Source organism: Lissotriton helveticus, chromosome 4_2 (assembly GCF_964261635.1).
Source record: "Lissotriton helveticus chromosome 4_2, aLisHel1.1, whole genome shotgun sequence".
In the NCBI taxonomy this organism is placed as follows: Eukaryota; Metazoa; Chordata; class Amphibia; order Caudata; family Salamandridae; genus Lissotriton; species Lissotriton helveticus.
Window position 1 is genome coordinate 96,549,364 of NC_136064.1, and position 144,179 is coordinate 96,693,542.

The 144,179-nt window shown below is 47.9% G+C and overlaps 1 protein-coding gene across 3 annotated transcripts; it reads right to left on the bottom strand.

The window, feature by feature from the left end:
• Window positions 1-16,229: 16,229 nt before the first annotated feature.
• Window positions 16,230-112,588, bottom strand: LOC144752222 (serine protease 23-like). 3 transcript variants are annotated; one of them, XM_078640201.1, is made up of 2 exons: window positions 112,473-112,588; window positions 16,230-19,638 (listed from the first exon to the last, which is right to left on the bottom strand). In XM_078640201.1, exon 2 carries the CDS (start codon window positions 19,626-19,628, stop codon window positions 18,507-18,509), a length of 1,122 nt encoding a protein of 373 aa, XP_078496327.1. In that variant the 5' UTR covers window positions 19,629-19,638; window positions 112,473-112,588; the 3' UTR covers window positions 16,230-18,506. The 3 variants fall into 3 exon arrangements, with proteins under 3 accessions (XP_078496327.1, XP_078496326.1, XP_078496324.1); XM_078640200.1 differs by lacking the exon at window positions 112,473-112,588 and adding an exon at window positions 23,614-23,767; XM_078640198.1 differs by lacking the exon at window positions 112,473-112,588 and adding an exon at window positions 27,446-27,581 and having other exon boundaries at window positions 16,233-19,638.
• Between the last annotated feature and the right edge of the window lie 31,591 nt (window positions 112,589-144,179).

Here is a 144,179-nt window from a genome sequence, read left to right on the forward strand (position 1 = left end):
TGTCGGCAAGGAAGAGTATCGCCGGCTCCTTCAGCCTTTCGGCCAGAGCTTTATACACTCTCCGTATATTGTGGCTGGTCACCCGGCGTGACGTGAGCCGGTGATAGAGGGTCACATTCTACCATTTCATCACCAGAAAGGGCATTTTTATCGACTTTGGTAGGATGAAGGCCTGATGTGGGCCCTGCTAGAGAAAATCTGAAAATATGCTTAAAATCCCACAAGTTTTGCTATGTATAATCAGCAAATGGAATCCCACAGATCCCCTGAATCCCGGGTGTATAAGCCCAAGCCAAAGGCCAAGGCTACCGCCTTATGATAACAAAATCCACTGGGCCTAAATCATTTTTAAAACGTGCATTTCTGATGTGCTGAACACAGCGAGATAACTTAAGCAACCCTGGAAAGTACAGTAGCCTTTCACAAGCACCATTGCGAGACACCCCTCACACGCAAGTACACAGAATCAGCTGGTACAGATGGTACATCTTGGTACATTGTTTTGAAAGATAGCTTGCTCAAATAAAAACCACAATTTCTTGTGATGATTAGCAAATGTCCCAAGCTCCACTCTCACATATACTTTTTAGAGAGATGTTCGTGATCAGATGATTATTTCTTTATATCTTGTGGTCAAACATGACCGTTTGTTTATATTCTGTGGTTAACCATGGCCGTTTATTTATATCTTGAGGTCAAAACATGGCCAACCACCCGATTAACCCATTTGACCAGTTCCGTGTTCTTGGACATGAGGTCATCCACCTTCACCTAAAATGCGTCAGCAAAGGCGTCAGAACAGAACCATGGTTCTGCATTTCCAAAGTATATCAGACCCAACCGTCAAATTTGAAGTCAGAACTCTCCTGGTGTGATCTCCACATGCGTGAGATTCTCCGGTCGACCGTTTATCTGATTTGAGACTGTCAAGCCTACTCGCTAAGGTGATGCCCTCCCAAGCTAGATAATATCTTTGACTTTTAGATCTCTGACCTTACTTGGTATTTTTTATCCGCACCCAATTCCTTGCATTTAAGGTTTCTTTAAATAATTAGATCCAGCTTGGTGAGTCACCCCAGTTAGGTGCCTCCTGGCATTGAATTACTATAGAAATGTGTTTTTCATTCCTTAATTAATCTCAATTGTGCCTTTTTTAACAATCCTGGCCCCTCGCATTCTGGGTTTCTTTAAAATGTTTAACCTGCATGAATAATTCTCTTCAGGAAGGCTTGTTTCAAGTTCTCTATATTGTTATAGAATGTATTCTGTGTCTTTCTGAGTCTCTAGCTGATTTAAACGTGAATTTTAACGGATCCTCACTCCAGCTTGCCTTTTAGTTCTCATCAAAAAGGCTTGATTCTAGGCACTATAATTTTGTAACAAATGTACTCTATGTCTTTGGATCTCTAGCAGTTTTTCTTTATGCCTTTTTTTAAAGTTACTTATTATTATTTCAGCTTGCCATGCAACATTTTGAGCTTTTGACATCCAGCATTTACTCCTGACAGATTGAAGTCGGGATTTCTTAAATGGCTTTTTACTTAGTAGTATGAAATGATGTGCATTTATTGTTTTGCTAAAAGATATGCAGTTATTGGTCCACTTGTGAATTATTAATAATAAACGTGCCACTTCAACATGAGTTTTTCGTCATCTCATCTCATTGTTCCTTGTCTCTCAGTGAAGTGTTGTGCCGGTGGCTTGTGACTCACCTGTTGACGTGACCACACCCAAAAGGGGCTTGAATTTCCTCTTTATCACCGGGACTGGTCGGTGTGGCTCAAATCCGTAATGTGGATAATTAGTCTATTTTCCAGAACTTCAGCTAATATCTTAAACTCTAGGTTTAAGTGGGAAATTGACGTTACGATGTGTGGTCGTCTGCCGGGCGCACTGGTTTGGGGAAGACCACGATCTCTGCGTGGTGCCAATCCAGTGGCATAACTACTGTGGCCGTTGCGGACAAGAAAGCATCCTAGAGATAAGTTTGAAGCTTAGGCATATATATTTTGAAAAATTAGCTGGAGAAGCTGTTTGGCCCAGGAGCTTTGTCCGAGTTTGTATAAGCCACAGTTGCAATACGTTCCTCCCCTGCGAGCTTAGCGTCCAGAGAGTCATGGGCTGCTGGGGACAGGGTCTGAAGTGGGAACGCCTGTACAAACTCTTCTACCTGTGTCTCTGAGTCTACCTCATTATTGGCACAGACCCCTTTTGTAGGAAGGTAGATCCCTGACTATGGTTGCCCCCAACTTTTTGCCTGGTGTTTTGCTGGTTTTCTGACTTAGTTGACCTGAGGCCCTGCTGTTCAGGACCTCAGGCCCACTGCTCTCTCTGTAAAATGGATTCCATGTACCTTAGGTACATATCTAAATTGGATACTGAGCCACCTTATCAGTCCCTGTACAGTGTACCTTAGGTACCCAGGGCATAGGTGTACCCAGGGCCTACCAGGGGCTGCAGCATGTATTATGCCACCCCTGGCTGGCCATCCAAATCTGACACAACTGGCTGCTTGACAGCTGGGGCAAGGTGGTGTACTCACCCTTTGCTTTAGATATAGTATACCTATATCTAACCCTAAAATGGACACACAGATCTCCTATCAGTCACTCCTATGGCAGGCCTTAACAATCCTGAAGGCAGAGTGCTTGGAATCGTGTGAGATGGTGCTCTGGCATGAGCTGAGCCTGTCTGCGGCTTTCGGGATCTATCCCTTAGCCGTTTCCATGATATCGCATACCATATACTCTTAAGTGCATTATAATCCTCGCGGTTATATGCCAACTCTGGTATCGCTTTATCAAAACATGTCGAGTAAGGTGTCATACGAATTGGAATACTAACCCCTCGCCAATTCTGGCGACGGGGTTAGCATTCCACCCTTCTAGAGGGACACGACATGTATGTAACCCCTAACCCCGGTTAAAGTCAAACAGAGCCTCAGCTCCACAAAATGGATGCTGCCACCGAGACACAAGTCTGCCCTCCTGCTGCTGGGAGTCCTCCCAGAGCAGGAGATAAGGACAAAGGGTTTCCTGCCAGGGGCGGTGCCAGCACCGTCCCAGACAGGGTTTTGTGTATTGTAGGTAGGCAGGGCTTTAGAGGAAGGTGACTGCACGTGGCACCCTGGTGCTCACTGTGCATAGGCTGGCTGGAACCAGTTCCAGGGTCACTCCAGACCCTGTGCTGGGGAAAAGCCCGCCAAGGAAGTGGGTGTAACCACCCCCCTCCTAGTCCCACCCCTAGGGCAGGACTTAGTCGCGTGCCAGCCCCTTTTTACAGGATAAAGGTAGGAACTGGCCCCCTTCCAAATCAGATCATCTTTGAATCCTGAAACTACTTTCCACGAAAGGAACTCAAGACTTCTTCCTAAGATTTCTCCCTTGTGACTAAGGAGTAGTCACCCTGCATCCGCAGGCACCATCTTAAGAACACTGCGGTCTGCTGTAAGTCTCTCCTCCGGATCAAGACTGCCCAGCTCGACGAGAACCGGCTTCCCTGGCACCTCTGACCTCTACCTGCATCATCAGTCACGCTGAGATTCGTGGGTGTGACGAGACCTCGAGGGACCGGCCATCTTCAAGACTGCACGACTTCTTTCCAGCAAGCCCGCCGAGTAATCTCCTGGTGAGTGCTTTGGGGTCCGAGAAGCCCCGACCCTGAGCAGCTCCAGCACCGAAGTGCAGCCTCCCAGCATCTCCACGATCTGCGTGGGGCCCTTCTGCTTTTTGCTGCTCACCGCGTTGTTTGGCTACTAGCCCGCTGGCTTGTGGCCTTCTGTACGACGCCCGACGACATCACTGCTGCTAGTCTGGTTGCTCCAGACTGGCCCTTGCTTCCCTCCATCGGAGAAGTACCCTGGACCCTCCTGGTCCGGCTAAGACGCCATTTTAGGTCCACCGCGTGGGCCTTGCATTTGCCAAGACTTGTTGCCCAATCCTGGGTCCAGCGACGTCGACAGCAAGAACCTTCGTGGGACAGCTCGCACCTCCATCCTGGTCGCCGACAACGCCTCCTGGTCCGAGAGACTGCAGAGCCCAGCAGCGCCCACTCACCTGACTGCGGTGACTTCGCCCGGTGCCATCCTGGTGCCCACTTAATCACTGGCTAGTGATTCAAGAACTTGGTCCCCTCTGCTTTCAGGTTTTCTTCTTCCTTGATCCAGGCTTGGATCCATCGAACTTTCCTTCACTGGTCGCCTGCCAGCAACTTCCTTCTTCCAGGCTCCTAGTCCGGCAACGAGATCCCCGACGTCTTTTCAGACCTATGCAGCTGCAGCCCCTGGGTTAGGTAACTTCGGCACTTCGGTGTCCCAGCATAGCCTCACTATCCTAGGGTCAGGATCCACTGTCGTTTTCTTCCTACCAGGTCGGGTTCGCCCGTGAACACTAACTTTGCCTTTACTAGCTCCCATAGACTTTGTCCCGCATCCCGCGTGAGAGTGCACACTCTGCACCCGAGTCCCCTAGGCCTCCTAGAAGTAATCTAACGATTCTATAGTCAAGTCCTAGCGAGTCCAAAGCCTATTAGTACTGTACTTACCTGCTAGTAATTTCGCATTCCACTTTTTAAGTATATGGTTTTTCGTGCCCCTCGGGCATCTGTGTATAACGTGCTAACTTAAGTATTTTCGTAAGAGTTTTGTTGTGTGCCTAGCACCCTGTCCTCATAAAGAGTACAGGGTTGTTGTGATTCTAATAAATACACTGTTTATTTTCATAACACTTGTGTGGTGTCCTTTCACTGGGTGTTCAAGGGGTAATGTGATGGTAAAACAGCTGGCTTAACACGCCCTCTAGAGTCTTAGCCTTAGACTGCTCGTATCCATGCTACTAGGATAGCTGGTCTATAAGGTTGACTTACAACCAATCATCAATAAGGGTTGTTTGGACTGATATATAGTGATCACTAGAATAGTGAACACTGCACATCAGGCCAACTTCTCACACCTTTGAAATGTTAAGTGAAGGTACTCGCTATGTCTCATGGATTTGTGAGTAACGTACCTGACTTGCTCTTAATTAGGGGAATGGAGGGGGGGTGGCAATAGGGGTACCCTGGCATAATCTATGAAGTAATTGATTTCATTTGTCTCCTTATTGATAAATGCGGCTCAAAGAGGCCAACTGCGCCTCACCCATCAGGGCCTGATGGTACTGCTGTTTTACTATGCCGAGTTGTCTATACGCTCGCTGGCCATCGGGTTGGTGACTGCGCAGGTCCGGCTCTGTCAACTATGTCCCACAGTCTGCATTGGCGCTTCAGGGCACAATAGCTAATATCCATCCCCTGAAGCATGGGCTTCAGGACCTCCCATAAAGTCTAAGGGGACCTAATTCTGCCTATATTATTTGCAAAATATCCGTCTATGCAATCTGCCATGTGTTTGCTATAATCAAGGCTGTGAAGATGCCATGGAGATAGGCGTCATCAGAATGCCGGGCGCCGATGACCCACCCGAAGACCCAACTTCACTTGGGAGAGATCCGAAAGTCCCTTAAGGAGTTCCGCAATATCTATTACCCGGTGTAAACTGTTGATGGGGACCAAGAAATAATTGACGTGAGAATAAGAGCCATGTGCTGCCGAATACAAGGTATAAGCACACGGAGAAGGGTTGTGGGCTCGCCAAACAGGCGTGATGCCCAGTGCTTTAGGCAAAGGAAGAATGGGGCATCTGGACCGATGTCAAAGGCGGTCTTTGAGGATGCCATCTATCTGCCTCTGGGGCGATTACTCCAATCCAATTTGTCCCAACAGGATCCCTCCCAGTAGCTCGCCCCATCAGAAGTTCAAAAAAAGAGTGTGCGTGGAAGGGGTGGCATATACACTTAGCAATGTGATAGCTTCTCCATTAAGCGTCCCCATAACTGCTGTGATTCTACCATAGTTATCTACCCATCTCTTAAGATGGGAAAGGGGCTGTCTGCTTAATTAAGATCCCTGTACCCCTGGACCCTGTGTGAACCCCGACTGGTAGACTTGTGTGTTTTCCCATCTAGCTAAGCATGGGACCGTGTTCCCTATAAGGTGAGTGTCCTGTACAAGTAGGACATCTGCCCCATTCTCTTGGCTTGATTCAGGACCGCCCCTCTCTTCACCTTGTCCAGTAGGCCACTAACATTCAACTACACTAGCCGTATGTGGTCAGATGAACATGATGGCAACTGAGCACACATGGTTGGAGCACTTTGTAGTGTCTATTTACTCGGTGTGTGAGGAGGTGGGTATCTGGCAGGCACCAAAAAAAAGAACAGTTAAACATAATAGTAGCAACACCACCAAATAGTAGATTAGTATTCCAGTGCAATAATCGCAATGAAAACAAGTGATATGGAACACCCCTCCTCCCCATACTCCAAGAACCAGAAGTATCTGTCGTGGAATGGGATGCAGGCTGACCTCAACGGGGGGTCCACCCCTGCCCATCCCGATGAGTCCCCTTACCCAACATTAGCATGCTATCAGCAGGGCGTAAGCTCCTGTTTACTGTGTTGCGTGGCCTCCTATAGCACTATACACTCGAGGTTGAGGATAGCCTCATCTAAGATAGTTACCCCCATTGGGGCCTGACGTCAGGGAAGTTGGGGAGACCCCTTTAGCTGCAGGAGCGTCACTCATCTTCCTGGAGCTTCTCCAGGATGAGCGAGATCAGTGTTGACAAATAGCTGGAATCTTTGTATTCTTGTTCTGGCTATCATTCTGTGAAGAGTCTGACTCCAGGCGTGGTGGAGTATGGGGTTTAATACTGATCCTTTCATCTGTTCACTGAATTACCTTTCTCAGGAGAGTTGAAGAAAAGCATCTGAGATTAGTAGATCACTTTGAGTTTTTCAGCATACTGAAGCATTCAATCTTGTATTTAAGTCACAGAGGCACTGTTTTGCAGCTGAAAGGATTGACGCTGCGCTGTACCAACCTAGTGTAATATGTAAAGATCAAAACATTGTGTGTTTGGCACTTAATCTCCCCTTGTAATCCGGCATGTTTTAGGATGTTGTCCCCATTCATGTAATTCAGGAGTTTCACAATGACTGGTCTCGGCCTGGCCCCTGGAGGAGGTTGGCGCAGTAAAGCCCTATGGGCCCGCTCGACCACAAAACTGGGGGAAAGGGCTGCGGATCGCAGTAACCCATGAAGCCATTGATTCAGGAAATGCTCTATCGAGTTGCCCTCAGAACCCTCAGGGAATCCAACGAAGCGTAGCTTATTGCGGTGCGCCCATCCTTCAGCATCATCTACAAGTGCCGCCAGTTCCCTGGTCAGGGAGGTGAGCTTGGATACTCTAGTTTGCAGGGAAGCGACTGAAGCTTCCGCCGCGGAGATCCTGGTCTCTGCTTTTGTGATCTGCTCTACTGCGTTGCGGAAGTCTTGTGTCAGCAGTGTCACCTCCGAGCCCACAGCGCCTATCTTAGCGTCAAGGATCTCACAAGATTGGGTGATAGAAGCCAACAGAGCTGCATTGTCTGGTACCATACCCTCCTAGCTGACCGACGCAGTCTGTGGCAGGGGACAGCCCGGCTGAGTGTATTTGTCAAGAGTACTTTGTTTGTCAGTTGGTGGTCCCTTTTCTTTAGTCATGCTGCACAGTTGGTCTGGGGTGTGATTCCCGGCTCACTGCAGGTTCGATTTATCTCTGACCTGCTTCACCCTCACTGCGTGTCCCTGGGGCAGCACGTGCAGTCAGATCTGCCGCCCACTGGAGCCACATGCCAATGTGGCGACTGTATCAGGATATAGGCACCGCGCAAAACTCAAGACAACCAAGAAGGTGGGGGGGACACTACGTCACAAACTGCACGAAGCCTAGCCTGGCTGTCTCCGTGACCGATGTGCCCACCCTCTATGATGCCCCTGAGGGGGTCTGGTATTTATGGGTGCTTGGTCCTAGAAGTGGCTGTAGCCCCTTGAAGACTCGTGGCATTGGTTCCCATAAAGTGATCAGCGGGTTGCACTTATGGGTATTGTGTACCCAGTGGGCCTGAGCTCGCCTTGCATGACTCTCCCACCCCCGCTGCTATGTGGAGTTGGGGCTCAGCAGGACTGTGGCAGTTATAATGGTGCGAAGCCCCTATGATGCCACACCACCGTTCCCGGCCATGTGGGGTTGGGGCGGCCTGTGGGCCTTATCCAGCCATGCAGAGGGCTCAACCGTGTCCAGAATCAGGGCTTGTTGATGCCCAGCCTTCTATTGTCTGTAGGCGATGTCCCTCCACTCCCCCATCAGTCTCTTGGCCGGCCCAGCCTTGCCTGCTGCGTGGTCTCGTGAGCTGCCCCTGGGGATCATACGCTCCTCACCGATTAGATCATGGGGCCCTGACATGCCGCTCTTCTTCTCTAAATCCGTTCGGTGTCTCTTGGCGTCCGTTGGCCCCTTTTGCGGGCAATGTTTTCACGCCAGTCATGCTGCCATGGCCCTGCTGCTCCCGGCGCCTCCCATGGTCAGGCCAGGCATGCTGATCAGGGAGTTTAAAGAGGGCTCCAAGCAAACGCCCCCTGGTCCGCTAACTTCTGCGACGGCGGACTGCACAGATCAGCCCCGCTCAAACCGGAGCCTCACTGTTCTACGTCACCACAGCCAAACCCTGCCAACTCCTGCCTCATCTGGCAGGGGCAAAAGGCCCCATCTTGCCCACAGCGGCTCCACCTGTGTTCGGGAGGGCTGATAGCCCCCGTATTTTGCTGTGGGGACTCCTCAAACCCATATCTTCGTGTTGGTGACTTTTCCTCGTTTGTGTTGGCGCAGGATCATGACGGATGATAGCTGGGCATGTGGAGCTGAGCGAATTTGCGGCCGCCATGTTCGGCGTACCATTGTGCTGCTTCGTGCCACAATTAAGTGCACAGCTGTTGCTGTCCCCTAAGTGACTGCCTTGAATTAACTTACCATGTTAGTAGCCCTGTGAGCTATTGCCCTGCTAGGCAGAGCGACGTTCTGGTACATTCCATACTCATCTTTTGACACAAAGGGTTTGCTCCTCGAAGAGGTAATAATCTGGTGTCTACCTCAGAGGATAAGTCCATCACCTGCTAGATGTCACACACCACTGAAATTGTAGCCACCGCAGTGGAACCCAAGGTTGAATAATTGAAGCAGGTTGGTCCCGCTGGATCTCTTTGGAGATCTCTCTCTTCAAATTCCCAATGCAGAATTGGACATAGTCATGTTATCTGAGGTACAAGGAGGAGGTACAAGGAGGAGGGTGAAGCTGAACTTTAATCCACTACCGTGGAACTGACGGTTGGATACTTTACCTGCAGGCCCCACTGAAACTCTGGAGGTTAGGCTTTTCAGTTTCCAACCTTTTTTCTGGTGCCCAAACAACTACAGGAGTACACTTCTGAGGTCCACATGACCTCCCAGGAAGGCAAATAGAGACTCCTAGGGTGGCAAGCAGAGGTCAACAGCAAAGTTCTGTAAAGGCCCAGTGCCACTGGTCAGCTGGACACTTCCAGGAACAGGCCTCTTGCAGCTTGTTGTGTTACTCTAGCCACACAGGTCAGCCAACAGACCTTTGGAGTCCACTTCTTTGTTCTGGGCATAAAAGGAAGCAGCTCCGGTCCTTCAGGGCTCGTCTCAGTGCGCAGGCAGCAGTCCTGTCCTCTTTGGATCTTCCACAGCACCAGAAGATGTTCTGAGGGGGTTGACTTGGGTGCCACAGTTATCCCCAGCAACAGCTAGTGGGTGGCGGTGACACCTGACCTGACCAATGGGGTTACTAGGAGTAAACAGTCCTAAAGGGTCCCTCACTCTCAAAATCCAAGATGGGGCAACCCTTCTCCCCTTGTGCAGAGCCTGTGTGCCCATCCAGAGGTTTGGTCAGGGTAATGACTAGTCCCCTCTTCTATGGTCACTCAAAACCGGTTCAAAACTAGTTTGGTGCAAGGGACAAAAACTGGGGCTTTCCAAGTGTCACCTAACTTTGCTTATAATAGTTCAGACCCCTGTGGAGTTAATTGATTTTATGGTACCATCCCAAACAGGCTCCTGCCAGGGAAAGAAAACAACTCCCCACTCCCAGGACATTGTCTGTGTTCTGGGAGCAGTTTTTAGGATTGTTTAACACCTAAATAAGGCCCTCTGGAGGAGAGGAGAGGACACTCAGACATCCCCTAGCAGACACTCATTGCACCTGCCTGCCAGGGAAACGCTTCCCCTTCTTTAAAATGCAAACAACATCCTGCCTGCATCATGACACACAGAGTGGCCTGTAAACAGCCACTCTATATTTTACTGAGTGCACTTCCCCCAGGCCAGCGCGCTACTTGCAATAGGGTGCACTGTCCCCGTTTGCACCCGGTGCACCTGTTTAAAGATGTGTCATGGTGCAATCAAGGACAGTGAGCCCTGTCTGTAACAGGACCTCAATGTACCAATACCACACACTCCTCTATGCTTCTGGAGCATTTCAGACAGCCGGACAGCTGGTGGTATCATCATTTGTGGTTTTGCTGCACTGCTTTGGGTGTTGAGTTTGATGTATGTTTGTACATACGTCTGTATGTGTTATTTGGGTTTAATGTTCTTCTCTATAAGAACAAATTTCACTGATGGTCAAGACACACACATTTCATTGTGTCGCTGGCACTCCTGATCAGTGCCTCGTATCGTGATCGCAGCATCCTCATCGCCTTTTTTCTCCCGTTGACTGTTATTCTTCATGTCTTGCATGTAAGCACTTTAGGATTATTTCTTCCAGAGGCAGGAAGTGCGCAGCCTCCTGCTATATGGACCTGTGAGTGTGGATGTTGACAGGGTTGTACTGTATTGTATCTCAGTGTATATATAATGCTTACTACCCATATGTGGAGAACTGAAGCACTTGCCTACATGGATAGAGAGCTGGGTTTTGAGGTTGGAAATTGTCTTTCTTTTTTAACCCATGTGGAAAGTGTTTCCATGTTGTGCGTCACGACCTTCGAGGTATGGTTATCGTGTTATAGGGCGCATTTCTTAGTCGTGTGGTGGGTGAGGAGGTGTGAGAGATCGATTATGATGCAGATCATTTAATTACACCTGCATTTGAGTGGTGGGATTGTTTAGGATGTTAAAAATCCTGAATTATACTTCCATTAGAGTGTCCTATAATAAAAGTTACAATTATTGCAGAGGTTACTGCCATATGCTAAATATGGAGGTAAGATGGCTACCGTAATAAAGTGGGCTATTAGCTAAGAAGGATGTGAGTCCATCACCAGTAATAAGTCCACAACCTCCTCTTTAATGAGAGCCAAGCACTTCATTATAGCAATTGACTCTCTCGGGGTATCAAAGCAGAGCAGCCCAAGACCTACTCAGAGGAGGTGGGATTGGCTGGCACCCCAGGTTCGCTGACACGCAACAACTACACTCAAATCACTGCCTAGTCAGTGCTTTCTTTTTAAAAGGAAAAGTACTTTATTACGCACAGACTACTACATACTACACAATACTTTACCAAAAGGTACATTCGGGTAGATGGAAAGACCTTTGGTGACATCCCATAACATGATGACACCCCAGCAAGACATAACCATAATAAATCACAGTTCCCCACCTATATTAGAAGCTAATTTACAATCGATGGGGCTTTTATTATTAATAAGGCAGGCCTGGCTCTGTCAGTGTTCACTATATTAGTAAAGCAAATAATGTTATAATCCATCATTCCAACACCATTGAAATCCATGGAGACAGTACCAACATCCAATGCTATTCACTAACATATAAAACCTTGTATTGGCAATCATTAGCATTGGCCCAGAGTCTTATTTCTACCCTTCAAGTGCTTCCACTGCAACTTTAGGACCAATAACAGACATCCCTATGCTCCAGAGACCATGTCCACAAGGACAGGCTCTATGGGTATTCAAAAAGATAAAAAGCCTCTCCTGGGGGGAGGGATTTAATCCAGTAGGAGGCGTAAAGCAACTTTAGAAAAACTTCGGGGCGGGGGGGATACTGAATTTCTTGCAGCCCCCAAATGGCGTTTTAAAGAGCTTGATGGTGTCCCTGCCCCTTCTTAGGAGAAAATATGCATATCTAAAGCACTCCCAGGGGCTAATAGGGCACTCCTTGGCTTTCTGCTGCATGCCCCAGATCTGTGGCCTGGCGGTGCAGATTTTTTCATTACCGGATGCTCATGCCCATTTGGGCACCTGGGTGCACAACTCATTGTAGGTCCCTGGGGGAGCCTCAAGGACCCTGTAGACCCTGCCATCTCCCCACAAGCCTTCACTCTTTCTTGTTCTGTCCTTGGGTGGGAGCAAACTCCCTTTATACTCCTATCTGGAGGCAGAAGCATCTCAATCCTGCCTTGCATGGTCTGGCCACTGGTTGGAGGCAGTATCCAGACCCACCTCATCTATCCCACCCCCTCAGACTCAGGTATAGGCACTGGGGCAGAAATCCACCAATACTTTTTGGAGTTAGTGTCCCTGGGAGACGGGGCCGCCCTGCATTCCCGTGCGGTGTGCCGGGCCCTTGAAGGGTCCTTAGGGACAAGAGTATTATGGACACACCCTCCCCATCAACATTTTAAATAAAGAAGGTTCTAGCCACCAGAAGCAATCTCTTCAGGCCTCTACAGGCTCCTTTTTTTGAGTAGCCTGACCTTGCTGCTCTCTTGCCAGACCTCTGCTTTGCCTGGACTCCTGATGCTCCCTCCTGCTTTGGGGTACAAAAGGGGGTGGTGATGGCAGAGTGGGCTAAAGAACGGTGATGGATTAAACCCAGATCTTTTGACTGAGTGTGAGTGTTTGATTGCTTCAGATGCTCCATCCATCACCACCCCCTTTTGTACCGCTTTGGCCGCCATAAGTTTGCAGGGTATGCTCAGACGTGAGTCCCTTGCTCACTTTGCCACTGGATTCAAGCAAGCCTGGCTATAGACGGCTGAAATGCCAGAAACCGGTCCTAGGAAGCTCGTTTCCGGTCCAGGGAAGGCATGGCTTGGCAGTTCGGGCTGGACTGTTCCCATAAGGCACAGGGTCAGACTGATTTGCATATGGCCATGTCTGAACTGGGGTGGCAGAGTGGGCTAAAGAACGGTGATGGATTAAACCCAGATCTTTTGACTGGGTGTGAGTGTTTGATTGGTTCAGATGCTCCGTCCATCACCACCCCCTTTTGTACCGCTCTCCTGCTTTGGGGGCATCTTTTGCACCCCTTTAGCAGACAAGAAGTAGAACACCCTCTGTGCCGCACTCCTCAAGACCCACAGTCTCCTGGCTACTTACAGGACCTCTGTATGTCAACTGAGTAAAGGTCACAGCATCTTACCATAGCTGCACAACAGTGAGTTTATCTTAAAAGGCAGGCACTGGTGGTTAGCACTCTAGAATTCACAGCGAGTGGGACTCCCTCACAGTAAGGACGCTCATCCGTTCGGCATTAGTAATTAGGGCCTAAATGTTCAACTTGGGGTGATCAAAAAGCAAATAATTCATAGGGCTAATATAGGTGGAACCCACTTTGCTTCTGCTGTCATCCTCGCATGTATTTGTTGTTTCATTTAGCAAGAGCCAGTTCACACCAGTGTGGCCTAGAAGGGTTATGAGTGGTAAGGTTACTGGAGGGGGAAGTGGGTGCAGGCCATCTGGAATCCAGGCATGACTAGTTAGTGTGCATGTATGTATAAAGGAAGGATACCAGCAAGGGTTTTATTATTAGACTCAGTGTCAAAATCAACTTAATTGTCATTCTTTAGGGGTCATCTATACCATATTAACCCTTCGTCCTGATGATGGTCTTGGGATAATACCATATAAGACCGAAACGTCGACATACCAGTCCATGTCTGCATTTACTTCCATCTGACTTACTGGCTATCTCAACAAGAAGTCACATTTACTTATTATACAGACTGGATTTTTTATCTTTTGTATTTATGGAATGAATGTCCATTTCCTTATACCTAAGATTTGGTAACAATTAAGTTGATTTTGTACCCTTACAATATATGAGTTTGATTCAAAGATATAAATAATAGGTTTCTTTGAAATATGAATTTTCGTGTTGCTTTTCATTTCTGAACTGTTTCTCATTTCTGAATTGTTCTAATTCCTCAGAGCTAGTGTGATAGCTTTTGAGGTCTAGTCATCAATTCTTGGGTGTGACAACAACTACGACAGCCACTGATATCCTCAGTTTAAGAGTTCTAGTGATATAGACCTTTTGACGCTGTAACACTGAGTCTAATAATAAAACCCTTGCTGGTATACTTCCTTTATACATATTGTCTGCCCGAGCCCGCAAAGGTATATTGGGTTACCCACCCCTCCTTATCAATAGTCAGTGTGCAGGCATATCTCCCAAATGTTGTTTTTTCATGGTCCCCTGGGAAGCGTCTTGCACAACGAGGGCCCTCTCAGCGATGAGGACCAGAAGAGAAGCCCAAGAGCTGGACAGATGGGACTATTCTCTTAAAATGGGTAGGCTCCATCCATGGCTTGTGGCATAAGCCAGGGGTGGCCGAGAGCCATAAGCATATCAGGGGAGACAGCGTTTACAACGCTGTCAGTACCACGCACGTTGGTAACAACGTGGATGTTACATCGTCCGCGTTGTTACCACGCATGGCATTACATCGCAAGACGTTTCAACGACTTGAGCTGGATGGCGCGCAACACCAGGGAATGTGTTGGATTTTAAGTCTAACACATTCCCTGCTGTTGCGCTAACTGGAGTAGGAATAGTAATTTATACTATTCCTAAGTCCAGCGCGCCATCTAGTGCAAGTCGTAGAAACGACTTGCGTTGTAATGCCATGCGTGGTAAAAACGCGGACGATGTAACGTCCGCGTTGTTACCTACCGTGATGTAATATGTGGCGTTACCCCGTCACATTTTCGCATATCAGCCATGTGTGTCCCTGCCTGTTCCCCAAGATAACCTCTAATGACTTATAACCACTGGATTAACCATTAACCTTGGGTTCAGGAGTAGTGTGCTACTTACCGCAACGTTTCAAGGCTTCATCAGGAGTGGTAAGGCCTATAAAACATGCAATTGTGAAACAAAATTATTTCAAGTCAAAAATGAGTAATGAAAAAATGCTTACTGAGAAACAGCACACATTGTTCTTATTGATAGACATGTTTCAGTCCCTGAACGTCTTGGAGAAAGAACTGCGGCGGGTACTGAACCACCATGATGAACTATCTTCAATGTACTATTGCGATGTGAACTTGTTTCATTAGAGGTCTTTGATCAACAATTATTAATGCATACTGTAGGCAACGCATAACAGAGAAAGACAGGCACAGAGAAAGACAGACAGATTGTGATAGAGGACTAGAGACAGACAGGAAAGAAGATCATTCTCCCATGGAAGGGAAACATCCTATACAACGCAACTTTTACAACGCACTACCATTACGACGCAACTATTACAACGCAAGTCATTACAACGACTTGCGCTGGAGGGCGCTCTAGGATAGGGAATAGTTTAATTACTATCCAACACCTTCCCTACTATCCACGGGGACTGGAGTTGAATAGTAAATTAAACTATTCACTATCCAGCGCCCCCCAACGCAAGTCGTTGTAACGACTTGCGTTGAAAAAGTTGCGTCGTAAAAGTTGCGTTGTAATGGCATGCGTTGTAAAAGCATGCGTTGTAATGTCCTACATCCCCCATGGAAAGCAGTGTGTGCACTAGAAAGAAGGGAGCCGAACTGCGCTAAAGCAAAGAGTTTACAGTACTTGGCTATCATAGAAACAGTTTGAGGCAATCTGACAATTCCAAACTATTCATTCTAATGATTCTGGGCAAATCGCTTAATCTCCCCGTGTCTAACAAAAAAAAAATGAATGCGTCCTCATGTAATGCAACTGGTGGTATGTAGAGTGCTCTGATACCCGATTCGGGTCAAGTTCGCGCTATATAAAACTCTCTAAAAAAAACAACAACAAAAATGTTATTAAGCTAGAAAAACTGCAAAGTATTCTTCTTTTTCTAACACATTAGGAATCACCACACAATTCAATGAATCGTTAATAAGTTAGGGACTGCTCCACCGTTTACTATGGTCTTAGTACACTTGTGATTCTTATACCGTTCACTCTATAGGATCCTCCTTTCGCAACACTCAGAAGACGGTGTTGGACAGGATCAAGTACATTTTTACCTAGTTGATCCATTCATGACATTTGTGGCAGCTGTAGAGAAGTAAACGTGTGTGGGCACACTGAGAGCACATTTATAGCAAAGACAGGCAAGGTAGGGGAATCAGGGCTTGTAAAAAAGTTGTTTTTTCATGAAAACCTTTATTTTCAACCTAGTACACAAAAAAAGTAAACTCTGTTTATTCGTGCACGCTGCCAGTGCAGAAAGACAATCATGGCCGGTAGGTGTAGCGTGCTATATGAATTCCCTCCTGGTACTGTGAATGCTGCGATCAGGGAAGATGCGCTGCACATGGAAACCGCTAATGGTCATCATTTCTTCATCGGCTTTCACTTTGTCTTCTATTCATCACTCACCATCTCTTCTATCCATCAACCATCATCTCATGCCCACAATTATCTTCCCACCAGTGGGCCCCTCTGCTTCCTCCTGCACTCCTATCCATCATCTGCATATCCCCTGGTCTTCATTATTGATAATATCAATCTTATGTTCTCATACTCTATTATTATTATTATTTAGATCTTATAAAGCGCATGGCTACCCAAAGGGTTTTCCAGCACCAAACAGCTGGATACTCTACCATATCAGTCCATCATCTCAATCTAAATAAAGTATCTTTGTAACTCATCAACTCTAGTTTCCAATATCTGCTCTTTCTAACTCTCCTCCAATGATCTATAAATCTCAATGATCTCCTCTAGCCATAACCCTTCTTTCTTGATCCTACTGTATTTATACATCTGGTCTATTCTTTCCACTGAACTCCTCTCTTGCTACTGCCATTTGTCTCCTCCATTTATGGATTCAGCTGTTTCTAATATTATCATAATGCATCTTGTTGAATCCTGATCTTACCCACCCAGCTCATCTGTTCATAACCAGTATCTAATCTTAGATTAATATCATACTTCTTGCTTGCTTAACTCTGCCATCTCTATCATTCTATTTATTCTGTCTCGTTGTTCTCAACTTATGACCGATGGTCAATTAATCCTCTCAACAATGTCTGTGATGGTTGTGCTCTTTCACCTTGGGCGCCGCTTACATTGCAGTCCTCCCCATCCTCCAATGATCCATTCAGCCATGTTTATTCCTAACATCTCTACCTAGTCTGTTCCTCATCTCAACCAGCTCTAGGATCAGCATCCACGATCTTGTCTATTCATCATTTTAATCGCCTCTGTCCTCCCCGTCACAAACTTCAGCTCATCACCTTCGACATCTTGACCATTAATGAGATTCTCCAAGAGTATTAATCAAGTCATCCACCTCTGATATCACTGTTGTCAATGGCATCTATTCAACAATTCAATTTCCTCTATCTTCACGTTCAACCATCGTATCGAGTCATCAATTTGATCACTTCTGTCTCCCCCTCGGCTTCTCTATAAGCTACTTAATATCCATCTCTCCTGCCCTTCAACTCAACCTTGAATATTCTCAGCTCTATCCACCTACTGTGCCTTCTATGCCTTTTCTGTATGGATTTATGTTCTAATCTACTCTTGGCATCTTCTGCACGTTACCTAAATAGGATTCTCAAACAGTATTGAGTTACTTTGATTCAAATGCCTGACATAAATTCTCATCCATCCATCAATTCATGACCAGAAGTGCAATTAGCAAGTGTGTGATAGATGGAAAAGATGGTATTTCAGTCAATGTCTCCAGAGAGGGCAGCTGTGTATCCTGAAAGGGTACAGCATCTCTGGGTAAGTACTCCACAGTCTGTGCAAGAGGGCTACTAGAAAGAGAAACACCCCTTTCAATCAATAGAAGCCAGTTCACAGTCACCTTTGATGAACCACGCATTCAATTGCTCGATTATTACCAGGTGCTTCTGAATTGTGCAAAAAAGCAAATGGACTAATCAGGAAAGTAGGGGACCTGCTCTGAGGCCAAAGGAAGCCTACACTTGGTCAGTGAGGAAACAAGAAGTCTATCTTAGTGGAACAAGGATAAGGTTTTTTGAAGAAGGTAGGACAACTTCCCACCCCTTCCTCAGCGACATAGAAAGACCTTTGGATAGAAGGGTGCCAGCAGGTTGTATGTTCATAAGGTCATCAGCTTCCAATTGCCACAATCCATAAGACGATGTTCGCATTTCAAAGAAAGGTCTTTCCTAAATGACCTCACAACAAAGAAGAAATTGCCCAGCTGTGAAGATTCCCTTTAACTTTGTGTGTTGCAGTCAAAAGCGCACACGCTATGTTCACATCATGACTTGTGTCCAACTGGCGGTTCAAAGCATGGTTTATCCTGACTGTAGCAGCATCCTTCCATCTTCTCCAAACATCTCTAAGTGCTTGTGTGTTTGTGGTCCATCCACTCAAACAGGACAAATTTACTCCACATCTGCATGATTTCTCAACCCAATGAAGACTAACTCGGCACTCACTCATTTTGACAATGTTTGTAGTCACCTTTAATCCAGTAACAGACCTGGGCATATTTCATAGCTGTGAAGCGCACTGCCACATTGTAATCTTGTTGCTCGCCATCCACCTCCAGCCACTGGTGGCCTGAGAAGATCCCGATGACTTTCCTCTCCCATTTCTTTGTCCCAGCGTCCCAGACTTTGCCATAAACCCCGGAGCCACTGGCACCCGGACGGGCATCACAATGCTGGTAGATGAGGTGAGCGGACTCATCTTCCACGCCACAGAAGCGGTAGACCAGCTCTCCAGCGCGGTCGCTGTCGAAGCCAGAGAAATGGATCCTCTTGCCAGCCATGTCTTCCACCGGAGGGGCGACTGTAAGCTTCATGAAAGGGTGCTCATGGGGCTTCCGCAACTCAAGCAAGGAGTAGTCGTAGTCCATGCTGAGGTCACTGGGCCCCCTTATCCATCCTTTGGGCACCTGCGTGCGCTTCACCCGCACCCACCGCATGACCAACTTGTCCGGCTGCGTCATGTTCTTCGAGCTTTTATGTGGTACCAAGAAGCCCACTTTGATCCTTCCTGCACCCTTGACGTACTCCTTGCCATCATGGACGCAGTGGGCTGCTGTAAGGACATGTCTTTCAGACACCAGAATCCCAGTGCAGCCTGTGGAGATCCTCACCGTTGTGGAGAATGGATAGTCCAGTAGGAAACGCTTGCTGCTGATGGAGAACCGCCCGTCCGTGCCGTAGATGTGCCGTTTGTGGCGTACATGCCTCCTGGTGCGCTTCCTGCTCCACCCGTCTGATGTGGTGTTGCCTGGATTGATGCCCTGCAGTCCCACAGTAGTGAGGGTGCGGGAGCCATTGGCGTAGACGGTCTCGTAGGAGAGGTATTCCTGGAAGTCCTGGGGAGACAGCCCGGCCTCGCGTCTCGCGCACTCCTCGTCGCAGTAGGTTGTGAGGTCCAGGATGGGCTTCGCTATGAAGCGAGGCCGGTCCAGAGGCAGAGTAGACTGGGGTATGAAGGCTGGAATGTGATCCTGGGGTGTTACCAAGACATCGGTGGAGAAACCGTGCAGGCCTTGTCTGCAGAGGATCAAGAGCAAGGTGGCGAGGATCTCAAGGAGGTTCATGGTGCTGGCCCTGCAATCGAAGAAACAAACATATGTAAGACAAACACCAAAAGCAATGCAATTACATAGCCTGATCACTTAAAAAGAATACTAATCGAAAAATGTGGTCAACCATATATCCACTTCTTCTGAACTGAGCTTGGCTACTGCAGCTTTTGTTACTGTCAAAGTCAAACTCTCCCAGATCTGATCGAGCATTTCCTAACCCTCTCAGACCGTCCATTGAAGGCCAGCCCATTGAGGATAGGCTGAGTAGAACAAGTAGTGTTACCAAGAAAATGGCAAACAATAGCAGCACTATGGAAAGGAAGGCAAAGCCAGAGTATAATTTGGGAAAACAATAAGTGCCAGGGCTCTCGCCAGGAGGCCAATGCTGCCTGCACCACCCCTTGCACCTGCCAGTGCTTCGGCTGCCGGTGACGGCACCAACACAACTACTACCTTCAAGTGTGACAATTCAGACTATTCCAGGCCCCAAAGCTATAACAATTATTTGGGGGCAGGTATTAGTCATTTTAAGGTATACTTAATTGACAAACAACTTTTGCTGTGCTCGTCTCTCAACTAAATAAACAGCGCCACCATGTGTTGGACCGTCATAGGCGCTGGTGTTTAAAAATTAAGTGCTGGTGCCCAGGACCTAAAACCACAGTCTCAAATTAAGCACTGACTGGCAAACACAGAAAGCACAATCAATTGATGAGCATTGCAAAAGAAATATCTGCCTTGACCTTTCACCATCTTCATGAGGGGTTTCAGGCAAGGATCCAGACTAAGTAGAAGTGGGGTGGGGATGGGGGGGGGGGGCTGTGCAAATGTAAACCTACTGCCAGCTGTAACCTGAACCAGGGGTCAGTGAAATCCACTCACCGAACCAATGTACGTCCTCCTTTTGGGTACCACCCTCCCTACTGCCTGGCTTGTCCTCTCCTTGTGACCTTGAGTTTCAGCTTGAGAGAGAAGGCCAGGACTTCCATAGGCGAGTTACTGCTCACTATTCACTGCCCTCTGGTGGTGAACTGTGGAGCTGCAGCAGAGTCCTGCAGGTCACAGCAAGCACCAGTGACCTCTCTTCAAATTTGAAGGAACAGCACATATTGGAAACTTGAATCATGACCACCAAGGAATGAAAGTATACATTTATCCTGCACAGCACAGAGCCCCAAGCAGGCTTTTCCTGGGTTATTTCACCACCACAATCAAGCTGCAAGCATACACAGTGCATGTCCTAGTTTTCACCAAAGAAGGCCCAATTCCTTGCAGTGTTTCCGAACATCAAACCAGAGGAGCTACAATATAGTGATACTCACAGCAGCATCACAAACACAGCGGGTAGGCTTTACAGTAAATAAAAGAATAACCCAGTGTTCACACCACAGAGTTAGAGGCCCTACATGCCTCCCAATGTTGGTGCTATGTACCTTTTGTCACATGTTGTGCCTGACATCAATATGGCGTCATGTCCATATCTCGAGACAGGAGTCATATCTTGTCATCCTTCTGCGACAGGAATCCCTGCCTCGACATATGGGCATGACGCCATGGGGCAATGTACAGCAGTACAGGGCAGGTTAATGCACCAGCCCAGAAGCGACCAATAGTCTACCCACAATAAACAGGGCTAGTCTGCCTCTAAGATGCAGGCGTAGCCAGCAGTGCACGTAACCAGAACTCAACAGACCTATGTGCACCTCTGCCTGTAAGATGCAAGGTGCATGTAACAAGAACTCAGCAAACCATTGCAGGCTCAGCCGTGTTGCACATGTAAGTACATCCCCTTCGTGTGCAGCAGTTCAGTGGGTCACATTTATAGTTAGGTGGACTTGTGTGGAACAGCTCTTTTTGTAGGTCCCGTTCTAGCGCACAGGACCAATGGATGGTTTAGTGGAATGTGACCCGCTGTGTAGCTACCCCCCGTTATGATCACCCTTTTTATAGCTTTGAGCAGACTCCCACAAGTATTCATCTGTATTCTGACCCTTTGGGTATACCATGATGTTCACGTCAAAGGTTCCACCTTAAGCGCTACTGTGTGGGAAAACACACCACTGGCCTCTCTGTGGAGCCACCTGCAGGGCACAGATTTGGCCTGAATGGCAAAAATATATATGCAAGTTTGATAAATAGATATGTTTTCATCTGTGGATGCAGGGCATTAAAGGCAGCATGCCCCCTAATACTCAAGTGATTGCTGCTCTGTGATGTAAAATGTGGCAAGTTCCGCTCGGAGTGGACTCTTAATCAGCAGCGGAGGGCCAGTTACTGCCCTGATAGTTCACCAGAACCCATAATAACCAAAAAACGAAAAGACTACCACCACTGAGGCCTTGAAAGTATTTCAGATTGGGGCTCGGTTGGTTATTGTTTCTGTGTCTCCTACAAGTGTGTTCAGCTTTGCAAGCACTGTACTCCTGTCTCTGGTTACCACCTACGTGTGCAGTTACCACATGCGCACAACACTCTTTACATAGTTTCGGCGTTCAGATACTTTGGGGCATATTTATGGGATTGGTGGTGCACAGCAGCACAGCAAGGCACCGTGCTGCGCTGAGCCACAGGGAAAGGTCAGGAAAGGTCATATTTAAGCAATACTGTGCATTCCTGTGCTTTCCCCTGCGTTGGAACCGCTTCAGCAGCCTAGCGCCAATGCTGGCACCTTGTACCGTGGTGCAAGGGTGCCTGTGTTGTCAGCAGGATTGTTCATGTGCAGGAAGAAGTGCCTTCCTGCACAAAAACAATAAATAGAGGCGTTTCCTCTTTCTAGGTCTGCTGCAGAATGCAGCACTTGTAAAAAGAGGAAGAAACGAGGAGAAATAAAGATATTTCTACTTTTTACACCTCACCTCGGGAGGTGTAAGATTTTGACGCATTCCTAGGTTTACATGTCCTAGTAAATCTGGGAATGCTTCAAAAACCATGGGAGCTGCATGGGAACGCCCAATGGAGCTGCATGGGAACGCCCAATGCAGCACCCATGGAGCGCAGCGTTTTGCACCGTGTTGCATGACTCCATATTTATGAAGCCGTTCAAAGCCACGCAAAGCCTTAATAAAAAGGACTTTGAGCTTTGCATCGAGCATGTACCCATTTGCATAGGGCAAGCCAGACGCAAGGCCCTCATAAATATGCCCCTTTATTTACAAAATACAATGTGGCTCTTCAAAAGCTTATGTGGTTCTTACCTATTTAAAGAAGAAAAAGAAACCAGAAAAGGTGCTCAAAGTTAATTGAGGTACATATAAAAAACGCAAATGTTCAAAGTAGCTTCACAAGTAAGTACTTATCCCAACACAGGTGAGGCAGATCACATAAACCACCCTTTTGATGGCATGTATTGTGTAAACATTGTCAGCCAGCCTGGGTGGGACAGGTGCAGGCTCTGAACACGCAGGGTACAATGGTGAATCCAGTGCCTGCTGCACAGACCCCAAAAAAGAGAAAAAACGAATATCAAGTCAGCTGCAAAGCATGTGCTCTGTACAACAGACTACAGCACAGTGGCGCACACCATAATATAACACACACTGAAAGTGCTGAGGGTCACAGGTGGGAAGGTTGAAAGAAACCACATCTGTGAGTGCAGTTCACCATCATTGTGGACAATATACTGAGGAACCACCTAAGGCACGTTAGAAGCTTCCCTGGGCCTGGCCTTGTGTCGGCTGCAAGTGGAGAACACAAGACATGGAACAATAATACATGGAGCTATTGCTGTTTTTTTTGTACAAGGCACACAGTTGGTTTCAATTTGTTTTAAGACTTCTGTAAAGTTTGTTCAAATCTAATTCAGAATTCTAGGGCAATGCACAGCTTTTCTACTTCCAAAACTAAACACATTATTCTGAATATCTGCATTCTTTAGAGATAATTGTACGTTTGTTTATTCCTTTCTTTTAAAGAAAAGTAAATATAAAGGGAGCTGCCCGTGACAAATTAAAGAGTAGTAATTGGTCAGATTAAGCGTTTCCTTTAAGATGCTGCTGACCTTCAATTGTCCTTGAGCACACATGGGAGGCTGCGAGAAGGAACGCGCTGGCCTGCGCCGGTGCCACTGCACCTGCTGCACCTCCAGGCCCCGAGCCCTCGAGTGAAGGCTTCTCATTGGGTTTCCTCTGTGGAGGCCACAACAATAGCACTGCATGACCCCGAGGTCAGGGGCAGCGATTAAAAGACGGACACCAGGAGCTGGAGTACGGGGACTCCGAGCGGACAAAAGTGAGCGGTATCGGCTACAGGAACGGGAGGGCGCGTGAGGGCACGCAGCACGCTTCGCGCCGCTCCCTCCGCGCCGTCAGGCTGACGCAGCCCGCAGTGCAGTTGGCCAGACCCGGAAGTGGGTGGAGCCAAGGCTGGGGAAGACGTTTGGGAAATGTTCATCTTTAAATAACTAGATTCTACATGGTAACATTGTGGATATACAGTGCTTTAAATGGAAAAAAAATAAGTGCAGGTACTCACCAAATTAAGGTATGGACTAGGGGTGGGGTTTGGGGGTGGGGCTACGGGCAGTGCTGTGGGACGCGGCCAAGGGCACACATTTAATTTAACTGAGATTTAATTGGTGTGCAGATGTGTATAATGTTACTAAAGCATTTCCGGTATCTCTTGAGTATTCCTTTCCCCTTATAAGTACAACAAGGCACATTTAATATTAAAGTGGGCTTCTCATAGTGTAACCCCTAAATGACATATGACTTGCAGAATATATTTTCCTTAACATTTTTGGGAAACATTTATCTATGGTTAACCCTTGTGAATCATTGCCAACCAACAGACATCATTCAGCCCCCCTAGATGGCATAGCTTTGCTCAAAGCTCCTTACTTGTTCTAGAGTGTGATTCTCTCTTTCTGGAGGAGGGCAAGCTGCTGAAAATCGTGCTAGGATGCCCGGCTCTAGCTCAGTTTCAGGTCCTCTTGCACCATCAAGCCGAAAATGAACTTAACGTTGATGTTGCATCTGCCTGTCAACCAAACTCTAATCTCATGTGCAAACAATAAAGACAAAATAGTGAACTTTATTGTAATACAGCAGAGAAAAAAAGATTCAGCCTCTAGTTGCACAAAGTGAAAGCAGAAATTCTGGGAACAATCCCGGCTTCCCCACTGACCAAACTGTGTGATCCCAGACAAATATATAATCTCACTAAGACTCAATTTTCTTCGTTAACACATGATAGTATATTCAAATGCACAAGTTCCAGATGTGCGCTGTACAATAAAATCTTGTGTTAGATTTAATATACTATAATCAGACCCTCCAGCTTATCGCGATTTCGCGATTCACGAAAAAATTGCGAAATTAGCTGAGAATCGCGATGCCGCGATATTTACCATTTCGGCCGTGAAAAAAGGGTCCCAGCTGCAATTTAAAAAAAATGGTGGCTTCTCATTGGATGTACGCAAACACGTCACTACGTGTTTCCGTACAGAATTGAGATATGGGCAGAGTGAATCATCAATGGAGAAAGGAGGGGAAGTGTAGCCCTGCACAGACTGAAAACAACACGGCGCGCGCTGTGAGCTTGTCTTCGGAGAAAAAGCATTTCCTGAATTACAGTCTCGTTGTAGAAACCCGGCTCGGCTGTAAATTCGCTGCCTACCTGTGTGGTGAAAAACATCCGATTAGTTGCTGAGGGCCACAGGTCCCCTGTGAGAGCAACTCGATCACAACTATGTCTCCAGCGTTAGATTACAATGGTTCTCCTGGGAAAAGCGACGGATATTGGAATGGCACAATTGTGTGAGCGGGTGCATATTTTCTTCAACTTTTGCAAAGGTTAACATATCTTTTTATTCAACAGTTACAAAATGTAAATTCATGTCAGTTATTTTTTTACCATTGTAAACTATATCAGCAATTTGCTGTGCCTTCATTAGCGAACCCTGAATTGGTGAATTCAAATGCTGTTCAGTATACGTTGTCCAGCATATTATAACTGTGTGCAATCGATGCCAGCGGAAACCCTTCCATACTTTAATTTTGACTCGATGACTGCGAGAATAAAAATGAAAGGTAGCATCTATTGCTGTTTTTAATTTTAATTATCGTTTCTTTTGCCCTCTGCAACTGATCTCTGGCTGTGCGTGTGGCAATCCTGCTAATCAATTAGCAGGCAGGTCAAACATTTTAGGCATGTCACTTTGGCTTTCACTTAAGTGACCTTTGAAATCCCAGGCCCCCTATCATCCTCTGCTCCTTTTCTGTAGGTAGAGGGGCCAGTGACGAGAGGTGCTGGAGAGGCGAGGGGAGCTGTGAAGGGAGGTGCTGGAGAGGCGAGGGGAGCTTTGAAGGGAGGTGCAGGAGAGGAGAGGGGAGCTGTGAAGGGAGGTGCTGGAGAGGAGAGGGGAGCTGTGAATGGAGGTGCTGGAGAGGAGAGGAGAGGCGAGCTAGAGAGGAGGGGGAGCTGTGAAGGGAGGTGCTGGAGAGGAGAGCTGGTGAGGGGAGCTGTGAAGACAGGACCTGGTGTGAGAGGGGGACCAGTAGATAAGGAGGCGAGTGAGAAGGAGAGATGCAATAAAAGGGACTGTGAAAGAGAGAGATGCTGCTTCTACAGGAGGGGTGAGGTAGTGAGTGGGGACAGGTGGGGAGCTGAGGTGGAGCGAAGGTGATGGCAGAGGAGGAAGTGGATGTAGTGCCCAGGGTGACGGAGGAGATGGGGCAGGTAGAAGGTCTGGCAGGTAGATTAGCCTAGTAAAGGGAAAGATCACCAGGGGAGGCTTGCTACTGCTGGGCGTGAGAGGCACAGCCTGTGCTTCAGATACAGTCACTCCGGGCCTTTTTAGTCGCTGACTGCAGTATTTAGGTGCCGAACTGATAGTAATAAGATGACACCTTTGGCCGGAGAGTGTTTAAAATGTAAAAATGACAAAACTACTGTCACAAAATGTCACACATTACGCCCCATATTTTGCTTTTGATGTTCTTGCCATTTTTAATCCACTTACAAATTCGACAGAGTGGGGTAACACAGCCCCCTCGCAGTGGGTGGGGGGGCAAGCTCCGGGAGCTAAAGCAAATGGAGAATTGCATTTCCATGGGTTAACAGCCTTCACCTGTGGGCTGCTTCCTCTGTTCCATATTCCAGGTTGCCTATTCAAAGTGGAATACTCTGCTAAAACAGTTTCCATTGATTTAAGGCTGAAAATGAATGATTATGAGTAAAATAAAGTGCCGCAAAAATGCCGCTAAATGTTCATATTTGTGCCGCTAAATTTCCCTATTTGTGCCGCTAAATTTGCGAATCCATGCCGCTATATCCTGGGGGGGTCTGTATAATGCTATAATGTTGCTTCATTCATGAAAAGAAAATAGGCCATAAATAATGTACACATCAAAAACACCTTGCTTGCTAGTTCACTAATGGCAGTGTTGTAACTATGAGAGCATAAACTCCTCTCAATGCTATGGTTTAAGCTTATGCACCAATGTGAAATGCTTCCATGAGATAAAAAAATACACTTTTATTTCAGTGGGAATGTTGTCAAGGATCCACTTATGCACAGGCTTTGAAGGCCAAGCCAGAATTTGTGCTTTGGCTCTGACTGGGCTCTCCTTGCTTCTAAAACACTAAATACAGTTGTGCTGAAACTGCAGAGAAATCAGATTTGCACTGGAGAGAAAGTGGCCTAGCACTTGCAAAATGCAGACCCTTTCACGTGCGCCTTATGGGCAGAGTGCGGTAATTCAAGGCTTGCAGCTATATATCTGGAGCTGGACCCCGCAGACAACAGCACTCATGCAAGACACACCCTCAGTGACATAGAAGCACTGGTGCACACAGCAGGACATTCAGTAGGTGTTTTAGAAAATGCTCACATTCGCTGACATCCACGTTATTAACCTTTATTCCCACTCTGCTTCTGTGTCACTATCTCCACCTTCGTCCTCATACTGGCTCCAAACAAGTGCTGCCCTCCTCTGCTATGCCAGCAGGAAGTCTTCTTTCATGCCCTGTCATGAGACATGGCTGTTAGAAAGGCCTGCAGTGCTCACACACCTACTGTGCTATTGATTCCAAGGAGCCTGGGTGGACCCTGTGTCAATAATGCGTGACTCCGGCCCCTCCCAAACTCCCTGCCAGCCCTGAATAAATGCGAACGGGCCGCTGCTCAATTAGCGCCTTGAAAGGATAGATTAGCACTCGATTATCAGAGTGCTTAAACAAAACGGCCGACTCGCCTTCTCTGTTGCGCTTCTTTCTGTAAATGACAAATGTCAGAGTTTGAATTGCTGCCCCATGAGTACCGGTGCTCTCTTTAGACAAGGAGAAGTTCTGGTACTCAAACGTAGAAAATGTAGAAGTGCCGGTACTAAGTACCGGTGAGTGCTGGCCCATTTAAAGCACTGTGGATATATGTATCCATGTCAGCATTACATATGAATGCACTCATGACAAAATTGCTTGTATATGCACATACCAATATTGCGTATGTACGCACATATAACAACATTGTGTGTGTTGGCACACTTGCCAACATTATGTGTGTACATAACGTAAACATGCCAACATCGCATTTGAGGGAGCTTTTGCGCATTCATAAAAAATGTGCATTACTAACAATATGCAAAATATTAATTTACACCTGATTTCTCAAATATATCTTAATATTGAAACAAATTTGCTATAATCTGTTAAAGTGTGTTTTCTTTGCTTATGCTAAGTAGTAGTGCTTTATTTATATAAACAATAAGTGCCAGGGCCCTGGTCAGGAGGCAACCACAGCTTGCATCACCGACTGCACCTGCGAGCGCTGCCAATGACAGTACCTCCACAACCACTAACCATCACAATGCTGCAGGTGCGACAATTCAGGCTGGCTGAGAACCCCAAAGCTAAACGAATGGCTTACGTGGCTGGTATTAGTTGTTTTTAATGTATTTTTTGGGGGGAACTTGTTCTTAGGAATCACTGCTTCCAGCCTATCCAGAACAAGGACATGTACATTTTCAGCATCAATAGCCAATACACATCCAATGCTTTTAACATGACATCCCATTGTTGTGCTTAATCTCACTACCCGTGAGCCGAGTTACTCTTGTTATTAACAGCAGTACAATTGTTTGTTAATGATAGGACCAGCATCCTACAATTGTTTTTAATGTGTATTGAATTAATAAACAACTGTTGTTTTGCTGATCTTTTAATTGTACAAACAGCACCACCATGTGGCAGCTGACATCAATCAATCAATCAGTACATTTATAGAGCGCGCTACTCACCCGTGAGGGTCTCAAGGCGCTGGAAGGGGGGTGCTGCAACTGCTCGAATAGCCAGGTCTTGAGGTGTTTCCTGAAGGTGAGATGGTCCTGGGTCAGTCGTAGGTGTGCGGGGAGGTAGTTCCATGTCTTGGCGGCCAGGTAGGAGAACGATCTTCCTCCGCTGGTGATTCTGCGAATCCGTGGGACGGTGGCGAGGGCGAGTTTGGCGGAGCGGAGCTGGCGGGTCGGAGTGTAGAAGGTGAGGCGGTTGTTGAGGTATTCGGGGCCCATGTCATGGAGCGCTTTGTGTGCATCGGAGCATGAACGTGATCCTTTTGCTGACGGGGAGCCAGTGCAGGTTTCTAAGGTGGGCAGATATGTGGCTGTGGCGAGGGATGTCGAGGATGAGTCGTGCGGCGGCGTTCTGTATGCGCTGAAGACATAAGTGCAGGTATTGACAATGAAGTGCCAGTGCCAAGCACCAGAAACCACCGGCTCAAATTAAGCACTGCTAAGTAGGCTGGTCAACTTGTTCAAAAAGGATGGCTCATCATGTTCTTGCTTATGTTTCTAATTATGCTTGTGGTCAACCAAGACGTGTTTTGTTTATTTCCGAATGATACTGCTCTCAAAGAAGTCTCTTTAGCGTGGGCTCAGTAGTGTAACATTTTTCCAAGGATCTTCTGCTTGCATTCATTCACAATGGTGTTGTATATGTGATGAGTTATTCTGACACCTCTGCATGTCACTAGCTCAGAGGCGCTGAATCAATATTCATATTACAGATAGTGCTTAAGGGTTAGGGTTCTATGATAATTTTAAAATCTGTATTCTGATTTGTTAAAATTGATTTCTCTGTTCACACCACAGTGAATGTCCAGTTTTCATATTCTTCTCGGAGGAAATGTACAATGTAAACCCTCGAATTTGTGGGAGAGCCAGAAACTTTTGGGTTGTACTAAGGATGCTGTCCGATTTCTTGTCGATTTTGCTGCACTTATAGGACTTGACATTTATCGGATTGTGTCTCTGTTCTGTATCATTTTGTATTGATGGCCTTTCTGGCAATTGATTTCTGTGTACCCCAGTAGTAAAAACAACCTTTAGAACTCACTTACTGAGTCAGTCTTTCCTTGACTGGATTTTTTTTATTATGTTGACTTGCACCTTGTCTCCGGGATACATTGCCTCATGACATTAAGGTTAACACAGTCCCGGATCTACCCAACCAATGGGCAGGCTTTAGAGATTCAGCATTCCCACATATAAACACATGCCAACATTAAGTATGTGTGCACACACACCAACATGACCTTGTATTCACACATGCCAGCGTTAGATATCCATGCACCCATGCCAACATTGCATATGTCTCTGCATTCCAGCATTATACATGTATGTACATATGCCATTGCGTGCATATGTACATGTCAACAGTGTGTATCTATTCACATGCCGCAATGTCAGCGCCATGATGTCACGCTCTGTGGTGCCACTTGCATATTGACTAACTAGGTTAGTCCCCCCACTTCTTTTTTTAGGACGTGTGCCCTAGTGCAGAGTCACCAGACTGCCTGAGATACAGAGGGGCAGGTGGGCTGGGTAGTGATATAACTTGCCACCACACCATGTGATCCTCACTGACGTCACAGGGTTGACCTCTTGTCCAATCTGAATACCTGAACAGACTCCTATTGGCTGCTAAGAGGGTGGAGTTACCGGAAGTATATGGGCCTCTCAGACCCGTGTTTATTTTCTGTTCTACCCCTTCCTCCTGCCCCCTAAACACCATGGGCAGTGCCAGGGGTGCAGCGGCCTAGCACAGTGCCCCTGGCTGACCCTCATTGATGTGCATGTGGCCACAGCTCTACAAGTTAAGGTGGGTTAGGCTGGGACAGGGACAGCACTTCAACCTTCGTCTGTGTGCACCTGTCAGAGGCTCCAGTTTACACACAGATGGTTTTGAGCCAGACCTTCTAAGAGTCAGTTCACAAAAAGTGGCCACAAATGGTGCAGACTTGTTGCTAACTGACCTATCACCATTCACAGGGTCCCAGAATGGCCTGTCCAATTAATATCTGAGTCCCATGTGATTGGCTACAAATACAGGGATAATTACCTGAAAGTGACAGAAAGCCATCATCCCTGTGTTTTCTTTGGCAAATTGACCACCTTTTTTTAAAAGCAACCCATGATTTTTAAAGGAACCGCTGCTTCTGTTCTAAACTACAAGTTTTCTGTTTCAGGACACACAAAACCCAAAGGAGCAGGGGCCCACTTTAGAATCAGTTGTCGCCTAAATGAAGGTGTCAATAACTGAAGGATGGTTTGAACCTGGACATGGGGCACAAACCGTTGATGCATTGCATACCAAGTGCAGTTTGGAAGGACCCCCCCTTCTGTACCCTTAAAAACCATGATTCGGTGGCTCACGAAAGCCATTTCACGAGTTAGAAAAACGTTTCTGGCTCGCATATTGAGTTTTGGCTCAGTTACTTTTGTGATAAACAGATGCCTTTCACCTTGTCGCTGGGGGACGAACTCCCCTCCTTCACCCCCTCTCTCCCCGGCCCGCCCTTTCTGCTGCTCTCCTCTCCCTCCCCAGAAACTGTCAGGCAGCCAAGCAGCCCAAGGTCCCTGATGAAAGGAGGAGTCTGCGAGAGCTGAAGCGGAAGGGATATAAGAGGGGGGTACAAGGGCCCCCTCCACAGAGAGGTCTGGGGTCCTTGCACTCCCGAGTCCCGCACCTGGGGAGGAGGGGGGGGGGGCACCTCACCGTTTTCATTAAAAGTGTATTTCAGGACAGATTCCTTGATTTCAAACGGGGTCGACAAGACTTGCCAAAGGCAATACAGAGAAAGCATGAAATGAAGCAGAAATGTTAATTTTGGACTCGGGCTGTCCAGGCACGCTCCGGGCAGCCTTCACCCAGGGAGTGCCCCCAGTCAGCGCCTGGCACAGTGGGTCCAGGGTCGACGTCTCTTATTCCACGAACTCATTAGACGCACATGTGCCAACACCGAGTCCCCAATAATGAGGAGTGAACACAGAACACAGCAGATTTATTTTTAATGAGGGCGCACGCAGTGCTTAATTTGTATTCAAAAATAAATAAGTGCCAGGGCTCTGGTCGGGAGGCCACTGCAGCTGGCACCACACATTGCCCCTGCCAGTGCCGCCAATAATAGTAACAACACAACTACAAACCATCACACGGCTACAAGTGTGACAATTCTGACTATTTCAGGACTCCAAGGCTATAAGAATGGCCTGCGAGGCAGGTAACAGTCATTTTAATTAATATTGAACCCCTTCGGTGCTGATGACGGCTCCCGGCCGTCATGAGTTACGGTGGGCGTGTGCTGATGACGGCTGGGAGCCGTCATGACCACGCCCGCAATCGGAATGTCCCGCACAGGCGCGGAATTCCGGCCGCGGCCAGGGGGTTAATTAATAATGAACTGTTGTTGTGGTCATGTCTAAATTATCCAGACAGCGCCACCTTGTGGCAGACAGTCAAGATCCAGTGTTGACAATTAAGTGCTAAGGCCGAGCACTGGAAATCACAGGCTCAAATTAAGCACTTAGCGCAAGGTCCCTCGTGGGAGCCTGATGCACTGGTTAATTCATTCATCCGGCTAAAATATGTCTGTCCATTCGTCCCATAAACACCCTCTTTGTGGTCGATACCCAGTGGCGTAGCCTGGGGTCAGGCCCTAGAGCAAGCAAAGAAGCTAGGCACCTCAGCTGGGATTGAAATACTGCTACAAATGAGGCGCAGCGCGCCCTTCACAGCCCGGGACTTCGGTGTCACTGCACCTGCTACACTAATTGAATTTACAAGTCTCCAAGTTCTTCATTCTACTCACCTCTCCTCCCAACTCCAGCCTGCTCGACTCTCATCTCCTTCACCCATCGTCTCTATCCTCTTCCTCGGTCTTTCACTCATCTTCCTCTTTTCCTCCTTCTCTCCTTATTTCTGGTTCCTTTCTCTTCCTTTTTCCCCACCCACTTTGCTCAATCTAATCTCCTTTCTCTTTTTTGCTTCACCCTATTTCTTTCTCCAATTCTGTCCCTTTTTTGGCCTCCTCCCTGTTCTTCCACCCTCTCCTTTTCTTTCATTGTTTCCTCTCACTTCTTTATTGTTCCTTTAGTCTCTACTCCCTCTGTGCCCCTCCCCTTGAAAGGTAACATGACCAAGCCCCTGCCATGTACTGTGTCTTAAAAAAAAAACCAGAACGGGCAGTCTCTGATCCTGGTGCAGGGCAGAGTGCGGCCCCTCCCACCTACGGACCCCGGTGCACTGCACCAGCTGCACCAATGGTAGCTGCACCCCTGTCAACACGGCTTTTGTATAAAAAGGAGTATTTTAATATTTTAACAGTCTCCCGAATCAACTAACAGAATTTATCGACGAGTGTTGCACCCATCACAGCTCAGCCCCATCATGCTGGCCCCACGTTTTTGGTGACAGCCCCCTACAGAGGTGGTACAGAGCGTTCTTTTAGCAGTTTTTATATAGCTGGGATTTGGCCTCAAGGCATTAGACTGTTTATAAGAGAGCAGGAGGCACGTTCTGGTTAGCAGACATCATAAAACAACCTATTAGCACCAGGAAAAGAAGGAACACACAGTTCATGCCCTCAAGGACATTACAGGACAAGAAGTAGTTAGCTAACCATGGTAAGAAATCTGCAGTAAGTCACCAAGAGAGCAGAGACAACAAACATATGTAACAGGAAAGACAAATCAAGTCAACATCAGAGATTCCTACGATTCCTGCTTTAACCAAAGTGTTTCACAAAAAAAGGATTTTGAGTTCCTTTTTGAATGAGAACAGACAAGAGGTTGTAGTAAGGGCTGGTAGGAGGAAGCTCCAAAGCTTGTTGCGTTTGGGAAGGCAGAGGACATCTGGTCCCCAGAATGGTGGAACACTGAGCTGGGCGATGCCCCCGCACCCAGGAGGTGTGCGAAGAACTTGGGCATCAAGATAGATAATAAACTATCCATGGAGGAACAGGTCAAGACAGTCTCAGGGGCCTGTTTCGGCACCATGAGAATGCCCAGGAGGGTCTTTCCGTGGATCCCTCTGTCAGCAAGGAAGACCCTTATCCAGTCACTCCTGGTGAGTCGGCTGGACTATGGAAACTCGCTGCTGGTAGGAGTGATCTTTTATCTCGACTCCAGGTAGTGCAGAATACCGCGGCCCGCCTTGCCCTCAACACACCGGCAAGAACTCCATCAGCCCCACTGCTGTATCAGCTACACTGGCTTCCGGTGAGGAAGAGAGCTATCTTTAAAATGCTCTGCGTAGTCTTCAGATCACTTCAAGGAAAGGGCCCGGCCTACCTTAGGAATAAAATCAGATGGTATCAGCCAGCCCGACAGCTGAGATCTAGCAACTCCAATTTTCTGTGTACCCAGAAAATACGGTAGGCACGCATTGGAGGTAGAGCCTTCTCCTACCTGGCAGCCAACCATTGGAATAAGCTTCCACAAAATCTCAGGTCCTGCAAGGAACTAATCAATTAAAAAAAACTTGAAGACATGGCTCTTTTAAATTCACATCCTCCTGATCTTTCTCCTTGTATAACGCCGAGAGATCCTTTCGGGGATGATTCGTATGCGCTCAATAAATCCACAAATAAATAAATAAATAAATAAATAGGGAATGTCGGTCTCATGCAGCGCTCTTGCCTCAAAGTCAGAGGTTCGAGCAGGAGGGACCATGCGTTTCTTAATCCTCATTGGGCTACAGAGATTTTCAGTTTTCCAACCAGGTAGGAGGGAGTGGAGTTGTGCAGGACATTATGAGTATTGCATACTAGCTTAAAATGGGCTTTTGCATCGATGGAAAGCTATTGCGGGGTAGGAAGAATAGGCGAGATGTTGCTGGATTGCTTGCGGCCTGTCTCAAAGAGGGCAGCAGTGTGGAGCCTTGCTCTCAGAGGAGATAGATGCCCTGTAGGACGACCAGAGAGGAGCGGGTACCATAATCTAGTCTTGAAGAACCAGTCTCAGGACCACAGGTTTCCAGTCCAGCTCTGGAAAGACCTGCCTGAGGCCCCAGAGCAGATTTGACCTGTGGCATGCTCTCTATTGACATAGATGAGATTTGGCTTTGGAAGTCTAGACGGTTGACTAGATGGTTGTCAAAGATAAAGCGGAACGATCTGGCATTCTCCACAAGGCTGGATTGCTGTTCAGTGGTGAGTAGGGGTCCAGCCACTCTTGGATAGGGAGGTTGTTTTTTATTAAGACATTCCGTTTTGGTTGGATTGAATTTTAAGGGGAAGTTGGTCATCAATTTTTGAAGCTTGTTGAGGTTAGAGGAGAAAAGACTGATGTCGTCAAGGAATATATTTTTAGGTTAGATCGGGTATCATCCGTAAACGGATGACAAGGTATACCCAATTTTCTAGATTAAGCCCCATGGAACCACTTGTTTGAGGTTGTCTCCCTATTTTCACTTCATCTGAACAGTTAGACAAATAATGTAAAACCACTTTAGGACTGCCCCTTCGATGCCCATCCATTCCGTCAGGATGCTTATCGGACGGTGGTGTTTGACTATACTGAAGGCAGCTGAATGGTCCAGGAGCAGAGAGGAATTCCCTGAGTCGAAGAGGCAGCGAGAGAAATCCACAATTTGAAGAAGGACCGTTTATGTGCTACAAAAGTGCCGGAAGCCAGACTAGAAAATATCTAAGCGGTTATAGGACTGGATGTGTGAAGCTTCGCAGCTTTCTAATACCTTCCCTATGAAGGGAAGTGATGATATTGGGGAGAAAGTTGTTCAGATCATGGTGTTGGGCTTTTTCAAGATTAAGAAAACCTTCTTAATTTTAAGACTGTTGAGGTGAACACCTTGCTTCAGTGAGGAGTTCACTAGGGAAGTCCAGTGAGGTATCAGCATCTTGGCCATGTCCTTGCTCTGTGAGCCTGGCAACGCTTAACAGAGCTGACTGGAGGGTTTGACTCTAGTTATAGTTTCAAGTAAATCTACTCAGAGATGTGTCAAAATGTGACCAGGTCCACTGGTCTTTGCAGGCCAGCGTGCAAACATCTGGGATAGTGGATTTTGGCAGACGTGATTGCTCAATAGGCATAACTTTCTCTGAAAAGGAGAATGCAAATGAAAAACTAGAGTAATAAAACAATTAAATTGTCAGAGGGTTGGTCCTACAGCCATATGGGCCGACCCCCTGTGGGCCCTAATTGGGGGGGTGGGGGGGGCTGATCGCAGCTCCCGTGGGAGACCACATATTTCCTAAAAAATAAAAAAGAGGTAGGGCGTCATTTTGGCCCATTTGAGCTACAAACATTGTTTTTATATGTATATCTGCAGAGATTGTAGATGTGGCATTTTTTCAATAAATGTGTGATTTCCCCTGGGGGTGCCATTGCGCTTCTAGGGTAAAAACACCCATATATAAAAAAAAAGCCACATAATCAGTCATCCCTACATAATCTGCAGTTTTATATTAAAAAATGCTTGTACTGCAAATGGGTCAAAAGTTAGTACAAAAGTGGTAGCGTGTCCGCAGGCAGTAGTAGGAAATGAACAAAGGTTGACGGGTCATCATTCAGTGGCTTATTTATGTATTGGTTTACTATCCTGGTGCTTTTGAGGGGAAAGCTTTGTTCAGGCAGTATTAGGTTTTCAAATCACGAAAGAGCTATACTGTCAAAAACAGAGCAGCATTGTGTTGCATAATTTGACTTTTTTGCTGCATAATTTAGTAAACCCTCACATAATTTGATGTTCTTCCACCACATAATTCCAGTGACCCTGGTGATAGCACTGTGAGCTTTCACAAGGAGTTTGCCTGCACACAAAGTTGCAGGTGCTACTGTATGAATGTGCGCTTTTGACAAAAAAGGTAGAGGTTTGGTTTCAAAAATTACTTTTATACTGACAACTGTCTTTTTTTAGTGTCTTTGAAGAACCTGCAGATTCAGGAGCCCATATACGTAATTTTGTGTTTATTTACACACACACATGCACGTACACACACACCCTCCCTTGATTTAGAACAATACTTCTGTCTTCTACGTAAGACAGTGTTTTAGAAGGCAAGGGGGGAGGGAGCACCGCGAACATATCCCAGCTGAATTACCTCTGTTGCATCTTGGTAAATGAAGTTCACTGTAGTTGCTCGTTCAGTTCAAAATTCATAAGTTCAAGGCCAGTGCCATTATTCTTCTCTCGCGTATCCCTAGACACGTGTTTCAGGCTTCTGCCATCATCAGTAGGGAAAATATCGTTGGGTCGCCGGATATGCTGCCACAATCTTCTCAGGACCATCACCACTCCAAGGCATGCAGGCACTCCCTGAGCTCGTCAGCTCGTGGCTCACGGGAGCCAGTGTTTTAGAAGGAAGGTTTTAGCCAGTCCGCAAAGATGGTGTCTCATTGGATGACTCTTGCCCAGGCCCTAACTCCGGTTATGGAGGACAGCCCCGAGGCAGGATCAGAGACTGAGGCAGCATCTGAGGGACAGGAAAATGGAACAGAATCTGGAAGCGATTTTCTAGTTGGCAGAGTCCCACTCGACGACTCATCTTGCAGTGATTCTGAGGGACATGACGATGGCAGTCACGCTGTTCCTTTGCAAGCACAGTCTGTGCAGAGGAGCGACCATCGCAGGTCAGACCAACCCAGAGAGCACGTGCAACGGCAAGAAGAGACGGAGCGCTCTCTTGGAAGCCTCCCAATTTAGTTCATCCCCAAATTCCGCCTTTCACTGGCAATGCTGGATGTAAAGTCGATATGGCCAATGTTTTGCCAATTGACTACGTCCATCTCTTTTTGGGTGTTGACTTCCTTGAACAAATTGTGCAGCAAACAAATGTGTGTGCTGAACAATTTCTGAGGGAACGTAGAGGCACTCTAGAGAATCCTTCTAGGGCACACCAGTGGACTCCTACTTCACTTGAAGAGCTGAAGATATTTTTGGGTCTTACTGTCGAAATGGATTTAGTGCACAAACCAAGCTTGCAGACCTACTGGTCTATACGCACAGTTTGGGTTAACCCCATCTTTACACCGTACATGAGCAGAGATCGTTTTTCTATTGCAACGTATGCTGCATTTCAATGACAATGTTGTTCCTTTCCTTTCCTTGACAGGTTGTTCAAAATTTGACCATCCGTGGAACATTGGTCTGCCAGGTTTCCAGACGTTTACTCTCCTGTAAAAGAATATTGAGATGAATGACTCCTTGATCCTGTACAAAGGGCGGCTGCTATTAGGGCAGTACTTTGCAAGCAAAAGAGCTCACTATGGCATCAAGTTGTACATGCTGTGTGAAAACTCTACTGGCGATGTGTACAGCTTGAGAGTGTATACTGAGAAAGACTCCATCTAAGCCCTATAGGTTGTCCTCCCACACATGAAAGATTGTATGGGAGCTTGTCCAGCCACGCCTTCACAAACGTTATAAACTTTATGTGGACAAATTTTATACAGGAGTAGAGCTATTCAGTGAGCTCCACAAAGCTGGAAATGCGACATGAGGTAAGGTACGTTGTTGTCGCAAAGGATTCCCCGCAGGAACTTGTTCGTAAAAATCTCTAAAAATCCCAGAACACTATGTTGCGTTCCAATGAACTGCTCGCAGTCAAGTTACCCTCCAACATAAGGTCCACCGAAAACCACCTTATCTTCGCAAAACTACTCAAGATTTGGCTGTTCACCACATAAGCACCATACGCAAACAGAAATTTACAGCATATCCCTCTGTATACAAGCATTTTTTTCACTGTCTTTGTGTATTACTTTGTATAAACATGTAAAATAATTATGTTGTTGAGAGAAAAAGTAATAATAAATAAATAAAAATCATCTTTGGTCTACTTCTACATACTTCAATTGTGCATCTATGTACCTTCCATGTACTTGGATCTGTGTGTCTGTTACTTTTCTCCTGAAAAAGCATATCCAATGCACTACCCTATTTCTCATCCTGTGCCTCTATCAATATCTTTAAACTACATATACTTACCTCCTTTATGTATCTATATACTTTAAATGTATTTATGTATCTATATATTTATCACTTTCTTCTAATTTAGCATTTGCAATGCACTACCCTATTTCTCAGCCTATACTTCGCTCAATACATCTTCTAGCCCAACCTTCTGACTCATCTCAAACTTCTTCTACTACTCCTTCCAATGCACTACCCCATCTCTCATCTTATAGATCTATCAATATATCCTCTACATCCACTCTCTCATTTATCCCAAACCCCATACCACTACTATGATCACCAAAATAACCCTTTCTAGCTCTCCTGCTCTACCCCTCTTTGCATCATCTGACACCTCTTTTACTATACCGATCCCCTAAAACAAACCTTTCTAAACTCTTTCCTCTGAGTCCTCCCCTCCAAAACTCATTTTTACTCATCCTAAAGCCTCCTCCTATTGCTAAGACCTAAAAAAAAAAAAAAGAAATCTTTCACTCTTTTATCCCTCCACTATCCTTTTCAATCGAAATTAACAGACTAACATGTTCACTTCTCAAATTCCATATTAAACTATACTAATATACTACCCAAATAACTGAATAACATATCCACTACTCAAATTACTTCATATTTTTTTACTATACAAATTTTCAACAGTAATCCTTTATGGGTTCCGGAGTGGCGTGCTACTCGCCAGAAAAGCGATTCAACACCCATCAGAGGTAACAAATGCTATATGAATGCAAATCTTTCTTCCCCTTTTATCCCTCCGCTATCCTTCTCACTCCAAGTAACTGACTAATATCCACCACTGAAATTACTTCATATTTCACCATATTAATTCACCACTAATCCTTTGTAGGCTTCCTGAATAGCGTGCGTCAACAAGCGCTATATAAATACAAACCTTTGTCCTCCTCTATCCTTCTGCTATCATTCTAAATCCAAATAACTGACTAACCTATCCACCGCTTCGAAGCCTCATCAGGGGTAGTAAGCGCTATATAAATGCAATTACAATACAATACAATACTACAATTCAGGGTGGGAGCACTACCTTATCACGGTCGGAGTCAGGTGGGCAAAGATCATAAGCCCACCTGTATACTTGATTACAACAAGAACGAGGGCAGAGTGGAAAAGAATGACCAGGTTCTATAACCATACGATGCAAGTTGTCATCATCATAAACTTTATTTCGGTCCTCAGACCATACAAGTAGAAATGTGTACAATTCATACAAAGATTTTAGGTACATACAAAACTACATTGGTTGTCAGTTGAGAATGTTGCTCCCTTACTTATTCTACAAATTTGATAAGAGAATAAAATAGCATAAAAGCTCCAAGGATCTAACTCAGCAAGAGCCTATCCCTAAATAGGTGTAAACTGCACGGTCGGCCATTCTGGCTTAGTGGTAAAAATAGCGATATGATCGGGACCAATTAAAAATCACAGTTACCCAGAGGTTAAATAAACAATTAAAACATCATAAAAGTACTTAGAAGGCTACACATTAACTAGTGTGATGATGTTACATTTTCAACACAGACCTTCGAATTGCCCACATATTGTCAAGAAACTTAGCAACTGTGCAGACTACCAGCAGACTAGAAACAGATTGTAGAATGCTCAGTGCTTCGTAATGGCAACAAATGCCAAAACGTTTGCAAAATGGAGTAGGTCCTTGCTAGGCACCCGTGCTGGATCCTCGACATCCCACAATCCCTCTAGCCCTATTTTGTTGAGCAAAGATTTCACTTGGCTAATGCAGCCAATTTTCTTATAGTGATCTAGTGCCCTCACTTCAGAGAGGGCGGCAGCATAAGGAAGCAGCTTGGGGTGGAATTTTGATGCAGCCAGAACAAAAGATGGCGTAACTTGGCCCTCTTGGTGATGGTGGCTCTTCCCATATCCAGCCTTAGTGGGAGGAGAGGGTCACTATGCGGAAGTGAAACCAGGGTCCTTGGGAATTTGTTCTCAGTGCTCAGGAGGCCGTCCATCTTTTCGAATCCCCACAGTTCCGCACTATACAGTGCTGAGCCTACTGCCTTGCAGTCATAAATGTGGAGTGGGGCTACTACTGATTTGTTGTTCCAGGACATATCCTCAAAGAGAGTGATCCCCAGATAGTCGAAGGTGCTCACTCTCTCCAACGGAGTTGTAAAACTCCCCCTTGGTATAAGCTGTTTGCCTACCAGATCTAGATAATAATCCACATTTGTAAAGTGCGAACAATCACCCGTAAGGGTCTCTAGGCCCTGGGGGCCGTCAGGAAGATTAAGCAAGCTGTTGTCCAGAGTCACATGGTGCTGGGCTAATCTGCCGCCAGAGCCGGGGATCGAACCGTGATCCCCAGATACCAGCGTCAGTCGCCCTGGCTGCGGCGCCACACCTCTCCCTTTCCCTCTGCCTAGATGGCAACATACAATGTATATGTTGTTTATCGTCGGACCACAATGGGAAGACTCATGTCTTTCCTTGACTTTCAGTTGACGGTCATTGAAAGTCTTACTGCTACAGAAGCTGCAGCCTCACCTTCATATGCTCTGGAGGTGGTTGCAAGGCAGCAGGATCGACACCTTGCCGATCACATTACTGAAACAGCTAAAAAGACTCAACAAAAAAGACTCAGCAATGTTGTCACTATAGGGTCTGCTCTAAGCAAGGAAAGAGGCAGGAGAGTTGTGTTTACTGCCCCAGTGCCCATCTCAGCCAGCCCTGTATTTTCCTACTTGCTTTATGTTGTACCATGCAAAAGTGACGTTTTAGGAAGTTGGCTGAGTTGGAACTGCTGTTAGGTAAAGCTTTCAATGGCTGTGCATGGATACCTACCTTCCATGGGCCACTACTTTACGAGGCAAGCAGCCGTAGAGTTTTTGTTCCTCTACTTGAGGAAATCATTTGCTTGCTTATGGCCTGCTCTGCATCTTTATAGCATGTCAGAACGTGGTAGGTGTTCTATTCGCCGATTGACAAGTGCATTATAGTCCCCACGCTGCACATAATGGTGGACAGAACATAAGCCACGTTGTCACGGCGGACCCTGTGTGGCAAAAATGTAAAGTCTTGACTAGTTTTTTAAGTGCTTTTTCGGGAACTTATGTATACAAAACAAGTATCACCCTGATTGCCCACGAGACACAGAGTAAGTGTAATAAGCCAAACAACTGCCCAGTGACACTGATTCACCTACACTTCTGTTTGCTTTCAAAGTGTGCAAACTCAATTAGTAACTTGTATCATAAACAGTGTTATTGAAAAAGGATAAAAGACACAATATCTTGCATGAAGATGATTTTCACATTTTTAGTATTAGAACATATACATTTCAGAATGTATAGAAATGAGTGCAGGCGAAGCAGTGCTCAGACAGGGAACCAATATGTATGCAACATTACAGAACAAGACACTGAACAGATTCCAATGTTGTATATGATTTTATATCAAACAAACATAAGCAGAGATCCTGTCTGTTCATACATGGTATCTCCTGGCGACCCACAACATGTTTCAATTTGACTTATAGTTTGTCTTCGGGTCTCATCAGGACAAAAGTTGTCTGACTAAAGTTCCCTAGAAGCTGTGGTATCTTGGGAATTTCAATAAGGCATCCTGCAAGCAATACGTGCAAAAATACTTCAAGTCGGACTCTATAATGTATATCGGCCACTCGGCTAGTCGGACAGTTCCAGTAGGGTAAGAAAATTATTTAGGAGAGGTACACCTTTGTATTGTATGGAAAAAGTGGCCACACCTACATTATAGGAGTACTCCTAGACAAAGCCAATAATGTAAAATGGGCTTCCCCGTAGAGGTAATGGATTACTCGGGAAAAGCACACCTTTACATTGTGTCACGCCACCAACAAGATTGCAGATCACAAGGGAGGTACCATTCTTATCGAGAGACTTGGGGGCATGCTAAGTGGAAGGAAGTCTGTTGCTCCATGCAGATTCCAGAACTTTCCGTCACAGAAATGTGAGGAAAATGTGTTTTGTTAGTCAAAGTTTCAGATTTGCAAGGGATTCTGGGTAATAAAAAAAACCTGGGGAGAGCCATGTAAGTCACTCCACTCTAGATTCCCCCAGGTGTTTAGTTTTTAACAATGTGTAAGTTTGGTGTTTTCCCTAAGGTCCGGCTGAGCTAGGGCCCAAAATCCGAGCTACCCACTTTGCAAAAAATAAAGGGTCAGTTTTTAGTGGAAAAATGTGATGTATCTATGTTGTGTTTTGGGCCTTTTCCTGTCCATGAGCAGAAAACCTACACAAGTGAGGTATCATTTTTATCAGGAGAGGTAGGGGAATACTGGATGGTTGGATGTTTGTGGCTCCCCGTAGATTCCAGAACTTTCCATCACAGAAACATGAGGAAACTGTTCTTTTTTCAACATTTGAGGTTTGCGAGGGATTCTGTGTTTAAAACCCTGGTGAGAGCCAGGCAAGACACCCCGCCCTGGATTCCCCATTAAAAAAATATGTATGTTTGCTAGGTTTCCCTAGGGCCCGGCTAACCCTTAGGGCCCAAACTCCACAGCTAACCACTGGGTTAGTTTTGAGTGGAAAAACATGATGTATCCGTGCTGTGTTTTGGTCCATTTCCTACCGCTGCACTAACCCTAACCCTAACCCTACCGCCACAAGGGAGTTGCCATTTTTTTATCGGAAGACATGTGGAAGCATGGAATAGTAGAACATGTGTTATTACTAATTGGATTTTGCTGTATTTGTGCCTTTTAAATGTAAGCCAGAGTGTTAGAAAGAAGACTTTTCATATAATACCCTCTAAATCATATGCTAGCACGGGTACTCACAACTTCAGAGGTGTACAAATAACCGCTGCTCTTAAACTCCATCAGCCAGATTCATCAAAGTCCCGTTTTGTGAGTCTGTAAGAGCGAATAATAAGGAATCGCTATTACAGACTCGCAAAACGGGATTCATGTAGGAATCACAAAATTTATTGAGATTCCTACAGCTTCCTTATTTGCGATTAGCTAATTGCTAATCGCAAATAAGGAATAACTCCCCATTCATTCCTATGGGCCTAAAGGCCCATAGGAATGAATGGGAAAACATATCAATGTGCGAATCGCTATTAGCGATTCGCATTTTGATTTTGCGATTTCAAGGGTGCAGGGGTGTCCAATGGACACCCTGTTGCACCCCTGAAATGACATTGGATGCTGGTGTTACGCACACACATGTCCTTGGGACATGTGTGTGTGTAACATACAACTTAGAAAAATGCACTTAAGTGCATTTTTCTAAGTTTCTGCTATTTACCACGAGGTTTGACTTCGCGGTAAATAGCGGCCCAAATTTGCGAAGTCGCAATTTTTAAATGTTTCATGAATTGCATTTAAGGAATCTCAAATAGAGATTCCATAAATGCTATTCCTCGCAAATTTGTGAATTCTATCATTGTGTTTTTTGCATTTGGGATGATGAATCCCAAATGCAAAAATTGCGCTCGCAAAGGGCCAGATTCTCACAATCTGGCCCTTTGCGAGTTGATTTCACTTTGATGAATCTAGCTGCATATCTTGTGCCCATTTCAGAAAAACATAGGTTTCCTTGATGCCCATTTTTCACTCTATATATTTCAACATATGAATTGGTCTATACTAGGTATGCAATGAAAAACCATTGTAGGGCGCAGCTCAGTTGTTTGCTCTGGGTAGGCCTTTGGGGAACGTACAACCCCATATATTCCCATAACTAGAAAGGTCTATGGTCTCGACCCCCTCCAGGGGAATCCCCAGACCCTGGTTACCTTTAGAATCCCCAGCATGTTGGAAAAAAAGGACGCAAGGACGCACATTTGCCGTGGATACCTTATGAGGACAAAAATGTACGTAGTCCCAAGCGCTAACTAGTGCAAACTGCCAAAATAGTGCAGAGTGTGTGTGGGGGGCGGGGGGGCAGCAGTTAAGGGGTGAAGATGCCTCAGATAACTTTTGGTAAATAGATCCTTTGAGAATCAGGGGAGAGGGGGCTTCGGCCTTTTATTCTTGCATTGCAGGGGAGTACGTTCAATAAGTAGGTGAGCCTTGCATCCGGTGTGTCCGTCTGTTGTGGAATAAATGCCCGGCTAGGGCTCAGGGGCGGAAGGACACCCTGAGCCTTACTAGCCAGGCTTTTCATGTCAATGTTGTTAGTGTTACCGCGTTTGAATTGGCCAAAACGCGGTTAACCCGTTCGATGCTGATGACGGAACCGCTCCGTCATCAGCTGCGGTTGGGCTGTGCAGATGACGGAGCGGTTCCGTCATGGCCCAGCCGCCGCACCTGCGCGGTGCTGATTTCGCGCCTGCGTGGCGCTTTCTATTGAGAGGGCGGGGCCGTGACGGAACTGCTCCGTCATGAGCACAGCCCAACCGCGGCTGATGACGGAGCGGTTCCGTCACCAGCATGCGGCCACCGCGCCCCCTTAGCGCTGTGGCGGAATAGTCGTGCAGCGATGCGGTTAATGTGTTGATGTGCATTTGCAGGGCGTCAGGTGTTAGATGGGGCGGGGTATGAATAGGTTGATGGGGGTTAAATAGTTTGTGGCTATTCGTTCAGCTTTCGGTCAAATAACATAACACGTGTATTTGTAAAAGCACACGTTCACCCATAGGCCTCTTGGCGCTGAATAACAGATGTTTATTGCTATCCAACTCAATGGCACTGATTTTATCGACCTCAGAAGGATGTAGGCTGAGTGGACCCGCCGGGATTTGAACGTGTGATCATGAGGTCGAACACCGGCCCCTGCAGGGGATGCATTAGTCCACTGAGCCACCAGGGCATGGAGGATTTTGGCTAAAACTTTTCCTCACGCGGCATCACCTCTGGAAGTGGTTTGTCTTGGCGCACGCCTTATCTTTCATTTATCTCTAAAGAGTTCTCTCCCTGCAGAATGGCCCCGGTTACCCCCTCCTGTTATGACAGGGACATTGTTTTCTGTCCTTCCTGTCTGCAGTTCCTATCCCTTGGTCAGGAATGGACAGGCCACCAAACAGCGCAGATCTACAAAATAATCACACCACGCACCACTACTCTTAACAACAAAACAATAGCCTTCTGGGAAGAGACCATACAGAGACCGCTAAATGAAGAGGAGAGGGCCAGACTATGGACATCAGCGTCCAAAAACAAGATCACACCACAATTAGCACAAACAAAATACTGGATACTACACAGACTGCACTGGACACCTGCGAAACTAGAAAGAGTAGGGGCAAGCGGCAGCAGCGTCTGCTGGAACTGCCATAAGGCAAGGGGGGACCTAGCCCACATGATATACGAATGCCCCAAAGTCAAAGCGTTCTGGAATAAAGTATACAACCTAATAGACACAATCACGGGATGCCAGATACAACGAGGGCTAGCAGGGATAGTCACCGGATTCCTAGAGACACAGCTCCAATCCAAAGAAATACGGGACTTAGTCGACGTGCTCCTGGCGGCTGCAGTAAAAACCATTCTGGGGAACTGGAAGACTACAGGCAAAGCCACCTTCAAACGCTGGTTTAACTGGGTAACTTTCCTCCGAGGGGCGGACAACATTACCGCCAAACATAAGGCGGCAAACCACACAGCCAAAGGAGACATATGGGAGGCCCTAGACGCGTATCTGAAGCAATAAGACCCCCCCCCCCCTTCTCTTCTCCTTTTTCTTCTCTCTTTTCTCTCTCTCTCTTCGGCACCACTAGGCTAAGTATACATTGTAAGAGCAGCCCAAGGAAGACAACTGTATACATTGTATATGTGAAAAATGATTCAATAAAAACATTTGAAATAAAAAAAAAGGAATGCTCAGTGTTTCTGAACTGTAGCGCCTCCACCAGCGTCTGAGAGCAGCCAGGCGCTCGGCTGCGTCACCAGGGGAGGGGGCACCAGCCTCAAGGGGTCCGGTTTCTCTCGCTGGGCTTTGCTCTGCTCTCAGAACAAAAAGTTGAGGTTCAATCACAAAAAGATGATCTTTCTAAAGGCAGGACGGTGAGTGTTGAAACAAAGGGCGGGAGACCCCCTCCCCGGCCCGGGGGCTGTAATCCGAGTTTCCCCCGCCCCGTGGAGACCCCGACGGCTCGGGGGGCTCAGACCTCGCCCGTGCCTGGCACCTTTATCTCGGATTTCAACGGTGTTTTATTCCAGAAGAGCACGTGGATAGCGCTGAAGCTCCGCGTGACAAAGCCGGCGAGACAGCTCCGGAGGTTAGTGCACCTGCTGCAGAGATCCCATGAGAGGTCGAAAGTCACGCCGGTTTGAACACGGAAGCTGCTAACTGAGTGTCTTTTACTTTTAGATCAGATTAAACGAGTGCCATCGAGTTCAGTAAATGTAACGTCTGCTATGTACAGCGCCACGAAGCAGCGAACAACTTTGGCTGCAAGCACTGTATAAAAAGAACACATTCTAATGTATTATCTTATGCAGGGCAGATTCCAACCGATCCGGGTTTCAGAGAGTTGGGGAGGCATGTTTAGCCTTATGTTGAGTGGTTTATGTTGTGTGGCACCGTGAGGGGGGTATCCATGCCCACCCGAGCCGAGGAAAGGCCACGCCCCTCACCCACTGATCAGGTCAAGGCTTCAGACGTACCTGGACCTTTGCTGTCTCCGCTCAGGTCCCACCACCCCGAGCTACACTGGGCGCCCACCGCCCATGCTATGTCCTTGGCCCAGAGGGTGCTCGGAGGCGAGGGCGAAGCTCACACTGCGCGTCTGAGGTGAGCCGGGACTGGCAATGTATTTATCACATAGGGTTATATTAATGCGATGAACGGCAGTGGACTGAGGTTATTGCTTAGGATCGAGAGCGGGATAATATTGTATTGTTACTGCATTAATATAGCGCTTTATACCCCACTGCAGGGCGGCTGGTGACATTTGAAAGTGGTGGGGCGTAAACTAATTTGCATATTGCACCACAGCGAGCGAGCGCAGCGAGCGAGCCCAAACCACCTTGCATCCATCCATACATCATTCATGCATCCACCCATCCATCCATCCACCCATCCATCCTGCATCCATCATTCATTCATGCATCCACCCATCCATCCTGCACCCATCCTGCATCCATCATTCATTCATGCATCCATCCATCCACCCTGCATCCATCCTGCATCCATCATTCATTCATGCATCCATCCATCCACCCTGCATCCATCCTGCATCCATCATTCATTCATGCATCCATCCATCCACCCTGCATCCATCCTGCATCCATCATTCATTCATGCATCCACCCATCCTGCATCCATACATCATTCATTCATGCATCCACCCATCCATCCTGCATCCATCATTCATTCATGCATCCACCCATCCTGCATCCATCCTGCATCCATACATCATTCATTCATGCATCCACCCATCCATCCTGCATCCATCATTCATTCATGCATCCACCCATCCTACATCCATCCTGCATCCATCATTCATTCATTCATACATCCACCCACCCATCCTGCATCCATACATCATTCATTCATGCATCCACCCATCCATCCTGCATCCATCATTCATTCATGCATCCACCCATCCTGCATCCATCATTCATTCATGCATCCATCCATCCATCCATCATCCATCATTCATTCATGCATCCATCCATCCACCCTGCATCCATCCTGCATCCATCATTCATTCATGCATCCATCCATCCACCCTGCATCCATCCTGCATCCATCATTCATTCATGCATCCACCCATCCTGCATCCATACATCATTCATTCATGCATCCACCCATCCATCCTGCATCCATCATTCATTCATGCATCCACCCATCCTGCATCCATCCTGCATCCATCATTCATTCATGCATCCATCCATCCATCCATCATCCATCATTCATTCATGCATCCATCCATCCACCCTGCATCCATCCTGCATCCATCATTCATTCATGCATCCACCCATCCTGCATCCATACATCATTCATTCATGCATCCACCCATCCATCCTGCATCCATCATTCATTCATGCATTCACCCATCCTGCATCCATCCTGCATCCATACATCATTCATTCATGCATCCACCCATCCATCCTGCATCCATCATTCATTCATGCATCCACCCATCCTGCATCCATCCTGCATCCATCATTCATTCATTCATACATCCACCCACCCATCCTGCATCCATACATCATTCATTCATGCATCCACCCATCCATCCTGCATCCATCATTCATTCATGCATCCACCCATCCTGCATCCATCCTGCATCCATCATTCATTCATGCATCCATCCATCCATCCATCATCCATCATTCATTCATGCATCCACCCATCCATCCACCCATCCACCCACCCATCCTGCATCCATACATCATTCATTCATGCATCCACCCATCCATCCATCATCCATCATTCATTCATGCATCCACCCATCCATCCACCCATCCACCCACCCATCCTGCATCCATACATCATTCATTCATGCATCCACCCATCCATCCATCCATCCACCCATCCATCCTGCATCCATCCATCCATCATTCATTCATTCGCCCCAATGGACGCACCGCGCCTGCTCCACTCTCCCTCCAGTCTCTCTCTCTCTCCATCTTCAAGTCTCAGCCGCACTCCCTCTTCCACCTCCGAGGCCCCGCACCCTCTCAGTCTCTCCCCTCTCCACCCTCAATAGGATAGCTTCAATTTCGCAGACCGGACTGCAGGTCTTGTGGGTGCCTCCCCTCAGGTGAGGACTCCTGGGCCCTGTGGGTGCCGTTGTAACGTCATATATTCGTTGGGTACGTACTCCACCTCAGGTGAGCCTTCGTGGGGTCCTATGTCAACCTCCGCCTCAGGTAAGGCCTCCCAGGGTCCTGTGCCTCCCCTCTGGTGAGGCCCTGTCGGGTCCCGCGCGTGCCTCCGCCTCAGGCGAGGCTCTGGTGGGTCATGTGCGTACCTCCAGCTCAGGTGAGGCCTTGTCGTATCCTCCGCCTCAGGTGAGGCCCTGTTTGTTTCCTGGTGCGCCTCCCCTCAGGTGAGGCCCTGTTGGGTCCTGTGAGTCCCTTCACCTCAGGTGAGGCCCTGTCGGGTCCTGTGAGTCCCTTCACCTCAGGTGAGGCCCTGTCGGGTCCTGTGAGTCCCTTCACCTCAGGTGAGGCCCTGTTGGGTCCAGTGCGTGCCTCCGCCTCAGGTGAGGCCCTGTTGGGTCCCAGGCGTGCCTGAGCCTCAGGTGAGGCCCTGTTGGGTCCTGTGAGTCCCTTCACCTCAGGTGAGGCCCTGTCGGGTCCTGTGAGTCCCTTCACCTCAGGTGAGGCCCTGTCGGGTCCCATGCGCGACTCTCCTCAGGTGAGGCCTTGTCGTATCCTCCGCCTCAGGTGAGGCCCTGTTTGTTTCCTGGTGCGCCTCCCCTCAGGTGAGGCCCTGTTGGGTCCCGCGCGTGCCTGAGCCTCAGGTGAGGCCCTGTTGGGTCCTGTGAGTCCCTTCACCTCAGGTGAGGCCCTGTTGGGTCCCTTGCGCGACTCTCCTCAGGTGAGGCCCTGTTGGGTCCCGCGCGTTCCTTCACCTCAGGTGAGGCCCTGTTGGGTCCCAGGCGCGCCTCTCCTCAGGTGAGGCCTTGTGGGATCCTCCGCCTCAGGTGATGCCCCGCACCTGCCTCTCCTGCCTCACGCTCTCGTTTTCCCGATAAAGGCCCGTTCATGCCTCGTGTTTGCAGAAGATTTATGGGAACAGAGGCGGCTTTGTGCGGCGCCGAGGGTTGAGAGTGCAGCCGGCTCTGCAGGCCGGAGGGGGGGCTGGCATTCTTAGTCCCCAACTACCCCTGCACCTGCAGGCCGGGGGTGGGGGCGGGTCGCACCGCCCCCACCTCACGGGGGTTTGTAGCAGCCGGGGACATCCCCCCATGAAAGGTTCCCTTCTCTTTGCGCGTGCACTGCGCGCGCTCCCGGGCTCTGCTTTACATTCCCTGTGACGCAGCCAGTGCACGAGGCGGTTGGATTACAGCATGCATTAAAGAAGCCTTGTAAAGTTAACAAGATGGCTTAGCGAGCTGAGTGCTTCAGCGTCTGTGCCTGACCCTCAGGTCATGCGCTTGAAATCCTAGCAGACCCCTCCGCCCTGGTGTATTTTTAGCGCATTAACCCTCTAACGGTGGTCAAAACATTGCCGCATTTAAATACCATTTCACCCTGCCCTCAGCCCCCTCTCTCCAAAAGGATTTCAGCTTTTTTTTTGGGGCAAATGTAGCCTAGCTCTCAAGTTACCTGGGTCCACACCCGAGTAGGTTATTCACTCCAGGTTTTTTCTTTGCATTCTGGGACTTGTAGTCCTCATTGTATATCTTGGATAAAGTACCCCCTGGAGTTCCATGACCATATAGAGGAATGAGGCCAAAAGCAGAGTTCCATATAAGGTTCTGGAATTTGCAGGTGACTTGCAATATTCTTATCATGAACGGAAAGGGGTATTTTATTCCTTATAATACATGGTCACACATAATCTTTTCCACAAACCACTTTAATGCTTGGGGCATAGCTATCTCATATGTAAGAGAGGTTCCACACTTTACCATCCTTAACCCTCCCGCAGTTTGCAGTACCCCCACGACTTCTTCCGCATCATAAAATTTACTCTCAGCTTTCGACAGCTTTATAGGTTTTTTAATACGTATTGAATAACCCACTTGTAGGATGCTGGCTCTGGTTATACTATACCAAACTAAGGTATAGTGTGCACAGAGTCCTGGGAGTCCCCAGAGGTATAGCAGAGGCTAAATTAGGTAAGTACTCACAGCTCTCTTTGTGGTAGTGTGGGCGAGCAGCTAGGCTTATCCGGAGGGTGTGTTAAGCATTCATTGTTTTCACTCAGTCAAGACTGATGGCACTCACTCAGAGACAGAATCCAGGCTGATTAGGTAAGTATAAAAAAGGTATACTCATGTTTTATTTTAAGAACCAATCAGGACTTGGCACGGGTAAGTAAAATATACTCTCAAATGCAAGACTTCACAAGGAAATGCAGTTGTGGTCCAATTTGCAATAGGTTGGTATTGAATAAAAAAGCAGTTTACATTACACAATGATTACTTTGATTACTGGGGGTGGTATGCCTAGATACCACACCTAAGGACCTCACAATACAAGGTAAGTAAGAGTTGTCTTGGGTTAAGTTATAGTGACTTTTTCTTCCATACTAAACACAGTTCAGCGGAAACATTTTAGGCCCAAAATCTCATGACATGGGTTCCTTTGGGAGAAAAATGGTTATCGGTTTCACAGGTAAGTAAACATCTTACAAGTGGGAGTTTTGGGTGTTAGGACCAAGGTTCCCCAAGGTCTAGGTAGGGACTCAAATTTTACTACCATGAGGCACGGGGGCGGCCGGGTACAAAGTGCAGGGGCCCTATGATAGCCAATGGGGCAAAGGGGGCCTCTGGTTAATGGCTGCTTACGAGCAGCCCACTCAGGTGTGGGAGCAAAGCTCCTGGAGGTAAGGCCAGCACTGCAGGAACCAACAATCAGCACAGGAACTGCATCATCAACGGCAGCTGGGTGCAGGTTGCCAAGGAGACATCGGGGACCCCGTGATTCTCAATGGAGAACTTTGGTTCAGCAAAGTTACTACAGGCTTGGGCAGGGAGACTTCCTGAAGGCGACCACTCGCTGGAGAGGTAAGTTGGGTCCTTCGGGGATGTCCGGACAGCGTCGTTTAGGCCAACCAAGGCCGTGTGGCGTCGGGTGCACGGGTGTCTTTTGATGACGGGTTTCTTTAGCAGCTCCGGTCGTGGTCAGGGGGACCCTTCAGGTTGAGGCTGCAGGGGTGGTCTTGAAGCTTGAGGGAGGTCGTGGATCACCAGATTTCAGGTCAGGATCACTGGGGAGACCTCCTCGTGGTGTTGGCCGACTTGAACTCGGTTTGTGGGCATTGGGTGCAGAGTGGTGCAGAATCGCGGAGTCGACAGAATCCGGATTCTGGTCTTGGAGTCTTTGTTGAGCAAACCCGGGTCTCACAGGAGACAGATTCAGTAAGGTGAGTGCAGGGCAGGTCCTACGGGCTCTGGGGGCCTGCTGAATATGCCTGTTTCTTCAATGTAGGCAGGTCTGAGTCAGGACAGGCCAGTAGGGTTGGGGCCAAAGCAGTAGGTTTCCTCTTCTTTTGGGTCAGCACGGCTCTTCGGCCCTTCTTCTTTTTAACTAGAATCTGAGTAGGCAAGGTTCAGGGTTCCCCCTAAATACTAGACTTAGGGGCGTTTGAAGGGGTGTGCAGGTTGCGACCAATGGGTCCCTTCCTTGGGGTGGATGCACCCTCTATTATGCCACCCGCCAGTGGGAGGAGGGAGGAGCCTCTCCCTAATTGGCTGAATTCCCTCATCTTCAAGATGGCGGGGACTTAGATGTGTGCATCACCTCGCCTTCCTCTCCTGAGGGGTGGAGTTGGCAAAGGTGGGCTCACCGCTCTTCCTAGCTTGAATTTCCTGCCTATTCCTCTGCCAAAAGTGGGGGAGGGGCAGAAGCGGTGGGAGCCAGTTGCTGGGGGAAGCAAAAGGCAGGTACAGCTTACAAAGGTGGCAGACCTTTGAAGGTTCCCCTTCGTGGAACCATCCCATCCTGGGGGCGGAGGTGTGACTCCTCTGCCCAGGATGGGCTTTGTTTCTTGACCCAGAGAGCAGAGGCTCTCTAACCAGGGGCCCAGAAACCTGTCTGGTGGCGGCAAATAGCGTCACTCATTTAGGAACTACACCAGGGCAGTCGCTTTTCAGGGGGCTTCTCAAAGATACCCTCTGAGTACATTTTACATTAAATCCCACACTGACATCAGTGTTGGTTTAATGTGATGAGACGTTTGATACTAAACTTCACAGTTTTTAGTAAACCCATTATGGTGCTGTGGAGTTCGTCATGACCAACTCCCAGATCATATAGTCTTCATGGCTTTACTGCACTTACAATGCCTGGATTTAAACACAGTAATGGTACAGGGCTCATGCACCTGTACCATCATCTGAGGGCTAGTGCACCCTGCTAGAGGGGTGACTTACCTAGGCCTCGGGCAGGGGGTTGTAGGCCTGGCACACAGGCATGTTGACTCTTCACTTCTCTCTGCGCCAAAACACGCAGCCTGCCATGGCAGTGTGTGTGTGTTAAGGTGCAGGGCCTCTAAGGGTGGCACAATAGGTGGCCCTTAGAGGCCTTCCCTGGTCACAGTGCCCTTGGTACCTATAGTACCTTTTACAGGAGGCTTACCTGTGGCCAGGGATGTGCCAGTTGTGGGTACAAAGATACAGTCTTGGGAAAGAACACAGGCACTGGGAACCTGGTTGGCAGGAACCCAGGACACATCAAGTCAGGTTGCATCAGATGTCAGGCACAAAGTGGGGGGTACCATGTAAAAAGGTGCACTTTCCTACACCAATTTGATATGGGATGGTTTAACGCTATGTTTAATATTGTAATAAGCTGTACTCTTGTCGTGCTTATCCAACAATTCCTCACAAACATCATCCACAGACCACTGTTCAACAGAATAGAATAACCAGTCGGACTGTGTTAAGAACGTGGTTTCCTTCCTCTCATCATAACAAACGGGCCAAAGCTGTGCTATCATTATAAGTAACCCTGTATGCCCAAATCGCCTTAACCAGCTGAATGACCCAGTCTCCTTTACAATTCCTGAAAGATCGAATAACGCCTTTAATAATGGCTGATCCTTTCCACCAGGCCATTGCCACTGGGATTCTATAACAATAAGCCTTCCTTGCGCGAGACGTAAACTGGACACCATTATCACCGGCTAAGGATGCTGGGATACCCGCGACACAAAAGTCTGATCTAAAAATTCCAAAAGCAAATCTGTTTCGGCCACAACCACTACTTTAATCACTGGTCATTTAGTAACAAATCCCCCAAAAACGTAATACATTTCTGATGTTTATCAATTGGGCCCATGATATGAATGACCACACGTCCCCGAGGGTGCCGTGAAATCGAACCATCGCACATTGGTGCTCGTAATATTGTACGCTATGATTTGTCCGCCATTGAACAATCTTTGCAGTTCTTAACGAGTCTTCCAAAAGCTCGCTCCATTCCAGGCCACCAAAACAAAGCCTTTCCAGCAGCTTTCGTTCTCGTTATTCCAAAATGACCTTCATGGCATAGTTCCATAATCATACAACATAACTTATCTGGAAGTATAATTCTGTCAGCGCTGAGCAGGATTCCTTCCTACCGACCTCACTTCCCACAAATATTTCAATGACTCACCCACCCATTCTGAATAAATGATATGACTTCTTGCAAAATAGTGTTATTCTTGCATCCCAAAACCCATGTATTCTCTTCAATGGCCGCCAGAGGGAAACATCCTTTACAACGAAACTTTTTCCACGCAGTACCTTTACAACGCAGGAATTACAACGCAAGTTGTTACAACAACTTGCGCTGGAGGGCGCTGTAGGATAGGGAATCGTTTTATTTACTATCCAAAACCTTCCCTACTATCCACGGGGACTGGAGTTGGAATAGTAAATTAAACTATTCACTATCCAGCGCCCCCCAACGCAAGTTGTTGTAATGACTTGCGTTGTAAAACCTGAGTTGTAAAGGCATGCGTGGAAAAAGCATGCGTTGTAACGACATACATCCGCCGCCAGAACATGGCCATGTAGCACTGGGGCTTGGAAACCATTCCAGGCGCTGGCCTCACAGCCTTCCAAAGAGGCCGGCACTCTCGATAGGAACTTTGCAGTGACGCCCTCGCTTGTCAGTGTCTGGTCACCAATGTCCAGTGTCTCGGTTAAGCACACACCTGTGCAGCAGACACGCAACCTGCACAACTACCTTGCTGGGACTGACCGGTCTTGCTGCAGTGTGCAGATGCAGCCGGGGGAGGCCCACAGGTGCCCGGAGGAGGGGCACCCATCTCTCATTGGGTGGCCAAAGGTTAAGTGCTACTTTTTAAGGCATCACTGGATTGATACCTTGCTTCAGTGCTGTTTTATCCGCACATAGGTGCCGAGTGGACCCATGTTATCTGTGACAGCTTCATCAAGTCCGTTGCCTTCTGGGACTTGTAGTTTTGCCTCTGCCATTGTGGTTAAAAGGCCTTCCGAGTGGAGCTGGTACAACTGTTAAAAGGGAACGCTGCACCCGGTAAACAATAACCCTTGAGTCTACAGCATAGCTCGCTCTGCTCACACACCCAGCGCCAAGACGCCTCGGCATTCGAGCGCTTTAGAAGCTATTAGAGTGGAGAAGTGTGGCTCACTGGTTAGAAGTGGCAGACCCTGATGCAGAGGTCTGGCCTGGGACCAGGGTTCAATTCCCGCCTCGGCGGCTCTTGGGCTCAATTTCCCCGGACCTGATAATTCTCGCGTAGGTGCCTGTTCTAAGCATGGGTCCCACTCTGCAACTCTGGGCAATAGCTTGCTTAATCTCCACAACGGCCCCGGAAGCTCTAGGATGCCTGGCCTCCCCCTTGGGGGTGCCCAGGAGTGGACACCTCACAGGGAAAGCCAGGAAGGGTTCCACAGTGGTATAGAGCGCCAGAATGCCCCGAGATGGGGCGACAGTGCGCTTTACAAGTATACACACATTTACATTTACATTTACATTTTCCTATCCTATCCTATCCTATCCTTTAAAGTTATCCCACTAAAGGCCCCGGGGTTGTCACAGAAGACGCAGTGTACTGTACAGACGGACACAAACCAGAGAACACGGAGCGTGTGGGGGGGTTTGAACCGCATTTTCATCAACCTATGGCTAAAGGTAGTGTTAGGGTAACAGGCAGTTATAAGTGGCACGTGCTTCATTTAAAAGGCCTCTTTGTGCTTCTGAACCACCAGAAGCAGCCACCGGAAGTGCGACTCATGGACATGAAACTGGGAAGAGTCCGGTCACTGTCAGAGCTTAGAATTGTAAATGTAAATGTAAATGTAAAGTCCATTTATAACGCGCTAGCAATCGCTCCAAGGAGCATCTCGGCGCCAATAGAGAGACAACCAGATGTAAAGGTTGCCTTACTGCTTAAGGAGAACAGAACCGGGATCACACTAGCGCTCTGGCCATTGAGTCTGGAAGATTGTAAATCCAGGTTTTCAATTGCTTGCGAAAGACAGATTCCTTGTCCAGTGCTCTTAATGGGAGAGGTAGAGCATTCCATGCTTTAGCACCCAGTACCGCTAGGGATTTGCCCCCGCGGGTTTTGAGTCTGAAACTAGGAATGGTCATAAGATTGGCATTTGAGGACCTTAGTGCGCATTTTGGACAGTATTTTACAAATTTTTTCCTTAGGTACATGGGGCCTGAATTATGCACAGCGCGAAAGGTGATTGTCAATACTTTGTGGAGGACCCTTTTAGTTATAGGCAGCCAGTGTAATGCATTGAGGGCTTTGGTTGCTGAGGATTTTCTTGGCCATTTCAGAACCAGCCTTGCAGCCGCGTGCTGGACCATCTGGAGTTTATGGGTAACCATCTTATTGGTACCAGCATACAGGCTATTGCAATAGTCAATGCGAGAAGTAACTAATGCAATCGTAACAGTTTTCCTTGCTTCGAGGGGCAGCAAGTCGAAGAACTTTCTGAGCATTTTTATTACCCCGAAGCAAGTGCCTGCCACTTTTGACGCCTGCTGTTTAAAAGATAGATCGGCGTCAAACTGTACCCCAAGGTTACGAGCCGAGGAGGTAGTGTGGGGTGGTATTTCCGCCTTCTCGGGCCACCACAGTCTGGGGATGAAATCATTATTTGGGCCTATGGGCATGATCTCGGTCTTGCCTGTGTTACATTTTAAGTGGTTTTTCTGCATCCACTCAAAAGTGGCCGTTAAGCAGCACTTAAGTTTTTCCTCCCAGGCCTGGTTGTCTTTGTCCATGACCAGTATCAGTTGAGTATCGTCGGCATATGCTATTACCTCTATGCCGTAGGACGATATCAGCTGTATCAAGGGTGCAGTGTAAACATTGAACAATGTCGGACTCAGACTGGAGCCCTGAGGTACTCCCGTAGACAGTGGCTTCTCACTGGAACGGAATTCCCCCAAGGTCACCACTTGTCTCCTGTCACTAAGAAAGTTTTTTATCCACTCTAAGGCAATGCCTTTAATGCCAGATGTTATTAGCCGGTCTATTAAGATGGCATGCGAGACCGTGTCGAAGGCCGCCGACAGGTCTAATAGTATCAGGACGGCCTTCTTGCCTTGGTCTAGAGCTGAGCGGATGGTTTCAGTAGTGAACAGGAGAGCCGATTCGGTGGAATGCTGAGTCCTAAAACCAGCTTGATTAGGGTGCCATACCTCATTATCTTCCAGGAAAAGTGTCAGCTGTTTATTCACTGTGGACTCACTGCTGTTTAAAATTGTCTGTTTAAAAAGCAAACCTGGGGGGCGGGGACTGTCCCCCGAGACTTCAGCCTCCAAGTACCGCTCTCTGTCCGAGCCCGGCCTCCAGCATTGAGGCTACGAGAGTCTAGCACCGACCAATTCAAAACTGGCTCAAGGAGCTTAATGCTCTAACCTGCTCCCTCGTCCGATCTGACTCGGTAAAGTCACTGGGCATTACCCTGGATAAGAACTTGTCAATGAAGGAACACAACAAGAACTCTGCAAAAAGTGCGCTTTACTCTCTAAAACATCTCAAGAAAATTAAACCTTTCATTCCTCAAGATGATCTCAAGACAATTGTTCAATCCCTCGTCCTCTCTAAACTGACTATGGGAACACCATCCTAACAGGGTCACCAAAAGCTCACCTAGCCCCACCAAGGTCTGTCGGCAACACGGCAGCTCGACTCATAACTGGTGTAAAAAGATTTGAACACATCTCACCAACCCTCGACGCTCTCAACTGGCTTCCCATTGAAGGCAGGTATATTTACAAAGTGGCCTGCATCACACACAAGGCCCTTCACGCCCAATCCCCAAACTACCTGAACAGCAAACTAGTAATAGCAGAAAAATCCAGAACTCTGAGAAGCACCAACTCACTTCTTCTCATCCCTCCGAAACTGAATAAGAAAACGGCCCAGTGCCGGTCCTTCTCTGGTAACGTACCCAGGATGTGGAACACACTCCCCATTGACCTCAGATGCAACCCCTCCTTCCCTCGCTTCAAAAAGGACCTGAAAATCCTTCTCTCAAACAATACTTTACCGACCAAGTCAACCGCCCCAGGCATCAATAACCTAATGGACTCCCCCCTCACACTGACCTTCAAGGATGGTGGTTACCGGACTGTGTCAACCACCTGCGACTTCTCCCCTTCACTGTATACATAAGTATTATGTCTTTGCTTATATCTTTATGCATCCTCATGTCCTGCGAGGTGATGCAATTTTTCTTTTCCTTTGTGTATGTAAAGCGCTGCGATACCCACGGGTCTAGCTAGCGCTATATAAAACTTTATAAATAAACCATAAAGTGAACACACTCTGTCCGACCCCGGCCTCCAGCAGTGAGGCTCCAAGACTCAAGCCTCCAAGTGAACACTCTCAGTCCGACCCCGGCCTCCAGCAGTGAGGCTACGAGCCCTTAGCCTCCAAGTGAACACTCTCTGTCCGACCTCAGCCTCCACCAGTGAGGCTACGAGCCTCCAGCAATGAGGCTACGAGCCCTTAGCCTCCAAGTGACCACTTTCTGTCTGACCCCATCCTCCAGCAGTGAGGCTACGAGCCCTTAGCCTCCAAGTGAACACTCTCTGTCCAACCTAAGCCTCCAGCAGTGAGGCTACGAGCCTCCAGCCTCCGAGTGAACAATCTCTGTCCAACCCTGGCCTCCCGCAGTGAGGCTTTGAGCCTTCAGCCTCCGAGTGAACACTCTCTGTCCTACCTCGGCCTCCATCAGTGAGGCTACGAGCCTTCAGCCTCAGAGTGAACACTCTCTGTCTGACCCAGGCCTCCAGCAGTGAGGCTACGAGCCTTCAGCCCCACAGTGACCACTCTCTGTCTGACCCCGGCCTCTAGCAGTGAGGCTATGAGCCTTCAGCCTCAGAGTGAACACTCTCTGTCCGACCCAGGCCTCTAGCAGTGAGGCTACGAGCCTTCAGCCCCACAGTGACCACTCTCTGTCTGACCCCGGCCTCCAGCAGTGAGGCTACGAGCCTCCAGCCTCCATGTGAACACTCTCTGTCCAACCCCGGCCTCCAGCAGTGAGGTTACGAGCCTTCAGCCTCTAAATGAACACTCCCTGTCCGACCCCGGCCTCCAGCAGTGAGGCTACGAGCCTCCAGCCTCCAAGTGAACACTCTCTGTCCAACCTCAGCCTCCAGCAGTGAGGCTACGAGCCTCCATCCTCCGAGTGAACACTCTCTGTCTGACCCCGGCCTCCAGCAGTGAGGCTACGAGCCTCCAGCCTCCATGTGAACACTCTCTGTCCAACCCCGGCCTCCAGCAGTGAGGTTACGAGCCTTCAGCCTCTAAATGAACACTCTCTGTCCGACCCCGGCCTCCAGCAGTGAGGCTACGAGCCTCCAGCCTCCATGTGAACACTCTCTGTCCGACCCTGGCCTCCAGCAGTGAGGCTACGAGTCTTCAGCCACCAAGTGACCACTCTCTGTCCGACCCCGGCCTCCAGCAGTGAGGCTACGAGCCCTTAGCCTCCAAGTGAACACTCTCTGTCCAACCTCAGCCTCCAGCAGTGAGGCTACGAGCCTCCAGCCTCCAAGTGAACACTTTCTGTCTGACCCCGTCCTTCAGCAGTGAGGCTACGAGCCTCCAGCAGTAAGGCTACGAGCCCTTAGCCTCCAAGTGAACACTCTCTGTCCAACCTAAGCCTCCAGCAGTGAGGCTACGAGCCTCCAGCCCCAGAGTGAACACTCTCTGTCCGACCTTGGCCTCCAGCAGTGAGGCTACGAGCCTCCAGCCTCCAAGTGAACACTCTCTGTCCGACCCCGGCCTTCAGCAGTGAGGCTACGAGCATCCAGCCTCCAAGTGACCACGTTCTGTCTGACCCCAACCTCCACCAGTGAGGCTACGAGCCTCCAGCCTCCGAGTGAACACTCTCTGTCCGACCCCGGCCTCCAGCAGTGAGGCTACAGCCTCCAGCCTCCATGTGACCACTCTCTCCGACCCCGGCCTCCAGCAGTGAGGCTAGGAGCCTCCAGCCTCCGAGTGAACACTCTCTGTCTGACCCTGGCCTCCCGCAGTGAGGCTACAAGAATTCAGCCTCCAAGTGAACACTCTCTCTCCGATCCCGGCCTCCAGCAGTGAGGCTGCGAGCCTCCAGCCTCCATGTGAACACTCTCTGTCCGAACCCGGCCTCCAGCAGTGAGGCTCCAAGCCGTCAGCCTCCAAGTGAACACTCTCTGTCCGACCCCGGCCTCCAGCAGTGAGGCTACGAGCCGTCAGCCTCCAAGTGAACACTCTCTGTCCTACCCCTGCCTCCAGCAGTGAGGCTACGAGCCTCCAGCCTCAGAGTGAACACTCTCTGTCCGACCCCGGCCTCCAGCAGTGAGGCTACAGCCTCCAGCCTCCAGCCTCCAAGTGAACATTCTCTGTCCCACCTCAGCCTCCAGCAGTGAGGCTACGAGCCTCCAGCCTCAGAGTGAACACTCTCTGTCCGACCCCGGCCTCCAGCAGTGAGGCTATGAGCCTTCAGCCTCCAAGTGAACACTCTCTGTCCGACCCCGGCTTCCAGCAGTGAGGCTACAGCCTCCAGCCTCCAGCCTCCAAGTGAACACTCTCTGTCCGACCCCGTCCTCCAGCAGTGAGACTACGAGCCTCCAGCCTCCGAGTGAACACTCTCTGTCTGACCCAGGCCTCCAGCAGTGAGGCTCCAAGCCTTCAGCCTCCAAGTGAACACTCTCTGTCCGACCCTGGCCTCCAGCAGTGAGGCTCCAAGCCGTCAGCCTCCAAGTGAACACTCTCTGTCCAACCCCGGCCTCCAGCAGTGAGGCTACGAGCCTCCAGCCTCAGAGTGAACACTCTTTGTCCGACCCTGGCCTCCAGCAGTGAGGCTCCAAGCCGTCAGCCTCCAAGTGAACACTCTCTGTCCGACCCCGGCCTCAAGCAGTGAGGCTACGAGCCTCCAGCCTCCATGTGAACACTCTCTGTCCGACTCCGGCCTCCAGCAGTGAGGCTACGAGCCTTCAGCCTCCAGGTGAACACACTCTGTCTGACCCCAACCTCCAGCAGTGAGGCTACAGCCTCCAGCCTCCAAGTGAACACTCTCTTTCCGATCCCGGCATCCAGCAGTGAGGCTACGAACCCTTACCCTCCAATTGAACACTCTCTGTCCAACCTCAGCCTCCAGCAGTGAGGCTACGAGCCTTCAGCCTCCAAGTGAACACTCTCTGTCCAACCTCAGCCTCCAGCAGTGAGGCTACGAGCCTCCAGCCTCGAAGTGAACACTTTCTGCCTGACCCCGGCCTCCAGCAGTGAGGCTACGAGCCTCCAGCAATGAGGCTACGAGCCTCCAGCAATGAGGCTACGAGCCCTTAGCCTCCAAGTGAACACTTGCTGTCTGACCCCGGCCTCCAGCAGTGAGGCTACGAGCCTCCAGCCTCCAAGTGACCACTTTCTGCCTGACCCCGGCCTCCAGCAGTGAGGCTACGAGCCTCCAGCAATGAGGCTACGAGCCCTTAGCCTCCAAGTGAACACTCTCTGTCTGACCTCAGCCTCCAGCAGTGAGGCCACGAGCCTCCAGCCTCCAAGTGAACACTTTCTGTCTGACCCCGGCCTCCAGCAGTGAAGCTACGAGCCTCCAGCCTCCAAGTGACCACTTTCTGCCTGACCCCGGCCTCCAGCAGTGAGGCTACGAGCCTCCAGCAATGAGGCTACGAGCCCTTAGCCTCCAAGTGAACACTCTCTGTCTGACCTCAGCCTCCAGCAGTGAGGCCACGAGCCTCCAGCCTCCATGTGAACACTTTCTGTTCGACCCCAGGCTCCAGCAGTGAGGCTACGAGCCTCCAGCCTCCGAGTGAACACTCTCTGTCCAAACCCAGCCTCCAGCAGTGAGGCTAGGAGCCTCCAGCCCCAGAGAGAACACTCTCTGTCCGACCTCGGCCTCCAGCAGTGAGGCTACGAGCCTCCAGCAATGAGGCTTACGAGCACTTAGCCTCCAAATGAACACTCTCTGTCCGACCCCGGCCTCCAGCAGTGAGGCTACGAGCCTCCAGCCTCCAAGTGAACACTCTCTGTCCAACCTCAGCCTCCAGCAGTGAGGCTACGAGCCTTCAGCCTCAGAGTGAACACACTCTGTCCGACCCCGGCCTCCAGCAGTGAGGCTACGAGCCTTCAGCCTCACAGTGACCACTCTCTGTCTGACCCCGGCCTCCAGCAGTGAGGCTACGAGCCTCCATCCTCCGAGTGAACACTCTCTGTCCGACCCCGGCCTCCAGCAGTGAGGCTCCAAGCCTCTAGCCTCCGAGTGAACACTCTCTGTCCGATCCCGGCCTCCAGCAGTGAGGCTACGAGCCTCCAGCCTCAGAATGAACACTCTCTGTCTGACCCCGGCCTCCAGCAGTGAGGCTCCAAGCCTCCAAGTGAACACTCTCGGTCCGACCCCGGCCTCCAGCAGTGAGGCTACGAGCCTCCAGCCTCCGAGTGAACACTCTCTGTCCTATCTCAGCCTCCAGCAGTGAGGCTACGAGTCTTCAGCCACCAAGTGACCACTCTCTGTCCGACCCCGGCCTCCAGCAGTGAGGCTCCAAGCCTCCAGCTGCCAAGTGAACACTCTCTGTCCAACCCCGGCCTCCAGCAGTGAGGCTACGAGCCTCCAGCCTCTGAGTGAACACTCTCTGTCCTACCCTGGCCTCCATCAGTGAGGCTACGAGCCTCCAGCCTCCAAGTGAACACTCTCTGTCCGACCCTGGCCTCCAGCAGTGAGGCTACGAGCCTTAAGCCTCCGAGTGAACACTCTCTGTCCGACCTCAGCCTCCAGCAGTGAGGCTACGAGCCTTCAGCCTTCAAATGAACACTCTCTGTCCGACCTCAGCCTCCAGCAGTAAGGCTACGAGCCTTCAGCCTCAGAGTGAACACTCTCTTTCCGATCCCGGCCTCCAGCAGTGAGGCTACGAGCCTTCAGCCTCCGAGTGAACACTCTCTGTACGACCCTGGCCTCCAGCAGTGAGGCTACGAGCCTTCAGCCTCTGAGTGAACACTCTCTGTCTGACCCCGGCCTCCAGCAGTGAGGCTACGAGCCTTCAGCCTCATTTTAAATACTCTCTGTCAGACCCTGGCCTCCAGCAGTGAGGCTACAAGCCTTCAGCCTCAGAGTGAACACTCTCTGTCCGATTTCGGCCTCCAGCAGTGAGGCTACGAGCCGTCAGCCTCAGAGTGAACACTCTCTGTCCGATCCCGGCCTCCAGCAGTGAGGCTACGAGCCTTCAGCCTTCAAATGAACACTGTCTGTCAGACCCTGGCCTCCAGCAGTGAGGCTACGAGCCTCCAGCCCCAGAGTGACCCCTCTCTGTCCGAATCCAGCCTCCAGCAGTGAGGCTACGAGCCTTCAGCCTTCAAATGAACACTCTCTGTCCGAGCTTAGCCTCCAGCAGTGAGGCTACAGCCTTCAGCCTCCGAGTGAACACTCTCTGTCCGACCCCGGCCTCCAGCAGTGAGGCTATGAGCCTCCAGCCTCCAAGTGACCACTTTCTGTCTGACCCCAGCCTCCACCAGTGAGGCTACGAGCCTCCAGCCTCCGAGTGAACACTCTCTGTCCGACCCCGGCCTCCAGCAGTGAGGCTACAGCCTCCAGCCTCCATGTGAACACTCTCTATCTGACCTTGGCCTCCAGCAGTGAGGCTACGAGCCTCCAGCCTCAGAGTGAACACTCTTTGTCCGACCCCGGCCACCAGGGTGAGGCTACGACCCTTCCGCCTCCATGTGAACACTCTCTGTCCGACCCCGGCCTCCAGCAGTGAGGCTCCAAGCCTCCAGCCTCCAAGTGAACACTGTCTGTCCGACCCCGGCCTCCAGCAGTGAGGCTACGAGCCTCCAGCCTCAGAGTGAACACTCTCTGCCCGACCCCAGCCTCCAGCAGTGAGGCTATGAGCCTTCAGCCTCCGAGTGAACACTCTCAGTCCGACCCCGGCCTCCAGCAGTGAGGCTACGAGCCTCCAGCCTCAGAGTGAACACTCTCTGTCCGACCTCAGCCTCCAGCAGTGAGGCTACAGCCTCCAGCTTCAGAGTGAACACTCTCTGTCCGACCCCAGCCTCCAGCAGTGAGGCTACAGCCTTCAGCCTCCGAGTGAACACTCTCAGTCCGACCCCAGCCTCCAGCAGTGAGGCTACGAGCCTCCGCCTCAGAGTGAACACTCTCTGTCCGACCTCAGCCTCCAGCAGTGAGGCTACGAGCCTCCAGCCTCAGAGTGAACACTCTCTGTCCGACCTCAGCCTCCAGCAGTGAGGCTACAGCCTCCAGCCTCAGAGTGAACACTATCTGTCCGACCCCAGTCTCCAGCAGTGAGGCTACAGCCTCCAGCCTCCGAGTGAACACTCTCTGTCCGACCTCAGCCTCCAGCAGTGAGGCTACGAGACTCCAGCCTCCATGTGAACACTCTCTGCCCGACACCGGCCTCCAGCAGTGAGGCTCCAGCCTCCGAGTGAACACTCTCTGTCTGACCCCAGCCTCCAGCAGTGAGGCTACGACCCTCCAGCCTCCGAGTGAACACTCTCTGTCCGACCCCGGCCTCCTGCAGTGAGGCTACGAGCCTCCAGCCTCCGAGTGAACACTCTCTGTCCGACCCCAGCCTCCAGCAGTGAGGCTAGAGCCTCCAGCCTCCGAGTCAACACTCTCTGTCCGACCCTGGCCTCCAGCAGTGAGGCTACGAGCCTCCAGCCTCCAAGTGAACACTCTCTATCCGACCCCGGCCTCCAGGTTGAGGCTACGAGCCTCCAGCCTCCATGTGAACACTCTCTGTCCGACCCCGGCCTCCAGCAGTGAGGCTATGAGCCTCCAGCCTCCGAGTGAACACTCTCTGTCCGACCCCGGCCTCCAGCAGTGAGGCTACGAGCCTCCAGCCTCCGAGTGAACACTCTCTGTCCAACCCCAGCCTCCAGCAGTGAGGCTACGAGCCTCCAGCCTCCGAGTGAACACTCTCTGTCCGACCCCGGCCTCCAGCAGTGAGGCTACAGCCTCCAGCCTCCATGTGAACACTCTCTATCTGACCTTGGCCTCCAGCAGTGAGGCTACGAGCCTCCAGCCTCAGAGTGAACACTCTTTGTCCGACCCCGGCCACCAGGGTGAGGCTACGACCCTTCCGCCTCCATGTGAACACTCTCTGTCCGACCCCGGCCTCCAGCAGTGAGGCTCCAAGCCTCCAGCCTCCAAGTGAACACTGTCTGTCCGACCCCGGCCTCCAGCAGTGAGGCTACGAGCCTCCAGCCTCAGAGTGAACACTCTCTGCCCGACCCCAGCCTCCAGCAGTGAGGCTATGAGCCTTCAGCCTCCGAGTGAACACTCTCAGTCCGACCCCGGCCTCCAGCAGTGAGGCTACGAGCCTCCAGCCTCAGAGTGAACACTCTCTGTCCGACCTCAGCCTCCAGCAGTGAGGCTACAGCCTCCAGCTTCAGAGTGAACACTCTCTGTCCGACCCCAGCCTCCAGCAGTGAGGCTACAGCCTCCAGCCTCAGAGTGAACACTATCTGTCCGACACCGGCCTCCAGCAGTGAGGCTCCAGCCTCCGAGTGAACACTCTCTGTCTGACCCCAGCCTCCAGCAGTGAGGCTACGACCCTCCAGCCTCCGAGTGAACACTCTCTGTCCGACCCCGGCCTCCTGCAGTGAGGCTACGAGCCTCCAGCCTCCGAGTGAACACTCTCTGTCCGACCCCAGCCTCCAGCAGTGAGGCTAGAGCCTCCAGCCTCCGAGTCAACACTCTCTGTCCGACCCTGGCCTCCAGCAGTGAGGCTACGAGCCTCCAGCCTCCAAGTGAACACTCTCTATCCGAGCCCGGCCTCCAGGTTGAGGCTACGAGCCTCCAGCCTCCATGTGAACACTCTTTGTCCGACCCCGGCCTCCAGCAGTGAGGCTATAAGCCTCCAGCCTCCGAGTGAACACTCTGTGTCCGACCCCGGCCTCCAGCAGTGGGCTACGAGCCTTCAGCCTCCGAGTGACCACTCTCTGTCGTATCTCAGCCTCCAGCAGTGATTGGTTCATGTAAATGTGTGAAATGTGTCCGCTGGTCTCAGCCTGATTCACACAACCAAAATCCCCATGAAGGCACTCGTTTTTTTTTATTTTAGGACCACCTAACAGTGTGCTGAGGCTGTTCCTACATCAACAATTTCAGGTCATTTCTGTACAGGGTTGAAGAACAGGAGCTGCCTTTTATCCGGCAGCCAAGTCCCAAAAATTATAAATGAAGTTCAGTGGCTAAAGCACTTGATTTGCAGACCATACAATATCACAGAAAGGGGAAAGACCAGTAGAATGGGTTAAAAATGAGCATAATCTGTGATACACTGAACAATATGCATTATCAAGAAACCGCCCAGTATCCCACGTCCATGCGTAACTCGTTAGGCGAGGCCGGGTTTTTCTTATAATTCTGGAACTTATGGTCTTTCTGAACCCAGCATAACACCAGACGCACAAGTCCCAGAATTCTTAGAAAAAAAATTGGGACAGCTTAAGTAGTCAGGTCTGAACCTGGGGAACTTGGCAGCTGTGTCCAAGGTCACACGGTGCAGTGGAACACATGAGCACTGATTTTGATAGCACTGCTGAATCAGTGGAACTCTGACCACTGCTGCTTCCATTTCACCCTCGTCGCTTCCCTGTCTCCTCTTGCTTCCTGCCCTCCCCCCCTGCCACTTCCCTTCCCTCTCACCTCTATCACTTTTCTGCTCTCTCACCTCTGTTGCTTCCTTCCTTCTCACCACTGTCACTCCCTTCCCTCTCACCGCTGTCACTCCCTTCCCGCTCACCGCTGTCACTCCCTTCCCGCTCACCGCTGTCACTCCCTTCCCGCTCACCTCTCTCACTTTTCTGCTCTCTCACCTCTGTTGCTTCCTTCCCTCTCACCGCTGTCACTCCCTTCCCTCTCACCGCTGTTCCTTCCTTCCCTCTCACCTCTATCACTTTTCTGCTCTCTCACCTCTGTTGCTTCCTTCCCTCTCACCGCTGTCACTTCCTTCCCTCTCACCGCTGTCACTCCCTTCCCTCTCACCGCTGTCACTCCCTTCCCTCTCACCGCTGTCACTCCCTTCCCTCTCACCGCTGTCACTCCCTTCCCTCTCACCGCTGTCACTCCCTTCCCTCTCACCGCTGTCACTCCCTTCCCTCTCACCGCTGTCACTCCCTTCCCTCTCACCGCTGTCACTCCCTTCCCTCTCACCGCTGTCACTCCCTTCCCTCTCACCGCTGTCACTCCCTTCCCTCTCACCGCTGACACTTCTTTCCCTCTCACCGCTGTCACTCCCTTCCCTCTCACCGCTCTCTTCCCTTCCCTCTCACCTCGATCACTTTTCTGCTCTCTCACCGCTGTTGCTTCTTTCCCTCTCAGTGCAGTCACTTCCTTCCCCCTCACAACTGTCAATACCTTTCCCCTCACATGCCGCTTACTTCCCTCTCACCTCTCTCCCCTTCCCTCTCACCGCTGTCGCTTCCCTCTCATGAGTCGCTTCCTTCCCTCTCACCGCTATTGTTTCCTTCATGGCCGTCCGCAGGGGGAGGCAAGCCCCCGCCCCCTCCCCTTGATCGCCAGTGCGTCCGATGTGGGCCCAGTCAGGTACGGCCCTAGTCCATCATGCTTTTGAAATGGTGCCATTGTTCCAGGTGCCATCCCCCTCCATTGGGTGGGAAGGGTGCAAGGGGGTGGCAGCGAAGGGTGCAAGGCAGAGGGTAGAAGGGTGCAAGGGAGAGAAGGGTGCAAGGGGGAGAAGGGTGCAAGGTGGAGGGGAGAAGGGTGCAAGGCAGAGAGGAGAAGGGTGCAAGGCAGAGAGGAGAAGGGTGCAAGGCAGAGAGGAGAAGGGTGCAAGGTAGAGGGGAGAAAGGTGCAAGGTAGAGAAGGGTGCAAGGTGGAGGGGAGAAGGGTGCAAGGTAGAGAAGGGTTCAAGGGGGGGAGAAGGGTGCAAGGTAGAGAAGGGCGCAAGGGGGAGGGGGAGAAGGGTACATGGCAAAGGGGAGAAGGGTGCAAGGTAGAGAAGGGTGCAAGGGTGGCCGTGAAGGGTGCAAGGCGGAGGGGGGAAGGGTGCAAGGTAGAGAAGGGTGCAAGGCAGAGAGGAGAAGGGTGCAAGGCAGAGGGGAGAAGGGTGCAAGGCAGAGAGGAGAAGGGTGCAAGGCAGAGGGGAGAAGGGTGCAAGGCGGAGAGGAGAAGGGTGCAAGGCAGAGGGTAGAATGGTGCAAGGTAGATAAAGGTGCAAGGCGGAGGGGGGAAGGGTGCAAGGTAGAGAAGGGTGCAAGGCAGAGGGGAGAAGGGTGCAAGGCAGAGGGCAGAAGGGTGCAAGGTAGAAAAGGGTGCAAGACGGAGGGGGAGAAGGGTGCAAGACAGAGGGGGAGAAGGGTGCAAGACGGAGGGGGAGAAGGGTGCAAGACGGAGGGGGAGAAGGGTGCAAGGCAGAGGGGAAAAGGGTGCAAGGTGGAGGGGAGAAGGATGCAAGGCGAAGGGGAGTAGGGTGCAGGGCAGAGTGGAGAAGGGTGCAAGTGGGATGGTGATGAAGTTAAAAATGTGCCCCCCTGGAAACATTTCTGCGGACGCCCATGGCTTCCTTCCCTCTCACCGCTGTCACTCCGTTCCCTCTCACCAATGTCACTTCCCCTCTCACCTTTTTCTCTTTCCTTATCTCTCACAGCTGTCTCTTCCTTCTCTCTCACAGCTGTCTCTTCCTTCTCTCTCACCGCTGTCTGTCACAAAAGAGCAGCAGTCACTATCTTTCCTCCTGTCCTCTTTCCCTCTTGTTTCCTCTCACATCTTACTCCGTCCTTTCCCTCCATTCTTCTTCCCTCTCTCCTCGTGCTTCCTCCTCATCCTCCCCCCTACCCCCCCCCCCCTCCTCCCCTTATCTCTTCCTCAGATCCGTGACTTTTCAATTCTCTCCAGTTGTTGACTCCCCCTGAGGGCGCGAGGGGAACAAACCCTGTTTTATATTTGTGTTTTTGATGCCGATGACAGCGGATCCTGTTTTTAATTAAGATCAATAACAGCAGGTGACGTCATGCGGCCGGGGCAGCCGCTGCAGATCAGCTGAGGAAGCGCTGAATGCCCCCAGCACTTAACCCACTGAGCCATCACCAGGCACCGTGCTCGCAGTGTCACGAGGCGCTGTGTACTAACAGTATCACGAGGCAAGACACGGTATCCCGAGGCACTGTGTGCTCACAGTATCATGAGGCACTGTACAGTATCACGAGGCACTGTACAGTATCACGAGGCACTGTGTACCCACAGTATCACCAGGCACGATGCACTGCACTGTAGCACCAAGCACTGTGTGCTCACAGTACCACCTGGCACTGTATACTCACAGTATCACGAGTCAATGTACAGTGTCACCAGGCACTGGGGCCTCTCAGTATCATGAGGCACTGTAAAGTATCCCAATGACTGGGTTCTCACAGTATCACAAGGCACAGTACAGTATCACAAGGCACTGTGTACTCACAACATCCCGAGGCACTGTGTACTCACCGTATCACGAGGCACAGTACAGTATCACGAGGCACTGTGTACTCACAGCATTACGAGGTACTGTGTACTCACAGCATTACGAGGTACTGTGTACTCGCAGTATCAAGAGGCATTGTGTACTCACAGCATTACGAGGTACTGTGTACTCACAGCATTACGAGGTACTGTGTACTCGCAGTATCAAGAGGCATTGTGTACTCACAGCATTGCGAGGTACTGTGTACTCACAGCATTACGAGGTACTGTGTACACGCAGTATCAAGAGGCATTGTGTACTTCCACTAACACAAGGCATTGTACGGTATCATGAGGCACGGTTTACTCATAGTATCATGAGGCACTGTGTGCTCTCAGTATCACTAGGCCCTGGGTACTTACAGTATCACGAGGCATTGTGTGCTTGCACTAACACAAGGCATTGTGTACGCACAGCATTACGAGGTACTGGGTACTCACAGTATCACAAGGCACTGTGTACTTACAGTATCACGAGGTACTGTACAGGCACAGTACAGTATCACAATTCACGGTGTGCTTGCAGTATCACAAGGTACTTTGTACTCACAGCATTACGAGGTACTGTGTACTCACAGTATCACGAGGCATTGTGTACTTGCACTAACCCAAGGCTTTGTACAGGATCACGAGGCGCTGTTTACTCATAGTATCATGAGGCACTGTGTGCTCCCAGTATCATGAGGCACTGGGTACTCACAGTATCACCAGGCCCTGTGTGCTCACAGCATAGCAAACCACTGTGTACTCGCAGTATCACGAGGCGCTGTGTACTCACAACATAATGAGGCACTGTACAGTATCACAAGGCACTGTACACACAGCATCACGAGGCACTGTGTACTCACAGCATCACGAGGCACTGTGTACTAAAAGTATCACGAGGCGCTGTGTACTAAAAGTATCACGAGGCGCTGTGTACTCACAGTAACACAAGGCAAGACACGGTATCACGAGGCACTGGGCACTCACAGTGTCACAACGCACTGTTTACTCACAGCATCACGAGGCACTGTGAGCTCACAGTATCATGAGGCACTGTGTGCTCACAGTATCATGAGGCACTGTACAGTATAATGAGTCACTGTGTACCCACAGTATCACCAGTCATGAGGCACTGCACTGTAGCACCAAGCGCCGTGTGCTCACAGTATCATGAGGCACTGTGTGCTCACAGTATCATGAGGCACTGTGTGCTCACAGTATCATGAGGCACTGTACAGTATAATGAGTCACTGTGTACCCACAGTATCACCAGTCATGAGGCACTGCACTGTAGCACCAAGCGCCGTGTGCTCACAGTACCACCTGGCACTGTATACTCACAGTATCACGAGTCAATGCACAGTGTCACCAGGCACCGTGTTGCAGTATCACAAAGTGCTGTGTACTCACAGTATCACAAGGCACTGTACAGTATCATGAGGCACTGTACAGTATCATGAGGCACTGTACAGTATGGTGCAGAGTAGGAATATCGACGGAGAAATATCGTGTTACATAAATATCCACGCAGAAATATCGAGTGGAAGAAATATCGACAATAAAAATATAGTTTGACCAGAATATCGACTGATAGGTAAGTAATATCGATAACAATAATATAGTTGTAATAAATATCGTTTACAAAAATATAGTTTACAAAAATATCGATTAATGATGTTATGTATTTTAGTGTTTTTGAAGAGAATTGATTGTCATTTTATTATATGTTTTGGAATTGTATTAGTCATTAATGTATTTTAAGTTGAATTTTGTGTTATTAGTTCCATAGCGGGTTGTGGGTTTATAGGGGAATAGGGTGGGAAGTAATTTATTTATATAAAATTAATTGATTATTAATGTGTTAATTTATTAATAATTGTTTAATAATTAGTTGTTAATTAATTTCAATTAGTCAATTATTAATTAATTATGTTAATTGATTAATTATTTTTAGGTGTGTGTTGTGGAGTTTATATGTGTAAATGGTGTGAAGGGTGTGAGTAATTAATTATTTATTGATTAATTATTAAATACTTTTAAAATTAATTACCATTAATTAATTATTAATTGTAAATGTGTAATTAATTATAGGTTTGTGTTGTGGTGTTTATAAGTGTATATGGTGTGAAACCTGGTAATTAATTAATTAATTAATAAATAAATAAATAATTTTCATTAATTAATTAGTAAAGAATAAATGTAATTGTGTAATTAATTTTAGGTGTGTGTGGTGGATATTATAGTGTAAACCAATGTGTAATTAATTCTATTTTATTATCTTTGTTAATAATAATATATTTAAATGTATATATTAATTAATTTTATATTTGAAATTAAATTTACTAAATATTTTGATAGTTTTTTTTTAAAATTGTTTTGGGTTCCAACGCTTTCCCTACTATTGTACTCTCTAGAGTGGGAATAGTAATTTTTACCCCTATGCTATCCAACGCTTTCCCTACTGTTGCACTCTCTGGAGTGGGAGTAGTAATTTTAACCCCTACGCTATCCAACGCTTTCCCTACTGTTGCACCCTTTGGAGTGGGAATAGTAATTTTTACCCCTACGCTATCCAGCGCTTTCCCTACTGTTGCACTCACTGGAGTGGGAATAGTAATTTTTACCCCTACGCTATCCAACGCTTTCCCTACTGTTGCACTCTCTGGAGTGGGAATAGTAATTTTTACCCCTACGCTATCCAACGCTTTCCCTACTGTTGCACCCTCTGGAGTGGGAATAGTAATTTTTACCCCTACGCTATCCAGCGCTTTCCCTACTGTTGCACTCACTGGAGTGGGAATAGTAATATTTACCCCTTCGCTATCAAATGTTTTAACTACTAATGTTTTTATTTTGTTATTAAATGTATGTATTATTATTATTTAATACTTTAATGTGTTAATTAAATATAGAATATTTTATTTTCTTCAAAATGTTTTATATATGTGTTTATTTTATTTTTATATAATTATTAAAGTTTATAAATTAAATAAAGATAATAATAAAATGTATTAAAGAAAATATATGTATATGTACACATTTATTGTGTTTATATTAATTAAATTAAGTTTATTTGTTATAAATAGTTAAAATATAAATGTAATTTAATGTATTTGGTTAATAATATTAATCTTATATAATTATTTAATTTAAGTTATATTATTTTTTAGTCGTTATTTTTTACATCGATATTTTTTACATCTATATTTTTGAGTCGATATCATTGTACTTACCTGTTTAAGTATAGGGAGTCGATATTTTTGTAATCGATATTTGTACAACTATATTTTTGTGAACTATATTTTTGTTGTCGATATTTAAACAGGGAACCGTACAGTATCACCAAGCACTGGGTGCTCTCAGTATCATGAGGCACTGTGTACTACTACTCACAGTATCACAAGGCACTGTGCACACTGTATCAACAGGCACTGTGTACTCACAAGATCACGAGGCACTGTGTACTCACAACATCCCGAGGCACTGTGTACTCACAACATCATGAGGCACAGTACAGTATCTCAAGGTACTGTGTACTCACAACATCATGAAGCACTGTGTATTCACAGAATCACGAGGCATTGTGTACTCACAACATCATGAGGCACTTTACAATATCACCAGGCACTGGGTGCTCTCAGTATCATGAGGCACTGTAAAGTATCCCCAAGGCCTGGGTGCTTGCAGTATCACCAGGCACTGTGCACACATTAATAACAGGCACTGTATAGTATTGCTAGTACCAAGTGCTCACAGTATCACAATGCACTGTACAGGAGCACAAAGCACTCTGTGCTCACAGTATCACCAGACCCTGTGCACTCGCAGTATCACCAGGCCCTGTGCACTCACAGTATCACAATGCACTGTACAGGAGCACCAAGCACTCTTTGCTCACAGTATCACCAGCAACTGGGTACACACAGTATCACCAGGCCCTGAGTGCTCACAGTATCACCAGGCACAGTGTGCTCATATTAAGAATGAGAGCAAGACGTGCTTCACCGCAACCTTATGACGACAAGAATGAGAGCAAGACATGCTTCACCGTAAACTTATGACGACAAGAATGAGAGCAAGACGCGTTTCACCGCAACCTCACTGCAACACGAAGGAGATCTTGACATGTTTCACAGCAACCACACGACAACATGGAGGAGAGCAAAACACGCTTCACCACATACTTATGCCAACACAAAGGAGAGCTAGATTTGCTTCACTGCAAACTTACGACAAGACGGAGGGGATCAAGATGTGTTTCAAAAAGTCTTATGACAACTATTGACAACACGAAGGAGAGCTGGAAACACTTCACCGCAACCGTATAACAACACGAAGGAGAGCTAGACACGCTCTACCGCATCCTTTGGATGACATGAAGAGAGCCAGACGTGCTTCACTGCAACTTACGACAGCACAAAGGAGAGCTAGAAAGATTTCACTGCAACCTTACGACAACAAGAAGGAGATCTAGACATGTTTCACAGCAACCACACGACAACACGGAGGAGAGCAAAACATGCTTCACCACATACTTATGACAACACAAAGGAGAGCTAGATGTGCTTCACTGCAAACTTACGACAAGACGGAGGGGATCAAGATGTGTTTCACAAAGCCTTATGACACCTATTGACAACACGAAGGAGAGCTAGAAACACTTCACCGCAACCGTATAACAACACGAAGGAGAGCTGGACGTGCTCTACCGCAACCTTTGGACGACATGAAGAGAGACAGACGTGCTTCACTGCAACTTACGACAGCACAAAGGAGATCTAGACATGTTTCACAGCAACCACACAACAACATGGAGAAGAGCAAAACATGCTCCAACACAAACTTATGACAACACGAAGGAGAGCTAGACGTGCTCTACCGCACCTAAATGACAACACAAAAGAGAGCAAGACAGACTTCGCCGCAACCTTTCGACAACACAAAGAGAGCCAGACGTGCTGTACTGCAACTTACGACAGCACAAAGGAGAGCTAGACCCGCGCTCTACCGCAGCCTTCAGACAACACAAAGTAGAGCTAGACGTGCTCCATCTCAACAACACAACAAAGCGAAGGATAGGTTGATTCACTTCACGGCAAACTTACAACATGAACGAGAGCTAGAAGCACTTCACCGTAACCGTATGACAACGTGAAGAAGAGCTAGACGCGGTTCACCGCAACCTTACCACAACATGTAGGAGAGCTAAACACGCTTCACTGCAACCATACGACAATACGGAGAGCTAGACGTGCTTCACTGCAACCTTACCACAACACGGAGAGCTAGTCGTGCTTCACTCTAACCTTATGACAATACGGAGAGCTAGGATTTTTAACAAAGGAAGGAGAGAGAGAGTATATGGATTCGTTCTCCCTAGGTAACGTTTATAAAACAAGAAGAATCCATAAAGTTATGGGTTGACGATGTCCCTACTGTGGTTGGGAGCACGTCTGATGTTTTTAGGTACCCCTCACACACCAACAGGCCCCTTGGTGTCATGCTTCATCATCGGGGTCATCGTATCCCTCTACGGGATACGGCGTGCTGCGACCAGCGAGTACGCGGGAGCACTCTGATGGCTATGTGTGGTGTATAGTGAGGGTTGTTTTTATCATATAGTGAGTGAGTGTGGTGGTGGGGTTGGGAAAGTGATTGGAAATTAAAAAGGACCTGACTCGTGGGTAGGCTCAAAAAACTTTAATGGTTCCCCGAGTTGGTACTATTAAAAAGATATAAGAGGAAGAGCGTAGTATTATGTGCGCTGCCTCTTGGTGTGTGTCAACATGTTTCGATGTAAGAACATCTTCTTCAGGACAGGGTTACACAAAATCCCCACCTTACTCACGTTTTTCTAATTTGTGTATATACAAAAAAAGTGATATTTATTAGTGAAGGTCTATTATTGTACCTAAACTTTTAGCCGCTATTTTGCAGACCTGTAGAGAGAAAGGATAAAAAAAAATTCTGGTAGTCCTTGCTTTCAAAAAAGACCATGGGTTAAATACATCCGTGGTATTGGTCATGCAGAAAAAGTGCGGTCTTCAAAATGTTGAAAAATAATCATGGCACGAAGTGTTTACTCTACACAACTATTTTTAACGTGCCTATTGTGAAAAATACTATTTCAAAAGTATTCGAAAAATATTCGAAAAAAGAGGACAGATACAAAACGAACACACATACAACATAAAGCACACACTCTAGATTATGGACATGTTTGGTGCCACCTGTACTTTCCAATGGTGGTAAGGTAACTGTGCTGTAAACAGTAAAACGGCTGAAACATACTGTAAAAATGGGAGTTCATTGCTCCATGAGACCGTGTCTAACGTAGGGGTTACCCGGGCTTCCTTGCTGCCTGTGAACAGGAAAAATGGACAAGATATATACATCCTGCTGTTTATATTTTTTTGGTACTTACAATGCCGTCTGGAAATGTCCGTTTCATTCAATTACTCACGGGTCTATGAGGAGAATCCCTCTCCGCTGCCCCTTACGCCGGCTCCGCTGTGTCTAAGAGTGTGTCTTAGACGGGCCCTTTTATGTGCTGGGTACACGCCCAGGTTTTTCTTAATTAGCGGCCGGTGTGCAGGTATTTAGTCAATTAGCCGCCGGGCAGCCCATATTTGGTCCACCGGTGATCTGCCTGTTAATTGGTGAGAGGCCGTGCGGTTGTCTTACGCGCATGCGCATGGTAGTGGCCTTCCCCGTGTATAACGTGAGAGTGCGTCTCTGTTTCGCGCATGCGCATCGCATCAAAACGGGATGAGTTGTTGTTTCTGTTGCTCAGTGAAACTTTGTGTGTATAACGTGAGAGTCCGTCACCGTTTCGCGCATGCGCATTGCATCAAAACGGGATGAGTTGTTTTTGAGTGAAACTTTGTCATTATACCAAAACTTCCATTCGTTTCTCTAATTTTCTATATATTAATGGGGCAGGAGTGCTGGCAGTGGGATTTTTGTGTTAAAGCATCCCGGCCCCTGTTATTCATGCTGCTCTGTGCATGCTCGCCACATCGAGCTCATGTTCCTTCTTTTCTATGTGTTAGGCAAGCAAGGTGGCCGGTAACCTATTACAGCACGGTCCCATGGTGGATATAACACTAGATGTGTATATTTAGAGGTATCTTAATGTAAACTCAGATTCTTAATTGCCCCCATGGTATGTCATCGTTGAGGCCTGATATATGGGTCCCCAAACGGAACACCCAACGTTGCTCCTTCTCAAAAAGGCCATGTTCAGAGGGCAACTGTTCAATTATGGTCCAGTGGATGTCATTGACACAGTGTCCCATCTCCAGGAAGTGGTTGGCCATTTTGGTGGTGCTTTTCTTGCACCGTATATTGCTCTTATGTTCATTGAGTCTTGTTTTTATTGCTCTTGTTGTCATGCCAATGTATTCCAGACGGCAGGGGCACGTAATCATGTAGACAACGTTTTTGCTGTTGCAGTTTGTCAACCTTCTCTGGTCCCATTTCGTGCCATTGGTGAAGGTAAGTTGTTTACTCCTTTTTGTCAGGTGACAGCTGGCACAGTTGCCACATGGGAAATGACCCTGTGTCCCATGCACAGAAGGTTGGTGTTGTGGAGAAATTCTGGGGCGTGTATGTACAAGGATGTCCTTAAGGTTCTTCCCGCGTCTGTGGGAGAACATTGGTTTTTCTATCTCCAACTCACCGCAATTCAGGATGCGCCAATGCTTGTTCACTATTTTTGACACCTCATTCGAATGGGTGTTGTATGTGGTGATACATATTGGCCTGGTTTGTTTCTCACTGGTTACCACCTTGTTTTCAAGGAGAGCCTCTCTGTTGTTGTTCTTGGCTCTCTTCATTGCTGTGTTGATTACTCTGTCCGGGTACTTCCTAGCTTGCAGTTTCATTTTTAGGTCCTTGGCCTGTGATTTGTAGCTGTCCATTTGTGTGCAATTCCTCCTGAGCCTCAGGAACTGACCATAGGGGAGGTTCATCCGGAGGTGTTGCGGATGAAAACTGTCATACTGAAGTAGACAATTCCTGGCCGTGGGTTTAAAATGTGAGTAGTTTCCAACCCTCCATTCCGATGGTAGATGTTGAGGTCAAGAAAAACCAGTTCCTCTTTAGACACTGAATGGGTGAATTTCAGGAAGCGATCTTGGGTGTTAAGCCATTCCATGAAACTGGTCACTGTCTCTATGTCGCCTTCCCAGATGATGAAAATGTCATCGATGTATCGCTTCCAGGTGAGTATATTGCCTCTGTAGGGGTTCCAACTACTACTCAGCCTGGATGTGGAGAGCTTGTACACCAGCCTCCCCCATGACGAAACCCTGGCCATAATTGAGGAAGTTCTGTACAGTGCAAGCTGGCGGTACCACACTCCAAGAGGAGTGGTAATGGAGTGCATTGCACTAGCTCTGACTAAGAACTTTTTCGAGTTTAATGGCACCATATACCTCCAAAGCCATGGCACGAGCATGGGGAGCACATTTGCGCCGAGTCTGGCGGGGTTGTATGTGCACCATATGGAAACCAACAAAATCCTGACTCCACGGAACCCCTACAGAGGCAATATACTCACCTGGAAGCGATACATCGATGACATTTTCATAATCTGGGAAGGCGACATAGAGACAGTGACCAGTTTCATGGAATGGCTTAACACCCAAGATCGCTTCCTGAAATTCACCCATTCAGTGTCTAAAGAGGAACTGGTTTTTCTTGACCTCAACATCTACCATCGGAATGGAGGGTTGGAAACTACTCACATTTTAAACCCACGGCCAGGAATTGTCTACTTCAGTATGACAGTTTTCATCCGCAACACCTCCGGATGAACCTCCCCTATGGTCAGTTCCTGAGGCTCAGGAGGAATTGCACACAAATGGACAGCTACAAATCACAGGCCAAGGACCTAAAAATGAAACTGCAAGCTAGGAAGTACCCGGACAGAGTAATCAACACAGCAATGAAGAGAGCCAAGAACAACAACAGAGAGGCTCTCCTTGAAAACAAGGTGGTAACCAGTGAGAAACAAACCAGGCCAATATGTATCACCACATACAACACCCATTCGAATGAGGTGTCAAAAATAGTGAACAAGCATTGGCGCATCCTGAATTGCGGTGAGTTGGAGATAGAAAAACCAATGTTCTCCCACAGACGCGGGAAGAACCTTAAGGACATCCTTGTACATACACGCCCCAGAATTTCTCCACAACACCAACCTTCTGTGCATGGGACACAGGGTCATTTCCCATGTGGCAACTGTGCCAGCTGTCACCTGACAAAAAGGAGTAAACAACTTACCTTCACCAATGGCACGAAATGGGACCAGAGAAGGTTGACAAACTGCAACAGCAAAAACGTTGTCTACATGATTACGTGCCCCTGCCGTCTGGAATACATTGGCATGACAACAAGAGCAATAAAAACAAGACTCAATGAACATAAGAGCAATATACGGTGCAAGAAAAGCACCACCAAAATGGCCAACCACTTCCTGGAGATGGGACACTGTGTCAATGACATCCACTGGACCATAATTGAACAGTTGCCCTCTGAACATGGCCTTTTTGAGAAGGAGCAACGTTGGGTGTTCCGTTTGGGGACCCATATGTCAGGCCTCAACGATGACATACCATGGGGGCAATTAAGAATCTGAGTTTACATTAAGATACCTCTAAATATACACATCTAGTGTTATATCCACCATGGGACCGTGCTGTAATAGGTTACCGGCCACCTTGCTTGCCTAACACATAGAAAAGAAGGAACATGAGCTCGATGTGGCGAGCATGCACAGAGCAGCATGAATAACAGGGGCCGGGATGCTTTAACACAAAAATCCCACTGCCAGCACTCCTGCCCCATTAATATATAGAAAATTAGAGAAACGAATGGAAGTTTTGGTATAATGACAAAGTTTCACTCAAAAACAACTCATCCCGTTTTGATGCAATGCGCATGCGCGAAACGGTGACGGACTCTCACGTTATACACACAAAGTTTCACTGAGCAACAGAAACAACAACTCATCCCGTTTTGATGCGATGCGCATGCGCGAAACAGAGACGCACTCTCACGTTATACACGGGGAAGGCCACTACCATGCGCATGCGCGTAAGACAACCGCACGGCCTCTCACCAATTAACAGGCAGATCACCGGTGGACCAAATATGGGCTGCCCGGCGGCTAATTGACTAAATACCTGCACACCGGCCGCTAATTAAGAAAAACCTGGGCGTGTACCCAGCACATAAAAGGGCCCGTCTAAGACACACTCTTAGACACAGCGGAGCCGGCGTAAGGGGCAGCGAAGAGGGATTCTCCTCATAGACCCGTGAGTAATTGAATGAAACGGACATTTCCAGACTGCATTGTAAGTACCAAAAAAATATAAACAGCAGGATGTATATATCTTGTCCATTTTTCCTGTTCACAGGCAGCAAGGAAGCCCGGGTAACCCCTACGTTAGACACGGTCTCATGGAGCAATGAACTCCCATTTTTACAGTATGTTTCAGCCGTTTTACTGTTTACAGCACAGTTACCTTACCACCATTGGAAAGTACAGGTGGCACCAAACATGGCCATAATCTAGAGTGTGTGCTTTATGTTGTATGTGTGTTCATTTTGTATGTGTCCTCTTTATTCGAATATTTTTCGAATACTTTTGAAATAGTATTTTTCACAATAGGCACGTTAAAAATAGTTGTGTAGAGTAAACACTTCGTGCCATGATTATTTTTCAACATTTTGAAGACCGCACTTTTTCTGCATGACCAATACCACGGATGTATTTAACCCATGGTCTTTTTTGAAAGCAAGGACTACCAGAATTTTTTTTTATCCTTTCTCTCTACAGGTCTGCAAAATAGCGGCTAAAAGTTTAGGTACAATAATAGACCTTCACTAATAAATATCACTTTTTTTGTATATACACAAATTAGAAAAACGTGAGTAAGGTGGGGATTTTGTGTAACCCTGTCCTGAAGAAGATGTTCTTACATCGAAACATGTTGACACACACCAAGAGGCAGCGCACATAATACTACGCTCTTCCTCTTATATCTTTTTAATAGTACCAACTCGGGGAACCATTAAAGTTTTTTGAGCCTACCCACGAGTCAGGTCCTTTTTAATTTCCAATCACTTTCCCAACCCCACCACCACACTCACTCACTATATGATAAAAACAACCCTCACTATACACCACACATAGCCATCAGAGTGCTCCCGCGTACTCGCTGGTCGCAGCACGCCGTATCCCGTAGAGTGATACGATGACCCCGATGATGAAGCATGACACCAAGGGGCCTGTTGGTGTGTGAGGGGTACCCAAAAACATCAGACGTGCTCTCAACCACAGTAGGGACATCGTCAACCCATAACTTTATGGATTCTTCTTGTTTTATAATACGGAGAGCTAGACTTTGCTTCATGGCAAACTTACAACATCATGACCGAGAGCTATAAGCGCTTCACCATAACTGTTTGACAAAGCCAAGGAGAGCTAGTCCTGTTTAACCGCAACCTCACCACAACATGAAGGAGAGCTAGATGTGCTTCACTGCAACCTTATGACAATATGGAGAGCTAGACGTTATTCACTGCAACCTTACAACAACACAAAGGAGAGCTAGACGTCAACACGAAGGAGGGCTACAGCTGCTCCACATCAACCTTATGAAAACACGAAGGAGAGCTAGAAGTGATTTACCGTAACCGTATGACAAAGCAGAGGAGAGCTAGATGTGCTTCACCACAACCATAAGACAACACGGAGAGCTAAAAGTGCTTTATCACAACCTTACGACAACACGAAGGAGAGCTAGAAGTGCTTCACCATAACTGTATGACAAAGAAAAAGAGAGCTAGACGTGGTTCACCGGAACCTTACCACAACACGGAGAGCTAGACATGCTTCACTGCAAACTTATGACAATACGGAGAGCTAGATATGCTTCATTGCAAACTTATGACAATATGGGAAGCTAGACGTGCTGCACTGCAACCTCAAAACAACACAAAGGAGAGCTAGATGTCAACACGAAGGAGGGCTACAGGTGCTCCACCTCAGCCTTATGACAACACAAAGGAGAACTAGACGTGCTTCACCGCAACCATAAGACAACAAGGAGAGCTAGATGTGCTTCACTTCAACCTTAGGACTACATGAAGGAGAGCTTGAAGTGCTTCACCGCAAATGTATGACAACACGATGGACAGCTAGATGTGCTTCACCGCAAACATAAGACAACACGGAGAGCTAGAAGTGCTTCACCGCAACCTTAGGACAACACGAAGGAGAGCTAGATGTGCTTCACCGCAACCATAAGACAACATGGAGAGCTAGATGTGCTTTACTGCTACCTTCCGACAATATGAAGGAGAGAAAGACGTTCTTCACCACAACCATACAACAACATGGACAGCTAGACATGCTTCATCGCTACCTTCCGACAACACGAAGGAGAGCAAGACGTGCTTCACCACAACCATATGACAACACAAAGGAGAGCTAGATGTATGTCATCGCAATCTTACGACAACACGGAGATCTTGATGCGCTCTACCATAACCTTACGACAACATGAAGGAGGGCAAGATATTCTTCACCGCAACCTTACGAGAATACGGAGAGCAAGACGTGCTTCAAAGCAACCTTACAACAACACGAAGGAGAGCACAGAGTGCTTCATCACAACCTTACAACAACACGAAGGAGATCTAGACATGTTTCACTGCAGCCTTACAACAACATGGAGGAGAGCAAAACATGCTTCACCGCAACCTTATGACAACACGAAGAAGAGTTAGATGTGCTTCTCTGCAAACTTACGACAAGAAGGAGAGCAAGATGTGTTTCACAAAGCCTTATGACAACATGAAGGAGAGCTAGAAACACTTCACCGCAACCTTATGACAACACGAAGGAGAGCTAGAAACATTTCAACGCAACCTTGCGACAACACGAAGAGAGACAGATGTGCTTAACTGCAACTTATGATAACACCAGGGAGAGCTAGACGTGCTCTACAGCAAACCTACGACAGAATGAAGGAGAGCTAGAAGTGATTCACCATAACCGTATGGCAAAGCAAAGGAGAGCTAAATGTGCTTCACCGCAACAATACAACAAAATGAAGTAGAGCTTGATTTGCTTCATGGCAAACTTACAACATTATGACCGAGAGCTAGAAGCGCTTCACCATAACTGTTTGACAACAGCAAGGAGAGCTAGTAGTACTTAACCGCAACCTCACCACAACATGAAGGAGAGCTGGACGTGCTACACTGCAACCTTACGACAAAACGAAGGAGAGCTAGACGCGCTTTACTAACCCCTTACGACAATACAGCAAGGTAAAAGTGCTTAACTGCAACCTTACAACAACACAAAGGAGAGCTAGACGTCAACACGAAGGAGGGCTACAGGGGTTTCACCTCAACCGTGTGACACCACGAAGGAGAGCTAGACGTTCTTCACTGCAACTTACGAAAGCAGGAACAAGACCTAGACAAGCTTCATCGCAACCTTACGACAACACGAAGGAGAGCTTGACGGGCTATACCGCAACCTTACAACAATAGGAGGGAGAGCTAGAGCTCATCACTGAATGTGGTACATTCCCTCAGAGCGCATCAACGAGAGAGGAACATTCCCTCAGAGTTCATCACTGAATGTGGAACATTCCCTCAGAGCTCATCAATGAATGAGGAACATTCCCTCAGCTCATCAATGAAAGAGGAACATTTCCTCAGAGCCCATCAATGAAAGAGGAACATTTCCTCAGAGCTCATTAATGAATGAGGAACATTTCCTCAGAGCCCATCAATGAAAAAGGAATATTTCCTCAGAGCTCAAAAATGAAAGAGGAACATTCCCTCCTAGCTCATCAATGAATGAGGAACATTCCCTCAGAGCTCATCAATGAACAAGGAACATTCCCTCCGAGCTCATCAATGAATGATGAACAATCCCTCAGAGCTCATCAATGAAAGAGGAACATTACGTCAGAGCTCATCAATGAATGAGGAATATCCCATCAGTGCTCATGAATGAAAGAGGAACATTCCCTCAGAGCTCATGAATGAATGAGGAACATTCCCTCAGAGCTCAAAAATGAAAGAGGAACATTCCGTAAGAGCTCATGAATGAATAAGGAACATTCCCTCAGAGCCCATCAATGAACAAGGAACATTCCCTCAGAGCTCATCAATGAATGATGAACATTCCGTCAGAGCTCATCAATGAATGAGGAATATTCCACCAGAGCTCAAAAATGAATGAGGAACATTCCCTCAGAGCTCATGAATGAATGAGGAACATTCCCTCAGAGCTCATGAATGAAGGAGGAACATTCCATCAGAGCTCATGAATGAATAAGGAACATTCCCTCATAGCTCATCAATGAACAAGGAGCATTCCCTCAGAGCTCAATGAATGATGAACATTCCGTCAGAGCTCATCAATGAATGAGGAATATTCCATCAGAGCTCAAAAATGAATGAGGAACATTCCCTTGGAGCTCATCCATAAATGAGGAACATTTCCTCAGAGCTCATTAATGAATGAGGAACATTTCCTCAGAGCCCATCAATGAAAGGGGAACATTTCCTCAGAGCCCATCAATGAAAGAGGAACATTTCCTCAGAGCCCATCAATGAATGAGGAATATTCCATTAGAGCTCATGAATGAAGGAGGAACATTCCCTCAGAGCTCATCAATGGGAAAAGCACAACACAAGGAGGCAAGATGGCGCCCGAACGCTGAGCCGTGTCGGACGTGTGAGCTGATCTCTCCACTGACCCGCAGGTTTTCGCCACGATGTGAGACACAATTGAGATACTAGAAAGGTATCCGGGAAATTGCAACATTTAAAACTGAAAGACTAAGCGACGGAAAATAGAGGAACGCGAGTGGTATTCCCTTCATACCTGAAGACGCTGAACGCTGATGCGGAAACTGACTACAGCGCTGACGAGATTTCGCCGAGCCTGGTGGGCGGTATCCCACACAGGTGCTGCGAGTCGGCTACGCTCTGAGTGCCGCGAGCACTGCGTTCAGGGATTTTGGGAGAAGAGAGGAGTCGCAACAGGAGTAGTCACTATGGCGCCCAAAGGAACACGAAAAAAACGAGATCCAGAGGCCAGCACAACAGTGAGTACGAGTGGAACGGAGAAAGACTCGAGTGGGGCTGTACGAAAAAAAACGGGGGGAGCGTTACCTGCTGAAAACCCCAACGTAGCTAAACAAACGATCTCTACTTTGTTTATGGCAGTAGAAGAAAAAAAACGCAAGGAAGCGATGCGTAGCCCACAGATAGTATCACAAGTAGCTAATGGAGAGTCCACTATATCAGTAGTGATGGAAGGGATGCAGGGTGAACACACATCAACTGTAGCACCTCAAACTGTTATCACATCAGCAGCTACCGCCCTTGGAAATGAAAGTGCAGTTGTCACCCCCGCAGGAGGCGATTTTAGCTCCGGATTACTGAAGAGAACTGCCACAGATTCTGCGGAAGGGTCAATCACGACAGAACCGAGATTGGAAGCAAATGTAATTTATGAGGCAGAATCACAGGATTTCTATTCGGTCTCAGAAAACTCAGCCTCCTCGTGTGAAGATTTGGCTGTTCTAAACAGATGTGCATGGAGGAAGGGGAGAGCGAAATTGATGATGATGACAAAGCGGAGGAATATATGGAAGACAGCCCTAATACAGTGAGGGGGACGCTTCTATAACAGAGGGGGCAGTAGGAGGATGTCAAGAAGAACTAACTGATAATATTACTTTAGCAACGATCTATCAGACAATCTTGAGCCATATGGACAAAACGGAGCGAGATAGCCAGAAGATTCAAAACTCTTGTCGGAAGTTACAAAGTTCCAGTCGGAGACTTGCAAAGTCACAGTCTGATTTTGGGGATAGATTTACTGAGGTTGAGACTAGAGTATCCAATATTGAGGATGAACTAGTAAAACAAAAGGCTGTTACTGAAAATCTAAACGCCAATAAAGAGGATCTACTTTGGAAAATGGCCGATTTTGAAAATCGCTCTCGGCGTAATAATTTAAGACTAATGCATTTTCCTGAGGGTAAAGAAGGACAAGATCTACGCAAGTTTATTGTTGAATTGTTCCAAAGGGCGTTCCCGGAGTTGAAGAGATGGGATTGGGAACGAGAGATTGAGCGTGCCCATAGATATCCATTCAATATTCAGTTTAGACCCGGGGAAAACGTCAGTAAACCCAGACCGATTCTGGTCGCCTTTAACAGCTTCCGGGCTAGAGAAGACATATATATGAATACCCGTCCAAACAGCAAAGGAATGGGTGAAGGGTTTACTTTTTTTGCAACACCGGACTACAGTAAATATACAATGGACACTCGCTGGCAGCTAAGACAATTGGTGAACCAATTTCAAAGAAAGGGGGCACAAGCCTATATCATGAACCCGGCCAAACTGAAAATTATCTATAAAGAGAACATCCGATTTTTTACCAATGTCGCAGCCGCTAAAGGGTACCTGCATGATATAAAAGATTCTTAGACTATAGATTCTCATTAACTGTTATAATTTAGGGATTCATTCTCTTTATCTATGAAGTATAATTATTTAGGAAAATTGCTCAATCGGAATGTTGTTTACTCAACAATATCCATTGGTATACGTTAAAGAGAATCGGAAAGTTTGGATAATGATGCATGAAATGATAACCTGTGGGGTAACGACAGGGGAGAGTAGGAGCTCAGTACCATCACCATTAACAGGAGTCCGAAAGCCTCGGTGATGGGGGGAGGGGGGTGGGTGAATGGGCTAGGGGCTTGTTGGTGGAGGGGGGGCACTGGGGTTAAAGGGAGAAAATGCCACGTTGAGGTCAAACGATAGCATAGAACCAAAAAAAAAAGAACAGATCCAGTATTAAAGGATTCGTAAGAAGTAAGAAGGGGTATACTAACATAATAAATTATACAAATGGAGACATGATGTGGAATTATTGTAATGGCTAAGAATATTAAAATATGCTCTTTCAATGTCTCGGGCCTTAACAATATCAATAAAAGGAAGAGAATCGCATCTGGAATTCGATTTTTGAAGCCAGACATATTATGTTTGCAGGAAACACATCTTCCCTGGGAGAAAAGAGGTTTAGCATCTGATTTAGGGTATGTTGTACTGGCAGCATATCAACAAACAAGCATGATTAGAGGGGTAATGATTTTGATAAGATCACGGCTAGGCACACTGGTAAATAGCTTAACGGATAAATGGGGCAGATGGGTGATAGTTACAATAAATATAGGAGGCACATATATAACGATATGTTCAATATATGGTTCTAATCTGGACGAGGGCGAAATATATGAATATTTAAATGTTGAACTTGCCAATTGGAGATGCCCCCTAGTTCTTTGTGGAGATTTAAATATTAACTTAATGGCAGGGGAGCTAGATGCAGGGATAGAGAATTACAAGGGGAGAAAGCCTTGTGTCTTTAAAGCATTATATAACTTAGTGAAGGATCACGCATTGGTTGATATATGGTGTAAAAATCACCCAACTGCACCAGGATACACCTACTATTCCTCACCGCACAAGAAATTTGTTCGTTTGGACTACTTTTTCACCTCAGTCAGCATTCAATCCAATATAAAGATTCAGATATATCCCAGGGTAACATCGGATCATTCCCCACTGATAATAGAGGTTGCCCATGTAGGAGAAATGAAACAGAATAGGAATTTTACATTTGACAGGAAACTATGCTTGGATGTACAATATAGAGAGGTTATGGTTAAATGGACTACAGAATTTATACAGAATAACATGGGCTCGGCTAATATCGAGATAATATGGGATACATGGAAAGCTTGTTTTAGAGGGGAAACAACGAGCTATGGATTCTATCATCAGAATTTACAACGGGGAAAAATGCGGGATCTATATGAACAGCTGTTTAATGCTGAAGAACAGTTAATCACAGAGATTAAAAAGGGGGATAATAACTTGACTAAAATTCATGAGTATGAGGGTTTAATTGCTAAACGCCGCGCTAACATTACAGGAATCTGGTGTGAGGAGATAGCTCGGAAATATCTAATATATAAGAGGTATATTCATGAGTACGGGGAAGCTATAGGTAGGGCTCTGGCCTTAAAATTAAAAATGAAGGAATCTACTCGCCAAATTGTAAAATTACAAGATAAAAACGGGACAATATTTGAAGACCCACAGAAAATACTGGAAATACTGTATCAATTCTATACAGAATTATACACTTAACAGTCTAATCTAGCTCCCGATATTTTTCTGCAAGAAGCTACCTTTCATAAACTAACTGATCTGGAAAAAATTGCGTTAGATCAACCTTTTTCAATGGAAGAACTGGAGAGAGCAGTTAAAAACATTCCTAATGGGAAGGCAGCTGGCCCCGAGTTAATTCCAGGTGAGGTGTACAAATGCTTTTTCGAACCTTTAAAAATTCTCAAGTTAGAAACTTTTAGAAGGGCACAAGCGGGGAAAGCTTCAAAATCATGGGATGATTCCTCAATTGTTGTTTTTGCCAAAAAAGGGAAACCCCCAGAACTGCCTGCCTCATATCGACCCATATGCTTACTAAATTGCGACAGTAAGATTTATTCGAAGATGCTAGCAAATCGTATGTGTAAGATCATAACACCCTTAGTATCATTGACTCAGCATGGGTTTATCCCAAACAGAGGAACCGTAGCCCATATTAATAAGGTGATTACTTTAATAGACATAGCAGAAACTGCGAAAAGAGATCTTACGCTGATACTACTTGACGCTGAGAAAGCGTTTGATCGCGTAGAATGGGCCTATTTGTGGGAAGTCATGAATAGAATGGGATTTGGTAAAAAAAAATGTAAGAGCTATTAAGGTACTTTATCGATCACCCAATGCGAGAGTTGCAGCTATGGGCCAAAAATCGGAAAGGATAGTCATCACAAGAGGTACTCGTCTAGGGTGTCCCTGTTCTCCACTTCTTTTTGCTTTATTTATTAACCCTTTTTTAATTAAATTACTAGAGTCACCACATATCAAACCATTTTTTGTTTCCAATATACCTCATTCAATATTCGCGGACGATATTGCCATTATTACTACTGATCCTAGGCAGGCAATGATAGAGATTGAACGTTTAGCCACTGACTTTGGAAACAGCTCTGTTTATAAGCTTAATGCTGCGAAAACGCAGGTGCTGTGTACAGATAGCGTTCAATTTAACGACAATAGGGTAGTCTCGGAGGTGACATATTTAGGAATCATAATTAAATCTCAGACACAAGAGATAGTGGAAGTTAACTGGGTCAGGACAATACAACAAATCCAGCAATCTTTAGATAGGTGAGGGAGACTTCAATTTACTATAATTGGGAGAGGCAACATTATCAAGATGAATGTATTAGCCAAAATAGTATATATATATACCGTAGTATTCCCTTAGAAATACCTTTTAACCATATACTTAAACTGCAATCTCTATGTACTAAATTCTTATGGGCACCTGGGAAAACCAGGCGAGCTATGAAATGGCTAACACTCCCGATAGAGAGAGGAGGGCGGGGGATCCCGGATTTTTTGTTTTATTATTATGTATGCTTTCTACAAAGAATGCGAATTCTATTGACTGGAGAACAAATTGAGGATCTGGCAGAGTCTCCTTCAATACTCTATTTATTATTGGGAGAACATTCAAAAGCATGTTTATTAAAAGAGCTGGAAGGGAACTATTACAAGCATACCCGATTTAAGGTGATTGAGTCAGCATATAAAGTCTGGAGAAAAGTTAAGAATATAATGAAGCTAGAGAAAATTATATACCACACCCCGCTCCTAGCGGAGAAGATATTTCCTTCAATATTTTGGGACCATGTGGCTAAAGAATGGAGCAAGAAAGGGGTGGTTAGAATTGGAGATTTATATGAGACGGATGGAACATTTAGAGCTTTCTCTGACATGAACAGTAAATATCAAATACCCACTCCTATTTTTTTAAGTACCTCCAACTTAGAGACTTTTGTTTAAAGAAATTAAATAGACCTACCCCTAATAAATTAATAGAGGCAATCCAATCAAAGAAAAAGATAGGTCTGATATATCGGCTATTGTTGGAGTATAAACCTGATGACCTGATCAAATATAATATATATTGGCAGAATCAACTGGCGGAAAGTGACCTGAATATTGTAGATACTATCTTGATGGCTAAAGATATATGCCTGTCAGCCAACATGAAAGCACAGGTATATAAAACCATATTTAGATTATATTATACTCCCAAACGTATGGCCACATGGGGCCCAAAATATGACGGAAAGTGCTTTCGGTGTGGAGGGGAAGAGGCAGATATTGTTCATGTTTTTTTCAACTGTTCTAAATTGATGTTTTTTATTTCAAGTATAGAAAGATTTATAACTGACGTTATTCATTATCCTTTAAAAATATCCCCAGTACTTATGTTAACTGGGGTGAGCCAATCTGTTAATGATAACACGGATTTGTGTAAATTCAAGAATTTTTTGTTTATGGCAATGATCATAGCTCGGCTCTGTATAGCTACTGAATGGTCACAACCTGAAGCACCTATGTTTGAATTTTGGAGAATAAAATTATTCAATGTATATGAATTAGAATGGAGCTTATCCGCTTTTAAAGGGGTAAGGAAAAAAAGATTGGATTATCGATATGGGGGGCACTTAAAGAGTTTATAGAGGAATACCTTTACGAGTTTTGAATTAAGTAATGAATTAACCTAACTTTTTCTTTTTCTTTATGCTGGTAACAATCAACTGTATAAGATGTTTTTGGATGTATATACATGGAATTTGTGAATGAATTATGCTATAATGACCCAACGTTGGCAATAAAAAAAAATCTAAAAAAAAACAGAGCTCATCAATGAAAGAGGAACATCCCCTCAAAGCTCATCCAAAAATGAGGAACATTCTCTCAGAGCTCATCAATGAAAGAGGAACATTTCCTCAGAGCTCATCAATGAAAGAGGAACATTCCCTCAGAGCCCATCAGTGAATGAGGAACATTCCCTCAGACCCCTTCAATGAATGAGGAACATTCCCTCAGAGCCCATCAATGACTGATGAACATTCCGTCAGAGCTCATCAATGAATGAGGAATATTCCCTCAGAGCCCATCAATGAATGATGAACATTCCGTCAGAGCTCATCAATGAATGAGGAACATTCCCTGAGAGCCCATCAATGAATGAGGAACATTCCCTCAGAGCCCATCAATGAATGAGTAACATTCCCCCAGAGCCTATCAATGAATGATGAACATTCCCTCAGAGCCCATCAATGAATGATGAACATTCCGTCAGAGCTCATCAATGAATGAGGAACATTCCCTCAGAGCTCATCAATGAATGAGGAACATTCCCCCAGAGCCTATCAATGAATGATGAACATTCCCTCAGAGCCCATCAATGAATGATGAACATTCCGTCAGAGCTCATCAATGAATGAGGAACATTCCCTCAGAGCTCATCAATGAATGAGGAACATTCCCCCAGATCCCATCAATGAATGAGGAACATTCCCCCAGATCCCATCAATGAATGATGAACATTCCCTCAGAGCCCATCAATGAATGATGAACATTCCGTCAGAGCCCATCAATGAATGAGGAACATTTCCTCAGAGCTCATCAATGAATGAGGAACATTTCCTCAGAGCTCATCAATGAATGAGGAACATTCCCTCAGAGCTCATCAATGAATGAGGAACATTCCCCCAGATCCCATCAATGAATGATGAACATTCCGTCAGAGCTCATCAATGAAGGAGGAACATTCCCTCAGAGCTCATGATTGAAACAGCTCTTCCAAGAATGAGGGCCATCACCTGTACCAAGAGAACCCTCTTCACCAGCACTAGGCTGGATGGTTAGACGCTTAAAACTGGGCACTACCCAACTGTCTTCAAGACACATCAACAACATGTTCCCTTGCAACACCGCAGCAGGATACTGCAGTCTGCCAACCGCAGCCTACTTACCACCCCAGACCTGTCGGTGCTGCAATCAGATTCATGTCTTTCAGACTCCCAGGTCCCCTGTACTCACCCTTAGTGCCGGCAATCACCTGCCTTCTGGCACTCAAGGTCTCCCTCCAAAGTCACCTCCTCAGAATGCAGCCTCACCTCCACCAAGGACTCTTCTCCCTTTCTGCTCTTCGCCCTCCTGATCTTACAACCCAGCTACTCCATAGCTTAACTCCACCACCATCGACCACCCACTCACAGTGACCCTACTGTTAAAAAGTGTGTACCGTGCGATGTTCATTGTTTATCAAGTACCACCGTAGATCTGCTCAGGAAGCAACAAAAACCCAAATGAGTTGCGAGGAATTCTCAACCTTCTTCAGAGTCAAAGCCAACGCTCTAGAAAGGGAACTCAGGATGCAAGCTAACAACCTCTCTAGCCCATATTTGTCACAGAATGATGTTACCATGCACACCGCTCAAGGTATGACAAAAAATAAAGCACAATGGTCGACCTTTAAGTTATATGACCAGAACACCATTAATAAAACTCTCTTAGATTACCTAATAGCCACTCCAACGACCCTCTCCCCTCAAAATGTCTGAAAAGAATCAACCACATCGTCATCCCCATTTGGACAAAAATAATCAATGCCTCACTGTCTCAAGGCAACTTACCAGAATGCCTAAAAACAGGTCAAGTCATCCCCATCATTAAAAAATCTACAGGCGACCCGGCAGACCCAAACAACTTTCGCCCTCTGACCAATATTCCATTACTAGCCTAACTACTTGAAAAATTTGTGCAAAAACAACTGAGCCACCACATCACTAATTTCAGTCTGTTGGACGACTGCCAATCTGGATACAGACCAGGGCACAGTACAGACACAGCATAAAGGGCCCGATGTAGGTAATCCCAGATTACCGATTCTTAAATACCGAATCATACCGATTCGGTATTTAAGAACAGGCAAATGGGATGTAGGTAATTTTACCGAAAAAATTACCGAAATCGGTAAGTTTCGGTAATTACTGAATCGGTAAATACGGATTTGGTAATTGGCATTCATTCCTATGGGCCTGGAGGCCCATAGGAATAAATGCAAATTACTGAATCCCTATTTACCGATTCGGTAAAAGGGGGAAACATTGAAGGGTGGCAGGGTGTCACTTTGACACCCTGTTGCACCCCTCAATTGTGTATGGGTGCACATGTTGCAGACATACATGCCCTAAGGTGGGCTGGCGGCCGCACCTCTGCTCCTGCACTCCGGGGCTCTCCCTCCTCCTGGGAGCCCCGGGGGAAGTACGTCGACTTCCTGTTGTCCCGCGGTCCCGCCCCCGGCCTGCCTGACATCCTGCTGCAGGCCGGCGGCGGCGGGAACGATCTCGGGCTCGATCCGGGGTGGGCACCCGTTTTAAATCAACAGTAAAGCGAGGTGGGCACTCGCTTGGGGGGCCCAACACGGCACCAGGTCCCTGGCGGGGTGGGAACCCGTCAGGGGTCACCCAAGGGCAAAGAACACGGCAGTATGCGGCGTGGGCAGCCATGAAAGTGAAAATAAAGCGCTCTCAAGCGCTAGAGGCAGAATAAAGCGCTCCCAGGCACTATACGCAAAATAAAGCGCCCCCAGGCGCTTAGAGGCCCATAAGTCCAGAAAAATAGCACTCTAAGGATGCAGCAAGATGGGGGGGGGGCAAGGGCTAGGCCCAGGGGCCAGCTCACTGGACCCTCCAGGCAGGAAGGCAGTCCCAAGTGGCAGTTCCTCCTGGCCCCCAGCAGCAGCAGGGCCCCCTCAAGTAGGAACAGGAACAGAACATTTTCTAAGGGGACACAGCCCCTTTTTATCCAGTGAATTCCTTTGTCTCAGGGTGCAGGGTGGGGGAAAAACTAGTCGCAGCTGGTTTTGGAGCACTGTGATGTGCTCAACCACCCTTCCTATTCACTAGAGAGGCTAGGGTCATCAGTCGCACCACAGGGGGCGGAGCCATCATTGTGTGGGGAAAGCCCAGCCCTATTCAGGTCCCAGGTGTACCCCTCCCTCACATCAGCATGCTAATCTCTCCACTCACCACCGGGGCAGACCCATCCAGACTCCTGGAGCCAGGCTCACCAGCCAGCTCCAGCCAATCACACGCCAGCACACTCACTGCACACGCACACCCATGTCTAGAATTGGCACTTCCACACTAGACACATTCACGCCGCACACATCATTGCGCAGCATTCAATTTCATGAGTTCGCACATACCAAACTCGGACCTGCACACCCCACGCATCAGGAACTACCAGGGACACATACATTCCCCATGCATTCCTATAAGAGGGCAGGCCAACCTCACCACATGCACTCAGAGTGCGCACGCACTTTCCACTGGGACACATGAAAGTGCGCAGAAACCAAAAATCACCATCACCAGGTCACATATAAAAAGCAAAAAGTTCAGAGGTGAACCTGCCAGAAGGGCCAAGTCCAACACCCACCTACATCTCATTTTACAAATACCGGCCGGTAACGGCCGAAATTACCGAATTTCGGCTGTTACCGACCGGTATTTGCCTACCTACATCTGGCCCTAAATATAGTGGATGCAGGGCCGGACTGAGAACCAAAACCGGGCCTGGAAAAGTGCTGGGCCGGCCCCCTGGGGGTGCGACCGAGCCCTTTACCGGGTCCGGTTTTCGGACGATATTGTTACAGGGCCGATTTTGCAGCTATGCAGCAAAAACGGCCCGGTAACAAAAACGGCCTCCAGGGCCCAAAACCGGCCCCCACCCTTGCGGTGCACCGGGGGATTGCCCGGTGCCCGCAACGGCCAGTCCGGGCCTGAGTGGATGATACACTACAGGCTCTGGATCTCAATGAAACATGCCTACTAGTTCTTCTTGACCTGGCTTCTGCATTTGCCACGGTAAATCATGAAAAACTACCACCCCGGCTCGGAGACAGGATGGGATTATCTGGAAATGTACTGAAATGGTTTAAATCCTTCCTACAAAACAGAACTCAAAGATTCCTGGTCAACCAGACGCTTTCCCCGTCATGCCCAAACTCAATTGGAGTTATACAAGGATCAACATTATCCCCATCACTATTCAACCGATATGTCGAACCCCTTACAGAAATTCTCCGTCACGCAAACATCTCCTATCACATGTATGCAGACGACACTCAGATCTACATCAAGATCGCGTCACTGGAAGACATCAAGACAATGAATGAGGCCTTAAAAGTGTCATTACAATGGTTAACTAGCAATCACCTGAAATTAAGGGCCCGATGTAGGTAATCCCAGATTACTGATTCTTAAATACCGAATCATACCGATTCGGTATTTAAGAACTGGCAATCGGGATTTAGGTAATTTTACCGAATTCATTACAGAATCGGTAAAATTTGGTAATTACCGAATCGGTATTTACCGATTCGGTAATTGCCATTCATTCCTATGGGCCTGTAGGCCCACAGGAATGAATGGCAATTACCGAATCGGTAAATACCGATTCGGTAATTGGGGGAAACATTGAAGGGTGGCAGGGTGTCACTTTGACACCCTGTTGCACCCCTCAATTGTGCATGGGTGCACATGTTGCAGAGGCTTAGGGCATGTATGTCTGCAACGTGGCACCGTTTTTAAAGCAAAAAAAATGCTTTTGTAAGGGTTTCATTATTTACCACCAACTTCTAGTTGGTGGTAAATAACGACTTCCTAAACCCCTGTAGCACTGATTTAAGTGCTACCTACATGTCAAAATACAGAATCGGTAATTTTACCGATTTGGTATTTTACAAAATCGGTAAAATTACCGATTCTGTATTTTAACATGCCCCTACATCTCCATCTTCAAATACCGGTCGGTAACGGCCGAAATCGGCCGTTACCGACCGTATTTGGCTACCTACATCGGGCCCTAAATGCGTAAAAAACATAATTCCTATTAATATCTCCTCCAAAAAGCTCTGTATATGTGAAGGAATGGACCAAATTGATCACGGCGCTAAACTGTACCTCTACACTAGTTGACTCGACCAAATCACTAGGAATCACGCTTGGTAAGAACCTGGACATGAAAACCCACATCAAATCAATGGCAAAAAGTGCCCAGTTTCACGTGAACTACCATAGAAATGTGAAACCACTCATTACTACGTCAGACCTCAAATTGGCAGTTCAATCCTTAGTCATATCAAGGATTGAATATGGCTGTACAACTTTAGCAGGTCTATCAAAAATATCCACATCACCGCTAAAAGCCAGTCTCAATGCGGCTGCAAAGACTCATTGCAGGCTCAGGAAAATATGACCGCATTTCCCCACACCTGAAGGCATTAAACTGGCTAAAATTTGTGATCACAATTTAGGAACATTAAATTAACATATTGGACCTAAAAAGCATACACAGAAATAATATGCATGTACCTTTCATTTACAAAAAATATATTTTTTATTATTTTTCCAATGTTTTTTATATATATATTTATCCTATTTGATTGCATATAAAATAGCAATAACTCCAATGTCAATTATTGCTAAACAATTTACAAGAAAAGGTATTTGGATTGTTTCATTCTACAGAATAATCTTGTGTCTCTATCCTGGAGTTCATCAAACATTTACTAAATCAATTATTAAGTGCAAGTTACTCATTAAAATCAATGCAGCAAAATAGTTTAAAGCATGGCGTTTCTATACAATAAATCCAAAATGTTTAGGGCATGGCTTTTCTATACAATAAATCCAAAAAGTTAAGGGCATGGCTTTTCTATACAATAAATCCAAAAAGTTTAGGGCATGGCTTTTCTATACAATAAATCCTGGCTACCATATGAAGCCAGAATGCAACTTAAACGGGCATGTATTACCCACAAAGCGCTCCACTACAAAACACCAATGTACTTAGCCCAGAAAATTGAGTTATCGGGTGGAAGCAGATCATCCCCGAAGGCCAGAGACCTTTTGCTGAAACCTCCCATCTTTCAGAAGAAGAAAACCTATGACAGCATTCCCTGGAGCTGCGCCCAGAATCTGGAACTCACTCCCTCCAAACAGAAACATTCCAAACACCCCAACCTTCAAGAGGGAAGCAAAGATCTTCCTAATGAGCAAATTCCTACCCTTAACAACGCTTTTTTATCATCTGCATTGTGGTTAACTGCTAGGCACTGCATAGTCCTGTCAGATATGGACGCATCCTACACAAGAGAGATCACAAAGACACCAAAACTGCCATCTCCAAAGATCTAAGAGCTATGCCATTTATATGATATAGGTGTTTACCTCAACAGGACAATAACGTATGTAAGGATAAATCCACCAGTTAGCTACGAAGGCATTTCAGGGAAGGGGAACAACCTTTACAACGCAACTTTTACAACGCACTACCATCACAACCCAGTCATTACAACGCAACATCCATTACATCGCATGCCATTACAACGCATGACACTACAACACATACAATTACAACGCATGTCATTACAACGCAGTCATTACAACGCATACCATTACAACGCATACCATCACAACACATAGTACCCTTACACTATCCAACACTTACCCTACTGTTGCACCCCCTGGAGTTAGAATAGTAAATGTTACCTCTACACTATCCAATACTTACCAACATGCAATGTAATGGTATGTGTTGTTATGGTATGCGTTGTAAAGGTAGCATGCGTTGTAATAGAATGCGTTGTAAAGGTAGTTTTTAGATAATTTGTTGTAATGGCATGCGTTGTAATGGAATGCGTTGTAAACGATGTTGCGTTGTAAAGGCATGCGTTGTAAAAGTATGCGTTGTAATGTCATACAACCTCAGGCGGTACACTACTGTAATTAATGGACCCTAATCATGATATTGTTGTAACAAAACGGAACCATATGTATAATATTACTGCGATACCTGTTGTACTTCAAAATTAACCTAATCTTGTTTTTGTTGAAACTGATGCGAAAAGGTACGCACAGGAACCACATGTATATTACTACTGCTATACATGCTGCATTCTAAACGACTAACGGCATGTAACTGCGAAGCGCTCTGATACCCATGGGTCATGTTAGCGCTATACAAAACTCTATAAGTAAAAATAAATAAATAAAAATAGATGGTCAACTGCGTCCAGCACCATCGACCACCCACTCGCAGCCTCCCAAATGGGAAAGAATCCTTCCCAAGCGATGCTCATTGTGTGTCAAGAACCACCGTGCTTGGCTCACTGCCTCCACCACCCCACAGTGGTCCACCCAGTAGTGCCCCGTCTCAGGTCCGTGGTCACTATCTGCGGCATTTATAGTGGACAGAGCTGCCGCTGGGTCGATTATCAATGCTTGGTCAGGAGTAGAACCTCATACGTCAAGAATGATAACCTCTCCACACTTACCCTCTGCGGGAACCCACATACAGCGCCATGAGCTATCCATCAGCACTATGCGCTGTGCAGGAAACACAGCAAATACACACACACACACACACACAACATGTATGGCTGTATACCAGAGGGCACCTGGGTAGAATGCTGCTACACTTAACTACAGGTAAACTGAAGCCTCTGCGTTCACCGGGCACTTTTGTAATGTAATTAGCACCACAGCAACACTACTACACTGACCGTACATCTACCCAAAACCTTATCCTAACACTACTGCCTAACCTTAACCCTGCATCTTAGCCACCCGCAGTCTGCTCTAACCCTGTCCATAACCTTAAACCTAAGTATTTTCTAATCATAACCCTAAACCTTTATCTAACCATAGCTCTAAACCTTACTGTACCCTTAACAATCACCCTCACCTAGCCTTAAACCCTACTCTAGCCCTAAACCCTACTCTAGCTAAAACCTTAAACCTTTCTGTAATCCTCACCTTAAATAACACTAAACCTCTTGCTAACCTTAACCTTAAGCCTTACTGAACCCCTAACCATAACTGTTGGGTAGTCCTAAACCTTAATCTAGCTATATCCCCAGCCTTTCTATAACATTAACCCTAAACCTTTTGCTAACCTTAACCCTAAATCTTACTGTAATCTTAACCACAACCCCTGTGCAGTCCCAAACCTTATTCTATCGATGAACTTGAACTTTTTCTAATTATAACCCTAACCTTAATCCTAAACCTCTCACTAACCTTAACCTTAAACCCTTACTGTAACCCCAACTATAACTTTGGCCTACCTTAAACCTAACTCATGTCATAGTATTGAAGCTTTGTTCTAACCATAATCCTAATATTAATCATAAATCTGTCTCTAACTAGCAGTATCCTTATGCTTAAATCTTGACATTTTCTATAACCATAACTCAAACCCTAACCGTATCCTTAAACCTTTCTCAAACCTTAACCCTAAACCTTACTGTAACCACAATCGTGCCCTATACCTTAATCTAGCTATAACCCCACCCCTACCTCTAACCTGGCTTAACCCCAAACCTTACTGTAACCACAAAAGTGCCCTATCCCTTACTCTAGCCATAACCCCCCTACCTCTAACCTTAACCCCAAACCTTACTGTAACCACAAAAGTGCCCTATCCCTTACTCTAGCCATAACCCCCCTACCTCTAACCTTAACCCCAAACCTTACTGTAACCACAAAAGTGCCCTATCCCATACTCTAGCCATAACCCCCTACCTCTAACCTTAACCCCAAACCTTACTGTAACCACAAAAGTGCCCTGTCCCCTACTCTAGCCATAACCCCCCTACCTCTAACCTTAACCCCAAACCTTACTGTAACCACAAAAGTGCCCGATCCCTTACTCTAGCCATAACCCCCTACCTCTAACCTTAACCCCAAACCTTACTGTAACCACAAAAGTGCCCTATCCCATACTCTAGCCATAACCCCCTACCTCTAACCTTAACCCCAAACCTTACTGTAACCACAAAAGTGCCCTATCCCATACTCTAGCCATAACCCCTACCTCTAACCTTAACCCCAAACCTTACTGTAACCACAAAAGTGCCCGATCCCTTACTCTAGCCATAACCCCCCTACCTCTAACCTTAACCCCAAACCTTACTGTAACCACAAAAGTGCCCTATCCCATACTCTAGCCATAACCCCCCTACCTCTAACCTTAACCCTAAACCTTACTGTAACCACAATCGTGCCCTATACCTTAATCTAGCTATAACCCCACCCCTACCTCTAACCTGGCTTAACCCCAAACCTTACTGTAACCACAAAAGTGCCCTGTCCCATACTCTAGCCATAACCCCCTACCTCTAACCTTAACCCCAAACCTTACTGTAACCACAAAAGTGCCCGATCCCTTACTCTAGCCATAACCCCCCTACCTCTAACCTTAACCCCAAACCTTACTGTAACCACAAAAGTGCCCTATCCCATACTCTAGCCATAACCCCCTACCTCTAACCTTAACCCCAAACCTTACTGTAACCACAAAAGTGCCCTATCCCATACTCTAGCCATAACCCCCTACCTCTAACCTTAACCCCAAACCTTACTGTAACCACAAAAGTGCCCGATCCCTTACTCTAGCCATAACCCCCCTACCTCTAACCTTAACCCCAAACCTTACTGTAACCACAAAAGTGCCCTATCCCATACTCTAGCCATAACCCCCCTACCTCTAACCTTAACCCTAAACCTTACTGTAACCACAATCGTGCCCTATACCTTAATCTAGCTATAACCCCACCCCTACCTCTAACCTGGCTTAACCCCAAACCTTACTGTAACCACAAAAGTGCCCTATCCCTTACTCTAGCCATAACCCCCCTACCTCTAACCTTAACCCCAAACCTTACTGTAACCACAAAAGTGCCCTATCCCATACTCTAGCCATAACCCACTACCTCTAACCTTAACCCCAAACCTTACTGTAACCACAAAAGTGCCCGATCCCTTACTCTAGCCATAACCCCCCTACCTCTAACCTTAACCCCAAACCTTACTGTAACCACAAAAGTGCCCTGTCCCATACTCTAGCCATAACCCCCCTACCTCTAACCTTAACCCCAAACCTTACTGTAACCACAAAAGTGCCCTGTCCCTTACTCTAGCCATAACCCCCCTACCTCTAACCTTAACCCCAAACCTTACTGTAACCACAAAAGTGCCCTGTCCCTTACTCTAGCCATAACCCCCCTACCTCTAACCTTAACCCCAAACCTTACTGTAACCACAAAAGTGCCCTGTCCCTTACTCTAGCCATAACCCCCCTACCTCTAACCTTAACCCCAAACCTTACTGTAACCACAAAAGTGCCCTGTCCCTTACTCTAGCCATAACCCCCCTACCTCTAACCTTAACCCCAAACCTTACTGTAACCACAAAAGTGCCCTGTCCCTTACTCTAGCCATAACCCCCTACCTCTAACCTTAACCCCAAACCTTACTGTAACCACAAAAGTGCCCTGTCCCATACTCTAGCCATAACCCCCCTACCTCTAACCTTAACCCCAAACCTTACTGTAACCACAAAAGTGCCCTGTCCCTTACTCTAGCCATAACCCCCCTACCTCTAACCTTAACCCCAAACCTTACTGTAACCACAAAAGTGCCCTATCCCATACTCTAGCCATAACCCCCTACCTCTAACCTTAACCCCAAACCTTACTGTAACCACAAAAGTGCCCGGTCCCTTACTCTAGCCATAACCCCCTACCTCTAACCTTAACCCCAAACCTTACTGTAACCACAAAAGTGCCCTGTCCCTTACTCTAGCCATAACCACCCTACCTCTAACCTTAACCCCAAACCTTACTGTAACCACAAAAGTGCCCTGTCCCATACTCTAGCCATAACCCCCCTACCTCTAACCTTAACCCCAAACCTTACTGTAACCACAAAAGTGCCCTGTCCCTTACTCTAGCCATAACCCCCCTACCTCTAACCTTAACCCCAAACCTTACTGTAACCACAAAAGTGCCCTGTCCCATACTCTAGCCATAACCCCCCTACCTCTAACCTTAACCCCAAACCTTACTGTAACCACAAAAGTGCCCTGTCCCTTACTCTAGCCATAACCCCCCTACCTCTAACCTTAACCCCAAACCTTACTGTAACCACAAAAGTGCCCTGTCCCTTACTCTAGCCATAACCCCCCTACCTCTAACCTTAACCCCAAACCTTACTGTAACCACAAAAGTGCCCTGTCCCTGACTCTAGCCATAACCCCCCTACCTCTAACCTTAACCCCAAACCTTACTGTAACCACAAAAGTGCCCTGTCCCTTACTCTAGCCATAACCCCCCTACCTCTAACCTTAACCCCAAACCTTACTGTAACCACAAAAGTGCCCTGTCCCTGACTCTAGCCATAACCCCCTACCTCTAACCTTAACCCCAAACCTTACTGTAACCACAAAAGTGCCCTGTCCCATACTCTAGCCATAACCCCCCTACCTCTAACCTCAACCACAAACCTTACTGTAACCACAAAAGTGCCCTGTCCCTTACTCTAGCCATAACCCCCCTACCTCTAACCTTAACCCCAAACCTTACTTTAACCACAAAAGTGCCCTGTCCCATACTCTAGCCATAACCCCCCCCACCTCTAACCTTAACCCCAAACCTTACTGTAACCACAAAAGTGCCCTGTCCCTTACTCTAGCCATAACCCCCCTACCTCTAACCTTAACCCCAAACCTTACTGTAACCACAAAAGTGCCCTGTCCCTTACTCTAGCCATAACCCCCCCACCTCTAACATTAACCCCAAACCTTACTGTAACCACAAAGTGCCCCGTCCCATACTCTAGCCATAACCCCCCTACCTCTAACCTTAACCCCAAACCTTACTGTAACCACAAAAGTGCCCTGTCCCTTACTCTAGCCATAACCCCCCTACCTCTAACCTTAACCCCAAACCTTACTGTAACCACAAAAGTGCCCTGTCCCTTACTCTAGCCATAACCCCCCTACCTCTAACCTTAACCCCAAACCTTACTGTAACCACAAAAGTGCCCTGTCCCTTACTCTAGCCATAACCCCCCTACCTCTAACCTTAACCCCAAACCTTACTGTAACCACAAAAGTGCCCTGTCCCTTACTCTAGCCATAACCCCCCTACCTCTAACCTTAACCCCAAACCTTACTGTAACCACAAAAGTGCCCTGTCCCTTACTCTAGCCATAACCCCTACCTCTAACCTTAACCCCAAACCTTACTGTAACCACAAAAGTGCCCCGTCCCATACTCTAGCCATAACCCCCCTACCTCTAACCTTAACCCCAAACCTTACTGTAACCACAAAAGTGCCCCGTCCCTTACTCTAGCCATAACCCCCCTACCTCTAACCTTAACCCCAAACCTTACTGTAACCACAAAAGTGCCCTGTCCCTTACTCTAGCCATAACCCCCCTACCTCTAACCTTAACCCCAAACCTTACTGTAACCACAAAAGTGCCCTGTCCCTTACTCTAGCCATAACCCCCTACCTCTAACCTTAACCCCAAACCTTACTGTAACCACAAAAGTGCCCTGTCCCATACTCTAGCCATAACCCCCTACCTCTAACCTTAACCCCAAACCTTACTGTAAACACAAAAGTGCCCTGTCCCATACTCTAGCCATAACCCCCCTACCTCTAACCTTAACCCCAAACCTTACTGTAACCACAAAAGTGCCCTGTCCCTTACTCTAGCCATAACCCCCCTACCTCTAACCTTAACCCCAAACCTTACTGTAACCACAAAAGTGCCCTGTCCCTTACTCTAGCCATAACCCCTACCTCTAACCTTAACCCCAAACCTTACTGTAACCACAAAAGTGCCCCGTCCCATACTCTAGCCATAACCCCCCTACCTCTAACCTTAACCCCAAACCTTACTGTAACCACAAAAGTGCCCCGTCCCTTACTCTAGCCATAACCCCCCTACCTCTAACCTTAACCCCAAACCTTACTGTAACCACAAAAGTGCCCTGTCCCTTACTCTAGCCATAACCCCCCTACCTCTAACCTTAACCCCAAACCTTACTGTAACCACAAAAGTGCCCTGTCCCATACTCTAGCCATAACCCCCCTACCTCTAACCTTAACCCCAAACCTTGCTGTAACCAGAAAAGTGCCCCGTCCCTTACTCTAGCCATAACCCCCCTACCTCTAACCTTAACCCCAAACCTTACTGTAACCACAAAAGTGCCCCGTCCCATACTCTAGCCATAACCCCCCTACCTCTAACCTTAACCCCAAACCTTACTGTAACCACAAAAGTGCCCCGTCCCATACTCTAGCCATAACCCCCCTACCTCTAACCTTAACCCCAAACCTTACTGTAACCACAAAAGTGCCCTGTCCCTTACTCTAGCCATAACGCCCCTACCTCTAACCTTAACCCCAAACCTTACTGTAACCACAAAAGTGCCCTGTCCCTTACTCTAGCCATAACCCCCTACCTCTAACCTTAACCCCAAACCTTACTGTAACCACAAAAGTGCCCAGTCCCTTACTCTAGCCATTACCCCCTACCTCTAACCTTAACCCCAAACCTTACTGTAACCACAAAAGTGCCCTGTCCCTTACTCTAGCCATAACCCCCCTACCTCTAACCTTAACCCCAAACCTTACTGTAACCACAAAAGTGCCCTGTCCCTTACTCTAGCCATAACCCCCTACCTATAACCTTTACCCCAAACCTTACTGTAGCCACAAAAGTGCCCTGTCCCTTACTCTAGCCATAACCCCCTACCTCTAACCTTAACCCCAAACCTTACTGTAGCCACAAAAGTGCCCTGTCCCTTACTCTAGCCATAACCCCCCTACCTCTAACCTTAACCCCAAACCTTACTGTAACCACAAAAGTGCCCTGTCCCATACTCTAGCCATAACCCCCCTACCTCTAACCTTAACCCCAAACCTTACTGTGACCACAAAAGTGCCCTGTCCCATACTCTAGCCATAACCCCCTACCTCTAACCTTAACCCCAAACCTTACTGTGACCACAAAAGTGCCCTGTCCCATACTCTAGCCATAACCCCCTACCTCTAACCTTAACCCCAAACCTTACTGTAACCACAAAAGTGCCCTGTCCCTTACTCTAGCCATAACCCCCCTACCTCTAACCTTAACCCCAAACCTTACTGTAACCACAAAAGTGCCCTGTCCCTTACTCTAGCCATAACCCCCCTACCTCTAACCTTAACCCCAAACCTTACTGTAACCACAAAAGTGCCCTGTCCCTTACTCTAGCCATAACCCCCCTACCTCTAACCTTAACCCCAAACCTTACTGTAACCACAAAAGTGCCCTGTCCCTTACTCTAGCCATAACCCCCTACCTCTAACCTTAACCCCAAACCTTACTGTAACCACAAAAGTGCCCTGTCCCCTACTCTAGCCATAACCCCCCTACCTCTAACCTTAACCCCAAACCTTACTGTAACCACAAAAGTGCCCTGTCCCCTACTCTAGCCATAACCCCCCTGCCTCTAACCTTAACCCCAAACCTTACTGTAACCACAAAAGTGCCCTGTCCCTTACTCTAGCCATAACCCCCTTGCCTCTAACCTTAACCCCAAACCTTACTGTAGCCACAAAAGTGCCCTGTCCCTTACTCTAGCCATAACCCCCCTGCCTCTAACCTTAACCCCAAACCTTACTGTATCCACAAAAGTGCCCTGTCCCTTACACTAGCCATAACCCCCCTACCTCTAACCTTAACCCCAAACCTTACTGTAGCCACAAAAGTGCCCTGTCCCTTACTCTAGCCATAACCCCCCTACCTCTAACCTTAACCCCAAACCTTACTGTAACCACAAAAGTGCCCTGTCCCATACTCTAGCCATAACCCCCCCACCTCTAACCTTAACCCCAAACCTTACTGTAACCACAAAAGTGCCCTGTCCCATACTCTAGCCATAACCCCCCCACCTCTAACCTTAACCCCAAACCTTACTGTAACCACAAAAGTGCCCTGTCCCATGCTCTAGCCATAACCCCCCCCCTCTAACCTTAACCCCAAACCTTACTGTAACCACAAAAGTGCCCTGTCCCTTACTCTAGCCATAACCCCCCCACCTCTAACCTTAACCCCAGACCTTACTGTAACCACAAAAGTGCCCTGTCCCTTACTCTAGCCATAACCCCCCCACCTCTAACCTTAACCCCAAACCTTACTGTAACCACAAAAGTGCCCTGTCCCTTACTCTAGCCATAACCCCCCCACCTCTAACCTTAACCCCAAACCTTACTGTAACCACAAAAGTGCCCTGTCCCTTACTCTAGCCATAACCCCCCCGCCTCTAACCTTAACCCCAAACCTTACTGTAACCACAAAAGTGCCCTGTCCCTTACTCTAGCCATAACCCCCCCGCCTCTAACCTTAACCCCAAACCTTACTGTAACCACAAAAGTGCCCTGTCCCTTACTCTAGCCATACCGCCCTGCCTCTAACCTTAACCCCAAACCTTACTGTAGCTACAAAAGTGCCCTGTCCCTTACTCTAGCCATAACCCCCGCCTCTAACCTTAACCCCAAACCTTACTGTAGCCACAAAAGTGCCCTGTCCCTTACTCTAGCCATAACCCCCCACCTCTAACCTTAACCCCAAACCTTACTGTAGCCACAAAAGTGCCCTGTCCCTTACTCTAGCCATAACCCCCCTGCCTCTAACCTTAACCCCAAACCTTACTGTAACCACAAAAGTGCCCTGTCCCATACTCTAGCCATAACCCCCTACCTCTAACCTTAACCCCAAACCTTACTGTAACCACAAAAGTGCCCTGTCCCTTACTCTAGCCATAACCCCCTGCCTCTAACCTTAACCCCAAACCTTACTGTGGCCACAAAAGTGCCCTGTCCCATACTCTAGCCATAACCCCCTACCTCTAACCTTAACCCCAAACCTTACTGTGGCCACAAAAGTGCCCTGTCCCATACTCTAGCCATAACCCCCTACCTCTAACCTTAACCCCAAACCTTACTGTAACCACAAAAGTGCCCTATCCCTTACTCTAGCCATAACCCCCCTACCTCTAACCTTAACCCCAAACCTTACTGTAACCACAAAAGTGCCCTGTCCCTTACTCTAGCCATAACCCCCTGCCTCTAACCTTAACCCCAAACCTTACTGTAACCACAAAAGTGCCCTGTCCCATACTCTAGCCATAACCCCCCTCTAACCTTAACCCCAAACCTTACTGTAACCACAAAAGTGCCCTGTCCCATACTCTAGCCATAACCCCCCCCACCTCTAACCTCAACCACAAACCTTACTGTAACCACAAAAGTGCCCTGTCCCTTACTCTAGCCATAACCCCCCTACCTCTAACCTTAACCCCAAACCTTACTTTAACCACAAAAGTGCCCTGTCCCATACTCTAGCCATAACCCCCCCCACCTCTAACCTTAACCCCAAACCTTACTGTAACCACAAAAGTGCCCTGTCCCTTACTCTAGCCATAACCCCCCTACCTCTAACCTTAACCCCAAACCTTACTGTAACCACAAAAGTGCCCTGTCCCTTACTCTAGCCATAACCCCCCCACCTCTAACATTAACCCCAAACCTTACTGTAACCACAAAGTGCCCCGTCCCATACTCTAGCCATAACCCCCCTACCTCTAACCTTAACCCCAAACCTTACTGTAACCACAAAAGTGCCCTGTCCCTTACTCTAGCCATAACCCCCCTACCTCTAACCTTAACCCCAAACCTTACTGTAACCACAAAAGTGCCCTGTCCCTTACTCTAGCCATAACCCCCCTACCTCTAACCTTAACCCCAAACCTTACTGTAACCACAAAAGTGCCCTGTCCCTTACTCTAGCCATAACCCCCCTACCTCTAACCTTAACCCCAAACCTTACTGTAACCACAAAAGTGCCCTGTCCCTTACTCTAGCCATAACCCCCCTACCTCTAACCTTAACCCCAAACCTTACTGTAACCACAAAAGTGCCCTGTCCCTTACTCTAGCCATAACCCCCCTACCTCTAACCTTAACCCCAAACCTTACTGTAGCCACAAAAGTGCCCTGTCCCTTACTCTAGCCATAACCCCCCTACCTCTAACCTTAACCCCAAACCTTACTGTAACCACAAAAGTGCCCTATCCCTTACTCTAGCCATAACCCCCCTACCTCTAACCTTAACCCCAAACCTTACTGTAACCACAAAAGTGCCCTGTCCCTTACTCTAGCCATAACCCCCCTACCTCTAACCTTAACCCCAAACCTTACTGTAACCACAAAAGTGCCCTATCCCTTACTCTAGCCATAACCCCCCTACCTCTAACCTTAACCCCACGCCTTGTTTTGGCCATGACGTTAAACATATATCGGTGCTTCCCAAACCTTTTAGAACCTCGACCCACTTTTTAGAACAACAAACTTCTGTCACCCAGCTTTAATGAACAAAAGAAGAGAGGTTGAAATATCAAAAAAGCCACATAGATGGAGCGAAACAACTAGTGGAACTCACACCCTATTTGGGTGGAGAAGAAAGCCCTCACACACCGACCTAGTCAGTGTCATGCTTCATCATTGGGCCCCACCAAAGAGGCCGAGTGGCTCTTTGGTGTGCTGCGACGCCAGAAGACTGCGGAGCTGGTTGTGTAAAATGGGCGTGTTGTGAGATTAACTAAAAGTAAAAGTGTCTAAAGGGTATCTACAAAAAGTTTTAATGAATGATCCCTAGGACACGGATAAAAGATTTATGTGTCTGAATTTTATTGCCAAAGGTAATGGATGGTTAATTCAGAATTAAGTATTAAGTCAGTCAACATGTTTCAGCCTTACGGGTGGTTTCATTTTACCTAGGCATTCGTCAGGACAGAAAATAAACCCCGGCGGTATGGACTCTCTAATCATCCACCCTGACCTGGGGGCGTGAAAGTGAAAAATTAACAAAAAGTGATAAAGTGCATAAAAAAGTGGAAGAGCACAATGCTCATTCCAAAAATACTCCTAATTCTGGAGTGTATCTGCACTTTAAAATATGGCGCTAATTGCTCCATGGGTCTCAGGAGGGGGGTAGGAGCGTCCCTGGCACATCGCCCTCAGCGCTCGCTGCCCACTTGAACACCTGGTATTCCCTCAAACCGGACCCCGACGTCGTCGGGTCCGTTTTGAGGGAATACCAGGTGTTCAAGTGGGCAGCGAGCGCTGATGGCGATGTGCCAGGACCCTCCTTTGGCAATAAAATTCAGACACATAAACCTTTTATCCGTGTCCTAGGGATCATTCATTAAAACTTTTTGTAGATACCCTTTAGACACTTTTACTTTTAGTTAATCTCACAACACGCCCATTTCACACAACCAGCTCCGCAGTCTTCTGGCGTCGCAGCACACCAAAGAGCCACTCGGCCTCTTTGGTGGGGCCCAATGATGAAGCATGACACTGACTAGGTCGGTGTGTGAGGGCTTTCTTCTCCACCCAAATAGGGTGTGAGTTCCACTAGTTGTTTCGCTCCATCTATGTGGCTTTTTTGATATTTCAACCTCTCTTCTTTTGTTCATTTGCATAAAACCGGGGATCAAGAGAGTGTTCCTGATTTTCCCTGTCTCTCCCATTGTTACTTTTGTACCCAGCTTTAATGAACACGAGGCGGCGCCATTTTTTTTAAAGTAGCTACTGCATCATGGGGTATCGCACTGTCGTTTACAGAGAGCACATTGTCCATTTAAACGAACAGTACATTTGCAGGCATTCAGTTTCACTGATGACACTATATTGCATGCAAATGATCATGAGAGGAAATCGGATTCCAATGAATATTTATCATGTCTGCATCCCTGAGCTGTCTTTATTTGCTTTGATTTTATTACAATCTTTGTTTCAATCACACTTCAGTATTACAAATAAATGTGCTTCATTTTTGCTTTCCTTGATGGGATGCCAGTGGCGTAAACCAAACTTGAGGGCCCCCCTGCAAGGTACATGGAGGGGCCCCCTCTGGTCTTAGTCAGGAGTTCCCAGGTCAGGGTACTGTGCTCAGAGGGCCCCTGGAGCTTCCTCCCCCCTTCCCCCCCCCGCCCCGCGGGGCCTGTGCTAAGCCATATGCGCAGCACCTTTACAGTTATTTACATGTTGTTGTGTGTCACAAAAATGACACCCCCAGCCTTTCCTTTCACAGTCCCTGTACCCAGGTCCTTAAGTGGGATAAAAAAAACTGGGTGGTCTCTCAAAGGGGCGTGGCCAATGTAATTAAGGGCGTGGCTTAAAACACATAAGCTAGAAATCTGTACTTAGCACGGTGTGCCGTCCGACTTGTATTTTGCTGTTTCTGTTATTGCAATCAGATATATGATACAACAAGTAACATCATACCTACAAAAACTCAGGACTCTTGGCTTTGTCAGTGGTTGTTAGCAGCATAAGTTAAATAAGCAACAATTGTGGCTTGTATATAATATTGAAAAAGCTTCCACTTAAACCTCTGGTGACACCAGGACAATGTTGCTGCTCCTGAGTTTCAAGATGAGAAGGGAAATTCAGAGAAAAAATTACTCTTTAAAGGGTTTTCCTTCCCCTACAAGGTTCACCACGCGTGACCTCATAGTGACAAGTGAGCAGTGTGAGCACATCCATGTGCCGCTGTCACTGCAATCCGGAAAAGCACACGGACCGCCTGTGCCAGGGCACAAACAGAGCCCAATAGAGACCCGTTTCGAGTCCTCCTTTACAAAACTACCAGTGCTCAGAACCGGTGAGACCCGGCCCACTTAAAGCCCTGCCTGTACCACAGCAGGGCTGTTGCATGATTCTCTTTACTGTTGTTCCCTGCCTGCACAGTGAGAGTAGTTGTAAACACCAATCCACATGTTAAAAACATAAGCACAATTTGTCGAAAGGCACTGCCTGACATTTGACCTCTGACTTTAAAGCCAGAAAATGTGACTAGATAAATCTTTTCCTCGAACTTCCTAGATAAAAAACCAGAAAGCGCCTATTCTGGGCGCTTTACTGGCGATGTGCAGGGGAGGGGGCTCCCTCCCTCAGAGAGCCTCACAAACCGCTTCTCTTGGGCTCCAAGAAGGGGGTGAGGCGTTTCTTCGTGTAAATCCCTCGTGCAGTGACGGGTCGGGCTATAACACAACAATACTGAGTAATCGCGTCTATTCTGGAGTTTATGTATGACGTGTATTATATTTTGAACCTCCGTGATCCACCGGTAACATAAAGTGCTGAGCTGCGACCGGCCACTTAACCACCTAATAGCCATTATTCTTAAAATGCTCTTTTCCTGCACAGACTCCGTTGTCTTTCTATGTACACTTCACTTACAGCGCTCTCGTCTTCTCGGGTCATGGAAGCGCTTTATAAAACGCCCTAATAATTAAATTCATAAATGCATCTTTATTTATTCCACGGACTATCGCGACCACCAAAAGCCTGCTCCCGTTCCCGGCCCCACAATTTGGGAAACGCTGCCCTACAGGTGCCGTGAGTGCGTCCCTAAACATTATCGTGACCTTTGCCCCAGCGCTGACCTTGAACCCTCCTGGGTCACCACCAGAACCTTAACCTTGAGGGTGCGGCTCCGCCTGCTCGCCACAGCCCCCCCCCCCCCCTCCCTCCTCTGCTCTCAGCGGTGCGAAGCATCGAGCGCTGCGCTCTGCGTCGGTGGCTTCAGGGCGCTGGACGCCGCTGCACACACACTCACAGGTGTGCGCGTAAAGAGAGAGATGTCTAAGTGCAGCCGCGCATACACACACACATATTTCATCCCAGAACACACGCCTCTCTCTTCCCCTCTGATTCTCCCTCTGTCCTCTGTCTCTCTTCTCCCCGGCGACTCTCTCTGCCGACACTGCCACTTGTCCTAAAAGACACCTTTCCCTGCTCACTTTCATGTGTCCCTCTGCTGCACTCTCTCTGATGCCGTCTCTTCCCCCAGAGTTCACTTCCCTCTGATGCTCTGCCCCGCTGTCCCTCGTCCGAGAGCGCGCGCCTCTCCTCTCCCGCGCTCCCTCTTCTCCCAGAGCGCACGACGTCTCCATTCTCTTCCCCTGACACTCTCTCTGCACCCTCCCTTCCCTAGCCGTCTCTTCTCTCAGGTCACACGTCTCCCCTCTTCTCTTCTCCTGCCACTATGCATGTTCTCTCCCTTCCCCAGATCTCTTCCCCCAGAGCGCACGCCTTCCTCTGTGACTCTCTCTCACTCTCTCCCCGGGCTCACCGGGACTGTCCTTCTCTCTCACCTGACCCCCCCCCCCCCCCTCCGGCTGTCTCTTACCCCGTCTCCGGCCGCTGCTCCCCCCTCTCCACCTGTGCGGTCGGCGGGGTCCGCCCTGCGCCCCCGGGGGCCTCGGAGCCGGGGTGAGGGTGTCCGTCCGCCCTGAACCTCCAGCTGTAACTGAGCGTGTGAAAGACAGACCGAGGGACAGGCTGAGGGAGGGTGAGAGGGCCGGGAGGGGGCGCTGTGCGCCTGGAAGCAGAGCGCAGCGCTCCGGAGCCGCCTCTGCTCCGAGAATGTGTGTCCCGGGGCTCCGGGGAGGGCCGGGCCCCGGGGCCCTGCAGCTGGAGCCGACACTGCGTGGGGAATGCACCCCCCGAGGGTGGGGAGGGGCTCCACACACCGGTGGATGTGTGCCTCGAGGCCCACGCCATCTAGCGCCAAGAACAGCGTGAGAAGCGTCTTCAGCGCCCAGGTGCGCGCCCTCAGGGGTCTGTGCAGTGACAGGCGGTGCAGGGCGGAGAGTCTTTCTAAAGAGACAAAAGAGGTATAAGGGGGTCTGTAGAGAGGTCTGTACATAGTCTGTACATACACAGAAGTGAGCATTTACAGCGAGAGCTGTAGGAAGTTATAGTTAGGACAGCAGATCTGCCTGTAAAGAAGTGCACGTCTCAGGTGTGCTTGCAAAGAAGTGTATGCCACAGTAGTGTCTGTAAGGAGGTGCACCTCTCTCAGGTGTGCTTGCAAAGAAGTGTATGCCACAGTAGTGTCTGTAAGGAAGTGCGCGTCTCTCTCAGGTGTGCTTGTAAAGAAGTGCTTGCCTCAGGTGTGCTTGTAAAGAAGTGCATGCCACGGTTGTGTCTGTAAAGAGGTGCGCGTCTCAGGTGTGCTTGTAAAGAAGCGCATGCCACGGTTGTGTCTGTAAAGAGGTGCGCGTCTCAGGTGTGTTGCAAAGAAGTGTATGCCACAGTAGTGTCTGTAAGGAAGTGCGAGTCTCTCTCAGGTGTGCTTGTAAAGAAGTGCTTGCCTCAGGTGTGCTTGTAAAGAAGCGCATGCCACGGTTGTGTCTGTAAAGAGGTGCGCGTCTCAGGTGTGCTTGTAAAGAAGTGCATGCCACGGTTGTGTCTGTAAAGAGGTGCGCGTCTCAGGTGTGCTTGTAAAGAAGTGCATGCCACGGTTGTGTATGTCAAGAGGTGCGCGTCTCAGGTGTGTTGCAAAGAAGTGTATGCCACAGTAGTGTCTGTAAGGAAGTGCGCGTCTCTCTCAGGTGTGCTTGCAAAGAAGTGTATGCCACAGTAGTGTCTGTAAGGAAGTGCGCGTCTCTCTCAGGTGTGCTTGTAAAGAAGTGCTTGCCTCAGGTGTGCTTGTAAAGAAGTGCATGCCACGGTTGTGTCTGTAAAGAGGTGCGCGTCTCAGGTGTGCTTGTAAAGAAGCGCATGCCACGGTTGTGTCTGTAAAGAGGTGCGCGTCTCAGGTGTGTTGCAAAGAAGTGTATGCCACAGTAGTGTCTGTAAGGAAGTGCGAGTCTCTCTCAGGTGTGCTTGTAAAGAAGTGCTTGCCTCAGGTGTGCTTGTAAAGAAGCGCATGCCACGGTTGTGTCTGTAAAGAGGTGCGCGTCTCAGGTGTGCTTGTAAAGAAGTGCATGCCACGGTTGTGTATGTCAAGAGGTGCGCGTCTCAGGTGTGTTGCAAAGAAGTGTATGCCACAGTAGTGTCTGTAAGGAAGTGCGCGTCTCTCTCAGGTGTGCTTGCAAAGAAGTGTATGCCACAGTAGTGTCTGTAAGGAAGTGCGCGTCTCTCTCAGGTGTGCTTGTAAAGAAGTGCTTGCCTCAGGTGTGCTTGTAAAGAAGCGCATGCCACGGTTGTGTCTGTAAAGAGGTGCGCGTCTCAGGTGTGCTTGTAAAGAAGCGCGTGCTTGCCTCAGGTGTGCTTGTAAAGAAGTGCATGCCACGGTTGTGTCTGTAAAGAGGTGCGCGTCTCAGGTGTGCTTGTAAAGAAGCGCATGCCACGGTTGTGTCTGTAAAGAGGTGCGCGTCTCAGGTGTCCTTGTAAAGAAGCGCATGCCACGGTTGTGTCTGTAAAGAGGTGCGCGTCTCAGGTGTGTTGCAAAGAAGTGTATGCCACAGTAGTGTCTGTAAGGAAGTGCGCGTCTCTCTCAGGTGTGCTTGTAAAGAAGTGCTTGCCTCAGGTGTGCTTGTAAAGAAGCGCATGCCACGGTTGTGTCTGTAAAGAGGTGCGCGTCTCAGGTGTGCTTGTAAAGAAGCGCATGCCACGGTTGTGTCTGTAAAGAGGTGCGCGTCTCAGGTGTGTTGCAAAGAAGTGTATGCCACAGTAGTGTCTGTAAGGAAGTGCGCGTCTCTCTCAGGTGTGCTTGCAAAGAAGTGTATGCCACAGTAGTGTCTGTAAGGAAGTGCGCGTCTCTCTCAGGTGTGCTTGTAAAGAAGTGCTTGCCTCAGGTGTGCTTGTAAAGAAGTGCATGCCACGGTTGTGTCTGTAAAGAGGTGCGCGTCTCAGGTGTGCTTGTAAAGAAGCGCATGCCACGGTTGTGTCTGTAAAGAGGTGCGCGTCTCAGGTGTGTTGCAAAGAAGTGTATGCCACAGTAGTGTCTGTAAGGAAGTGCGCGTCTCTCTCAGGTGTGCTTGTAAAGAAGTGCTTGCCTCAGGTGTGCTTGTAAAGAAGTGCATGCCACGGTTGTGTCTGTAAAGAGGTGCGCGTCTCAGGTGTGTTGCAAAGAAGTGTATGCCACAGTAGTGTCTGTAAGGAAGTGCGCGTCTCTCTCAGGTGTGCTTGCAAAGAAGTGTATGCCACAGAGTAGTGTCTGTAAGGAAGTGCGCGTCTCTCTCAGGTGTGCTTGTAAAGAAGTGCTTGCCTCAGGTGTGCTTGTAAAGAAGTGCATGCCACGGTTGTGTCTGTAAAGAGGTGCGCGTCTCAGGTGTGCTTGTAAAGAAGCGCATGCCATGGTTGTGTCTGTAAAGAGGTGCGCGTCTCAGGTGTGCTTGCAAAGAAGTGTATGCCACAGTAGTGTCTGTAAGGAAGTGCGCGTCTCTCTCAGGTGTGCTTGCAAAGAAGTGTATGCCACAGTAGTGTCTGTAAGGAAGTGCGCGTCTCTCTCAGGTGTGCTTGTAAAGAAGTGCTTGCCTCAGGTGTGCTTGTAAAGAAGTGCATGCCACGGTTGTGTCTGTAAAGAGGTGCGCGTCTCAGGTGTGCTTGTAAAGAAGTGCATGCCACGGTTGTGTCTGTAAAGAGGTGCGCGTCTCAGGTGTGCTTGTAAAGAAGCACATGCCACGGTTGTGTCTGTAAAGAGGTGCGCGTCTCAGGTGTGTTGCAAAGAAGTGTATGCCACAGTAGTGTCTGTAAGGAAGTGCGCGTCTCTCTCAGGTGTGCTTGTAAAGAAGTGCTTGCCTCAGGTGTGCTTGTAAAGAAGCGCATGCCATGGTTGTGTCTGTAAAGAGGTGCGTGTCTCAGGTGTGCTTGTAAAGAAGCGCATGCCACGGTTGTGTCTGTAAAGAGGTGCGCGTCTCAGGTGTGCTTGCAAAGAAGTGTATTGCACAGTAGTGTCTGTAAGGAAGTGCGCGTCTCTCTCAGGTGTGCTTGTGAAGAAGTGCATGCCACAGTAGTGTCTGTAAGGAAGTGCGCGTCTCTCTCAGGTGTGCTTGCAAAGAAGTGTATGCCACAGTAGTGTCTGTAAGGAAGTGCGCGTCTCTCTCAGGTGTGCTTATATTGAAGTGCATGCCACAGTTTTTCCTTTAAAGAGGTGCACTGACGTCTCAGGTGTGCTTGCAAAGAAGAGCATGCCACCGTTGTGTCTGTAAGGAAGTGCACGTCTCTCTCAGGTGTGCTTGTGAAGAAGTGCATGCCACGGTGGTGCCTGTAAAGAGAGGCTCATCTCAGGTGTGCTTGTGAAGAAGCGCATGATACAGTTGTGTCTGTAAAGAGGTGCTCGTCTCAGGTGTGCTGGTAAAGAAGAGCATGCCAGAATACTTCCTGTAAAGAGGTTGTTGGAGATGGCCCTTTTTGCAGGGTTATCCATAAACTTTCTGCTTCTTCCTCCTATTTTTTCCTGACCTGCTGTTGTTGGTTTTAGGACTCTGGGCACTTTACCACTGCTGATCAGTGCTAAAGTGCATATGCTCTCTGTGTAAATTGAATGAATTACACATTTGTTACGCGCACAGCTACCCGTAGGCATCCCTACTTTGTGTTATGGATTGGTGTTTCCATGATTGGCGTATTTGATTTAAGTGTCAGTCCCTAGTAAAGGGCACAGAGTGTGCCAGGGCCTGTGAATCAAATGCTGTTAGTGGCCCGCAGCACTGGATTGTGCCACCCACACAAACAGCCTGTAAATGTAACTCTTGCCTGCCATTGCAGAGCCTGAGTGCAGTCTGAGACTGCCATGTCGACTTGGCAAGTGTACTCACTTGCCAGGCCCTAACCGTCCCTTTTCTTACATGTCAATCACCCCTAAGGGAGGCCCAAGGTACCCCCGTGGGAAGGGTGCAGTGTATTTGAAAGGTAGGACATGCCCTGGTGTGTGTGTCATGTCCTGATAGTAAATTACTGCCAATTTCGTTTTCACTATTGCAATGCTACCTGTTCCCATAGAACAGAATGGGGAGTTTGTTTAGAACATCTTATAAAATAACTGGCCCTGGGAATAAAGTAGAGAAATAAAGTTTAGTATGCCTGAACTCAGAATCCAAAGATGCACCTTTTAGTAAAAGGGATTTTTACATTCTGTGTTTGAAAATACCACTTTTAGAAAGTAGGTATTTTCTTGTTTAGCAATCCTGTGTGCCTCTGCTGGTATGTGTGTGGTGTTGGGTTCAATCAGGCCTACATACTCTGCTAAACTCTCGAACACCTTAGTATAGAAGTTGGCACGGACACTGGAAAATGCAAAAGACAGGTTTATTAAGACCCCATGGGGTGGTGGTACATTCCTACAGCACCCTTCGGCAATGCAAGAAGTAGCACACCGAACATTGGTGCGCGACCTCTTTTATACAGTTTAATAGCAATAAAAAGGTAGGCGTTTACAAGTTTACACATTTTAGGTACATATAAGGTCATTTTTGGAACACAGCCAGCATGTGGGAGGAGTCCAGTAGTATTGGTCAGTTTGGGATAACATTCCTATAGAATGACCAGTTGATGTATAATGCGCATGTGTGCTTGACCAGTACTAAAAATAGCCTGTTGCTGGGCAAGGTAAACGACCATGGGTATCGAAAAAGGACAAAAGGGCATGCTGACCACGAGACAGCGTGTTCATACAAAATGGAAGCCAAAGGATTCAATATGGCCCCCGTATTTTTTAGTCAAGTTAAGAAAAAAGATCGTGTAGCTGTGCTAAACGCTAACTCAGGAGCTGCCAAAATACGACAGACGGCCCTTTTAGCGTTTAGCAAAAGCTACCTCATAACGAAAGTAATCAGGGTTTTCATTATCGATATTGATGGCCATTATCTTCATCATTTCATCATTAATTAGTTTCTCTTGCTTAATAATAGCTCGTTTGGACGGAATACAAGCTGTGATACATACAGAGCATAATGTAGGACCACATTGAATACATAGACACAGGGAAAACAGTACTCCGATAATAATACATAGAATAGTTAATAGCTTCCAACCCCATGTACTAAGTAGAGTCCAGAACCAACTAGAAACGGTCCATGTTCCATTCTCTGAGTGAATCTCAGCAGCTATTTTATGCAGCTTAGTAATAGCATCATACACGGAAGGTGAATTATCTGGCACGTACACACAGCAACTACTACCGATAATGCGGCATGCACCTCCACGATCAGCTAGTATCACGTCTAGAACCATCCTATTCTGGAGCGTTACAATTCTAGTAATCTGCAATTCTTCAGTCACGTTTCCCAAAGCAGAGGCAGTTTCATTAGCAACTGCTTCCACAACACGTGTAAGTCGTCTTATCTTTCTACTGTTTAATGCAGCTCCTACAAATGAAAATAATCCTAAATTGAAATCTACATATTGCTGTAAGGAGGTATCGGTCTGGTCTACTCCATCGATATCTAATGTTCTTTTAACCCTATTTAGTACAAAATCATGGTACAATACGTAATCGTTGTGATACATAGGTGGAGCAATAAACACAGGCGGTAACACAAAAGATATATAACAAGCTCCTAACCATCCAATTGGAAGACGGTGATATCCCTTATTTCCGCAAATGAAATATGTATTACGTGATGCTACAAATGCAATTCCATTTGGTGTATCAAATGTAAGCGTGATATTACATTTGCTTCGGCCTACAGGGATTGTACCTTTATTTCGAATACAAAGATCTGCTTTCGTATCAATAACAGTTATCACATGAGAGTTCGACACATTTATGAGCCTTTGATTTGTAAAAATACGAGGTATAGATACATTGTCCGGACGGTATTCTTCCCATTCAAATTTAGTTCCTTCAGCTTGTGGATAGCCATCTTTGTCATTGAAGCATATTTTATTTAACCGAAAAAGTAGTCCACCTTTCGTTGGCCATCGTAAAGTGAAAAGAAGAGTGTACCAAGCATTGCAGGAACCATTATGAGAAAACGGGAGAGGAATAAGTGGAGTTCCTCCCCTCTTCTGATGTCCAGGCAACATTCCACATACCCAACAATTTGACATGTTGGTCATGTTATGAGTGTGATGCAAAATCTGAATGAAACTGTTATTCAAATAAGTCTGTCTATGTCTCTCTTCATGATAAGGCAAAGAAAAATGGAAATGCTCAGATGGGCTTGGAGTGGTAGGCAGTAAATGTTCTCGTGCAGGAAACAATTGTTCTATAGTCCAAGCTATTACTGCTATTACCACTATAGTCAAAGCAAACAGTACAGCACCAAATATTCTCCCCTTTCTTGTCGGAGGAGGTGCCATAGTTCACGAAACAAAATTCTTCAGAAGCAAAACTAAAAAATAAAAAGGTAGTTCTGGACTGAGGCTGCCGTTGGTTTTTTCTCCGAGATTCAAGACGGGTGTCGCTACACTGGACAGAACTGATCCCCCCCCTTGATATTCCCGGCTTCCGTTTCACAAACCTCAGAACGGTAACTAACCAGTTTCAAAAATGCTAGAAAAATTATTTCCTAGGACGTAGATTGTACTTCACTCCATCAGAAACAATGTGGTCCAAGAAGGCTCCCTCTAGTTCGTTAACAGCTGGGCTCTTTTCTGCATCCAGAATATCTCTGTAGTCAGATAACACCACAGGGCTCACCAGGTCCGGAGAGACACGTCGGCAGTGCGTCGAATGTATCCACCGCTTCTTGTTCGTGACGCGCACAGCCGTCCATGTTGCCAGCAGCACTTGTTCTGGGCCATGCCACCTCGGTTCCAGGCTGCTGGTTCTCTCAAATACCTTAATCATGACATGGTCACCAGGACGGAGATCGTGAGCCTCTCCAGTGGAGTTATCGGGAAGCGCTTCTCGAACCTGTTGATGAATAGAAAGCAAATCGTTTGTTAATCGTGCCAAATAATCGTTCATCATTATACAAGGCACATCATGTATCAAGCGAGGCTTAGGAACTCCCCAAATATTCATCGGCCTTCCAAACACCACTTCATAGGGTGTGAGGCCAGATCGGGAATGTGGCACTGATCTAATAGACAGCAATGCCAAAGGCAAAGCGTCCGGCCATTTCAAAGATGTGGATGCCACGATCTTTGCTAGCTTCAGCTTCAGAGTTGCATTATACCTTTCTACCAAACCTGCTGATTGTGGGTGAAAGACAGCATGGAATCTTTGCTTGATTCCCAATCCTTTCAGGACGTACTCCACTACTTTCCCAATGAAATGAGGACCATTATCATTCCACATAAACTTACAAACACCATAGCGCGGGAAGTACTCTTTGAGTAACACCTTAGCTGTTGTCAATGCTGTATTATCTTTCGTGGGGTAAGCCTCAATCCATTTGCTGAAGGCACATACCACCACTAAGACATACTTGAGGTTATTACAGAGCTCCAGCTGGATGTAATCCATTTGCAGTACTTCGAATGGTGCAGTAGGTGGAACCAACCCTCCTTTGGGAGTATGAGTCCCTTGTCCAGGATTGTGCTGTAAGCATATCAGACAGGTCTGAACCACTCTCTTGGCCGTACTAGCAATCTCATGATTTTCCCAAACCCGTGTAAGCAATTTAGTAATTGCAAGAGCTCCAACATGTGCCAGCCCATGTGTCATTTGAACCATTGTTTGTAAATAGGCCGTAGGTAATTTCCATCTTTCCATATCTTTACTACGCCAGCAACCCCCACCATCCAATACTCCTTCAGTGGCCCATCTCACAAGTTCTGCTTCAGATGCTGATCTCTGTATATCTAGTATTTCTTCTCTAGCATCATGCCACCGCTCGGCTTGTGATTTCACCACGTACATGGGAGAGTTATTTTGTAGCATAGCAGTCTCTCTCGCAATGCGATCTGCAAAAGCATTTCCTTGTCCTATTTTATCTATCACCTTTTTGTGTGCACTGCATTTCACTATCGCTACCTTCTTTGGACATAATAGTGCATTCAGGAGATCACGTACCAATTCTCCATGCATGATGTGTACTCCATGTGAAGTCAAGAACCCTCGTTCTTTCCAGAGTAGGCCAAAATCATGCACTACTCCAAAAGCGTAGCGACTATCCGTGTAGATGTTCACACATAGTCCAGCACTTAACTCACATGCTTTCGTTAAGGCTATCAATTCTGCTGCTTGGGCCGATTTCTGGGGTATTCGTGCTGTTTCTACCACTGTTTTAAGTGTCGTGATCGCATAGGCTACAGAAGTTGTTCCATCTGGTAATTTCACACATGATCCATCAACCCACAGTTCCCCATCTACATCTGGAAATGGTGTATCCTGTAAATCGATACGACCCTTTGTCTGTTCCTCAGTCAGAAAAACACAGTCATGTTGTTCTTCCTTCTGGGTCTCAGCAACAGGATAGGGCAATAAAGTAGCGGGGCTCAGTGTAGCACATCGTCTTAGTGTGATATGTGGCGCCAACAACGTCAGCTCATATCCTGTTAGGCGTGCACTAGTTAGATGCTGTGTTTTCGTTTGATTCAACAAAGCATCTACCGCATGGGGGACTAACACCAACAATTTGTGTGACAAAACTATCCCCTCACTTTGCCGTATAGCTACTGCTGTCGCTGCAACTGCTCGAAAACATCCAGGCAATCCTCGAGCCACAGGGTCGAGTACCGCCGAGAAGTATGCACAGGGTCTCTGTTTGTCTCCGTGCATCTGCACTAAGACTGATAATGCGCACCCATCCTTCTCATGTACGTACAATGTAAAAATCTTCATGTAATCTGGTGTACCTAACACTGGTGCAGAACAAAGAGCTTGCCTCAATTGCTCAAAAGCATTCTGACATTCATCTGTCCATTCAATGGGAATCGGTGTATCTTTGGACAACAATGCTAGCAATGGTTTAACAATGTGAGAAAATCCCAATATCCATTGCCTACAAAAAGACGTCAGACCTATGAAGGCACGAACATCTTTCTGAGTACGGGGGACTGGTGTGTCTAAAACTGCTTGAATTCGATCTGGTGTTAATGCACGGCCCTCCTTAGACAAAAGATGACCGAGGTAGGTCACCTTAGGTCTACAGTATTGTAACTTTTTCTTCGAAACCTTATGATTGTTTTTAGCAAGGAAGGAAAGCAAAGAAAAAGTACTCTCCTCACATTGTTCCTGTGTGTCTGCTGCGAGTAAAATGTCATCCACGTACTGAATAAGAGCCACCCCAGCCTGTAATTCAAAAGAATCAAGCTGTCTTTTTAAAGCCTGACTATAAATGCTAGGACTTTCTGTATAACCTTGAGGAACTCGACAGAATCTATACGATTTGTTATTTAATGTAAAACCAAAAAAGATATCGACTGTCAGGATGTACAGGAATCGAGAAAAATGCATTTTTTAAGTCGATGACTGTAAAAGTAGTTGCCGTCGGTGGAACCAACGTAAGCAACGTGGTGATGTCAGACACCACCGGGTACTGAGGCACTACTATCTTGTTAATTTCCCTCAAATCGATAATAAAACAATAAACCTTAGTATCTGTATCTCTCTTAAGAATCGGAAGAATTGGGCTGTTACAAACATTATAGGGAACTTCCTCAACCACCCCTGCCGTAATCAAATCATTCACAATGTGGATCAATGCAATTTCCCCCTCTCTAGATATTTTGTATTGTGGGACACGTGGCAGAGATACTCCCTCCTTTACGGTAATGTGCACTGGAGGAATAATCATCTGCCCTACGTCAGTATCAGAAGTGGCCCACAACGTCTTTGGCAGGGAGGCTAATGCTTCAGATTCTTGGAGAAGACACACTCGCTCAATTTCTGGATAATTTTCATTTAACACAACCCGTACTCCTTCCGGAGCACAACGAATAGTAGCTCGAAAATATTTTAACATATCGAGCCCCATAATGTTATCTGGTGTGTTTGGGGACAGCAAAAATGGACATGGGGCAGCAAATTTATCAACATAAAATGTAACAGGTTGAGACAATGGGCTAGAAGTAGGTGTTCCATCGAACCCTATAGCTGTAATTACCTCGCCAGACAGGGGAGCCCTTGGAACCAAGTGTTTGGGCAAAGCGCTACGAGTAGCTCCTGTATCTACCAGAAACTGATCAGTAGAACCCAAGACATGTGCTTCTATATATGGACCCCTTTGATCAACTGGTACTTCAACCGATTCCACACCCCATCCTACGCAATCCTATGCATGACGCTCGTCACGTGACTCAGGCGAGTCACCCTCAGTTATCTGATATTGATTTCGTCGATCGAACATGTTATAATCTGCCTGTCCACGACCCCTCGCTTCACTCCTTCCACGGTCATTCGCTCCACCTCTCGATCACCCATAATTATTCCTAGACCTTCCACTTCCTCGACCACGCTGACTACGCTGTTCTCTCAGCACCGGACAATCTGAAACCCAGTGTCCAAACTGTTTGCAGTATGCACACTGATCCTCAGAGATGTTGGAACGGGGAGGAGGCGCATTATTATACGATCCTCGTCTACCCCTATCATTCCCCCTCGTAGCCTGGACCTGAGCCAACATTACCTTCGTCTTCAAATCCTTCACTTTCTTATCACTACTTTCTTTTGCCTCCAATTCCTGTCGTTCATAGTATTGAGCCATAGTCAATAAAGAAGCAGGGGTTGCCGTGGTCCATGAACTTTCACTCGCCTTTAATCGTTTTGCAATCTCCGGTAGGAGATTAGCCACATACTTATCAACAAATAAATGCCTGCCTGTATCTTCTGTTAATGATTGGCCACTGTAATCATGGAACGCTTCCTCAAAACGAGAAAAGAAATCAGAGACCGATTTATCTATCTTCTGTTTACAAGAGGCCAACATGGTCCAATCAATTTTCTTAGCGGGAACAAGCGTTTTTAATTTGTTTAGTATAGCCCCTGGGAGTTCCAATATTAATTGACAAGGCTTACATGCTGGTTCCCTGTCTAAATCAGCTTGAGCTATGTCCTTCCAACTTGCCCCAAGAACCGTTTGGTCATCAAACTTACGAATCGCTCTCCACATATCAGGGGGCAATATCAGCCCAAAAAACAGATCAATATCAACTAGTGTCATAATACACGAAGAAATTGCACTTTCAACACTTTCATAGAAAGCCGCTGGATTTTTACGGGGATCAGGCAGAGCATTCTTAAGCGCCATAACATCTGCTCTATTCCAAGGCGTATAAACCCAATTATATATAAAATAACCCTTCGCGTCTTTAGACGTTTTATCGTCATCTGTGCCATCCCCTTTATGAGGGACATACAAAGGCGCAGCTTCCCGCATAGGTCTAACATTAATCGCGGCGTTCTTATCTGTTCCAAAGATAGAGCATTCTTTGGATATTTCCGTCGATCCAGACGTAGGTGAACCCGATGTCTTTTCCAACTCCCGTAGCTGCGACGCCTCATTCCGTAGCTGAACCAAACGCTTGAAAAACTCATCCGCATCTGAAAGAATAAAAAGACCTTTACGAAAGTTATCACGACCCTTCGAGATATCCTTAGGTTCTAACTCAGAAGAATACTTTCTAAATCGGTCAACAACCTCATCTCCAAAATGATCTAAGAAATACAATCGCTCCTTATCAGACCACTGTTCCATATACTTACTAATCTCAGAAACAGTTATAGTATTAACATTTAGTTTTCGTGCAAGCGAACGTAATTCCGCAGTTCGATCCGAAGATAACCTAGTACGCTGTGTATTCTGATCTTCCTCATCCGATTCCTCGTTCGGAGCCGTAGGTGCAACATACGGAGGCGGACAACGATCTAACAACGAAAAATCATCTATTTAATTAGTAAGGACCGGATAAAGAGGACGTCGGATAGGGAATTGCCCATTAATCTGCAAATTACGTTCTCGAGTCTCCCTCTCTTTCTGTTCCTGTAACTCCTTCTCCTGTAGCTGTAAAGCTTTGTCACGCGCAGCCCTTCGCTGCACCTTCTCCGCCAAGGCTTCCTCACGCTTCAATCGTTCACGTACCTCTTTCTCCCACATACGCACACAATCAAACATATCCTGCCTAGACCTACGCTGAAACAAACACTGCTCCACATATTGCACCTTTCGTAAATCAAATGACCCATGTAGTGGCCATTGCAATTCACGATCGGCTTTGGTATACTTATGCCACAATGAACTATACATTATTGGCGGAATACCAAATTTAACATACATCTCTCGATTTGGAGTCCCCTCTGGGGGAGCCGGCTGTGATTTATTTAATCGATAACTGGTACCATTTCCAAGGCAGCACATCCCTCGGAGTGTGCTGAGAACAGGCATGTCAAAAATATCACGAAAACGTGATACTACATAAAATGGCACTTAATATGCTTTATACACGGTGTGCCGCTCAAACAAAAAGCAAAATCAGAGAAATATCCCTACATACCTGCCTATGTGAGGTGCACTCCACATATACATCAAATTCATAGGTCCAAACGTTAGCTAACTCAAACAAATTCAAATTCAAATTCAAAAAGCCACAGTAAGTGTCAGTAGACTACCTTACCAATCATAAGCTTACCAAGTACCTTCAAACGTCCAAGGTCCAACTGCCAAGTTCTTTAGTCGAATCAGCCAAACGGCACTACACGACAATCCAAGATCAGAATCTCAGTCGAGGACCGGCGCCACCTGGAAGGTCGGGTCAGAAGGAAGGAAGAAACACCGTGGGTGCCAAGACTCGGGTCACTCAAAGGCAGCGATCGCTTCCATGGCGAGTTTCCAATCCTTCGTCACGACCTCTCCTTCGGGCATCCAAGTCACCGATGAGTCCCTTCGTGGTCGCCAATTGTGGTGTTGGGTTCAATCAGGCCTACATACTCTGCTAAACTCTCGAACACCTTAGTATAGAAGTTGGCACGGACACTGGAAAATGCAAAAGACAGGTTTATTAAGACCCCATTGGGTGGTGGTACATTCCTACAGCACCCTTCGGCAATGCAAGAAGTAGCACACCGAACATTGGTGCGCGACCTCTTTTATACAGTTTAATAGCAATAAAAAGGTAGGCGTTTACAAGTTTACACATTTTAGGTACATATAAGGTCATTTTTGGAACACAGCCAGCATGTGGGAGGAGTCCAGTAGTATTGGTCAGTTTGGGATAACATTCCTAAAGAATGACCAGTTGATGTATAATGCGCATGTGTGCTTGACCAGTACTAAAAATAGCCTGTTGCTGGGCAAGGTAAACGACCATGGGTATCGAAAAAGGACAAAAGGGCATGCTGACCACGAGACAGCGTGTTCATACAAAATGGAAGCCAAAGGATTCAATATGGCCCCCGTATTTTTTAGTCAAGTTAAGAAAAAAGATTGTGTAGCTGTGCTAAACGCTAACTCAGGAGCTGCCAAAATACGACATGTGTGTTGACTGTCTGGCTTTGGAGTGACAGGGGCTGGGGAGGAGCAGTGGCTCCGGAGAGTCTAGAGGGGTCAGGGATGGGCTGAATAGACCTGGGCTGCATTCAGAGTAGTGGGAGTTGTCACTAGCACCTAAATAGGCCTGGTCTGCATTTAGAGTGTTGGGAGGAGATTTCCCTTGCACCCGAATAGACTCTGTCTGCCTTGGGCAATGCTGTCTCCTCTTCCTGCTGGAAAGCTGGGCCAGAGAGGACCACACTGGTTTGGACTAAGCACAGACACTCTCTTCCTGAGAGGACAAAGGAGTTTGGAGTATAAATATTAGGGCCCAGACCCCGGGACTTTAGAACTCTTTTCGACCAAGAAGACTGCCAAGAGGAAGAGCTGGAGAAGCTGTGAGGAGGAGCTACCACATTGCTGTGTGCTTTGCTGTGTTGGCCTGCAGTGGCTGATTTGGTCTTGGGCAGTGAAAGGACTGGACGGAACTTTCTACAACTTCTTTCTTTGAGTATCTCCAAGGGCTTGAGGTAAAGCTTGCCCCCTGTTCAAGAAGTCTCAGGAACAGCAAAGACTTCAAGTTCTTCTGCCCTCAGCACTGAGGACTGTGTGTTTTATGTTGCAACAGTAGAGAAAAAGCAACCCAATGACATCTACAACACTGCTACCAACTCCGTGTCCTGAAAGCACAGCAGAGGGCACCGCCACAACACCGCACCCGACCCTGGTCTCACCGACGACGCCATCTGGTGGCACCACCGAGCCACTGCTCACACGCGACCTGTGGGCACCGCACTCCGCACCGCCTCGCTACAAGCCGCCGCCTTGGTATCTCTGATGACGCCGCTTCACGCCGACATCGACACTGCTGCTTGCACCGTGGTTCAAGGGCAACGCTGGTAAAGTTACACAGTGCAACGCAGCCTTGGCCTACCGTTGCCGGCGCCATCAACTCCAGTTCGTCAGCCGACGACAGCCGACGATGCTGCTACTTGCACCGTGACCTACCAGCACCGCATCACTTCGCACTGCGACCTTGGTCTCACCGATGACGCCATCTGATGCCATCATCCGCCACTGCTCTCACCGCGACCTGAAGGCATTGCACACCGCACCGCTGCACTTCGCACCACAGCATCCGACGCCCGCCAATGCCAACGCTCCTGACTTCAACTGCGAGGAGTTTGTTCTGCAACGCATGTGACTTTGAGGGCCCGACTCCTGCACCTACCTCGGAACCGACGCCTGCGGACGCTGTGTGTTTCGGAAGCTCAACCAGAGGTCGCCGAATCCCTGCATTTCTAAAGCAACTGTTTTTCGGTTCCCCAGGACACCGTAGCTGGCCCGCGATGCCACAGTTAGCCAGAACTATTTGGATATGTTTGTTCACGATGCCGTGATAGCCCCGGACGGAGCTATCAACTTCAAGGAACTTCATTTCAAGGTTATTTTGATAACTGAAGATTTCTAAGTACTGTATTGTGGATTTTTTATTGTTTTTGGTCTTGTCTTGAGTTTGTAAAAATATTGGAGATTTTTCTAAACTGGTATGGTCTTTTGTCGTGCTTACACTGTATTACCGTTGGTTATGTGCAAATGCTTTACACACTGCCTCCAGTGCTTAATTTGTAAAACAATAAGTGCCCCGGGTCTGGTCACGAGGTCTCTGCAGCTTGCACCACCCATTGCCACTGCCAGCTTTGTCAATAACAGCAGCACCAACACAACTACTAACCAGAACACTGCTACAAGAGTGACAATCCAGAGTATTCCAGGCCCCCGGAGTTATAAAAATAGAAAATAGCTTAGGCAGCAGGTATTAGTTGTTTTTAATGCACACTGAACTTATAAACAATTGCTGTTCTGCTCAACTCTAAATTATACAAACAGCACCACCATGTGGCAGCTGTCATAAGTGCAGGTGTCGACAATTAAATACCGATCCAACAATTAAGTGCGGGTGCCGAGCACCAGAAACCACTGGCTCAAATTAAGCACTGACTGCCTCTAAGATAAGCCTGACTGCTTGTGCCAAGCTATCAATTGGGTGAGCAGGGGTTATTTTAGGAGTGTAACTCCCTTATCCTGACTCGAAGGCAGGGTCCTTACTTGGACAAGGTGCAAACCATTGTGTAGTAAAGAGCCACTACATATATGGGTTTCAAAGTACGACTTTATTCAGTCAAGTACAACAGGTGCTCCCAGCTGGGCGGCAGTCATGACTCATGAACATTCTAACACACACTCCGGGAAGCAGAGTGGGCTGTACCAAGAGGAGAGAGTAAAGGAGGGGTGGATGGGGAAAGAGAGGGAGAGGTCACAACACACCTTCCCCCCAAGGAAAACAGAAGAGAGGGAGAGAAGAGGCTCCGGACAGGAGAGGAAGAATACCAACGAAGGAAAGCAAGGAGAGGGGGTGGGGGTGAAGGGAGGAGAGGATGAAGGGTGGGGAGAAGGCAGGTGGGAGAGAAGAGGAGGGAGGAGGAAAAAGGAAACAGGGGTATGTCACAGCAATCCCATAAACACAAACTGTGAAACCCACACGAAAACTTCGGTGAGGAACTGACAGGAAGAGTCTAGAACATTAGGTTCCTTTGGTCCACTTGGACCCGGGACGTGTCCTGACCTTTCTACCTAAGGGCGAACACCTTGATACAACAATGGGTGTAGCAGGTAGGGCCGATCCCTGAAGGTCCGTTTCTGCCACCCCGCCACTGCGCCTCTGTCAACAGCGGGATCAGTCTCCCGGCAGGGGTGGAAAGCAGGGAAAGGTGCAAATTACTTTTGTTTCCCTTGGTTCCTCTGAGTATGAACAAGCTGTACGGTTTCTTCCAACCTGTAATTAGGTGCACCTCTACAAGACTTCATGTACCCCTCAGGTTGTTTGTCTAGGCAGTGACGCTGTTTTATTCCTTGGCAATAACTGGGGTCCAAACACACCCCGCCTGATCCCTCTGACATGGTGGAACTCTCTCTCAACGTCAACCTCGTAGGCTGGTCTGGTCCCTCTCCTACCCTCCTTGCCTTTGCCGTGGGCGGAGTCCAGACCTTTACGAACTCCGTTTCAAAACACTCCAGATCATTGTAATCAGTCTCGGCTGACCTCAGTCTGTCATCCTGCTCTCTTCCTTTACTCCCCTGGAAGGCCTCCGTTGTATTTCCTGGGCCCCAGCATTCCCGCTTGCTAAGATAATTATCAAGTGGACCCTTCTTCCCTGACATGCCTCTTAGTGAGATACCTTTTATCATTTTCTGCATTTCCCCACTCTCACTCTCCATCTCTCCGCTGTGATGCCATAGAGAGTGTTTGGCTTTATCCTCATCCTTTTCCTCCAGCAAACTCATATCCATTACTCTTTTCTGTCCTCCATAGTCCACACTTTCTTCCCTTGTTTCAGTACTGAACTCAACCAAAGTGGTATTACGCTTCCTCTCACTGCAACTAAAGTGGTTAATCCTACATTTTATTTTCCCTTGCTCACTGGTTGCATTTTCTATGCATTCTCCTTTACACTCGAATTCACCGTTTTTCGCAACCTCACTTCCTCCACCTTTCCTCTCGCATTTCTTTCGTATTTCTCTTTCGTCCACCCAGCTTTGGTACGTCTTTATTTTTATTTTAAGTCTGTCCTTTGCTACTTCTTTTCTACATCCTTTATTGCTAGCCGTGTGAGCGATCCATGTTTCACCCTCGGTTGTAACCATGTTGATCATTCTCCATATAACTGTTTTCTCTCGCCCCAGTCTGTGGAGATCAATATCTCTTTCTAGTTCATATTTGTCTTTATTTTCCTTCATCATATTGTTCCTGGACTCAGACGATGTGGTTCTTAGCCACGTCCCTTTGTGTTTGAATTGGTTATCCTTGCACTCTATTCTTTGCCGTTCATTAGTTATAGTAATAATGCATTCTCCTTTTCTTTCGGAATCTTCTTTTTCCCCACCTATTCCTTCTCTGCCATTACTCTCATATTTCTCTACCTCTTTTCCATACTCTTTATTACCTGTAGCTTCTTCCATAACACACGTACCCTCTGATGTCGGCGCATGAGTCTTCAGTGCTTCACTATTAGATCCCTGCACGCTTTGGATAAGCGCCCGTTCACCCTTGTGTTCTTTTCTTCTTCCATCACCTTTTATTTTCAAACTCATTAGAACACCCATGTGCATTAAATCCATTAATTCGTTACCTACTACGTTGAAGTTCTCCCCGGTGTATGTTTTTTGGGATAAGTTGGCACCTTTAAATTCATCCCCATTTTTTTTTGCTAGTTCTATTTTCCATTCCCTCTTGTTTACCAACTTATAATGCCTTCCTGAAACTAAGACATTATCTGTCTTTACTCCTCCTAGGAAGATGGCACACTCCGGGTTTATTCTTCTAGTATTAACTTCCTCTTGGCTATCCATTATATCCTTGCTCACTTCAACTCTTCGAGCCTTTACCCACGAGACTTGTTTTTCGTATTCATTCCATGCACTCAAGATGTCTTTATGTACATTTCTGTCTGACCCTTTCGTGAGTGTATATCTCGTTTTGTGGTACTTTTCCCGTTCTTCAGTTCCTAGACTGTGAAATGCTGTTTCGGCCTTTTCCTCTGGTATGAGAGCTACATCCTCTTCCTTAACAGCTGATATGTGCATCTTAACATATGTTTTCCTCTCACCCCCTTCTGCCGTGTTTCTTTTATACTCCTCCATAAACGGCATTGGTGGCGGAGAATTATACCATAGGGCTCTCTCCATGTTATTTTTAAAACTCTATCTAGGAATTCACGTGAGGATATAATGTCCACCTCGAGCAGACAGGTAGCGGTGGGTGTGCACTATTGTAGAGTTCTCTGTCGCCCTGTTCTGATTGAAAGTAATGCACCGGCTGTGGGCGCTGGGGTTTTGAATGTGAAAGACACGTTACCTACTTCACCTACTATTGTCCTTCTTGTTTCCCCCCCCTTGAAATCACCGAATATGTATTGCTTGCGCCGTCTGTAGGTTTGTGGCCCTTATAAATTCTCTGTCACAGGACGTGCTGCCTCAAATCAGTATTGAATCTGCCACCGGGGTTCCTTGCACAATCCTCACACCTCTCAATGCACTGCTGCCGTCAGTTTCACATGTATACCACACACTGTGTTTCGTTCCTCACTCCTCAAAATGTTTCAAAGGCCAAACGCGACTGTGAGGTCCAACTAGAGTCCAGTGTCAATCCCTTCCCCCAAGGTTCCACACACGGATACTCTCCACGTTATACAGTCAATTACTAGAATGCCTTCGTAATCTTGTATTTCCAGTAAGGGTGGGAGGAAGAGACTAACTCAATCAGATTTTTTCTTCAGAACACCTTTCTTTTCTCATCTCAATTTTTTTCACAAAGTCATACCTCAACTCTTTCACGTGTGAGCGATCCAACCGACAGGCTCACTACTTGGAACAGATTCTTTCTGGGAACGCTTCTCAGAGGAGTGCCGTGCACACCGTCTCCTACGCACAGCTCCCGGCAGGGACCAAGTTTCAACCTTTCATCATTCCTCTTTTGAAATCCCCCGCTTTCTCTTCACCCAGAAACTCAGTTAGCCCCACGTGCCCACTCGGCTAGGAACTGCCACAGCTTGACCTACATGCCTCTACGCATGTCACCTCTCACCTCGTAATAGAGCCTTCTCCCACGACGGCTTGCCTCCTTTGTAAGTGGTACGGTTAACCCACCGGATACTCGGCAACCTTCCACAGCTTAGACTTCATCTGCTACACACTCAGGGGCGTTTACAGTTGTCCTCTTTCTTTGTCCATGTCCTGCTGCATGGGAGTGACGCAATGCCAGGAAGAATGGCGGCGATGTTATCGGGCCAGTGTCTTTCCTCAGGTAAGGACTTTCGCGTTTTCCCGTGCTCACTATTCTTCTATGCCACTTACACCAATTTCGTCCTCCGCTCAGCCCAGCTCTTCTCATGCGCTTCAGCGGCTCGCTTCACGAGCTTTCGCCGCGTACTTGGGTCACACTCCTTCCCGTATTTTCTCTTTTCCACAGACTTTCACCATAACATGAACCCCGCTCAGTTCCTATATTTAGTTTAAGCTGCTCTCCTCACGATATCTCGTCAATTACAATGCTCTTCCACTTACTCCTCTTCACCACCTCAATTTCAATGGGACGCCATATAGATCCTCACATCTTATGCCTCCGTTTCTCATTTAACCGTCTTTCACCTACAGAGCTCTTTCATCGACTCCTTCACCAAGGCTTCTGTTTACACTTCAAAACGCGGTGGGAACAATTCACATCAATTTCGTCTCCCGCTCCGCTCAGCTTTCCACATTAACTTCGGCTGCTCACCTGACGAACTTTCTCTCCGTTCACAGTTCATCCACTCGGGTCTTACTCCTCTTCAACTTCTCAAAATCCTTGGGACGCCCGACGCAGCTTTTCAACTCATTTCTTCCTCTTTTCTTTCTCCAGTCACTGGTTACACAAACCACATCTCCAGCAGACCTCAAGTCAGGGAGAAACGTTTTTTTTCTCCACCCGGCACCAGTACTTTCACCGAAACTTCACACCCGACTTCCAGAGGGTTTCCGGAATCGAGAATTTTACGTCCCCCGCAGAGAACACATCGGTGAGTACAGCCTGGTTTACCGGTCTGCTTTCCAGTGAACTTCCAATTCAACTGATGAGTCCTTCATTTCACTTAACAACTCCGCCCAAGCCTCAAATTATCCAGGGGGGAGAAACACCAAGCTGACCCTGGCTCAGCTCCTCGTCCTCGTCGCCAGAAATGTAGTAAAGAGCCACTACATATATGGGTTTCAAAGTACGACTTTATTCAGTCAAGTACAACAGGTGCTCCCAGCTGGGCGGCAGTCATGACTCATGAACATTCTAACACACACTCCGGGAAGCAGAGTGGGCTGTACCAAGAGGAGAGAGTAAAGGAGGGGTGGATGGGGAAAGAGAGGGAGAGGTCACAACACATTGCCAACTAGAGACTCCCATTTCTAACATAGGTGCACGTCTCAGGTGTGTTTGTAAAGAAGTGCATACCACAGTTGTGTCTGTAAAAAGGTTCGCGTCTCAGGTGTGCTTGTGAAGAAGCGCATGCCACAATTGTGTGTGTAAAGAGGTGCACGTCTCAGGTGTGCTTGTAAAGAAGTGCATGCCATAGTTGTGTCGGTAAGGAGGTGCACCTCTCTCAGCTGTGCTTGTGAAGAAGGGCATACCACAAATGTTTCTGTAAAGAGGTGCACGTCTCAGGTGTGCTTGTGAAGAAGTGCATGCAGCAGTTGTGTCTATAAAGAGGTGCACCTCTCTAGGGTGTGCTTGTACTGAAGTGCATGCCACGGTTGTGCCTGTAAAGAGGTGTACGTCTCAGGTGTGCTTATATTGAAGTGCCTGCCGCGGTTGTGCCTGTAAAGAGGTGTACGTCTCAGGTGTGCTTATATTGAAGTGCATGCAGCGGTTGTGCCTGTAAAGAGGTGTACGTCTCAGGTGTGCTTATATTGAAGTGCATGCCGCAGTTGTGCCTGTAAAGAGGTGTACGTCTCAGGTGTGCTTATATTGAAGTGCATGCCACGGTTGTGCCTGTAAAGAGGTGCACCTCTCTAGGGAGTGCTTGTATTGAAGTGCATGCCGCGGTTGTGCCTGTAAAGAGGTGAACCTCTCTAGGGTGTGCTTATATTGAAGTGCATGCCGCGATTGTGCCTGTAAAGAGGTGTACGTCTCAGGTGTGCTTATATTGAAGTGCATGCCGCGGTGTGCCTGTCAAGAGGTGAACCTCTCAGGTGTGCTTATATTGAAGTGCATGCCGCAGTTGTGCCTGTAAAGAGGTGAACCTCTCAGGTGTGCTTATATTGAAGTGCATGCCGCAGTTGTGCCTGTAAAGAGGTGTACGTCTCAGGTGTGCTTATATTGAAGTGCATGCCGCGGTTGTGCCTGTAAAGAGGTGCACCTCTCTAGGGTGTGCTTGTATTGAAGTGCATGCCGCGGTTGTGCCTGTAAAGAGGTGAACCTCTCAGGTGTGCTTATATTGAAGTGCATGCCGCGGTTGTGCCTGTAAAGAGGTGAACCTCTCAGGTGTGCTTATATTGAAGTGCATGCCACGATTGTGCCTGTAAAGAGGTGAACCTCTCAGGTGTGCTTATATTGAAGTGCATGCCGCGGTTGTGCCTGTAAAGAGGTGAACCTCTCAGGTGTGCTTATATTGAAGTGCATGCCACGATTGTGCCTGTAAAGAGGTGAACCTCTCAGGTGTGCTTATATTGAAGTGCATGCCGCGGTTGTGCCTGTAAAGAGGTGAACGTCTCAGGTGTGTTGCAATGATGTGCACGCCACAGTTACCCTAAGGGTAAACACTACCATCACTATTCTGGGGAGGCTACTCATTGACTAAGACCCACAACACAATCATCTGTAATCCAGGATTCACTCCCTATTTCCTCATAGAGAGCTAGTGTTCAAGGCTATGGAGCGGTTGCAATATAGTGTCTATTCACTCACAAAGGAATAATGTTTGTAGAACCCAAGTCATCACCAGAAACTCTCTTGGGTTCGTAAAATGTGGCAAAGTAAAGGAAACCCAAATTCTATGGATTTTCAGAGGTTCTTTTATGTTGGCCCACTTTCGAAACTGCAGAAAATCTCAATCCATAAGTGAGGGTTCCGCGCACTTACCTGACGTCTGTCGTATTGCCGCATACCTTAGCGTACGTTCCCTGCACATGCCATGTGATGTTTTGTAGTGTATTCTGTATTCCATCGGAACGTTGATCTTGGAATACCTGGCTGCCCTGCAGTTGGACCTGGAGCTGTCCTGCCTTCAGGGTGCATTGCTGTGCTGCGGTTAATAGACATCTGTGTTAACCTTGGATTCATCTTTGCAACAATAGCGACGAGGTAAAGAAGGTGTCTTGTCATTTTATGCAGCACAGGAGCGGATTACCTCGCTTACCCATTGTAGGAAGCGGGATCTCTGTATATTTATTTATTTATTTATTTATACTGAGTTTGTAGAGCGCATGGTTACACTAACCAGTGTGTCCCCGCGCTATTCAGTGGCCTAAGTGATCCCTAATATAGCTCACGTAGCTAATGCAGTTTAATATTTTGGGAACAAGTGTGTTTTAAGTTCCTTGCGGAAAACTTTTTCCGACGGCTCCATCCGGAGTCTGAGAGGGAGGGTATTCCAGCTCCGGTCCGCCAAAAGGCGGAAGGATCTGCCGCCCATCCTGGCCCTGCTGGTCTTAGGGATACACATACTCATACGAAGTACACTGTGTAGAAAGTCTGGTGGGTCCCCAATTGCTATACAGAGGTAAAAGTAGATAATACTTATGCTCTTTTTATGGTAGTGTGGGCGAGCAGTTAGGGTTATCAGAGGGTAGGTGTTAGAAGGGGCGATCTCAGAGGGCCAGGTTGTGCTCACCCGACCACCCCAGGACCCTCCTCTCCCACAATAACTGCCGAGTCTTATCGTGAGGTCCCCACCGGGGAGGACTTCGAATCTAGGATCGTACACACTGAGCTCACACCACACTTACGAACGGACACCACACCGTCGGTATTTAGTAATAACTTCTTTATCAAACAGTAAGAAGAATCAGCACTCTTATTTACAAGCGATCGAGGGATCGTAAAGTCTTGCAGGGTTCAGGAAGAGGGAAGCGGGACAGTCTTTAGGCCAGTACGGGGCGTATCCTACGCACAGCTCTCAATCCTCGAGCCGGGGGATACGGAAGATGATGGTCGTACTAGCGGCTTCACTCACGTCGAGTCGACTCAGGTCGTGATGGTAGCGTCGATGGTCCAGCCGGACCAGAGTACTCCTCGAGCCGCGACGAGGTCAGCAGGGCTCGATCCGGAGAAGTTCTTGAGGAGCCGCGACAGCATCAGCAGGGCTCAGGTGGTTTTCGAGTTCAAGCTCGAGCTGCGACAGCGTCAGCAGGGCTCCGAGGTCTTGGAGAGGACAAGCCGCGACAGCGTCAGCAGGGCTCCGATGGTCTTGTAGAGGACGAGCCGCGACAGCATCAGCAGGGCTCCGATGGTCTTTGAGAGGACGAGCCGCGACAGCGTCAGCAGGGCTCCGATGGTTCAGTTCCGTCTTGCGAGAAAGGAGCCGCGACAGCGTCAGCAGGGCTTAGCGATTCAAAGGTTCAGTTCTCCTTAAGGTCAGCCGCGATCAGATCAGCAGGGCTTTCTTGTCCAGGATACAACTGCCCGCTAGTTGTGGGGCGGCCCTTGATATAGTCCAGTGGCCCTTTGATGTCCGGACCCTCGCAGGTGGAGGTCTCATGCCTTGGGGGCTGGTCGTTGGCGAGGTCCGGCGGTTGGCTCCTTGATCCTTTGAAGATGCGTCCGGGAATTCCCAGATGCCCAGCAGGTCTGGAGCCAGCACTCGGGGAGGCCAGAGGTGCGATCGAAACTCCCTGGGTTATCTCACTCGGAGAGCCCTTTACCCCTCCAGCCTGGACTGGCGCGCCTTGAAGTCTGAGTTTCGTTGGGGCCGGGGTCACACTAGGCCTAGGGAGTCAGGGATCTCGGGAAGGAAAGATGGCTGCCGGGCCTTGTGGGGCATGCAGGTTCTAGGCGCTCGCAGCCGGGAGTGGGACGGGATCAGCGGGGCTGGTCGTACAGGGAGCAGGACGACCCAGGACTCAGGGTGCTGGCTATGCTAGCGGGGTGCTGCACAGGGAACTTTGGGTACAGGGCTACGCTACTGGGGTGTTGGGGAGTGGGTAGGTACCACGCCACGAGGCCAGGTCCAACAGTAGGGCTAAGGATGTGTTGTACTCTCCGAAGCAATAAAGGAGATACAAACTCAGAATACATCTGAGACCAATTTATACAAATAGTATTGATTTTATTTTAATTTTTAAGACCAAGAACACAGTTCTAAGGTAAGTTCTTTCGGAGTTACAATTTTTCAAAGTTCTGAAATTATATCACTTTTGTGCGCAATTACGCACCATTTAAAACAACGGGGAAAGAGTAGAAGCATATACATTCAGGCAATGCTTTCGCAAAGTTCACCTTCTTGTTGTAGGTCAATGTTGGGATCAGGACCAAAGTTCCAGTAGGAGAAATTCGGAAGCGTCTCAGTTCCGCTGGGAACAGAGTTCTGAGGGTCTTGGAAGCTGATGCGTAAAGACAAAGGGGGACAGTTGAAAACACACTGCGCAGGAGGACTTACAGGTAAGTCAGATTTGTCTCCTTGGAGGGAGGATGTCACAAGGACTCGGGGACTGCAGGAGCACAGCTGGTTGGTCGGGGCCGGTGTGGCTGGGTGCAGAGCGAAGAGGTCAGCCGGGCGCTGTGCGTCTTGAGGTCCTCGCGGTCAGGAGCAGGCAAACTGGAGAGGCGTCCACGGGACAGCTGGGCCACTCAGTAAGAGGGTCTCAGCTGTCTGGACGCCTCCAATGGGTGCTTGCTTCTGGCATTTTGGATGTCTGGTGTGGACTCTTCTTCTCGGTGTTTGCCGTTGGGTGTCTGATACTCCAGGTATTGGTACTCAGGTGTCTCCAAACTTGGTGAGGCGACAGATCTGACCATTCAGAGCTGTTGTACCTTCTCTTGCTTCAGTGCTGCGTCAAGGTCATTGGAGAGCATCAAGTCGACAAACTGGACTTCACAGGTGTTGGACCCGGCCTCGTGGCGAAGTTCGCCTGTCCCTCCACATCCTGTGAGCGCAGGCCTGTACCCTGAGTCCCCTGCGCAGCATCCCCGTTAGTGTAGCCTGCACCCCGAGCCTGGTCATCTCACGCCCGATAAACCCACGACCAGGCCCGCATGTCCCGTCCCGCTCCCGGCTCCGAGCGCCTAACCTTGCATGCCCCACAAGGCCCGGCAGCCATTTTCCCTTCCCGAGATCCCTGTCTCCCTGGGCCTAGCGTGACCCCAGCCCCAGCCAAACCCAGACTCCAAAGGCGCGCCAGTCCCGGCTGGGGGGTAAAGGGCTCCCCGAGTGAGATAAGCCAGGGAGTTTCGATGGCACCTCTGGCCTCCCCTGAGAGACTGGTATCTGTCACACCTTTGGCCCTCCCCTGTGGGCTAATTTCGATCGCACCTCTGGCCTCCCCGAGTGCTGGCTCCAGACCCGCTGGGCGTCTGGGAATTCCTGGACCCATCTTTCAAAGGGATCAAAGAGCCAACCGCCGGACCTCGCCAACGACCAGCCCCCAGGGCTTGAGACCTCCGCCTGCGAGGGTCCGGACATCAAAGAGCCCCTGGACTATATCTGGGCCCGCCCGACAACTAGCGGGCAGTTGTATCTTGGACCTGAAGCCTGCTGATCTGATCGCGGCTGACCCTAAGAAGAACTCATCTGTAACCATCGGAGCCCTGCTGACGCTGTCGCGGCTCAAGCTGAACTGTAACCATCGGAGCCCTGCTGACGCTGTCGTGGCTCAAGCTGAACTGTAACCATCGGAGCCCTGCTGACGCTGTCGCGGCTCAAGCTGAACTGTAACCATCGGAGCCCTGCTGATGCTGTCGCGGCTCAAGCTGAACTGTAACCATCGGAGCCCTGCTGACGCTGTCGCGGCTCAAGCTGAACTATAACCATCGGAGCCCTGCTGACGCTGTCGCGGCTCGACCTCTCTAAGACCACCGGAGCCCTGCTGACGCTGTCGCGGCTCAAGCTTGAACCTGCCCTCATCCGAGCCCTGCTGACGCTGTCGCGGCTCCCCCCGAACTTCCCCAGATCGAGCCCTGCTGACCTCGTCGCGGCTCGAGGAGTACTCTGGTCCGGCTGGACCATCGAGACCACCATCACGACCGAGCCGACTCGATGTGAGTGAAGCAGCCAGTACGACCACCATCTTCCGTATCCCCCGGCTCAAGGATTGAGAGCTGTGCTCGGGATACGCCTCGTACCGGCCCAGAGACTTAAAGACTGTCCCGCTTCCCCCTTTCCGAACCCTCCAAGACCTTGTGGTCCTTCGATCACTGTGTACATAAGAGTGCTTCCTTCTTTTATCACTTATATAAAGAACTTATTACTAGAATACAACGGCGTGGTGTCTGTTCGTAGGTGTGGTGTGAGCTCCGTGTGTACGATCCTAGGCTCGAAGTCCTCCCCGGTGAGGACCTCACAATAAGACTCGGCAAGATCTGTAGGAGAGGTGGGTCTTGGGGTGACCGGGTGAGCATAACCTGGCCCTCGGAGATTGCCCCTTCTAACATTGGTGGCAGTGTCGCGATAAGAACCTACGTCTAAGGATCGTACAGTACTGAGTCAAGTCAAGTCAGAGAATTTATATAGCGCACTACATACCCAGAGGGTCTCAAGGCGCTTAGAAAGGGGAGGAGGATTACTTGTCAAAAATCCACATTTTAAGTTGCTTTCTGAAAGCTAGGTGGTTCTGGGTAAGGCGAAGGTAAGCGGGGAGTGAGTTCCATGTTTTAGCAGCCAGGTATGAGAAGGATCTGCCTCCCATGGTGGTCTTGTTGATGCGAGGTACAGTGGCGAGGGCTTGGTTGGAAGAACGTAGTTGGCGGGAGGGGGTGTAGAAGGACAGTCGAGAGTTGAGGCATTCTGGTCCGATGTCGTAGAGTGATTTGTGTGCGTGGGTTAGCAGTCGGAAAGTGATCCTCTTCTTGACGGGTAGCCAGTGGAGGTCTTTAAGGTGACCGGAGATGTGTTCGTTGCGTGGAATGTCTAGTATGATCCTGGCTGAGGCGTTTTGGATTCGTTGGAGTTTCTTCTGGAGTTTAGCGGTAGTGCCTGCGTAGAGGGTGTTTCCGTAGTCCAGTCGGCTCGTGACCAGAGCATGGGTGACTGTTTTCCTTGTTTCGGTGGGGATCCAGCGAAATGTTTTTCTGAGCATGCGAAGAATGTTGAAGCAGGAAGAGGAGACGGCGCTGACTTGTCTGTTCATTGAGAGTGAAGAATCCAGGATGACGCCTAGGTTCCGTGCGTGGTCTGTCGGGATGGGTGCTTTTCCAAGGGCTTCCGGCCACCAGGAGTCGTCCCATGCAGAGGGGGATGTACCTAAGATGAGGACTTCTGTTTTGTCTGAGTTCAGTTTCAGACGGCTTTGTTTCATCCATTCAGCAACTTCTTTCATTCCTTCGTGTAGGTTAGTTTTGGCGGTGCTGGGGTCATTGGTGAGAGAAAGGATTAGTTGAGTGTCATCCGCGTAAGAGATGATGTTGAGGTTGTGTTGGCGGGCGATGGTCGCGAGGGGGCTCATGTATACGTTGAAGAGGGTGGGGCTGAGTGAGGATCCTTGTGGTACGCCACAGATGACTTCAGTGGCCTCGGACTTGAATGGTGGGAGGCGGACTCTCTGGGTTCTTCCGGTGATGAACGAGGTGATCCATTCAAGTGCTTTTCCTTGGATTCCGATGTTATTGAGGCGTTGTAGAAGGGTGCTGTGGCAGACTGTGTCGAATGCTGCAGAGAGGTCGAGGAGGATGAGGGCGACTGTGTCTCCATTGTCCAGTAGAGTTCGAATGTCGTCTGTTGCTGCGATGAGGGCGGTCTCCGTGCTGTGTTTTGCTCGGAAGCCAGATTGTGAGGAGTCGAGGGATTTGTTGGCTTCGAGGAAGGCGGCGAGCTGGTTGTTGACAGCTTTCTCGATGACTTTGGCCGGGAATGGAAGGAGCGAGATGGGGCGGTAATTTTTGAGTTCGGTGGGGTCCGCTGTGGGTTTTTTCAGAAGGGCGGTGAGTTCAGCGTGTTTCCAGTCTTCCGGGAAGGTGGCGGAGTTGAAGGAGCAGTTGATGATGTGTCGGAGGTGTGGTGCTATGACGGAGTCAGCTTTGTTGAAGATGTGGTGAGGATATGGGTCTGTGGGGGATCCTGAGTGGATGGAATTCATCAGGCGGATTGTGTCCTCAGTGGAGATTGGGTTCCAGTCGTTAAGGGTGTTCACGGGGGGAGAATGTTCAGCAAATGGTAGGGTGGGTTGGTTTCCGGGTTGGTTGTCGAAGCTGTTGTGGATGTCTGCAATCTTGTTGTGGAAGAATGAGGCTAGGGAGTCGCAGAGGGCTTGAGAGGGGGTGATGTCGTTGGAGTTGGCCGAGGGATTGGAAAATTCCTTGACGATGTTGAAAAGTTCCTTGCTGTTGTGGGCGTTGTTGTCAAGTCGATCCTTGAATGCTGTTTTCTTGGCCTTACGGATTAGTTGGTGGTGAGTGCGGGTGGCGTTTTTGAAGGCGTCCTTGGTGCTAGCGGTTGGGTCTTTTTTCCAGGCCTTTTCAAGGGAGCGGCAGAGTTTCTTGGACTTCTTAAGATCATCGTTGAACCATGAGGCCTTTTTGCTGCCAGGTTTGCTTTGACGTTTTTTCAGTGGTGCTAAGGTGTCGGCGGTGTTGGATAACCATAGGGTGAGGTTGGCGGCGGCTTCGTTTGCGTTAAAAGAGTGGGCTGGGGTGTTTAGAAGGAGCGATGCGGAGATCTGGTCCGTGGTGATTTTGTTCCAGTTTCTTTGCAGAGTTGGTTGGAGGTGGTTGGTGGGTTTTGGTTTGTTGTAGGTGAAGTGAACGCAGCTGTGGTCAGTCCAGAGGAGATCCGTAGTGTGGCTGAAGGAGACATGATTGCTGGAGGTGAAGATGGGGTCGAGTGTGTGACCTGCGATGTGGGTGGGGGAAGTGACTAGTTGTTTAACCCCTTCGACGCTCATGACGAGCTCAGCTCGTCATGGAGTTTCCATTGACTTCAATGGAAATTACATGGAAGAACATCAGGGAGCTTAGCATCCAAGTGGTTAAGTCCGAGGTTGGCGAGGTTGTCTAAGAGGGTGGCGGTGTTGCGGTCGTTGATCTTTTCAAGGTGAAAGTTGAGGTCTCCCAGAAGGATGTAGTCTTTGGAGGGGAGCGCGTGTGGGGTGATGAAGTCTGTGATGTCTTCACTGAATTTTGCGCGGGGTCCTGGTGGTCTGTAGAGGAGGGTGCCTCTGAGAGTGGTCTTGGGGTCGATGTGGATCTGACACACTACCCGAACAAAGAAAAACAACCATGAGCATCACGGAAGACGAGACTACCTTCCGGGTGGAGCTCCTGAAGGACTATACGCACCGGCAAATGAAGCAATTCTGCAAAGATCTGCACATCCCGACAACGGGATTAAACACCAAAGAAGACTTTCATCAAGCCCTGACCGCCTGGGTGGAGGCCGGAGCACAACCTCCAGCACCGACAGAAGCCGATGGAGGGGGAGCACCCCTGACCGAAACCCACGCCCCAGAGCAAGAAAGAGCAGAGTCCCCGACGCGGACTCCCAGCATGGAGAGAGGTCTTTCTCGAGAGGAGATGACCGACCGAGAACGCAACCGAAACCACGAGCTGGAACTAGCCCGTCTGAAAATGGAAGGAGAACTCAAACTGGCCGAGAAAAAGCTAGCCATCGAGCAGCTGCGGCTGCAAGGAGAACTGGAGGAGAAGAAACTCCAGAGAGAACACAAAGGGAAAAGACTCCAGCTGGAGCACGAGCGCAGCATGAAGGAGATCGAACTAAAGGCCCGGACCGTAGACAACAGAACATCGGCGACCCGAGAGTCCGTTCCCCCGGTGGAACCCAAGGTCCATATTCCCAAGGATGTGGTCAAAGAATATTATAAGAACGATGATATCCAGCAATGGTTCAAGGCCTACGAGGTCGCCATGACCTCTCACCGAGTTCCGCAGAAAGATTGGGGAGCCGGGCTGTGGGGTCGATTCTTGAGTGAAGGGAGAGACACCCTACTCGACCTACCATCTGCCGAACAGACCTACTACAGCCACATGAAAGAAGCCCTCCTCACAAGGTACGGTCTCACCCCTGAAATGTACCGCCAACGCTTCAGAGAATGCAAGAAGATCCCCGGCACCACATGGGTAGAATATGTCAACTTCTACAGTCGGGCCCTGGAAGGGTGGATCAAGGGCAGCAAGGTGTCCACCTTCGAGGGGCTCATTGACCTTATTGCCTACGAACATTTGTCTATGAACTGCTTTGTGGAACTCCGACAGCACCTCCTGGACAGCAAGTTGGCTGACCCCCGGAAGCTGGCCGTCGAGGCCGATCGCTGGGTGAGCACCAGAGTACCCCGGGGGCCCGGGGGAGACTCTGGCCGAAACGAACAAGGACCATCCCGCCCGAGGGGAGGGGGGGGTCAGAATAGACAGAGGGGATCCCAGATAGGGTCCCCACGTAGTCCCCCCAGAAACCAGCCCGGCACCTCACCTCCCACAGCGCGCGCAGGGTTCCCCCCAGCCAAGCCAGGGCCCCGAGTCAGCCAAGCCTGCTTCCATTGCCAGCAACCAGGGCACTATGCCAATGACCCCCGCTGCCCTTTATTTAAGAAGCCTGCCGCTGCAGGGCCCCCAGTGCGCCACATCACCTCAGTAGCCCTAGAAGAAGAGGGAGAAGAGGAGTTCGAGGGAGCTGACCCCGCAGCTATGTTGTTAGTCTCCCTGGGTGATAGGGAGATGGTCCCAGGAGCCCCCCTACCCGACAACACCGAGAAATACCGACAGCAGGTGACTGTCAATGGCCACCACATAGGGGCGCTCTGGGACACCGGGGCCAGTATCACCGCAGTCAAACGCCACCTAGTTACCGAAGCCCAGATGGTTCCCCACATCTCCTGCAGGGTGATCGCAGCTGATAACTCCGTCCGCACCTGCCGGATAGCTCAAGTCCCGTTCGAATGGGGGGGCGTCTCCGGAGAGTTACGAGTGGCGGTCCGCTCAGACATGCCCGTAGACTGCCTGCTCGGCAACGACCTAGAGAGCTCCCCATGGCAGCGGGTTGAGAAGAGGACCCACCTGGAGATGGTGGGCCTGCCCGAATGGGCCTGTGTGAACACCCGGTCGATGACCACCCGAGGGGCAA